The following is a 124,684-nucleotide window of genomic DNA, read 5'->3' as shown; positions in this document are numbered from 1 at the left end:
ATAAATTGTAGATATGTTTTCCCTGTAAATATATAACCCCTATAGACGGGGTTTATGACTTTGTGGCTGTGGTAACTAGTGTGGCTATCCGACATGTCCGCCAGGTATTCGGTAGCTACGATTGTACAGGTGCAACCCAAGACGTTAATTGGACTTTCGATTGGACTTTGAATTGAGGATTTGGTCATAGAACTATGAACTGATAGTCAAGTGGAACACCACACACACACACGTGTAGAATAACTGTATAGTATAAAAACTGTGTAGCCTACTGCATACTTCATGTGTATCCACAAGGGGGAGCCAGAGACTAATTAAAGTATCAAAGCCAATGTATGTATGCGATTTATCAGACGGAAGAGGAAGCGAAACACCCCACTCGCTGTTTTTTTCTGATTCAATGAAAGTCAATGAACTCAGTTGACCAGACCCAGCTGCTATTGCATTGGTGTCTATGGGAGTAGGCCGGAACTGACCTTTTCTCTTTTTACAATGGTAAATGGCCTGAGTGACCTCTTCATTTATCCACCATCTTTGGTGTGTTCAGAAAGATGCAGAGGATCTAAACAAACAATGGCTGCCGTTGGCCTAGTGCTTTACAGCCAGACGTTAATTCTACATAGGTTTTCAAGGTATATCAGACCCATATCCATCCATAGAGAAGACCTGTCGGCTCTGCGGACAAAATCTGCGCGTCAAGTGGACATTACAGGCAACCCAAATAATATTTGACAAGCCCAAGGCCTCAAAAGAAAGAAAGTTATGCGACAGATTTTTTGCCACCGGTTTAATGCTAACTGATGCGCCAGGGGTGAAGTCGGGCAGAATTTGTGCTAAGTGCTATCGACAATTCCTCAGGATAGAGGAATCTGTAAACGTTTTAAAGAAATGGCAATCAGAGCAACATGCACCCGGGACGAGCGAGAAGAGGAAGCATGAACGGGAGCCGAGTCCATCTGAAACAGACAGGGCTGCCAAGAACACGTCATTTGAACGTGAGCCGAGTCCATCTGAAACAGACAGGGGAGTCAAGAAGACAACACTTGCTCCCTGAAACCATAGTTGTCCCTCAACCGATCAGTGCAGGCGGTATCTGATGGTACATAGGCTGCGTTTACACAGGCAGCCCAATTCTGATATTTTTTTCTTCTTCAATATTTGGTCTTTTGACTAATCATATCAGCTCTGAAAAATATCTGATGTGAAAATATCAGGGTTGTATTCATTACGTCTCGCAACGGAAATAGTTTACCGCAAACGGAATGAAACGGGGAGGGACCTACCTGGATATGTCCAATAGAAACTTGTTTTTGTTGCAAAGCGTTTTGCTTTTGGAGTAAACTGTTTGTTGCAAAACATTTTGCAACACGTTTTGTAACAGTCGGCGTAATGAATACACCCCTGATCGGTCAAAAAACCAATTAGTGGAAAAAATATCCGAATTGGGGAGCGTTCCTCTGCCCAGGCATTGCTGACACATGCCAGATCTTACAACGTTTTTTCTACAAAGTATTTTACGTATCATAGGTTATAGCAATCTGTCAGTCGATGACCTGACACGCAACCATTGGTTGATGCATGCAACGTCTGAGCAGGGGATCGTGACCTTGGGCTTCCTGTGTAAACGCAGCCATAGATGTTGCCTGGTTACCCATCCTCTCCGGCCAAACGCCACGCCCGCTAACATTTCTTATCCACGATGTGATGAATGGAGCGATCGATAGATCAGCTGAATTTAATTCAGGATTAGTCAGGTTAGCCAGAGGATCAACATAGAGGAGGACATATGATCCACAGAGAGGAGGACAGAGGATCCACAGAGAGGAGGACAGAGGATCCACAGAGAGGAGGACAGAGGCTCCACAGAGAGGAGGACAGAGGATCCACAGAGAGGAGGACAGAGGATCCACAGAGAGGAGGACAGAGGATCCACAGAGAGGAGGACAGAGGATCCACAGAGAGGAGGACAGAGGATCCACAGTGCAGGGAGAGACAGAGGATCCACAGAGAGGAGGACAGAGGATCCACAGAGAGGAGGACAGAGGATCAACAGAGAGGAGGACAGAGCATCAACAGAGAGGAGGACAGAGGATCAACAGAGAGGAGGACAGAGCATCAACAGAGAGGAGGACAGAGGATCAACATAGAGGAGGACAGAGGATCCACAGAGAGGAGGACAGAGGATCCACAGAGAGGAGGACAGAGGATCCACAGAGAGGAGGACAGAGGATCAACAGAGAGGAGGACAGAGGATCCACAGAGAGGAGGACAGAGGGTCCACAGAGAGGAGGACAGAGGATCCACAGAGAGGAGGACAGAGGATCCACAGAGAGGAGGACAGAGGATCCACAGAGAGGAGGACAGAGGATCCACAGAGAGGAGGACAGAGGATCCACAGTGCAGGGAGAGACAGAGGATCCACAGAGAGGAGGACAGAGGATCCACAGTGCAGGGAGAGACAGAGGATCCACAGAGAGGAGGACAGAGGATCCACAGAGAGGAGGACAGAGGATCCACAGAGAGGAGGACAGAGGATCCACAGTGCAGGGAGAGACAGAGGATCCACAGAGAGGAGGACAGAGGATCCACAGAGAGGAGGACAGAGGATCAACAGAGAGGAGGACAGAGGATCAACAGAGAGGAGGACAGAGGATCCACAGAGAGGAGGACAGAGGATCCACAGAGAGGAGGACAGAGGATCCACAGAGAGGAGGACAGAGGATCCACAGTGCAGGGAGAGACAGAGGATCCACAGAGAGGAGGACAGAGGATCAACAGAGAGGAGGACAGAGGATCCACAGAGAGGAGGACAGAGGATCCACAGAGAGGAGGACAGAGGATCCACAGAGAGGAGGACAGAGGATCAACAGAGAGGAGGACAGAGGATCCACAGAGAGGAGGACAGAGGATCAACAGAGGAGGACAGAGGATCCACAGAGAGGAGGACAGAGGATCCACAGAGAGGAGGACAGAGGATCCACAGAGAGGAGGACAGAGGATCCACAGTGCAGGGAGAGACAGAGGATCCACAGAGAGGAGGACAGAGGATCCACAGTGCAGGGAGAGACAGGAAGAGAAGAAGAGGGGTGTAAATCATCAGTGCTAGAAGGAAATGACAGACAGGAAGAGGACTCAGAGTGGATTCAGAGACCGAACACTTTGGATTAAACCTCACCTGTGGATTTAAAGAAGTAGCCTAACACAGGGTCTGTAGATTACAGATCCAGGCCTAGGCTTCATCTCTGAACAACAAGGGACTAATCATATTATGTGTCCCAAATTGCACCCCATTCCCTATATAGTGCACTACTTTTGACCTGGGCCAATAGGGCTCTATGTAGGGAATAGGGTGCCATTTGGGACACAATCATACCGTGAAATGACTCCTGTTGAGGGGGCCAACGTGTGAGGTATACTGATCCTGTTGTGTGTACAGTGTGTTTACAACGGTATTAAAGAGACCAGTCCCAATTGGATGTTGAATTCAGACTTTATTGTCCCAGCAGGGAAATTCATTGTGCAGCAAAGAGTGCAAAGCTGCTCAACAAGAACTTCCACTTTTGTCATTGCGCGCTTCCCAAAATGGCACCCTATTCCCTATATAGTGCACTACTTACCCCATAGGGCTCTGGTCAAAAGTAGTGCATTATATAGGGAATAGTGTGCCATTTGGGATGCACCCATTGAGTGCTAATAGTCCCTGGGCCAAGATGACCCAGCCAATAAACCACTGTTATTATTAAACCTATTTTTTTTAATGAATAAAAATAGTATTTCCTGAAATATTACACAACTCATTGTTACTTCTTACAGTGTATTTACATCATTGGCAGTAGTGCCATAAGAACATGTATAATTAACAGAATATCTACTACAAATGATTTGAAATGATCATGAGCTTGCCTGAGATAGTAGACGTATATTGTTTACTTTATCACCAATCCAGATATCATATGTACAAGTATATCAGTTTAGATACAGCATCATCTCAAAGCTGACTGGAGTTGTCAATGTCTAGATGTACTAAATTCAGTACTGGTTGATTCTTTTTGAGTCGTGGCTGTCCATCCCTCCTGTTTCCAGGAGTCTTGGGTTCCCCACATCCACGTAATCCTATAAAGAGATGTGCATTCAATAAAAGAAGCTCTACGCAAGTCATTATGTACAGTTGAAGTCGGAAGTTTACATACACCTTAACCAAATACATTTAAACTCAGTGTTTCACAATTCCTGACATTTAATCCAAGTAAAAATTCCCTGTTTTAGGTCAGTTAGGATCACCACTTTATTTTAAGATTGTGAAATGTCAGAATAATATTAGAGAGAATGATTTATTTCAGCTTTTATTTCTAACATCACATTCCCAGTGGGTCAGAAGTTTACATACACTCAATTAGTATTTGGTAGCATTGCCTTTAAATTGTTTAATTTGGGTCAAACGTTTCGGGTAGCCTTCCACAAGCTTCCCACAATAAATTGGGTGAATTTTGGCCCATTCCTCCTGACAGAGCTGGTGTAACTGAGTCAGATTTGTATGCCTCCTTGCTCACACACGCCTTTTCAGTTCTGCCCACAAATGTTCTATAGGATTGAGGTCAGGGCTTTGCGATGGCCACTCCAATACCTTGACTTTGTTGTCCTTAAGCCCTTTTGCCACAACTTTGGAAGTATGCTTGGGGTCATTGTCCATTTGGAAGACCCATTTGCGACCAAGCTTTAACTTCCTGATTGATGTCTTGAGATGTAGCTTCAATATATCCACATAATTTTCCTTCCTCATGATGCCATCTATTTTGTGAAGTGCACCAGTCCCTCCTGCAGCAAAGCACCCCCACAGCATGATGCTGCCACCCCCGTGCTTCACGGTTGGGATGGTGTACTTCGGCTTACAAGCACCCCCTTTTTCCTCCAAACATAACGATGGTCATTATGGCCAAACAGTTCTATTTTTGTTTCATCAGACCAGAGGACATTTCTTCAAAAAGTACGATCTTTGTCCCCATGTGCAGTTGCAAACCGTAGTCTGGCTTTTTTATGGCGGTTTTGGAGCAGTGGCTTCTTCCTTGCTGAGCGGCCTTTCAGGTTATGTCGATATAGGACTAGTTTTACTGTGGATATAGATACTTTTGTACCTGTTTACTCCAGCATCTTCACAAGGTCCTTTGCTGCTGTTCTGGGATTGATTTGCACTTTTTGCACCAAAGTACGTTCAACTCTAGGAGACAGAACACGTCTCCTTCCTGAGCGGTATGACGGCTGCGTGGTCCCATGGTGTTTATACTTGCGTACTATAGTTTTTTTTTCAAATGAACGTGGTACCTTCAGGCTTTTAGAAATTGCTCCCAAGGATGAACCAGACTTGTGGAGGTCTACAATTTTCTTTCTGAGGTCTTGGCTGATTTCTTTTGATTTTCCCATGATGTCAAGCAAAGAGGCACTGAGTTTGAAGGTAGGCCTTGAAATACATCCACACTTACACCTCCAATTGACTCAAATGATGTCAATTAGCCTATCAGAAGCGTCTAAAGCCATGACATCATTTTCTGGAATTTTCCAAGCTGTTTAAAAGGCACAGTCAACTTAGTGTATGTAAACTTCTGACCCACTGGAATTGTGATACAGTGAATTATAAGTGAAATAATCTGTCTGTAAACAATTGTTGAAAAAAGTACTTGTGTCATGCACAAAGTAGATGTCCTAACCAACTTGCCAAAACTATAGTTTGTTAACAAGAAATGTGTGGAGTGGTTGAAAAACGAGTTTGAATGACTCCAACCTAAGTGTATGTAAACTTCCGACTTCAACTGTATCTAGATCATGCTACTACTGTGGGGTCTCCTACTGTGGGGTCTTCTACTGTGGGGGCCTCTACTGTGGGGTCTCCTACTGTGGGGTCTCCTACTGTGGGGTCTTCTACTGTGGGGTCTTCTACTGTGGGGTCTCCTACTGTGGGGTCTCCTACTGTGGGGTCTTCTACTGTGGGGTCTCCTACTGTGGGGTCTCCTACTGTGGGGTCTTCTACTGTGGGGCCTCCTACTGTGGGGCATCTACTGTGGGGCCTCTACTGTGGGGCCTCCTACTGTGGGGCCTCCTACTGTGGGGCCTCTACTGTGGGGCCTCCTACTGTGGGGCCTCTACTGTGGGGTCTCCTACTGTGGGGTCTTCTACTGTGGGGCCTCTACTGTGGGGTCTCCTACTGTGGGGTCTCCTACTGTGGGGCCTCTACTGTGGGGTCTTCTACTGTGGGGTCTCCTACTGTGGGGTCTTCTACTGTGGGGCCTCCTACTGTGGGGCATCTACTGTGGGGCCTCTACTGTGGGGCCTCCTACTGTGGGGCCTCCTACTGTGGGGCCTCTACTGTGGGGCCTCCTACTGTGGGGCCTCTACTGTGGGGTCTCCTACTGTGGGGTCTTCTACTGTGGGGCCTCTACTGTGGGGTCTCCTACTGTGGGGTCTCCTACTGTGGGGCCTCTACTGTGGGGCCTCTACTGTGGGGCCTCTACTGTGGGGCCTCTACTGTGGGGTCTTCTACTGTGGGGCCTCTACTGTGGGGTCTCCTACTGTGGGGTCTCCTACTGTGGGGCCTCTACTGTGGGGCCTCTACTGTGGGGCCTCTACTGTGGGGCCTCTACTGTGGGGCCTCCTACTGTGGGGCCTCCTACTGTGGGGCCTCTACTGTGGGGTCTCCTACTGTGGGGTCTCCTACTGTGGGGTCTCCTACTGTGGGGCCTCTACTGTGGGGTCTCCTACTGTGGGGTCTCCTACTGTGGGGTCTCCTACTGTGGGGTCTTCTACTGTGGGGTCTTCTACTGTGGGGTCTTCTACTGTGGGGCCTCTACTGTGGGGCCTCTACTGTGGGTCTAAAGTCACAGGACAGGTGTAACCTGCAGGATGCATACAGGAAGTTTTACTGCCTATAGTCAGTTCACATTTTATCATATCAGATGAAGGTAAAGAGACGAGGAGAGGAATACACTATTCTATTGGGATGCACCACATGACCAGAGAGAGGAATACACTATTCTATTGGGATGCACCACATGACCAGAGAGAAGAATACACTATTCTATTGGGATGCACCACATGACCAGAGAGAGGACAGAGAGAGAGAGAGAGAGAGAGGTGAAAGGTTAAACCATTGAACTAGAATCCTATAGACCAGTAGTCACCAACCGGTCGATCTCCAAGGCATCTCTAGTCGATCGCCGAACATTTAAGTGAAAACCCAACGATAAGCATTGTGTTCCTTTTTTTATTTTATTTGTCTGGCGGTTTTAGTTGCACCCGATTCAGCTGCACCGCGCGCCGGCTAGTTACAAATCAAGTGCACTATAGACCTACCACTGGCCAATCGGATGGCTCAGATTACCATGTCTGCAGTAACGTAGCAGGCGTAAAAGAAAGCCATTTAAGTTTTTACTCAGCACTTTCTATTCAACACTTTTATAAGCCATAAAATGAGCGTTCTCCCTACTTCCACTCAGCACTACAACCAGCACTGCAGATGTAATGAATGAGTAGGAGAGTGTATCTATAGGCTTGCATTGTTATTATTAGCGGCTTGGGTCTTTTTTAATATTGAGGAATATTTCACCTTTCTCTGGTCATCATAGGAGTAACAACATGAATTTGTGCATGAGGCAGAAATAATGCAGTGCGACTCGAGTTCCGCCATCAGCTGGAAGACTGAGTCCCCTTTTTGGTCGGTGTCAGTGGAGGAAAGGGAGAGCGGAGGGCTGCAGAGAGGCGGAGGAGCGGAGGGCTGCAGAGAGGCGGAGGAGCGGAGGGCTGCAGAGAGGCGGAGGAGCGGAGGGCTGCAGAGAGGCGGAGGAGCGGAGGGCTGCAGAGAGGCGGAGGAGCGGAGGGCTGCAGAGAGGCGGAGGAGCGGAGGGCTGCAGAGAGGCGGAGGAGCGGAGGGCTGCAGAGAGGCGGAGGAGCGGAGGGCTGCAGAGAGGCGGAGGAGCGGAGGGCTGCAGAGAGGCGGAGGAGCGGAGGGCTGCAGAGAGGCGGAGGAGCGGAGGGCTGCAGAGAGGCGGAGGAGCGGAGGGATGTTGAGAGGCGGACCCTCAGTCTGCTGTTCTCTCCCTCCGCTGAGACTGACCATCGGATGCAGGCACCATCAGCCCAGTAAAATAAAAATAAAAAGCAAATTGTTTAAATTCATGCTCACTCTGATCACTATTACCGGTGTGATCATAGCCGACCTCAAAAATGGTCTGAGAAGAACAACATTGTCAGGGAAATTCAAGCAAAGCCAATATACGGTGATAATTGTTTGGGCCTATAGCCTACTGCACAAACCTCATTACTACAGAACTGTTTTTATTAGGTTAATGTTGCACAGGGATATGTTTTTTTAAGTAATGTTAAAAAAAATTCTGAAAGTGATCTCGTCTCAAAAAAGGTTGGTGACCACTGCTATAGACGAATCCAAAATCCTAGAAGATTCTATTCCAACTGTCATAGAACTCCACAGAAGATTCTATTCCAACTGTCATAGAACTCCACAGAAGATTATATTCCAACTGTCATAGAACTCCACAGAAGAGATTCTATTCCAACTGTCATAGAACTCCACAGAGGAAGAAGAAGAGGTGGACGGAAGATGGCTCACTGAATCATTATCCATGACGTCCTCCAGGATTCTCACTATGTCTGTGAAGGACGGCCTGGAAGTGTAGGGTTCCATCCAGCAGTCTCGCATTATCTGCAGTCTGAGAGGGAGCGAGAGCGAGAGGGAGAGGGAGAGCTAGGACTGCATCCATAGGGCTTCTGTTCAAAAGTAGTGCACTAAATAATGAATTGGGAGCCATTTGTGACGAAGCCCCTAGAATACTTTCAACCTAAAAGCTTCATCCAGTATTCCACAGAGGGGCTTTGTGCATGCCTGGGTTGTGTTCAGGAAGGAGACATTATTTTAAACAAAGAGGTCCTACCTGAACTTGTCCAATAAGAACACAGATTTTTGTTTTGCTACATTGTGCCCTACTGAACATGGCACTGTCGCTGCGGTAACCACAACACTACCAATGATGTCACGGTCACTCACATCTCTGGCCTGCAGCCCTCGGGGTCTTTGTTCTTGTGACCGGCACAGATGTGATAGACCACGGCCTCTGGCGTCTCCAGGTTCAGGTACGGTAAGGTGCCTGCCAAACCACAAGCACCCACTGTTGTAATGTCCAAGGTGTTATAATCACATCGAATTTAGAATTTGTTCTAATTTACTTATCTGGGTAAATAAAGGGTTAGATTAATACAATCTCAGTCCTGTCATCATTATGCGCACTGGGCAGCCACCTATACAGGCTTGTAAATGATGGCAGACATTTTGTTTCCATTGTTTATGAACACAAAACTCACCAAATGTCTGCATCTCCCACAGCACGATGCCAAACGCCCACACATCCCCCTTGAAGCTGTAATAGTTGATTCTGAAGTACTCAGGGGGGTACCAGCGTAGGGGCACACGTTCCTACACACGTAACCGTACATTGGAAACAGTTACCCTTTAAAACTCACACCAAGACCATCATCACGTTTAGGGCCAGTTTCCTGCGACAGATTAAGCCTAATCCTGTCCTAAAAAGCATTGTCAATATCCCTGTGACTGGACTACCCCCCGAATTTGCTACAGTATGAAGTCATCTGACCCATAGGTGTTTCATGTGGTTTCTGTCAACATGTGTGCGTGTGACTGAACCCTGTGTGTGTGTGTGTGTGTGTGTGTGTGTGTGTGTGTGAATGTGTGTGTGTGTGTGTGTGTGTGTGTGTGTGACAGACCTGTGGGTGTTTCCTGCGGCTGCTGCGTCGGCTCCTCATGCGGGTCAGGTCTCTGGCCAGACCAAACTCTGACACCTTTACCTCCCAGGGAAACCTGCTCACCATGATGTTCCTGAGGGCCAGGTCACAGTGCACCACCTGAAACACAACACAGATCCCAGAACAGTTACTGTCTGTCTGTCTGTCTGAGTAAGGACAGGTCCAAGACCAGTAATGCCAGTGGCAGTTGGTGTCATAAGGAATGTGTGGGAGGAGGAGGAAACTGGGTACCATTTTGGATCGGAGGTGTTCCATGGCCAGTGCGATGTGATAGGATGCAATGGTGAGCAGGCTCTGTAGCTCAGGGTCATTGGCCAGCTTGTCTCTGTTGGTCTGAAGGAAGCTCCGCAGGGTTCCATAGCTCACAAACTCCATGATCAACACATAGGGTTCTGGGAGGACACACACAGGCACAAACACACACACACACACACACACACACACACACACACACACACACACACACACACACACACACACACACACACACACACACTACCATTAGAATTCAGCTTGCAGTAGTTGTAGGAAATATATTATAGATAAGGAGCCACTCTTTTTCTATTCTATATGGAGACAGACAATGTAAATGATGCAGACACATAGAGTGGTCAAAAATAGTACACTATAAAAGTAGGGTGTCGTTTGGGCCGCAACCCTGAATCAGCATGCGGCTCGTTTTCCCTCCTTACCCTCAGTGGAGTTCCAGTCCAGCAGCCGGAGGTGGTGTCTGTCCTTACCCTCAGTGGTGTTCCAGTCCAGCAGCCGGAGGTGGTGTCTGTCCTTACCCTCAGTGGTGTTCCAGTCCAGCAGCCGGAGGTGGTGTCTGTCCTTACCCTCAGTGGTGTTCCAATCCAGCAGCCGGAGGTGGTGTCTGTCCTTACCCTCAGTGGAGTTCCAGTCCAGCAGCCGGAGGTGGTGTCTGTCCTTACCCTCAGTGGAGTTCCAGTCCAGCAGCCGGAGGTGGTGTCTGTCCTTACCCTCAGTGGTGTTCCAGTCCAGCAGCCGGAGGTGGTGTCTGTCCTTACCCTCAGTGGTGTTCCAATCCAGCAGCCGGAGGTGGTGTCTGTCCTTACCCTCAGTGGAGTTCCAGTCCAGCAGCCGGAGGTGGTGTCTGTCCTTACCCTCAGTGGTGTTCCAGTCCAGCAGCCGGAGGTGGTGTCTGTCCTTACCCTCAGTGGAGTTCCAGTCCAGCAGCCGGAGGTGGTGTCTGTCCTTACCCTCAGTGGAGTTCCAGTCCAGCAGCCGGAGGTGGTGTCTGTCCTTACCCTCAGTGGTGTTCCAGTCCAGCAGCCGGAGGTGGTGTCTGTCCTTACCCTCAGTGGTGTTCCAGTCCAGCAGCCGGAGGTGGTGTCTGTCCTTACCCTCAGTGGAGTTCCAGTCCAGCAGCCGGAGGTGGTGTCTGTCCTTACCCTCAGTGGAGTTCCAGTCCAGCAGCCGGAGGTGGTGTCTGTCCTTACCCTCAGTGGTGTTCCAGTCCAGCAGCCGGAGGTGGTGTCTGTCCTTACCCTCAGTGGTGTTCCAGTCCAGCAGCCGGAGGTGGTGTCTGTCCTTACCCTCAGTGGTGTTCCAATCCAGCAGCCGGAGGTGGTGTCTGTCCTTACCCTCAGTGGAGTTCCAGTCCAGCAGCCGGAGGTGGTGTCTGTCCTTACCCTCAGTGGAGTTCCAGTCCAGCAGCCGGAGGTGGTGTCTGTCCTTACCCTCAGTGGAGTTCCAGTCCAGCAGCCGGAGGTGGTGTCTGTCCTTACCCTCAGTGGAGTTCCAGTCCAGCAGCCGGAGGTGGTGTCTGTCCTTACCCTCAGTGGTGTTCCAGTCCAGCAGCCGGAGGTGGTGTCTGTCCTTACCCTCAGTGGTGTTCCAGTCCAGCAGCCGGAGATGGTGTCTGTCCTTACCCTCAGTGGTGTTCCAGTCCAGCAGCCGGAGATGGTGTCTGTCCTTACCCTCAGTGGTGTTCCAGTCCAGCAGCCGGAGGTGGTGTCTGTCCTTACCCTCAGTGGAGTTCCAGTCCAGCAGCCGGAGGTGGTGTCTGTCCTTACCCTCAGTGGTGTTCCAGTCCAGCAGCCGGAGGTGGTGTCTGTCCTTACCCTCAGTGGAGTTCCAGTCCAGCAGCCAGAGGTGGTGTCTGTCCTTACCCTCAGTGGTGTTCCAGTCCAGCAGCCGGAGGTGGTGTCTGTCCTTACCCTCAGTGGTGTTCCAATCCAGCAGCCGGAGGTGGTGTCTGTCCTTACCCTCAGTGGAGTTCCAGTCCAGCAGCCGGAGGTGGTGTCTGTCCTTACCCTCAGTGGTGTTCCAGTCCAGCAGCCGGAGGTGGTGTCTGTCCTTACCCTCAGTGGAGTTCCAGTCCAGCAGCCGGAGGTGGTGTCTGTCCTTACCCTCAGTGGAGTTCCAGTCCAGCAGCCGGAGGTGGTGTCTGTCCTTACCCTCAGTGGAGTTCCAGTCCAGCAGCCGGAGGTGGTGTCTGTCCTTACCCTCAGTGGTGTTCCAGTCCAGCAGCCGGAGGTGGTGTCTGTCCTTACCCTCAGTGGAGTTCCAGTCCAGCAGCCGGAGGTGGTGTCTGTCCTTACCCTCAGTGGTGTTCCAGTCCAGCAGCCGGAGGTGGTGTCTGTCCTTACCCTTAGTGGTGTTCCAGTCCAGCAGATGGAGGTGGTGTCTGTCCTTACCCTCAGTGGAGTTCCAGTCCAGCAGCTGGAGAACATTATTGTGGTGCACCAGCTTCCTCATGATGGATACCTCCATCTCCACATGCTTAGGGGTCACACCTACAGGACAAAATGGATGCTATTAGTGAAAAACAGATTGAACTCTCAGGGTTCTACAGTGCCACCATTTGACTCGCATATGCCCCAAAATATCTTGCTGTGCGACCTGGAATTTTAATTTAGGAGCACCAGTGTGCATAGAACAATTAAGGATTCTAGCTTTAATACCTCAAATATTTTTAATTGTGCCCCTAAATGCATTTGTGTGCACCTACATTTCTCAAATTAGGCGCACATGTTCTTCTTGTAAAAGGTCAGCGTCCAGCCCTGGCTCTTTGTGTACGTTCCAAATAGCACGCTATTCCCTATACAGACCCTGGCCCCACTCTCCGAGGGTGTCTCTGGGAGAGTTGGGATATGCAAAAAACACACTTCCAATTCACACATGCGTATTAATATACACTTGTACATGTGTGAAATAGGACAAATATAAGCACCCACCAAATAATAATAATAATAATAATAATAATAATTATTATTATTATTATTGTTATTATTATTATTATTATTACTACTACTACTCCCGAGTGGCGCAGTGGTCTAAGGCACTGCATCGCAGTACTAGCTGTGCCACTAGAGATCCTGGTTCGAATCCAGGCTCTGTCGTAGCCTGCCGCGACCGGGAAACCCACGGGGCGGCGCACAATTGGTCCAGGGTAGGGGAGGGAATGGCCGGCAGGGATGTAGCTCAGTTGGTAGAGCACGCCAGGGTTGTGGGTTCGATTCCCCAGGGGGGCCAGTATGAAAAAATATATATATATATTTATATATACAGTGGGGAGAACAAGTATTTGATACACTGCCGATTTTGCAGGTTTTCCTACTTACAAAGCATGTAGAGGTCTGTCATTTTTTATCATAGGTACACTTCAACTGTGAGAGACGGAATCTAAAACGAAAATCCAGAAAATCACATTGTATGATTTTTAAGTAATTAATTTGCATTTTATTGCATGACATAAGTATTTGATACATCAGAAAAGCAGAACTTAATATTTGGTACAGAAACCTTTGTTTGCAATTACAGAGATCATACGTTTCCTGTAGGTCTTGACCAGGTTTGCACACACTGCAGCAGGGATTTTGGCCCACTCCTCCATACAGACCTTCTCCAGATCCTTCAGGTTTCGGGGCTGTCGCTGGGCAATACAGACTTTCAGCTCCCTCCAAAGATTTTCTATTGGGTTCAGGTCTGGAGACTGGCTAGGCCACTCCAGGACCTTGAGATGCTTCTTACGGAGCCACTCCTTAGTTGCCCTGGCTGTGTGTTTCGGGTCGTTGTCATGCTGGAAGACCCAGCCACGACCCATCTTCAATGCTCTTACTGAGGGAAGGAGGTTGTTGGCCAAGATCTCACGATACATGGCCCCATCCATCCTCCCCTCAATACGGTGCAGTCGTCCTGTCCCCTTTGCAGAAAAGCATCCCCAAAGAATGATGTTTCCACCTCCATGCTTCACGGTTGGGATGGTGTTCTTGGGGTTGTACTCATCCTTCTTCTTCCTCCAAACACGGCGAGTGGAGTTTAGACCAAAAAGCTATATTTTTGTCTCATCAGACCACATGACCTTCTCCCATTCCTCCTCTGGATCATCCAGATGGTCATTGGCAAACCAGACGGGCCTGGACATGCGCTGGCTTGAGCAGGGGGACCTTGCGTGCGCTGCAGAATTTTTTATCCATGACGCCGTAGTGTGTTACTAATGGTTTTCTTTGAGACTGTGGTCCCAGCTCTCTTCAGGTCATTGACCAGGTCCTGCCGTGTAGTTCTGGGCTGATCCCTCACCTTCCTCATGATCATTGATGCCCCACGAGGTGAGATCTTGCATGGAGCCCCAGACCGAGGTTGATTGACCGTCATCTTGAACTTCTTCCATTTTCTAATAATTGCGCCAACAGTTGTTGCCTTCTCACCAAGCTGCTTGCCTATTGTCCTATAGCCCATCCCAGCCTTGTGCAGGTCTACAATTTTATCCCTGATGTCCTTACACAGCTCTCTGGTCTTGGCCATTGTGGAGAGGTTGGAGTCTGTTTGATTGAGTGTGTGGACAGGTGTCTTTTATACAGGTAACAAGTTCAAACAGGTGCAGTTAATACAGGTAATGAGTGGAGAACAGGAGGGCTTCTTAAAGAAAAACTAACAGGTCTGTGAGAGCCGGAATTCTTACTGGTTGGTTGGTGATCAAATACTTATGTCATGCAATAAAATGCAAATGAATTACTTAAAAATCATACAATGTGATTTTCTGGATTTTTGTTTTGGATTCCGTCTCTCACAGTTGAAGTGTACCTATGATAAAAATGACAGACCTCTACATGCTTTGTAAGTAGGAAAACCTGCAAAATCGGCAGTGTATCAAATACTTGTTCTCCCCACTGTATATATATATACTAACTAATATATACTAACTGACAAAAAATAAATAAAAATAATTCCTTATACAGTGCACTATTTTTGACCAGGACCCATAATATAGAGCACTGGGGAATAGGCTGCCATTTGGGATGCAACCTTTGTGACCTTTCACCCCACTAAAGCAGTGTCTCATTGCCTCCTCAGTCTCAATGGACATTTAATCTCTGATCATTATGGGTATAAGATTATCAACTGTTTATCAGTGGTTGAGGAGTGTACTGGTGGTAGCGTAGCCTAGCCTAGCATACCCTCTTTGGTAATCTGGTGGTAGCCTAGCATAGCCTCTTTGGTAATCTGGTGGTAGCCTAGCCTAGCATAGCCTCTTTGGTAATCTGGTGGTAGCCTAGCCTAGCCTAGCATACCCTCTTTGGTGATCTGGTGGTAGCCTAGCATAGCCTCTTTGGTGATCTGGTGGTAGCCTAGCCTACTGTACCCTCTTTGGTGATCTTGCAGGTGAACATGCCGTGGCCCTTGCAGGTTCCCCGTGTCATCCTGGCCTTGTAGAAGGCTCCCTCCTTCCCTGCCTTGATGAGCTGCAGCAGACTGAGGTCTGACTTGGTGAAGCGGGGACCCTGGAGATAATCACATCGACTTACTCAACTTTGTATGATTTTTAAACTGCATACAACAGTGGAGGCTGGGGGGAGAAGCTATAGGAGGACGGGCTCATTGTAATGGCTGGAATGGAATCAATGGAACAGAGAAAACGTGTGGTTTCCATGGTTTCCATGTGTTTGATACCGTTCCATTTATTCCATTCCAGCCATTACAATGAGCCCCTCCCACCAGCCTCCTCTGATATAAAATCTGGTTATTACCTACTGTACATCATCCATGTACACTGTCTGTAGATCCTGTCTGTGTGTGTGTGTGCCTGCGTGTGTGTGTGTGTGTGTGTGTGTGTGTGTGCTTGCACGTGTGTATAGTCCTATGTGTGTGTATATGTGTGTATATATGTGTGTGTGTGTATGTGTGTGTGTGTATGTATGTATGTATGTATGTATGTATGTATGTATGTATGTGTGTATGTGTATGTGTGTGTGTGTGTGTGTGTGTGTGTGTGTAGAATATGTATGTGTACCTGTTGTAGCGGCCTCCATGGCAGTCTGGTAGTGACAGACCTGGTCTTGTTTCCTTGTAGTGGTGTCTGCTCCTCAGGGTCCTCTTTCCCCAGTCTCTCTGTGAAGGTAACGGGGCAAGGGGAAGCAGGCGAGAGAACCGGGGAGTCTGGAGTGGAAACTACATTTCCCAGAGGCCTTCCTCCTCGCAGGTCCCGAATGATCCGCTCCAAGGAACGATACCTGACAACAGGCAAAAGGGAGGATGTTCTACGAATGGATGGTCCATATGGGAATGGCTGACAGAAAATATACTATGTAGTACAGTGCCTTCGGAAAGTATTCAGACCCCTTGACATTTTCCACATTTTGTTAGGTTACAGCCTTATTCTAAAATGTATTACATTGTTGTTTCCCCTCATCAATCTACACACAATACCCCATAATGACAAAGCAAAAACTGGTTTTTAGAAATGTTTGCACGTTGTTTGCACATTTATATAAAAAAAAACATTTACATAAGTATTCCGACCCTTTACTCAGTACTTTGTTGAAGCACCTTTGGCAGCGATTACAGCATCGAGTCTTCTTGGGTATGACGCTACAAGCTTGGCACACCTGTTTTTGGGGAGTTTCTCCCATTCTTCTCTGCAGATCCTCTCAAGCTCTGTCAGGTTGGATTGGGAGCGTTGCTGCACAGCTATTTTCAGGTCTCTCCAGAGATGTTCGATCGAGTTCAAGTCCGGGCTCTGGCTGGGCCACTCAAGGACATTCAGAGACTTGTCCCGAAGCCACTCCTGCGTTGTCTTGGCTTAGAGTCATTGTCCTGTTGGAAGGTGAACCTTCGCCCCAGTCTGAGGTCCTGAGCACTCTGGAGCAGGTTTTCATCAAGGATCTATCTGTACTTTGCTCCGTTAATCTTTTCCTCAATCCTGACTATTCTTCCAGTCCCTGCCGATAAAAGACATCCCCACAGCATGATGCTGCCACCCCCATGCTTCACCGTAGGGATGGTGCCAGGTTTCCTCCAGACGTGACGCTTGGCATTCAGGCCAAAGACTTCAATCTTGGTTTCATCAGACCAGAGAATCTTGTTTCTCATGGTCTGAGAGTCTTTAGGTGCCTTTCGGCAAACTCCAAGCGGGCAGTCATGTGCCTTTTACTGAGGAGTGGCTTCCGTCTGGCCACTCTACCATAAAGGCCTGATGGGTGGAGTGCTGCAGAGATGGTTGTCCTTCTGGAAGGTTCTCCCATCTCCACAGAGGAACTCTAGAGCACTGTCAGGTGTGTGCCTTTCCAAATCATGTCCAATGAATTGAATTTACCACAGGTGGACTCCAATCAAGTTGTAGAAATATCTCAAGGATGATCAATGGAAACAGGATGCACCTGAGCTCAACTTCGAGTCTCATAGCAAAGGGTCTGAGTACTTAACCCTTAGGGTTAGGTTACTTTACATAAATGTGCAAACATTTATAACAACCTGTTTTCGCTTTGTCATTATGGGGTATTGTGTGTAGATTGCTGAGGAATTTGTTTTATTTAATCCATTTTAGAATAAGGCTGTAACGTAACAAAATGTGGAAAAAGTCAAGGGGTCTGAATACTTTCCGAAGGTATATACACTACCAGACAAAAGTTGACACACACCTACTCATTCAAGGGTTTTTCTTTAATTTTCAAAATTTTTTACATTGTAGAATAATAGTGAAGACATCAAAACTATGAAATAACACAAGCAATGATGGAGTTTCGTTTGTCTTTGCTTATTTGAGCTGTTCTTGCCATAATATGGACTTGGTCTTTTACCAAATAGGGCTATCTTCTGTATACCCCCCCCCCCCCCCCCTACCTTGTCACAACACAACTGATTGACTCAAACGCATTAAGAAAGAAATTCCACAAATTAACTTTTAAGAAGGCACACCTGTTAATTGAAATGCATTCCAGGTGACTACCTCATGAAGCTGGTTGAGCAAAGCTCATCAAGGCAAATGGTGGCTACTTTGAAGAATCTCAAAAATATAAAATATATTTTGATTTGTTTAACACTTTTTTGGTTACTACATGATTCCATATGTGTTATTTCATAGTTTTGATGTCTTCACTATTATTCTACAATGTAGAAAATAGTAAAAATTAAGAAAAACCGTAGAATGAGTAGGTGTGTCCAAACTTTTGACTGGTACGGGTATATAAATATATATTGACAGAAAAATATATTGTGGATTGGAAATGATGCAGACAATTACATTGATTTAAGCTACAATCTATCTGTAATATTAAAGCTGATCTTCCCCCTAAAGAGTTTTAATAGAAAAACAACTAGGAGACTTTCGGACTTCATTTGGAAGCTCCTCTACTCCTTGTTGCTTTTCTCTGCAGCCTTCATAGTAAATGTTTCATTCAGGAATGAGTTTGAGGTGTATCCAGCCCTATTCATCTCAATTTCCAACCCATTCTTTAAGTTACAAGTATAATTTAAGTCATCATCAAAACACAGATGGTATACTGTTGCCTGAAAATTGTTTTTTGCTAACCTTTCTCCCAGTTATCCAAAACACAATTATTCTAATGTTCAAGTTCACCATTTTCCAGTATGATTTCCATGGACATTTTTGTAACTCTTTTTGGACCCGGTTTATAAATTTAATTCCAAAATTGCCGAGGGTTGTTACTTTGCAGTTGTTGTAGATGCAGTGCTTGGCCCTTTCTGAATCTGTACAGTCTAAGTCTATACAGCTTTCAGAGGACCTACTAGCTCACTTAACTTCAAACTGCAATGTTTAACCTAGTAGTAGAATACAGACCATTTCTCACAAACCCATTGAGGTGAGCCGTCTTACTTTTTCAGCCACAGAGTCCCCAGCACTATGAAGACCAGGACGGTGAGTAGAAACACCCCGATAAGGAGGTAGTGAGGTAGGTCCATGCCAAACGAGGCTTTAGGTACACACACACACACACACACACAAAATAGGTCACACGATGTAAAGCAATGTGCTTAATCTGTTTCAGACATATAATTATTTACATAACATTACATGGAGGTATAGGCTCAATTCCATTCCAAATTATCCCATTTCAGGTGAACAACTCACTTGGGATTTGGGTGGTTGAATTGTTCAAGGAGGCCGCCATGTCATCCAGTCACAAGTCCCTTGTTCATGTAGACAGACAGCATTGCCAGTGACGAGTCACAAGTCCTTGTAAAGGAACAAAGAACTCCACCTACCTACTCGTCTAACCCCAACCCTACCCGTCTGTCCTCTTACAAGGGCCCCTGGTGAGGGTACATCTGCTCCATAACACACTCCACATCAAAGGTAAACTGGCACTGCCTAGCAATAGACTCAGACAACGTCTAGGCCTAACTCACTGATTCTCTGTAGACAGTGATATCCTGCTATTGTGTTTCTCTGCTCGTCTCCGAGACCCTGAGAGAAAGTCAGACCCCTTGAAGAGAAGACACACCCGTTGAGAGGAAACAGAGAACACATCATCATGTCCTGTGTTATTGGAGTCAGTAGGAGGGGTTTGTTTGCATGAGAACCACACCGCACGGAGGGGAAATGCACAGTAGCATCCCGTGGTTTTCAAACCCCCTGACACGGCGGAGACCGAGCTGTCTGTCTGACAAGAGACACTTACGCCATCTATGCAACGAACACCTAAGGTCTACTAAATGTTGAGGAACTTTCTGTATCGTATGACGTTTTGGTCAGTCGGATCAATTATAGGCAGTGAAGGATATAATGTATATGAATGATATGCTATATATGAGGAGTAGGAAGCAGACAGCCACTAGATAAACTTCGTCAGTTGGAAAGAGATGCTTCACAATGAGGTTTGGTCTTCTAGCCAATCACTCACATGGTTTGTTAGAGTTTGATGTTATGTGGTGGGTGTAGATTAGAAAGCTCCCGTCCGCATCCCAAATGGCACCCTATTTCCTATACAGTGCACTACTTTTGACCAGGGCCAATGGGGCTCTATGTAGGGAATAGGGTGCCATTTGGGAGGCAACCGCTGTCTGTAGTTATGGGGTCAGGTATAAATATCGTGCTGGTAGTCTTTGTCTTTGTTTCGGGGAAATATCTGTTCTGTTCCCGACCACTGCAGCTGCTAGCTGGTCTGTTCTGCAGAAAGAGACCCGGAATAAAGTGCAGGGCTGAGGTTTCCGCTCACAGATACTAACTCAACTCACAATACCTAGACCCACAGTCTGGGCCTGCTGCAAGCGTGATTGGAGCCCTCTCTCACTCTCTGACACACACACACAAGACTCAGACACACACACAGACACGGGTCAGACAACTGCACACGCACGCACGCACACACACACACACACACACAAGAAAACCAACCCATCAACTGAATGACTTAATTGCATCTGTTATATTTAATTTGTTGCTTGGATATTTGTTACAGATCAACAGTATCATCACTCCATATACAACTACAAGTACAGTATTTTTTAAAGTTCATATTCAAATACATCCGTTTTAATGGCTTATTTACAAAACACTTTATGTACATTTTCAATGTCAGTGCAATGTAATTTGTATTCTTTAAACACTTCTTACAAAATAAAAGGTCATTAAATGAATAAATCTCTTTCTGATCCATCAAAATAAGGACGAGGACAAAAACTAAATAATTTCAGTAGTAGATTGCACTACCTCCTGTCAACGGGTCATACCATCTTGCCACCGAGGGAGGGGTGTTCACTGTTCAGTTAATAAATTAGCCCTGGGCTTCACAGCATTGAAATGCTCATACGAGTGTTTTAAAAGAATAATAAGTTGTCTGCCTGGAATCAGAACAGCATGTAGCTGACTGGATCTGAAGTGAACCAACAGTGTAATGGAGCAGTAGTCTGTGGGTTCCAGGCCGTCCTCTGTGACTGCTGCTGGTAAAGAGAGCTGAAGATGTTTAAAGGCCTGGTAAAGATTGACTGCGACCCAAATGCCACCCTATTCCCTACATAGTGCACTACTTTTGACCAGAGCCCTATGGGCCTTAGTCAAAAGTAGTGCACAACATAGGGGATAGGGTGGCATTTGGCATCCCTAATTTCTTGTCACGCTTAAATTAGTCTCAGAGCAGGGCACATCTAGCCCATACAGCAGAGGGTTCAGAGCCACTGCATCTCTACAAACCCAAGTCCCAAATAGGGCACTACATAGGGGATAGGGTGCCATTTGGGACTCCACTCAAGTCAAATGTAAAAGAAGCTTTGTTTGACCGGATATGCGGTTCAGATATCCACACTAACACACTACTTAGTACGAAGCAATGTATTGGGCGGGCATTCTAAGTGCTATGCTAGTATAAACATTGGAACATGGGCCTGTTCTGATCTCCACAAACTGTTCCATTTGAATGAAGTTATGTACACTATATATATAAAAGTTTGTGGACACCCTTTCAAATTAGTGGATTCTGCTATTTCAGCCACACCCGTTGCTGACAGGTGTATTGAATCGAGCACACAGCCATGCAATCTCCATAGACAAACATTGGCAGTAGAATGGCCTTACTTGAAGAGCTCAGTGACTTTCAACGTGGCACCGTCATAGGATGCCACCTTTCCAACAAGTCAGTTCGTCAAATGTCTGCCCTGCTAGAGCTGCCCCCGGTCAACTGTAAGTGCTGTTATTGTGAAGTGGAAACATCTAGGAGCAACAACGGCTCAGCCGTGAAGTGGTAGGCCTCACAAGCTCACAGAACGGGACCGCAGAGTGCTGAAGCACATAAAAATCGTCTGTCCTCGGTTGCAACACAATACAGAGTTCCAAACTGCCTCTGGAAGCAACGTCAGCACAATAACTGTTTTCGTCGGGAGCTTCATGAAATGGGTTTCCATGGCCAAGCAGCCGCACACAAGCCTAAGATCACCATGCACAATGCCAAGCATCGGCTGGAGTGGTGTAAAGCTCTCCGCCATTGGACGAATTTGGGTTTGGCGGATGCCAGGAGAACGCTACCTGCCCCAATGCATAGTGCCAACTGTTTTTCATGGTTCCGGCTAGGCCCCTTAGTTCCAGTGAAGGGAAATCTTAACGCTACAGCATACAATTACATTCTAGATGATTCTGTGCTTCCAACTTTGTGGCAACAGTTTGGAGAAGGCCCTTTCCTCTTTCAGCAATGCAATTCCCCCCGTGCACAAAGCGAGGTCCATACAGAAATGGTTTGTCGAGATCGGTGTGGAAGAATTTGACTGGCCTGCACAGAGCCCTGACCTCAACCCCATCAAACGTTTGGGATGAATTGGAACGCCGACTGCGAGCCAGGCCTAATCGCCCAACATCAGTGCCCGACCTCACTAATTCTCTTGTGGCTGAATGGCAGTAAGTCCCCGCAGCAATGTTCCAACATCTAGTGGAAAGTCTTCCCAGAAGAGTAGAGGCTGTTATAGCAGCAAAGGGGGGAACAACTCCATATTAATGCCCATGATTTTGGAATGAGATGTTTGACGAGCAGGTGTCCACATACTTTTGGTCATGTAGTGTATTTAAAACATTGAACAACATTCCCGATAACATTCAATAGTTAGACATCGTTTTACAGTGGGGGGGGGGAGAAATATAACAAGACAAATAATGTTCAGTAATGCAATTTGCATTAATCACACAAACATTTTCTGACAAGGAAAATAAAGTTTCATTCAATGACAGACATTTTATCCAGTGCATCTATGATGATCATCATTACCCCCATAAACAGAGCAGAAACAAGGGGGTCAGGGGCATTAAACCACCTAACATTCTCTTGAATGGTTCTGGAACTTGCTCGGAGCATAACTTCACCATAAGAGAACGTTTAGAATCATAAATAATTGAGTATTCTATTGTTTTCCAGGTAAGAAAACAGACATCTGCTCACAGTGGTGATGTAAAAAGATTGTCGCTCTACAGAAGAGCTGCTACTAAAAGCTAGACAAAATCTATCGCTGACTCTAAAGTTAAGGTGAGACAAAGAAAGTGGTTCAAGTGCATTTTTCCAGTATATTGGCCCTTTTTTAAATGCATCCTTCCTTCCTTAAGGTAATCGCAGATCTATAAGTGATTGGATAGCTGTATCGAAGTTACTTTCACCAACCCAACCACTTCAGCTCTGCGATTACTTCAAGGAATGTAGGAAGGATGGATTTCTCAAGTATTGGAACAAGGCCAATGTCTCCGCTGACAGTCCACTGGACTAACGTCTCAGCTGACAGTCCACTGAACTAACGTCTCCGCTGACAGTCCACTGGACTAACGTCTCAGCTGACAGTCCACTGAACTAACGTCTCAGCTGACAGTCCACTGGACTAACGTCTCAGCTGACAGTCCACTGGACTAACGTCTCCGCTGACAGTCCACTGAACTAACGTCTCCGCTGACAGTCCACTGAACTAACGTCTCCGCTGACAGTCCACTGAACTAACGTCTCCGCTGACAGTCCACTGAACTAACGTCTCCGCTGACAGTCCACTGAACTAACGTCTCCGCTGACAGTCCACTGAACTAACGTCTCCGCTGACAGTCCACTGAACTAACGTCTCCGCTGACAGTCCACTGAACTAACGTCTCCGCTGACAGTCCACTGAACTAACGTCTCCGCTGACAGTCCACTGGACTAACGTCTCCGCTGACAGTCCACTGGACTAACGTCTCAGCTGACAGTCCACTGAACTAACGTCTCAGCTGACAGTCCACTGAACTAACGTCTCAGCTGACAGTCCACTGAACTAACGTCTCAGCTGACAGTCCACTGAACTAACGTCTCCGCTGACAGTCCACTGAACTAACGTCTCAGCTGACAGTCCACTGGACTAACGTCTCAGCTGACAGTCCACTGGACTAACGTCTCAGCTGACAGTCCACTGGACTAACGTCTCCGCTGACAGTCCACTGAACTAACGTCTCCGCTGACAGTCCACTGAACTAACGTCTCAGCTGACAGTCCACTGAACTAACGTCTCAGCTGACAGTCCACTGGACTAACGTCTCAGCTGACAGTCCACTGGACTAACGTCTCCGCTGACAGTCCACTGGACTAACGTCTCAGCTGACAGTCCACTGGACTAACGTCTCAGCTGACAGTCCACTCTGAATTAACCCAATCTGCTTAAGCAGTCTTCTGCCCCAATCGGTCGTCACTAGTTACCACAGCCACAAAGTCACAATTCTGGATAAACCCCATCGATTTCTAAAACTTCTCTTCCTAAAATCAGTTTTTAAACCTAAACCTAACCACACTGCTAACCTTATGCCTAAACCTTAAAATAAGACCAAAAAGCTAATTTTGTTTTCCTGAATTTGTACGATATAGCCACCTCTGGCCCGCTAGCTCCCCTACCTCTACAGAAGCATAGTTCCCGCTCAGCCCAGTCAAAGCTATTTGCTGCTCTGGCACCACAATGGTGGAACAAGCTCCCCCACGACGCCAGGACAGCGGAGTCACTGACCACCTTCCGGAGACACTTGAAACCCTACCTCTTTAAGGAATACCTGGAATAGTATAAAGTAATCCTTCTACCCCCCCCCCCCCCGCCATAAAAAAAAAAGTGGTTGTCCCACTGGCTACCATAAGTTGAATGCACCAATTTGTAAGTCGCTCAATGATGTAAATGTAAATGTAATAGCCAATTTAGAATTTGTGGCAGTGGTAACTAGTGACAACCCGCCCCAATCAGGTTCGATCTTTCTCAGAGCACTAAAATCTGAGCCTCTGATTGGTCGGTACAATCTGTGAAGAACTTTGGCTCGACTATGTCTCGCCATGGAAACACGTGTATGACGTCAGACAGAGAAGCAGATACTTGGCTAGCGGCTTTACTTCACCTGCACTACCATAGTCCTCCTAGTGTTGTTAAAAAACACAGCATAACACCTGTCAGCACATTCGCCATGAAATGTGGGTAATCACTAACCATCGTAGTGTGTTATGACATGTTATATATCATTGTTATGACAGTGCTATGAAGACCAAATGACAGCGCACTTTGAGTAGTGTTTTACCACATTATTTTATCTAACAGCTGATGGAAATGGTTAAAACATGGTATTGTTTCAGGAATGGAGTGGTGAGGACTGGATGGACGGAAATTTGACGGGGAGTCCTGGGTTACATCCCAAATGGCACCCTATTCCCTATGGGCCCAGGTCAAAAGTAGTGCACTACATAGGGAGCCATTTGGGACGTACCCTATTCCTTTACAGTATCAGACTGGCTCTCTACAACGTACTTTAGACAAACAGTAGAGTTGAGAACAACCCTTAAATGAACCAAATGTGCATAAAAAATTTGCAACAATAAAAATACATCTCTATAAAATAAGTATTTGGAGAAAGAGAAAAATTTAAATATTTATATATTGATGCATATTTGAAACATCCTCTATGGCACCTGTCCAGAACATAACCCAGATTTAAACTCAAGCTTGTGAGTTAAAAAACGACTACAATGAACGTCCCTAAATTCATGCAATGTTGTGGGTACATTGATCAGCAATTGCACATTTTTGTTTTGGCAGTTGCTTGGCAAGGGCCAAATTTAGGTCAAACACCTCGATTTTGTGGAATTTTTCTTCATAAAGGGAGATTATTATTTTTTGAAGTGTGTGTGTGTGTGTGTGTGTGTGTGTGTGTGTGTGGACATCAAAAGAGGAAGTGTGTGAGGTTTTAATACTGTCACAAATATTTGACTGTTCCAATAGGCCAGTGAAATGCACGCGACAGTGAGGTAGCATTAGGAGTTGTTTTTGTACTGACAGTATCCCTACTAGAGGATGAAATTAAAACCTTTGGAGAACCTCTACCAATAAAACAATACAGTAATCTTCATATTACTGTATATAAAGTTATCGAGCGAGACAATATGTAGGCGTGGACATATTTTGATGGCAGCAGGGGAGGAAAATGCACAACAGGGGAAGCAACATCAGCTTGTGTGTGGACAAATCTAACACACATACAGGGGAGAGAGTGTGTTTCCTCGGGCTCAATGTGACACCAGTTTTAGTGCTTTATGTGGGGGCTTAAATGTTGATCTCTTGGCAACCTTGACACTAGCTTTCAGACCAACAAGGGGGGTACCCACCGGTATCCGAAAACACAACAACCGATTAGGCATTCAAGTGGTTCAGTTTGTGATGACTCGGTCAAACGACACCATTTTGTGCTTCTTGGCGCCCAGTGACTGGCTGAAGAAGAAGCGTTGTGTCATTTCCTTTCTGTACGTGGGCCGGCTGAGTGGGTCTGTCCAGCGTTACGGGTGTGTGATCCTGATCACTGGAGGACACAGTACTTCTTGTAGTCAGACTCAAAGTCCTCGTCCATGCTAGTGGTGTCGGCCATCTTCTTGCCGTCAGTCTTTGGAAGGAACTGAGAGTAGTCCACTCCCTGCTGCTCATAGAACAGGATGTAGGCCGAGTCCGTGTCCATCTCCTCTGAGTGCACTTCCTAGAGAGGATACGGCAAACAAGTACGCACTTGAAAAAAATATGTCTTTAAAATGACTAATTGGTTTGCTAGATTAAATTGACTATTAGTAGAGGATGAGTGTGTTTGTGTGTGTGTGTGTGTGTGTGTGTGTGTGTGTGTGTGTGTGTGTGTGTGTGTGTGTGTGTGTGTGTGTGTGTGTGTGTGTGTGTGTGTGTGTGTGTGTGTGTGTGTGTGTGTGTGTGTGTGTTTTCTCTTACCTTACAGCTGCTGTCATTGTAACAGTACCATTTGTTGTTGGGGTTTTTGGCATAGGTCACATAGTGTCCTCCTCCCATGATACCTGAATGGCACTGTGGAGACAGAGAGGACCTCCTATTAATTACTAACACAACATTGGCCTTCCTCAAATGTAGTGCACTATATAGGGAATAGGGTGCAATTTGGGGCAGAGGCTTTCTGATCTACACCAACCTTATAGAGTCAGTCAGAACCCGAAGTATCTAACTGTATTAAACTAAATCAAACTTATAGGTTAGGAGGCTAACTTCCAAGCAGTTTAGGAACCACTCACTGAAATTGCATATAAGTTGTAGATGTTCTCCAGGCTGTTGTCGCTTTGGTGCAGCAGGGCGGTGGCGCTAGTCTCTAGGTCCATGCTGGGCTCCGTACTGGCCTCCTTGTGCAGTACCCCGTTGCTATGGCCACCGCTGTCCCCGTTCATCACGATGACATCACGGAGGCTGCTAGATGCGTCTGTGGTGGACATCTCCGGCCCGCTCCCCACCCCGACCTCCCCGAAACCTCCACCCACCACCCCCACAAGCCCACCCTCCGTGTCCGCCTGAGGTGCTCCCTCCCTGGGCTCGGTGTCGGGGTCGCTGCCCCCCTCCCTGGTACTACGCTCCAGGTTCTCCTTGCTGCTGGAGAGGCGGTGTCGGCTGCCCAGCTGGGGGAGCCTGAGGAGGGTCTGTCTGTGGCCTGTGCTCCCTGACCCTGGCCCTCCTCCTGTCTTGGGGCTGTTGGTACAGCTGATGGAAGAGGGAGGGGTTGACTTCCTGCCTGAAGCTGGAGAGGCTGTGGAGACAGACAGACAGACAGAGAGACAGAGACAGACAGACAGAGACAGAGAGAGAGAGACAGAGAGAGAGAGACAGAGAGAGAGAGAGAGACAGAGAGAGAGAGAGAGAGCACGAGGGAGGGAGGGGATCAGTGAAACAGCTTGACCTCATTCTTCCTGTGTATATAGGCTATGTGGTATATTGGTATATTGAGCACGATGAAATACACGCTTGCTCTGGTTTCGGTGTTTCAGTGTGTTTTATTACCTCTCTCTGAATGACTGGTTGAGTCTGAAACAATGGAAAACCACTGCAGCTGATGACTGGGCTATCATCAAGCTAATCAGGGACTTGGAACCAACAGTCACTTGAATGACCAAAAAGCAGCAAGCTTCCATTGAGACAGGAATGAAACGTAACCAGGAGTGAGACAGAGGCTGTGTCCCAAATGGCACCCTATTCCCTATATAGTGCACTACATTTGACCAGGGGTCCACAGGGACGATGCACTATAAAGGGAATAAGGTGCCATTTGGGACGCGGAAAGGATGACGTCAGACCTTTGAGGATGTTGAGGAACCCAGCAGGGGCGGAGATGGAGGAGACCGTTTCTCCTCCTCCTATCCTCAGTAGCTCCTCGCCCTCGCTGCGGCTCTGCAGACTGTGTAGCCCGTTAAGCCCCGCCTCCCGGGGAGCCAGGTAAACGCTAGGGTCAAACCTCTCTCTGGGGAACTTGACGATCTTCTGAGACTTGATCCAGCGGCCGTTCACAAACTGGAATCTCTTCAGGTGTACTATCTGCAATGCAGAGCCAAAACAATAACATCAACTAATGAAACATTGATGTAGATACGCCTGTTGACATTGCTAATAATGAGATCTTGCTTTTTAATAATAATAATAATAATAATAATAATAATAATAATACAGGAAACAGTGTTGTAAAGTATACTGTGTTTCAATCATACTATGTAGTGATGGTGGGTACTATGTAGTGGTGGCGGGTACTATGTAGTGGTGGTGGGTACTATGTAGTGATGGTGGGTACTATGTAGTGGTGGTGGGTACTATGTAGTGGTGGTGGGTACTATGTAGTGGTGGTGGGTACTAGGTAGTGGTGGTGGGTACTAGGTAGTGGTGGTGGGTACTATGTAGTGGTTTTGGGTACTATGTAGTGGTGGTGGGTACTATGTTGTGATGGTGGGTACTATGTAGTGGTGGTGGGTACTATGTAGTGGTGGTGGGTACTATGTAGTGATGGTGGGTACTATGTAGTGGTGGTGGGTACTATGTAGTGGTGGTGGGTACTATGTAGTGGTGGTGGGTACTATGTAGTGGTGGTGGGTACTATGTAGTGGTGGTGGGTACTATGTAGTGATGGTGGGTACTATGTAGTGATGGTGGGTACTATGTAGTGGTGGTGGGTACTATGTAGTGATGGTGGGTACTATGTAGTGGTGGTGGGTACTATGTAGTGGTGGTGGGTACTATGTAGTGGTGGTGGGTACTATGTAGTGGTGGTGGGTACTATGTAGTGATGGTGGGTACTATGTTGTGATGGTGGGTACTATGTAGTGGTGGTGGGTACTATGTAGTGGTGGTGGGTACTATGTAGTGGTGGTGGGTACTATGTAGTGATGGTGGGTACTATGTAGTGGTGGTGGGTACTATGTAGTGGTGGTGGGTACTATGTAGTGGTGGTGGGTACTATGTAGTGGTGGTGGGTACTATGTAGTGGTGGTGGGTACTATGTTGTGATGGTGGGTACTATGTAGTGGTGGTGGGTACTATGTAGTGGTGGTGGGTACTATGTAGTGATGGTGGGTACTATGTAGTGGTGGTGGGTACTATGTAGTGGTGGTGGGTACTATGTAGTGGTGGTGGGTACTATGTAGTGGTGGTGGGTACTATGTAGTGGTGGTGGGTACTATGTAGTGGTGGTGGGTACTATGTAGTGGTGGTGGGTACTATGTAGTGGTGGTGGGTACTATGTAGTGGTGGTGGGTACTATGTAGTGGTGGTGGGTACTATGTTGTGATGGTGGCTACTATGTAGTGAATCATGTGCCCCATCCTGTGGATGCTCTGAGAAACTTGAGGTGCATCCCAAATGGTGCCCTATTCTCTATAGTGCACTATTTTCTCATCACATCTAACTACAGTATCTGGTAACATCATAACATCTAACTACAGTATATGGTAACATCATAACATCTAACTACAGTATCTGGTAGCATCATAACATCTAAATACAGCAGACTGTATCTGGTAGCATCATAACATCTAACTACAGTAAACAGTATCTGGTAGCATCATAACATCCAACTACAGTATCTGGTAGCCTCATAACATCTAACTACAGTATCTGGTAGCATCATAACATCTAACTACAGTATCTGGTAGCATCATAACATCTAACTACAGTATCTGGTAGCATCATAACATCTAACTACAGTAGACAGTATCTGGTAGCATCATAACATCTAACTACAGTAAACAGTATCTGGTAGCATCATAACATCTAACTACAGTATCTGGTAGCATCATAACATCTAACTACAGTATACAGTATCTGGTAGCAACATAACATCTAACTACAGTATCTGGTAACATAACATCTAACTACAGTATCTGGTAGCATCATAACATCTAACTACAGAATCTGGTAGCATCATAACATCTAACTACAGTATCTGGTAGCATCATAACATCTAACTACAGTATCTGGTAGCCTCATAACATCTAACTACAGTATCTGGTAGCATCATAACATCTAACTACAGTATCTGGTAGCATCATAACATCTAACTACAGTATCTGGTAGCATCATAACATCTAACTACAGTAGACAGTATCTGGTAGCATCATTACATTTACATTTTACATTTTAGTCATTTAGCAGACGCTCTTATCCAGAGCGACTTACAGTTAGTGAATACATATTTTTTATACTGGCCCCCCATGGGAATCGAACCCACAACCCTGGCGTTGCAAACGCCATGCTCTATCAACTGAGCTACATATCATAACATCTAACTACAGTATCTGGTAGCATCATAACATCTAACTACAGTAGACAGTATCTGGTAGCAACATAACATCTAACTACAGTATCTGGTAACATAGCATCTAACTACAGTATCTGGTAGCATCATAACATCTAACTACAGAATCTGTTAGCATCATAACATCTAACTACAGTATCTGGTAGCATCATAACATCTAACTACAGTATCTGGTAGCATCATAACATCTAACTACATTAGACAGTATCTGGTAGCATCATAACATCTAACTACAGTATCTGGTAGTATCATAACATCTAACTACAGTAGACAGTATCTGGTAGCAACATAACATCTAACTACAGTATCTGGTAACATAACATCTAACTACAGTATCTGGTAGCATCATAACATCTAACTACAGAATCTGGTAGCATCATAACATCTAACTACAGTATCTGGTAGCATCATAACATCTAACTACAGTATCTGGTAGCATCATAACATCTAACTACAGTAGACAGTATCTGGTAGCATCATAACATCTAACTACAGTATCTGGTAGCATCATAACATCTAACTACAGTATCTGGTAGCATCATAACATCTAACTACAGTATCTGGTAGCATCATAACATCTAACTACAGTAGACAGTATCTGGTAGCATCATAACATCTAACTACAGTATCTGGTAGCATCATAACATCTAACTACAGTAGACAGTATCTGGTAGCAACATAACATCTAACTACAGTAGACAGTATCTGGTAGCAACATAACATCTAACTACAGTATGTGGTAGCATCATAACATCTAACTACAGAATCTGGTAGCATCATAACATCTAACTACAGAATCTGGTAGCATCATAACATCTAACTACAGTATCTGGTAGCATCATAACATCTAACTACAGTAGACAGTATCTGGTAGCATCATAACATCTAACTACAGTATCTGGTAGCATCATAACATCTAACTACAGTAGACAGTATCTGGTAGCAACATAACATCTAACTACAGTATCTGGTAGCATCATAACATCTAACTACAGTATCTGGTAGCATCATAACATCTAACTACAGAATCTGGTAGCATCATAACATCTAACTACAGTATCTGGTAGCATCATAACATCTAACTACAGTATCTGGTAGCATCATAACATCTAACTACAGTATCTGGTAGCATCATAACATCTATCTACAGTATCTGGTAGCATCATAACATCTAACTACAGTATCTGGTAGCATCATAACATCTAACTACAGTATCTGGTAGCATCATAACATCTAACTACAGTAGACAGTATCTGGTAGCATCATAACATCTAACTACAGTATCTGGTAGCATCATAACATCTAACTACAGTAGACAGTATCTGGTAGCAACATAACATCTAACTACAGTAGACAGTATCTGGTAGCAACATAACATCTAACTACAGTATCTGGTAGCATCATAACATCTAACTACAGAATCTGGTAGCATCATAACATCTAACTACAGAATCTGGTAGCATCATAACATCTAACTACAGTATCTGGTAGCATAATAACATCTAACTACAGTAGACAGTATCTGGTAGCATCATAACATCTAACTACAGTATCTGGTAGCATCATAACATCTAACTACAGTAGACAGTATCTGGTAGCAACATAACATCTAACTACAGTATCTGGTAACATAACATCTAACTACAGTATCTGGTAGCATCATAACATCTAACTACAGAATCTGGTAGCATCATAACATCTAACTACAGTATCTGGTAGCATCATAACATCTAACTACAGTAGACAGTATCTGGTAGCATCATAACATCTAACTACAGTATCTGGTAGCATCATAACATCTAACTACAGTATACAATATCTGATAGTGTTGTCACGATACCAAAACTTTGACTTTGATACCGATACGAACTTAGTATCACGATACTTGATACCGAAACCACAGCAAAAAAAAAAAGCTAATTAGCTAAAGTCACAGAATAACCACTACGCTTAATTTTTCTAAACATTGAACAACATGTTGATAACTGATAGACCCACTAAAATAACACATAGAATAACTTCTATATTTAGTTCTTAAAAAAATAAAACACCATGTTAAATAATAGAATAATATCTTAAATGTTCCTGATTCAAAACCACGAGACTCAGAGCATAGAAAATAATTGTATAATTACATCTTAACTATTTTAAAATGTAATTTGATACATATGAGGGTTAATTTGCTCATCTATGGACATAATATTCGGTCAAATGACATGATATTTATTAGACCCATGATTCATTATTAATTCCAGCTAATTATACCATGGCATTGTTGAATACTCGTTTCTGATTGGCTTGAATGGCATTCTATAGCATGCATTATTTCACTATACTCAGAGTCGATATTCACTTAATAAAGAATTCCCCTCGACCACGCCCACAAATTGGGGAAAACAAACATTCTTTCCCATTGACCCCAATTGTAAAAGAGACAACTTCGTCATCGATTTTTGTCATACAGAAATAACAAAACATGCTGAAAAGATGTAACCAGATCAGAAATCCCGACCTACGGTTCGCAATGCTCCCACATATGGAAATAGAGCATGCGAGAAGAGCCCTGTGGCTTCAGGCTATTCGATGTGGGAGAGTGGGAGATGTGGGGACCCGGTGTCCACGTAGGCTACACGAAGATACAATAAGACCACACTCAGAGAGCTGTATAAGGCCATAAGCAAACAGGAAAACGCTCATCCAGAGGCGGCGCTCCTAGTGGCCGGAGACTTTAATGCAGGTAAACTTAAATCCGTTTTACCTCATTTCTACCAGCATGTTACATGCTAGAGAAAACCGCCCCCCCCCAAAAAAAAACTCTAGACCACCTTTACTCCACACACAGAGACGCGTAAAAAGCTCTCCCTCGCCCTCCATTTGGCAAATCTGACCATAATTATATCCTCCTGATTCCTGCTTACAAGCAAAAACTAAAGCAGGAAGTACCAGTGACTCGCTCAATTAAAAAAAAAAGTGGTCAGATGACACAGATGCTAAGCTACAGGACTGTTTTGCTAGCACAGACTGGAATATGTTCTGGGATTCTTCCGATGGCATTGAGGAGTACACCACATCAGTCACTGGCTTCATCAATGACGTCGTCCCCACAGTGACCGTACGTACATACCCCAACCAGAAGCCATGGATTACAGGCAACATCCGCACTGAGCTAAAGGGTAGAGCAGCCGCTTTCAAGGAGCGGGACCTTAACCCGGACGCTTATAAGAAATCCTGCTATGCCCTCCGACAAACCATCAAACAGGCAAAGCGTCAATACAGTAATAAGATTGAATCACACTACACCGGCTCCGACGCTCGTCAGATGTGGCAGGGCTTGCAAACTATTACGGACCACAAAGGGAAGCACAGCCGTGAGCTGCCCAGTGACACGAGCCTACCAGATTAGCTAAATTACTTCTATGCTCGCTTCGAGGCAAGCAACACTGAAGCATGCATGAGAGCATCAGCTGTTCCGGATGACTGTGTGATCACGCTCGCCGTAGCTAATGTGTGTAAGACCTTTAAAACGTGTGGTGCCAGGATAACAACCTCTCCCTCAACGTGATCAAGACAAAGGAGATGATTGTGGACTATAGGAAAAGGAGGACAGAGTACGCCCCCATTCTCATCGACGGGGCTGTAGTGGAGCAGGTTGAGAGCTTCAATTTCCTTGGTGTCCACATCACCAACAAACTATCATGGTCCAAACACACCAAGACAGTCATGAAGAGGGCCCGACAAAGCCTATTCCCCCTCAGGAGACTGAAAAGATTTGGCATGGGTCCTCAGATCCTCAAAAAGTTATACAGCTGCACCATCGAGAGCATCCTGAATGGTTGCATCACCGCCTGGTATGGCAACTACTCGGCCTCCGACCACAAGGCACTACAGAGGGTAGTGCATATGGCCCAGTACATCACTGGGGCCAAGCTTCCTGCCATCCAGGACCTCTATACCAGGCGGTGTCAGAGGAAGACCCTAAAAATTGCCAAAGACTCCAGCCACCCTAGTCATAGACTGTTCTCTCTGCTACCGCACGGCAAGCGGTACCGGAGCACCAAGTCTAGGTCCAAAAGACTTCTTAACAGTTTCTACCCGCAAACCATAAGACTCCTGAACAGCTAATCAAATGGCTATTTGCATTGTCCCCCCCCCCCCCCCCCCCGCCCCTTTTTACGCTGCTGCTACTCTCTGTTTATTATCTATGCATAGACTTTACCTCTACCCACATGTACATATTACCTCGACTAACCTGTTCCCCCACACATTGACTCTGTACCGGTACCCCCTGTATATAGCCTCGCTGCTGTTATTTTACTGCTGCTCTTTAATTATTTTTTGATTAATTAATAATTTGATATTTTTCTTATTTTTACTTATCTATGTTTTACTTAACATTTATTTTTCTTAAAACTGCATTGTTGGTTAAGGGCTTGTAAGTAAGCATTTCACTGTAAGGTTTACACCTGTTGTATTCGGCGCATGTGACAAAATACAATTTGATTTGATTTGTAGAAAACATTTCATCACAGGTAAGATATTTAACTTGTTTAGTACCATCTGTTTGTAACTCCACTCACTACTCGTAGCTTTATAGTCTGTTTTTTTGCGTTCTTGGTCTTGGCTAGCTAAATGTTCAGGTCGGTAGCTAGCTAGCGCTCACTCACGTGGCTGCTAGCACCGGCAAGAAAAGGGGCATGAGGGAAGCCCTACAATATAACGCTTTTCTAAGGAGCGAAAAAACGCTCGGGAGCAGGCAATGTTAAAAAGTAATCTTTAGACATGTACTTTTCTGAAATGCAGTTTTGTTATTACTAAAACAAGCCGACAACAACAAAATTGTATTTGAAAAAGGTCAAGTTTTGTTGTGAGCCAAATGGGGTAGCCACAGGTTGTTTTCCCCCACAGGCGGGTTTCTATCTAATACCAACGGACCACAGAGTACCACAGTATGAGTCATAATACCCATAAAACCTTGGTGAAACAGGGAAATGGTTCCAATCATTTTTCCACCGTTCATTTATCCCATAGGGTTTTTTAGAAACACTTAAAATAAGGACTGTTTCGTGTAGGCTTAACCTGGCGTGACGTTTTGATACCCGTGTAATCTCTCTAGGACAAGGTGACTTTTATCAATATATTCACCTGTATTTTACCCCCCCCCAAAAATGGAATGCTAATTAGCTGCTAATGTGGCTATCATAAACAACTACAAATGCCATGATGATCTGGAAGAGACTGCTGAATCGAGGCAAAGGTAAGAATCTCTGGATTAACTGTCTAATGTTAGCTAAATGTAGTAATTAATCAATATGCTAATATATTTTCGATTTTCTGAGAATAAATAGAGCCAAATAGATTGATAAAAGTCACCTTGTCGGAGAGAGATTTACATGGTTATCAAAACATCACGCCAGGGTACGCCTACACGGAACACAGTCCTTATTTTAAGTGTTTCTAAAATCCACTATGGGAAAAATGGTGGAAATAGAATTGGGAAAATTGTCAGTTTGACCACTAGGTTTTATGGGTATTATGACACCTCCACTATGGGGCTCTATAACGCACGGTATATCAGGACCGTATAATTAAATGGCTACAGTTCATTCTTACATGTTCTATGTTTGAGCTGCTTTTGAAAGCAAAAGTCGAATTGAAAACCTTATTGGCATTGTTGAATTACAATTTCATAATAGCAAGCAAGGACTGACGGTTTGGTTCGCTAAACTAGCAAGTCTGTTTGTTTGGTTACCACGGCAACTATGGTAGCTATATAGTCAACTTGCTAGATACTTCAGTGGATGGTGAACACAATTCTACCGGCAAATTAACACATTTCTGCAAATGTGTTAAATTATAGCCCTGGTATAAAAGGGATAATCAACTTGGGGCTCTATGGGTTCTCTGGAATATAATGCAACTCCGTGGAAGGTTAGTTCCACCCTTCTAGCGCGTTGTGGAACACACCTTCCACGTCGTTCATTATTTTCCATGGAACGCATAAGCCCCTCGTTGATTATCCCTTACATACTTTAATGTATTAAATGAATAGTTTAGTTCCAAAACGAACACTTTGAAGCTAATTTCTGAAGCTTCTATATTGCAATGGTCTAAACACTATAGAAATACAACGGATTTTACACAGCATACTACGACTCCCAGAGTGCATTTCAACTCCCATGGTGCAATGCTCTGTCCAGGGCTGCAGGCTGGCACAGACAAATGCGAGGTAGTGTAAATACAGTGCATTAGGAAAGTATTCAGACCCCTTGACCTTTTCCACATTTTATTACGTTAAAGCCTTAATCTAAAATTGATTAAATAAATAAAAATCCTCATCAATCTACACACATTCTTAAAATAAAGTGGTGATCCTAACTGACCTAAAACAGGGAATTTTTACTAGGATTAAATGTCAGGAATTGTGAAAAACTGAGTTTAAATGTATTTGGCTAAGGTGTATGTAAACTTCCGACTTCAACTGTATGTACAGTTCAGTTCTGCCCACAAATGTTCTATAGGATTGAGGTCAGGGCTTTGTGATGGCCACTCCAATACTTTGACTTTGTTGTCCTTAAGCCATTTTCCCACAACTTTGGAAGTATGCTAAGGGTCATTGTCCATTTGGAAGACTCATTTGCGACCAAGCTTTAACTTCCTGACTGATGTCTTGAGATGTTGCTTCAATATATCCACATAATTTTCCTTCCTCAAGATGTCATCTATTTTGTGAAGTGCACCAGTCTCTCCTGCAGCAAAGCACCCCCACAGCATGATGCTGCCACCCTCGTGCTTCACGGTTGGGATGGTGTTCTTCGGCTTGCAAGCATTCCCCTTTTTCCTCTAAAACATAACAATGGTCATTATGGCCAAACAGTTCAATTTTTGTTTCATTAGACCAGAGTACATTTCTCCAAAAAGTACGATCTTTGTCCCCATGTGCAGTTGCAAACCGTAGTCTGGCTTTTTTATGGCGGTTTTGGAGCAGTGGCTTCTTCCTTGCTGAGCGGCCTTTCAGGTTATGTCGATATAGGTTATGTCGATATACTGTAGATACTTTTGTACCTGTTTCCTCCAGCATCTTCACAAGGTCCTTTGCTGTTGTTCTGGGATTGATTTGCACTTTCGCACCAAAGTACGTTCATCTCTAGGAGACAGAACGAGTCTCCTTCCTGAGCGGTATGACGGCTGCGTGGTCCCATGGTGTTTATACAGTGAGGGAAAAAAGTATTTGATCCCCTGCTGATTTTGTACGTTTGCCCACTGACAAAGACATGATCAGTCTATAATTTTAATGGTAGGTTTATTTGAACAGTGAGAGACAGAATAACAACAAAAAAATCCAGAAAAACGCATGTCAAAAATGTTATAAATTGATTCGCATTTTAATGAGGGAAATAAGTATTTGACCCCCTCTCAATCAGAAAGATTTCTGGCTCCCAGGTGTCTTTTATACAGGTAACGAGCTGAGATTAGGAGCACACTCTTAAAGGGAGTGCTCCTAATCTCAGCTTGTTACCTGTACAAAAAACACCTGTCCACAGAAGCAATCAATCAATCGGATTCCAAACTCTCCACCATGGCCAAGACCAAAGAGCTCTCCAAGGATGTCAGGGACAAGATTGTAGACCTACACAAGGCTGGAATGGGCTACAAGACCATCGCCAAGCAGCTTGGTGAGAAGGTGACAACAGTTGGTGTGATTATTCGCAAATAGAAGAAACACAAAATAACTGTCAATCTCCCTCGGCCTGGGGCTCCCTGCAAGATCTCACCTCGTGGAGTTGCAATGATCATGAGAACGGTGAGGAATCAGCCCAGAACTACACGGGAGGATCTTGTCAATGATCTCAAGGCAGCTGGGACCATAGTCACCAAGAAAACAATTGGTAACACACTACGCCGTGAAGGACTGAAATCCTGCAGCACCCACAAGGTCCCACTGCTCAAGAAAGCACATATACAGTCCCTTCTGAAGTTTGCCAATGAACATCTGAATGATTCAGAGGAGAACTGGGTGAAAGTGTTGTGGTCAGATGAGACCAAAATCGAGCTCTTTGGCATCAACTCAACTCGCCGTGTTTGGAGGAGGAGGAATGCTGCCTATGACCCCAAGAACACCATCCCCACCGTCAAACATGGAGGTGGAAACATTATGCTTTTGGGGTGTTTTTCTGCTAAGGGGACAGGACAACTTCACTGCATCAAAGGGATGATGGACGGGGCCATGTACCGTCAAATCTTGGGTGAGAACCTCCTTCCCTCAGCCAGGGCATTGAAAATGGGTCGTGGATGGGTATTCCAGCAGGACAATGACCCAAAACACACGGCCAAGGCAACAAAGGAGTGGCTCAAGAAGAAGCACATTAAGGTCCTGGAGTGGCCTAGCCAGTCTCCAGACCTTAATCCCATAGAAAATCTGTGGAGGGAGCTGAAGGTTCGAGTTGCCAAACGTCAGGCTCGAAACCTTAATGACTTGGAGAAGATCTGCAAAGAGGAGTGGGACAAAATCCCTCCTGAGATGTGTGCAAACCTGGTGGCCAACTTCAAGAAATGTCTGACCTCTGTGATTGCCAACAAGGGTTTGCCACCAAGTACTAAGTCATGTTTTGCAGAGGGGTCAAATACTTATTTCCCTCATTAAAATGCAAATCAATTTATAACATTTTTGACATGCGTTTTTCTGGATTTCTTTGTTGTTATTCGGTCTATCACTGTTCAAATAAACCTACCATTAAAATTATAGACTGATCATGTCTTTGTCAGCGGGCAAACGTACAAAATCAGCAGGGGATCAAATCCTTTTTACCCTCACTGTACTTGCGTACTATTGTTTGTACAGATGAACGTGGTACCTTCAGGTGTTTGGAAATTGCTCCCAAGGATGAACCAGACTTGTGGAGGTCTACACATTCCCATGATGTCAAGCAAAGAGGCACTGAGTTTGAAGGTAGGCCTTGAAATACATCCACAGGTACACCTCCAATTCACTCAAATGATGTCAATTAGCCTATCAGAAGCTTCTAAAGCCATGACATCATTTTCTGGAATTTTCCAAGGTGTTTAAAGGCACAGTCAACTTAGTGTATGTAAACTTCTGACCCACTGGAATTGTGATACAGTGAATTATAAGTGAAATAATCTGTCTGTAAACAATTGTTGGAAAAATTACTTGTGTCATGCACAAAGTAGATGTCCTAACCAACTTGCCAAAACTATAGTTTGTTAACAAGAGATTTGTGGAGCGGTTGAAAACCAAGTTTTAATGACTCCAACCTAAGTGTATGTAAACTTCCAACTTCAACTGTAAATGTGATATCAGTAAAAATATATATATTTTTTATACATTTGCCAAAAACTCTAGAAACCTGTTTTTGCTTTGTCATTATGGGGTAGTGTGTGTTTAATGATGAGGGAAAAAAACAAGTTGATCAATTTCAGAATAAGGCTGTAACGTAACAAAATGTGGAAAAAGTAAAGTGGTCTGAATACTTTCCGAATGCACTGAACAAAAATATAGAACGTACCATGCAACAATTTCAATGATTGTACAGAGTTACAGTTCATATAAGGAAATCAGTCAATTTAAATAAATAAATTAGGCCCTAATCTATGGATTTCACATGACTGGGAAGGGTCGCAGCCATGAGTGGGCCTGGGAGGGCATAGGCCCACCCACTTGGGAGCCAGGCCCAGCCAATCAGAATGAGTTTTTCCCCACAAAAGGACTATATTACAGACATAAATACTCAGTTTCATCAGCTGTCCGGGTGGCTGGTCTCAAATGATCCCGCAGGTGAAGAAGACTGAAGTGGAGGTCCTGGGCTGGCGTGGTTACACGTGGTCTGCGGTTGTGAGGCTGGTTGGATGTACTGCCAAATTCTCTAAAATGACGTTGGAGGCGGCTTATGGTAAAGAAATTAACATTCAATTCTCTGGCAACAGCTCTGGTGGACATTCCTTCAGGTCAGCATGCCAATTGCAGTTATGAGTGCATTTCACATTACTTTTGGGATGTAATCATATTATAATGCTCACACGAATGTCATGTTGAATACACAGAGTATACAAACATGAAGAACACCTGCTCTTTCCATGGCATAGACTGACCAGGTAAATCCAGGTGAAAGCTATGATCCCTTATTGATGTCATCTGTTAAATCCACTTCAAATCAGTGTAGATGAAGGGGAGGAGACAGGTTAAAGAAGGATGTTTAAAAATCAGGAAGTCGTTCCTAACGTTTGGTATACTCAGTTTATATGTTCACATCATTATCACAAAAAAAAGAATTTGAATTGAGTTGCTAGGAGAATAACGTTAGAAGGCTAATGTAATGTGTAAAATGGTTTGTCGTTTTGGAACTAAACCTCCCTTCCACTGCACTGCTCTGTAACACCTTTTGCTTAGTAGTTGTTTCAGTGGGCTGGCCCTCATCTGCTTTGTAAACAAAGTATAGTTTTGTCAACAAGCTGCGGGCGTGGAGGTATGATGTTTTCGTTAGAAGAAGCTGTCGGCATTTTCTCTCCTTTTCTCTCCTACTACTGTGTGTCAGTGTGTGTGTGTCAGTGTGTGTGTGTGTGTGTGTGTGTGTGTCAGTGTGTGTGTGTCAGTGTGTGTGTGTGTCAGTGTCAGTGTGTGTGTGTGTGTCAGTGTGTGTGTGTGTGTGTCAGTGTGTGTGTGTGTGTGTGTCAGTGTGTGTGTGTGTGTCAGTGTGTGTGTGTGTGTCAGTGTGTGTGTGTGTGTGTCAGTGTGTGTGTGTGTGTGTCAGTGTGTGTGTGTGTGTGTCAGTGTGTGTGTGTGTCAGTGTCAGTGTGTGTGTGTGTGTCAGTGTGTGTGTGTGTGTCAGTGTGTGTGTGTGTGTGTGTGTCAGTGTGTGTGTGTGTGTGTGTCAGTGTGTGTGTGTGTGTCAGTGTGTGTGTGTGTGTCAGTGTGTGTGTGTGTGTCAGTGTGTGTGTGTGTGTGTCAGTGTGTGTGTGTGTGTCAGTGTGTGTGTGTGTGTCAGTGTGTGTGTGTGTCAGTGTCAGTGTGTGTGTGTGTGTCAGTGTGTGTGTGTGTGTCAGTGTGTGTGTGTCAGTGTGTGTGTGTGTGTCAGTGTGTGTGTGTGTGTGTCAGTGTGTGTGTGTGTGTGTGTGTCAGTGTGTGTGTGTGTGTGTGTGTGTGTGTGTGTCAGTGTGTGTCTCAGTGTGTGTGTTTGTCAGTGTGTGTGTGTGTGTCAGTGTGTGTGTGTGTGTCAGTGTGTGTGTGTGTGTGTCAGTGTGTGTGTGTGTGTCAGTGTGTGTGTGTGTGTGTGTCAGTGTGTGTCTCAGTGTGTGTGTTTGTCAGTGTGTGTGTGTGTGTCAGTGTTCTGACCAGTATAGGCGGCAGCCTCCACAGGTCCAGTTTCTTGGTGGCCAGGCGGTGGGTCTTGCACTTGGAGCAGTAGTAGAGCTCGTCCTCTCCCAGCTCTTCCTCGCTGGTGAAGGCCTTCAGACAGCTGTCCAGACTGATGGGTTCAGCCTGGGCCCTGCGACTCTGCTGCACACTGCAGTGCTCCTCCACTATCTAGCGAGAGAGAGAGAGAGACACCGGGAGAAGGGGGTTAGACGGGACCGATAACCAGATAGAGACGGGCCTGTGACAGATCAGGGGCAGAGCCAGGGGATGTGATCTGATACGGGTAAAGCTCAACATATCTCCAGCACCTGGACGTGCGGATGTCATCTTCTCCTCTTGGATCTGAAGACTCACCCTCTCCTGTGTGGTAAGGGGAGGTGCAGGCCTGTACGGTTCCAGTATGTATAGATTGTAATGGATATTCTATATGATATGATGTATATGACCTTCTCCTGTGAGGTCTGGTAGCAGAGGTATAGGGCTGTAGGATATTCTACATGATATACACTCAGTTTATTTAGGTACACACATCTAGTACCGGGTCGGATCCACCTTTTCCTCCAGAACAGCCCGAATTCTTCAGGGAATGGATTCTACAAGGTGTGGCGTTCAACTGTTGCTCAATTCCTATCGAGGGACCTAACGTGTGCCAGGAAAACATTCCACACACCATTACACCACCACCGCCACCAGCCTATACCCGTTGACACCAGGCAGGATGGGTCCATGGACTCATGCTGCTTACATCAGCATGACAGAACAGGAACCGGGATTCGTCGGACGAGGCAATGTTTTTCCACTCCTCAAATTGTCCAGTGTTGGTGATCGCGTGCCCACTGGAGCCGCGCTTCTTCTTGTTTTTAGCTGATAGGAGTTGAACCCGGTGTGGTCGTCTGCTGCAATAGCCCCATCCGTGACGAGGACCGACGAGTTGTGCGTTCCGAGATGCCGTTCTGCGCCGTTATTTGCGGCCCGCCTGTTAGCTTGCACGATTCTTGCCATTCTCCTTCGACTTCTCTCTCATCAACGAGCGGTTTTTCGCCCACAGGACTGCTGCTGACTGAATGTTTATTTGTTTGCGACACCATTCTCGGTAAAACGCTAGACACTGTCGTACGTGAAAAGCCTCAGGAGGACGGCCGTTTCTGAGATACTGGATCCGGCGCGCCTGGCACCAGCGATCACACAACGCTCAAAGTCACTTACGTCACTTGTTTTGTCCATTCTAACATTCAATCAAACAGTAACTGAATGCCTCGATGCCGTTCTGCCTGCTTTATATAGAAAGCCACGACCACGTGACTCTCTGTCTGTAGGAGCTAACCATTTTGGTGAACGGGGTGGTGAGTGTACATTACCCTCTCCTGTGAGGTCTGGTAGCGCAGGTGTAGGGCTGTCGGGTCCCAGTCCACAGCTATGCAAGCGTTTCCTACCGAGGCCCTGTCCTCCGTACAGTCCACCGCACAGCCTCGACAGAACCTGAAACACACAGTCACAAACACACACATGAGCAGAAGCACAGAGACGGTACAAAAACACACGCCGTTTCCCCTACACACGCTGTTTCCCCATACACACGCCGTTTCCCCCTACACACGCCGTTTCCCCCTACACACGCCGTTTCCCCCTACACACGCCGTTTCCCCCTACACACGCCGTTTCCCCTACACACGCCGTTTCCCCCTACACACGCCGTTTCCCCTACACACGCCGTTTCCCCTACACACGCCGTTTCCCCCTACACACGCCGTTTCCCCCTACACACGCCGTTTCCCCTACACACGCCGTTTCCCCATACACACGCCGTTTCCCCTACACACGCCGTTTCCCCTACACACGCCGTTTCCCCATACACACGCCGTTTCCCCTACACACGCCGTTTCCCCTACACACGCCGTTTCCCCATACACACGCCGTTTCCCCATACACACACCGTTTCCCCATACACACACCGTTTCCCCATACACATGCAGTGGATACTGTAATAGAAGAGAAGTGTGTGTTTTGATGATGATGATGATGATGATGATGGAGGAGGCCTCACCTGTACCAGGGACACCAGGCACATGAGGTACCGTCCTTCCCTACCACTCTCAGTGTGAAGGGGTACTGGTAGCCCATACTGTCATCACTGTAGTAGGGGGAATAATAGACACAACATTATTAAACAACCTACAATCAAGATAATCACCTTCGGTCAATAAAAATAACCTTAAAATCAAGATAACCTTCCCGTCAGTTGGAAACTTCCTGAATAGCCCTGTTCAGTCAATCAAGGGGAGACTTGCCGACTAGCCCTGTGTGTGTGTGTGTGTGTGTGTATGTGTGTATGTGTGTGTGTGTGTGTGTGTGTGTGTGTGTGTGTGTGTGTGTGTGTGTGTGTGTGTGTGTGTGTGTGTGTGTGTGTGTGTGTGTGTGTGTGTGTGTATGTGTGTGTGTGTATGTGTGTGTGTGTGTGTGTGTGTGTGTGTGGTACTGACCAGTCCTGTGCATGGTTGCTGGCCTCCTGCGGGGGCAGAGGGCTGGCCAGACGTGCCACCTGTATCCAGACAGCATCATACAGGTCCTTCTTACTGGTGTGGACCGTACAGGGAACGATCAGAGGCATCCCGAACAGACTGGCACGGTTCTTCTGACTGGACAGGAAATACAACTCCGTCCGCATCTACAGGAGGACACACAGGAATGAAAACAGTCAGAACCACGAACCTCCAGGATCAAACATGAGGAAGGGGGCCAGAGACCTCTAAAAGTATTCACCAGTTAATACTCAAGTTCACCCAGCGCCTCATGCCCAAGTTCCTAAATGTATTTCCTCATTGCAACTATCCTCTCCTTATTAGGAACTTTTAATTACTCTTTCTATAGATTTTATTTTAACAGGGTGTCATATTGAGCCCAAGTCTCTTTCAAATGAGCCCTGCACAATACAAAACACACACATCAATACAAAACACACACATCAATACAAAACACAATAAAATACTAAATGATAAATAAATGATCGTAAAAACAAACCCAACCTTCACTTAGTGCACCCCCACTAATGTTTTCAAGCCTGAGCCCCCCCTGCAACACATCCAAGCCTGAGCCTCCCCTGCAACACATCCACGCCTGAGCCTCCCTGCAACACATCCACGCCTGAGCCTCCCCTGCAACACATCCACGCCTGAACCCCCCCTGCAACACATCCACGCCTGAACCCCCCCTGCAACACATCCACGCCTGAGCCTCCCCTGCAACACATCCACGCCTGAGCCTCCCCTGCAACACATCCACGCCTGAGCCTCCCCTGCAACACATCCACGCCTGAGCCTCCCTGCAACACATCCACGCCTGAGCCCCCCCTGCAACACATCCACGCCTGAGCCTCCCCTGCAACACATCCACGCCTGAGACTCCCCTGCAACACATCCACGCCTGAGCCTCCCTGCAACACATCCACGCCTGAACCCCCCCTGCAACACATCCATGCCTGAGCCTCCCTGCAACACATCCACGCCTGAGACTCCCCCTGCAACACATCCACGCCTGAGCCTCCCCTGCAACACATCCACGCCTGAGCCCCCCCTGCAACACATCCACGCCTGAGACTCCCCCTGCAACACATCCACGCCTGAGCCTCCCCTGCAACACATCCACGCCTGAACCCCCCCTGCAACACATCCACGCCTGAGCCTCCCCTGCAACACATCCACGCACTGAGACTCCCCTGCAACACATCCACGCACTGAGACTCCCTTGCTACACGCTTTGTAAATAAACAGAAGGGAATGCTGCCATCTTCTTACAGACAGAGAGGCCCAAAAATTATCACCAGTCATGAATCTAAGGGCACAATGGAAAACAGCATCTAGAGATTTCAGTGTGAAGCTGCTTCAGTATTTTTAGATATTTTTGTCAGATGTTACTATGGTAACACTGAAGTATAATTACAAGCATTCCATAAGTGTCAAAGGCTTTTATTGACAATTACATTAAGTTTATGCAAAGAGTCAATATTTGCGGTGTTGACCCTTCTTTTTCAAGACCTCTGCAATCCGCCCTGGCATGCTGTCAATTACCTTCTGGGCCACATCCTGACTGATGGCAGCCCATTCTTGCATAATCAATGCTTGGAGTTTGTCAGAATTTGTGTGATTTTGTTTGTCCACCCGCCTCTTGAGGATCGACCACAAGTTCTCAATGGGATTAAGGTCTGGGGAGTTTCCTGGCCATGGACCCAAAATGTCGATGTTTTGTTCCCCGAGCCACTTACTTATCACTTTTGCCTTATGGCAAGGTGCTCCATCATGCTGGAAAAGGCATTGGTTGTCACCAAACTGTTCTTGGATGGTTGGGAGAAGTTGCTCTCGGAGGATGTGTTGGTACCATTCTTTATTCATGGCTGTGTTCTTCTGCAAAATTGTGAGTGAGCCCACTCCCTTGGCTGAGAAGCAACCCCACACATGAATGGTCTCAGGATGCTTTACTGTTGGCATGACACAGGACTGATGGTAGCGCTCACCTTGTCTTCTCTGGACAAGGTGTTTTCCGGATGCCCCAAACAATCGGAAAGGGGATTCATCAGAGAAAATGACTTTACCCCAGTCCTCAGCAGTCCAATCCCTGTACCTTTTGCAGAATATCAGTCTGTTCCTGATGTTTTTCCTGGAGAGAAGTGGCTTCTTTGCTGCCCTTCTTGACACCAGGCCATCCTCCAAAAGTCTTTGCCTCACTGTGCGTGCAGATGCACCCACACCTGCCTGCTGCCATTCCTGAGCAAGCTCTGCACTGGTGGTGCCCCGATCCCGCAGGCGAATCAACTTTAGGAGACGGTCCTGGCGCTTGCTGGACTTAATATTTGTGTCATTCTCAAAACTTTTGACCACGACTGTAGATATAATATCATCATAATCTAAAAACAGACAAAAGTGGCCTGGACAACGTCCTTCCTAAAAAGACATATCACTAGGGCAGCTTTGCACACTCTTGGCATTCTCTCAACCAGCTTCATGAGGCAGTCACCTGGAATGCTTTTCCAACAGTCTAGAAGGAGTTCCCAAATATGCTGAGCACTTGTTGGCTGTTTTCCTTCACTCTGCGGTCCAACTCATCCCAAACCATCTCAAATTGGTTGAGGTCGGGTGATCGTGGAGGCCAGGTCATCTGATGCAGCACTCCAACACTCTCCTTCCTGGTAAAATAGCCCTTACGCAGCCTGGAGGTGTTTTTGGTCATTGTCCTGTTGAAAAACAAATGATAGTCCCACTAAGCCCAAACCAGATGGGATGGCGTATCGCTGCAGAATGCTGTGGTAGCCATGCTGGTTAAGTGTACCTTGAATTCTAAATAAATCACAGACGGTGTCACCAGCAAAGCAACCCCACACCATCTCCTCCATGCTTCACGGTGGGAATCACACATGCGGAGATCATCCGTTCACCTACTCTGCGTCTCACAAAGACATGCCGGTTGGAACCAAAAAACAGATTTCCACCAGTCTAATGTCCATTGCTCGTGTTTCTTGGCCCAAGCAAGTCTCTTCTTCTTATTGGAGTCCTTTAGTAGTGGTTTCTTTGCAGCAATTCGACAATGAAGGCCTGATTCACGCAGTCTCCTCTGAACAGTTGATGTTGAGATGTGTCTGTGACTGGAACTCTGTGAAGCATTTATTTGGGCTGCAATCTGAGGTGCAGTTAATTGCCGATATTGGAGGCTGGAAACTCTAATGAACTTATCCTCTGCAGCAGAGGTAACTCTGGGTCTTCCTTTCCTGTGTGTTCCTCAAGAGAACCAGTTTCATCATAGCGCTTGATGGTTTTTGCGACTGCACTTGAATAAACGTTCAAAGTTCTTGACATTTTCCGGATTGACTGACCTTCATGTCTTAAAGTAATGATGGACTGTCGTTTCTCTTTGCTTATTTGAGCTGTTCTTGCCATAATATGGACTTGGTCTCTTACCAAATAGGGCTATCTTCTGTATACCAACCCTACCTTGTCACAACACAACTGATTGGCTCAAACACATGAAGAAGGAAAGAAATTCCACAAATTAACTTTTAACAAGGCACACCTGTTAATTGAAATGCATTCCAGGTGACGACCTCATGAAGCTGGTTGAGAGAATGCCAAGAGTGTGCAAAGCTGTCATCAAGGCAAAGGGTGTCTACTTTGAAGAATCTCAAATATAAAATACATTTTCATTTGTTTAACACTTTCATGGTTACTACATGATTCCCTATGTGTTATTTCACAGTTTTGATGTCTTCACTATTGTTCTACAATGTAGAAAATAGTAAAAATAAAGAAAAACCCTGGAATGAGTAGGTGTGTCCAAACCTTTGACTGGTACTGTGTATATATACACACACAGTGCCTTCAAAAAGCATTCAGACCCCTTGACTTTTTCCACCTGTGTTAAATTCAATTGATTGGACATTATTTGGAAAGGCACACACCTGTCTATATAAAAGGCCCCACATTTGACAGTGCATGTCAGAGCAAAAAACAATCCATGAGGTCGAAGGAATTGACCGTTGAGGTCCGAGACAGGATTGTGTCGAGGCACAGATCTGGACAAGGCTACCAAAACATTTCTGCAGAATTGAAGGTCCCCAAGAACACAGTGGCCTCCATCATTCTTAAATGGAAGAAGTTTGGAACCACCAAGATTCTTCCCGGCCAAACTAATCACAGACAACGATGAGACAGCCTATAGGGAGGTGGTCAGAGATCTGGCAGTGTGGTGCCAGGACAACAATGTCTCCCTAAATGTGAGCAAGATAAAGGAGCTGATCATGGACTACAGGAAAAGGCGGGTCGAACAGGCCCCCATTAACATCGACAGGGCTGTGATGGAGTGGGTAGAGAGTTTCAAGTTCCTTGGTGTTCACATCACCAACGAACTATCATGGTCCAAAAACACCAAGACAGTCGTGAAGAGGGCACGACAACACCTTTTCCCCATCAGGAGACTGAAAAGATTTGGCATGGGTCCCCAGATCCTCAACAAGTTATACAGCTGCACCATCGAGAGCATCCTGACCGGTTGCATCACTGCCTGGTATGGCAAATGCTCGGCCTCTGACCACAAGGCACTACAGAGGGTAGTGCGTACAGCCCAGTACATCACTGGGGCCAAGCTTCCTGCCATCCAGGACCTCTATACCAGGCGGTGTCAGAGGAAGACCCTAAAAATTGTCAAAGACTCCAGTCACCCAAGGCATTGACTGTTCTCTCTGCTACCCCACGGCAAGCGGTACCAGAGCGCCAAGTCTAGGACCAAAAGGCTCCTTAACAGCTTCTACCCCCAAGCCATAAGACTGCTGAACAATTAATCAATTGGCCACCCAGACTATTTACATCACCCCCCCCCCCCCTTTGTTTTTACACTGCTGCTACTCGCTGTTTATTATCTTTGCATAGTCACTTTACCCCTACCTACATGTACAAATTACCTTGACTAACCTGTATCCCCGCACATTGACTCGGTACCGGTACCCCCTGTATATAGCCTTGTTATTGTTATTTTATTGTTTTGCTTTAAAAACGTTTTTACTTTAGTTTATTTAGTAAATATTTAACTATATTTCTTGAACTGCATTGTTGGTTAAGGGCTTGTAAGTAAGCATTTCACAGTAAGGTCTACACCTGTTGTATTCGGTGCATGTGACAAATACAATTTGATTTGATTTGGGGAGAAGGGCCTTGGTCAGGGAGGTGACCAAGAACCCAATGGCACTCTGACAGAGCTCTAGAGTTCCTCTGTTTAGATGGGAGAACCTTCCAGAAGGATAACCATCTCTGCAGCACTCCACCAATCAGGCCTCTATGGTAGAGTGGCCAGACGGAAGCCACTCCTCAGTAAAAGGCACATGACAGCCCGCTTGGAGTTTGCCGAAAGGCACCTAAAGACTCTCAGACCATGAGAAACAAGATTCTCTGGTCTGATGAAACCAAGATTGAACTCTTTGGCCTGAATGCCAAGCGGAGGAAACCAGGTACCGCTCATCACCTGGCCAATACCATCCCTACGGTGAAGCATGGTGGTGGCAGCATCATGCTGTGGGGATGTTTTTCAGTGGCAGGGACTGGGAGACTGTTCATATTTCCCTCGATCCTGATTAGAGCAAAGTATAGAGAGATCCTTGAAAAAAACCTGCTCCAGAGCGCTCAGGACCTCAGACTGGGGCGAAGGTTCACCTTCCAAGAGGACAACAACCCTAAGTACACAGCCATGATAACGCAGGAGTGGCTTCGGGACAAGTCTCTGAATGTCCTTGAGTAGCCCAGCCAGAGCCCGGATTTGAACCCCATCGAACATCTCTAGAGAGACCTGAAAATAGCTGTGCAGCGACGGTCCCCATCCAACCTGACAGAGCTTGAGAGGATCTGCAGAGAAGAATGGGAGAAACTCCCCAAATACAGGTGTGCCAAACTTGTAGCGTCATACCCAAGAAGACTCGAGGCTGTGATCGCTGCCAAAGGTGCTTCAACAAAGTACTGAGTAAAGGGTCTGAATACTTATGTAAATGTGATATTTCAGGATTTTAAAATGTTTATACATTTGAAAACATTTCTAAAAAACTGTTTTTGCTTTGTCATTATGGGGTATTGTGTGTAGATTGATGAGAGGGAACAAAACGATGTAATCCATTTTAGAATAAGGCTGTAACGTAAAAAGTGAAGGGGTCTGAATACTTTCCGAATGCACTGTGTACACACACGCACACAAACAAAGAGGCTTCAGAAAGTATTCATACCCCTTTACTTATTCCACATTTTGATGTGTTACAGCCTGAATTCAAAATGTATTAAATTGTTTTTAATCTACACACAATACCCCATAATGACTAAATTAAAACATGGTTTTAGAATTGTTTACTAATTTACAGAAAATGACATATGTAAATTAGATATTTATGTAATTATTCACACCACTGACTCAATACTTTGTAGAAGCACCTTTGGCAGCGATTACAGCTGTGAGTCTTTCTGGGTAAGTCTCTAAGAGCTTTCCACACTTGGATTGTGCAACATTTGCCCATAATTATTTTAAAAATTCTTCAAGCTCTGTCAAATTGGTTGTTGATCATTGCTAGACAACCATTTTCAGGTCTTGCAATAGATTTTCAAGTAGATTTAAGTCAAACTGTAACTCGGCCATTCAGGAACATTCACTGTCTTCTTGGTAAGCATAAACTGTAGATTTGGCCTTGTGTATTTTAGGTTATTGTCCTGCTGAAAGCTGAATTCATCTCCCAGTGTCTGGTGCAAAGCAGACTGAACCAGGTTTTCCTCTAGGATTTTGCCTGTGCTTAGCTCCATTCAGTTGATTTTTTATCCTGAAAAACTCCCCAGTCCTTAACGATTACAAGCATACCCATAACATGATGCAGCCAGCACTATGCTTGAAAAGATGGAGAGTGGTACTCAGTAATGTGTAGTATTGGATTTGCCCCAAACGTAACACTTTGTATTCAGGACAACCAAGTTAGGAAGGATGTCTGTATCTTTGTAGTGACTGGGTGTATTGATACACCATCCAAAGTGTAATTAATAATTTCACCATGCTCAAAGGGATATTCAATGTCTGCTTTTTTTTTTTACCCATCATCTTTGTGAGGCATTGGAAAACCTGCCTGCTCTTTGTGGTTGAATCTGTGTTTGAAATTCACTGCTTGACTGTGGGACCTTACAGATAATTGTATGTGTTGGGTACAGAGATGAGGTAGTCATTTTAAAATTACGTTAAACACTATTAATGCACACAGAGTCCATGCAACTTATTATGTGACTTGTTAAGCTAATGTTTACTCCTGAAGTTATTTAGGCTTGCCATAACCAAGACATTTCAGCTTTTCATTTTTTTTATTAATTTGTTAACGTTTTGAAAAACATAATTCCACTTTGACACCTTTGAGGGTGTAACACAACAAAATGTGGTAAAAGTCAAGGGGTGTGAATACTTTCAGAAGGCACTGTATATTATTTTATTAGGTTCACCACCCCCGTTCACGAAAATGGAACGCTCCTACCGAGAGTGAGTCACGTGGCCTGTTATATAAAGCAGGCAGACAGGCATCGAGGCATTCAGTTACTGTTCGACTGAACATTAGTATGGAGAAAATGAGTGTCCTGACCAACTGATCGTGGTCCAGTATCTCAGAAATGGCCGCCCCTCCTGGGCTTTTCACGCACGACAGTGTCTAGGGTTTTACCGAGAATGGTGTCGCAAACAAAAAACATTCAGTCAGCAGCAGTCCTGCGGGCGAAAACAGCTCGTTGATGAGAGAGGTCGGGGGAGAATGGCAAGAATGTGGCCCGCCTGTTAGATTGCACCAAACAGGCAAATAACGGCGCAGTGCAACAGTGGTGTGCAGAACGGCATCTCGGAACGCACAACTCGTCGGTCCTCGTCACGGATGGGGCTATTGCAGCGGACGACCACAGCGGGTTCAACTCCTATCAGCTAAAAACAAGAAGAAGCGGCTCCAGTGGGCACGCGATCACCAACACTGGACAACTGAGGAGTGGAAAAACATCACCTGGAACATGACAGCGAGTTCTGTTTACTTGAGTGGCCTGCGCAGTCCCCAGACCTCAACCCAATAGAGCATCTTTGGGATGAGATGGAACGGGCTGTTCGCAGCGTGAATGTACCGCCGTCCAATCTGCAGCAACTGCGTGACACCATCGCGTCAGCACGGACCAACATCCCTGTGAAACGTTTCCGACACCTTGTAGAATGCCCCCGAAGAATTCAGGCTGTTCTGGAGTACCTAATAAACTGGCCAGTGAGTGTACATATAATATTCTAATTCATTTATTCTATAAAATATTTGATTCTGTGGTACCCACCATCTTCCTGTGCATGGCGATGATGTACCCGATGAAGGGGCTGTCCTGGACGGGGGACACGTGTCCGTTGGGCACCCCCACCCCTCCATTGAGCAGGCCTCTCTCTGTGGTCTGTCCGCAGGGCACCACAGTGCTGGGCATGCCGTTGGAGATCAGACCAGGCTTACCGGCAGGATGCCCTTTAGCTGCCACCGCCACCCCATTAGCCATGGGCACAGGGGTGATGTCTGGAGAGGTGTCAGAGAGAGAGAACTAGTGTTACAGATGGACATGTCAGAGAGCCTTCTGGAAACAGTGAGTTGGTATTTCATGGGACTGTGAGGAGTATGGTAGGGTTATGGTCATAAGGAGAGGTACAGTCAAAAAGCTTCTCAACCAGTTATAATGTGTTTCTGTCTGTAAGGCAGGTGGCAGCTCTGGTCACTTCAGCCATAATAGGGTCCAACAATTCCCACCACTGCCACCATGTATTACATTCTGCCAACCTCTAGAACCACCATGTATTACATTCTGCCAACCTCTAGAACCACCATGTATTACATTCTGCCAACCTCTAGAACCACCATGTATTACATTCTGCCAACCTCTAGAACCACCATGTTACATTCTGCCAACCTCTAGAACCACCATGTTACATTCTGCCAACCTCTAGAACCACCATGTTACATTCTGCCAACCTCTAGAACCACCATGTATTACATTCTGCCAACCTCTAGAACCACCATGTTACATTCTGCCAACCTCTAGAACCACCATGTTACATTCTGCCAACCTCTAGAACCACCATGTTACATTCTGCCAACCTCTAGAACCACCATGTTACATTCTGCCAACCTCTAGTGCAGGAGGTTCTCACCTGTCTGTGTTGCAGAGGTGAGGGAGGTGAGGGAGCCTGGCACAGGGATCTCAAACGCACACAGGAAGCCGTTCACTGACAGACGCACCTTCTGGTTATCCTGAGGGAAGTTCTACAGCACACAACACACAATTACTACTATTGCTTCTCTCTGTATTGTACTATTGTGTGTGTGTGTGTGTGCATCAGTGTGTGTGTATCAGTGTGTGTGTGCGCATCAGTGTGTGTGTGTGTGTGTGCATCAGTGTGTGTGTATGCATCAGTGAGTGTGTGTGTGTGTATGCATCAGTGTGTGTGTATGCATCAGTGAGTGTGTGTGTGTGTGTGTATGCATCAGTGTGTGTGTGTGTGTGTGTATGCATCAGTGTGTGTGTATGCATCAGTGAGTGTGTGTGTGTGTGTGTGTGTGTGTGTGTGTGTGTGTGTGTATGCATCAGTGTGTGTGTGTGTGTGTGTGTGCATCAGTGTGTGTGTGTGTGTGCGTGTGTGTGTATCAGTGTGTGTGTGTGTGTGTGTGTGCGTGTGTGTGTGTGTGTGTGTGTGTGTGTATCAGTGTGTGTGTGTGTGTGTGTGTGCGTGTGTGTGTGCGTGTGTGTGTGTGTGTATCAGTGTGTGTGTGTGTGTGTGTGTGTGTGTGTGTGTGTGTGTGTGTATCAGTGTGTGTGTGTGTGCATCAGTGTGTGTGTGTGTGTGTGTGTGTGTGTGTGTGCGTGTGTGCGTGTGTGTGTGTACCTTGATGTTGGAGGTGTGGACCTCTGCCAGTAGTATCTGGTCAGGCTTCAGCCTACACAGTTCACCCAGCTGTTTCTTCAGACCGGTGTACTTGTCATCCATGTTGAGCCTCAGGCCGAACCGTACAGGGGTAGAACCATCCAGCATAATGACTGACAGACAGACAGACAGGGTCAAGGAAGTTAATAGAAATATGTATATTGATCATTATTGTCTATGAGGATATTATTTGCTGCTTTTGAGGTCTGGGGAAACGGGCCATTGGCTGCCGCTTGCCTTCTATCATGGACCCGCACCATTCCAGGGTAAGGAAGTGCGCAGGAAAAATCATTAAAAAAAAACTCGCCTCTGGCAAATGGTTCAGGTCAATTAAAACCAAAACCAACTAACCAACCGGCAATCTGGTCCATAGAGATCAAACCCTCCCACCCCTTTCCAGGGACCTGCCCCCCCCTCATCAGGGCATTTAGACCCAGTCCTCACCAGTGATCTCCAGGTGCATGGAGCTGTCCATGGGGAGGGGTAAAGACAGGAAGTTGAAGGGGTCAAAGCGGGCGCTGATGTGGCCACACGTCTTGCACTTGACCTGGGACTTGAGCTGGCCGTGGAACAGATCCACCACGATAGAACGGTTCCTCCGCAGGTGGTTCTCCCACGCCTGACAAGGAACACACATGGAACCATAGAGGGGCGTAAAACACACACACAGCACTAATCCTGCTAATCGCTCCTATAAACACACACACACACACACACACACACACACACACACACACACACACACTTGCCCATTAACTGTACATCAATACACACACTTCACAGGTCATCCACTTCTTAAGAAGTGCTTAGTGGATGGGCTGACATTCATTGACTCGCTCCTCTCTCCTTGTCTCTAGTCACCTAAGATGGACTCTCTCCTCTCTCCTCGTCTCTAGCCACCTAAGATGGACTCGCTCCCCTCTCCTGGTCTCTAGCCACCTAAGATGGACTCTCTCCTCTCTCCTCGTCTCTAGCCACCTAAGATGGACTCTCTCCTCTCTCCTGGTCTCTAGTCACCCAAGATGGACTCTCTCCTGGTCTCTAGTCACCCAAGATGGACTCTCTCCTCTCTCCTGGTCTCTAGCCACCTAAGATGGACTCTCTCCTCTCTCCTCGTCTCTAGTCACCTAAGATGGACTCTCTCCTCTCTCCTGGTCTCTAGTCACCTAAGATGGACTCTCTCCTCTCTCCTCGTCTCTAGTCACCTAAGATGGACTCTCTCCTCTCTCCTCGTCTCTAGTCACCTAAGATGGACTCTCTCCTCTCTCCTGGTCTCTAGTCACCCAAGATGGACTCTCTCCTGGTCTCTAGTCACCCAAGATGGACTCTCTCCTCTCTCCTGGTCTCTAGCCACCTAAGATGGACTCTCTCCTCTCTCCTGGTCTCTAGTCACCTAAGATGGACTCTCTCCTCTCTCCTGGTCTCTAGTCACCCAAGATGGACTCTCTCCTGGTCTCTAGTCACCCAAGATGGACTCTCTCCTCTCTCCTGGTCTCTAGCCACCTAAGATGGACTCTCTCCTCTCTCCTGGTCTCTAGTCACCTAAGATGGACTCTCTCCTCTCTCCTCGTCTCTAGTCACCCAAGATGGACTCTCTCCTCTCTCCTGGTCTCTAGCCACCTAAGATGGACTCTCTCCTCTCTCCTGGTCTATAGTCACCTAAGATGGACTCTCTCCTCTCTCCTGGTCTCTAGTCACCCAAGATGGACTCTCTCCTGGTCTCTAGTCACCCAAGATGGACTCTCTCCTGGTCTCTAGTCACCTAAGATGGACTCTCTCCTCTCTCCTGGTCTATAGCCACCTAAGATGGACTCTCTCCTCTCTCCTCGTCTCTAGTCACCTAAGATGGACTCTCTCCTCTCTCCTGGTCTATAGTCACCTAAGATGGACTCTCTCCTCTCTCCTGGTCTCTAGTCACCTAAGATGGACTCTCTCCTGGTCTCTAGTCACCTAAGATGGACTCTCTCCTGGTCTCTAGTCACCTAAGATGGACTCTCTCCTCTCTCCTCGTCTCTAGTCACCTAAGATGGACTCTCTCCTCTCTCCTGGTCTCTAGTCACCCAAGATGGACTCTCTCCTGGTCTCTAGTCACCCAAGATGGACTCTCTCCTCTCTCCTGGTCTCTAGCCACCTAAGATGGACTCTCTCCTCTCTCCTCGTCTCTAGTCACCTAAGATGGACTCTCTCCTCTCTCCTGGTCTCTAGCCACCTAAGATGGACTCTCTCCTCTCTCCTGGTCTCTAGTCACCTAAGATGGACTCTCTCCTCTCTCCTCGTCTCTAGTCACCTAAGATGGACTCTCTCCTCTCTCCTGGTCTCTAGCCACCTAAGATGGACTCTCTCCTCTCTCCTGGTCTCTAGTCACCCAAGATGGACTCTCTCCTGGTCTCTAGTCACCCAAGATGGACTCTCTCCTGGTCTCTAGCCACCTAAGATGGACTCTCTCCTCTCTCCTGGTCTCTAGCCACCTAAGATGGACTCTCTCCTCTCTCCTGGTCTCTAGTCACCTAAGATGGACTCTCTCCTCTCTCCTCGTCTCTAGTCACCTAAGATGGACTCTCTCCTCTCTCCTGGTCTCTAGCCACCTAAGATGGACTCTCTCCTCTCTCCTCGTCTCTAGTCACCTAAGATGGACTCTCTCCTCTCTCCTGGTCTCTAGCCACCTAAGATGGACTCTCTCCTCTCTCCTGGTCTCTAGTCACCCAAGATGGACTCTCTCCTGGTCTCTAGTCACCCAAGATGGACTCTCTCCTGGTCTCTAGTCACCTAAGATGGACTCTCTCCTCTCTCCTGGTCTATAGCCACCTAAGATGGACTCTCTCCTCTCTCCTCGTCTCTAGTCACCTAAGATGGACTCTCTCCTCTCTCCTGGTCTATAGTCACCTAAGATGGACTCTCTCCTCTCTCCTGGTCTCTAGTCACCTAAGATGGACTCTCTCCTGGTCTCTAGTCACCTAAGATGGACTCTCTCCTCTCTCCTCGTCTCTAGCCACCTAAGATGGACTCTCTCCTCTCTCCTTGTCTCTAGTCACCTAAGATGGACTCTCTCCTCTCTCCTCGTCTCTAGCCACCTAAGATGGACTCTCTCCTCTCTCCTTGTCTCTAGTCACCTAAAATGGACTCTCTCCTCTCTCCTCGTCTCTAGTCACCTAAGATGGACTCTCTCCTCTCTCCTGGTCTCTAGCCACCTAAGATGGACTCTCTCCTCTCTCCTGGTCTCTAGCCACCTAAGATGGACTCTCTCCTGGTCTCTAGTCACCTAAGATGGACTCTCTCCTCTCTCCTCGTCTCTAGCCACCTAAGATGGACTCTCTCCTCTCTCCTTGTCTCTAGTCACCTAAGATGGACTCTCTCCTCTCTCCTCGTCTCTAGCCACCTAAGATGGACTCTCTCCTCTCTCCTTGTCTCTAGCCACCTAAGATGGACTCTCTCCTCTCTCCTTGTCTCTAGTCACCTAAGATGGACTCTCTCCTCTCTCCTTGTCTCTAGCCACCTAAGATGGACTCTCTCCTCTCTCCTTGTCTCTAGTCACCTAAGATGGACTCTCTCCTCTCTCCTTGTCTCTAGTCACCTAAGATGGACTCTCTCCTCTCTCCTTGTCTCTAGTCACCTAAGATGGACTCTCTCCTCTCTCCTCGTCTCTAGTCACCTAAGATGGACTCTCTCCTGGTCTCTAGTCACCCAAGATGGACTCTCTCCTTGTCTCTAGCCACCTAAGATGGACTCTCTCCTCTCTCCTGGTCTCTAGTCACCTAAGATGGACTCTCTCCTCTCTCCTGGTCTCTAGTCACCTAAGATGGACTCTCTCCTCTCTCCTGGTCTCTAGTCACCTAAGATGGACTCTCTCCTCTCTCCTGGTCTCTAGCCACCTAAGATGGACTCTCTCCTCGTCTCTAGCCACCTAAGATGGACTCTCTCCTCGTCTCTAGTCACCTAAGATGGACTCTCTCCTGGTCTCTAGTCACCTAAGATGGACTCTCTCCTCTCTCCTCGTCTCTAGTCACCTAAGATGGACTCTCTCCTCTCTCCTGGTCTCTAGTCACCTAAGATGGACTCTCTCCTCGTCTCTAGTCACCTAAGATGGACTCTCTCCTCTCTCCTGGTCTCTAGTCACCTAAGATGGACTCTCTCCTGGTCTCTAGTCACCTAAGATGGACTCTCTCCTCGTCTCTAGCCACCTAAGATGGACTCTCTCCTCGTCTCTAGTCACCTAAGATGGACTCTCTCCTGGTCTCTAGTCACCTAAGATGGACTCTCTCCTCTCTCCTCGTCTCTAGTCACCTAAGATGGACTCTCTCCTCTCTCCTGGTCTCTAGTCACCTAAGATGGACTCTCTCCTCTCTCCTCGTCTCTAGTCACCTAAGATGGACTCTCTCCTCTCTCCTCGTCTCTAGTCACCTAAGATGGACTCTCTCCTCTCTCCTCGTCTCTAGTCACCTAAGATGGACTCTCTCCTGGTCTCTAGTCACCTAAGATGGACTCTCTCCTCTCTCCTCGTCTCTAGTCACCTAAGATGGACTCTCTCCTCTCTCCTGGTCTCTAGCCACCTAAGATGGACTCTCTCCTGGTCTCTAGCCACCTAAGATGGACTCTCTCCTCTCTCCTCGTCTCTAGTCACCTAAGATGGACTCTCTCCTCTCTCCTGGTCTCTAGCCACCTAAGATGGACTCTCTCCTCTCTCCTCGTCTCTAGTCACCTAAGATGGACTCTCTCCTCTCTCCTGGTCTATAGTCACCTAAGATGGACTCTCTCCTCTCTCCTGGTCTCTAGTCACCTAAGATGGACTCTCTCCTGGTCTCTAGTCACCTAAGATGGACTCTCTCCTGGTCTCTAGTCACCTAAGATGGACTCTCTCCTCTCTCCTCGTCTCTAGTCACCTAAGATGGACTCTCTCCTCTCTCCTGGTCTCTAGTCACCCAAGATGGACTCTCTCCTGGTCTCTAGTCACCCAAGATGGACTCTCTCCTCTCTCCTGGTCTCTAGCCACCTAAGATGGACTCTCTCCTCTCTCCTCGTCTCTAGTCACCTAAGATGGACTCTCTCCTCTCTCCTGGTCTCTAGCCACCTAAGATGGACTCTCTCCTCTCTCCTGGTCTCTAGTCACCTAAGATGGACTCTCTCCTCTCTCCTCGTCTCTAGTCACCTAAGATGGACTCTCTCCTCTCTCCTGGTCTCTAGCCACCTAAGATGGACTCTCTCCTCTCTCCTGGTCTCTAGTCACCCAAGATGGACTCTCTCCTGGTCTCTAGTCACCCAAGATGGACTCTCTCCTGGTCTCTAGCCACCTAAGATGGACTCTCTCCTCTCTCCTGGTCTCTAGCCACCTAAGATGGACTCTCTCCTCTCTCCTGGTCTCTAGTCACCTAAGATGGACTCTCTCCTCTCTCCTGGTCTCTAGCCACCTAAGATGGACTCTCTCCTCGTCTCTAGTCACCTAAGATGGACTCTCTCCTCTCTCCTGGTCTCTAGCCACCTAAGATGGACTCTCTCCTCTCTCCTCGTCTCTAGTCACCTAAGATGGACTCTCTCCTCTCTCCTGGTCTCTAGTCACCTAAGATGGACTCTCTCCTCTCTCCTTGTCTCTAGTCACCTAAGATGGACTCTCTCCTCTCTCCTCGTCTCTAGTCACCTATAAATCACTGCTAGGCAAATCCCTGCCTTATCTTAGCTCATTGGTCACCATAGCAACACCCACCCGTAGTATGCACTCCAGCAGGTATATCTCACTGGTCATCCCCAAAGCCAACACCTCCTTTGGCCGCCATTCCTTCCAGTTCTCTGCTGCCAATGACTGGAACGAACTGCAAAAATCTCTGAAGCTGGAGACTCTTATCTCCCTCACTAACTTTAAGCATCAGTTGTCAGAGCACCTTACCGATCACTGCACCTGTACACAGCCCATCTGAAATTAGCCCACCCAACTACCTCATCCCCATATTGTTATTTATTTTGCTCATTTGCACCCCAGTATCTCTATTTGCACATCATCTCTTGCACATCTATCATTCCAGTGTTAATACTAATTGTAATTATTTTGCACTATAGCCTATTTATTGCCTTACCTCCATAACTTGCTACATTTGCACACACTGTATATATATTTCTGTTGTATTTTTGACTTTATGTTTTACCCCATATGTAACTCTGTGTTGTTGTTTTTATCACACTGCTTTGCTTTATCTTGGCCAGGTCGCAGTTGTGAATGAGAACTTGTTCTCAACTGGCTTACCTGGTTAAATAAAGGTTAAATAAAATAAAAATAAATAAAAAGATGGACTCTCTCCTCGTCTCTAGCCACCTAAGATGGACTCTCTCCTCTCTCCTGGTCTCTAGCCACCCAAGATGGACTCTCTCCTCTCTCCTGGTCTCTAGCCACCTAAGATGGACTCTCTCCTCTCTCCTGGTCTCTAGCCACCTAAGATGGACTCTCTCCTCGTCTCTAGCCACCTAAGATGGACTCTCTCCTCTCTCCTGGTCTCTAGCCACCTAAGATGGACTCTCTCCTCGTCTCTAGCCACCTAAGATGGACTCTCTCCTCTCTCTTGGTCTCTAGTCACCTAAGATGGACTCTCTCCTCTCTCCTGGTCTCTAGTCACCTAAGATGGACTCTCTCCTCGTCTCTAGTCACCTAAGATGGACTCTCTCCTCTCTCCTGGTCTCTAGTCACCTAAGATGGACTCTCTCCTCGTCTCTAGCCACCTAAGATGGACTCTCTCCTCGTCTCTAGTCACCTAAGATGGACTCTCTCCTGGTCTCTAGTCACCTAAGATGGACTCTCTCCTCTCTCCTGGTCTCTAGTCACCTAAGATGGACTCTCTCCTCTCTCCTCGTCTCTAGTCACCTAAGATGGACTCTCTCCTCTCTCCTGGTCTCTAGCCACCTAAGATGGACTCTCTCCTCTCTCCTGGTCTCTAGCCACCTAAGATGGACTCTCTCCTCTCTCCTCGTCTCTAGTCACCTAAGATGGACTCTCTCCTGGTCTCTAGCCACCTAAGATGGACTCTCTCCTCGTCTCTAGCCACCTAAGATGGACTCTCTCCTGGTCTCTAGCCACCTAAGATGGACTCTCTCCTCTCTCCTGGTCTCTAGTCACCTAAGATGGACTCTCTCCTGGTCTCTAGCCACCTAAGATGGACTCTCTCCTCGTCTCTAGCCACCTAAGATGGACTCTCTCCTCTCTCTTGGTCTCTAGTCACCTAAGATGGACTCTCTCCTCTCTCCTGGTCTCTAGTCACCTAAGATGGACTCTCTCCTCTCTCCTTGTCTCTAGCCACCTAAGATGGACTCTCTCCTCTCTCCTCGTCTCTAGTCACCTAAGATGGACTCCTCCTCTCTCTTGGTCTCTAGTCACCTAAGATGGACTCTCTCCTCTCTCCTGGTCTCTAGCCACCTAAGATGGACTCTCTCCTCGTCTCTAGTCACCTAAGATGGACTCTCTCCTCGTCTCTAGCCACCTAAGATGGACTCTCTCCTCGTCTCTAGCCACCTAAGATGGACTCTCTCCTCGTCTCTAGTCACCTAAGATGGACTCTCTCCTCGTCTCTAGTCACCTAAGATGGACTCTCTCCTCTCTCCTCGTCTCTAGTCACCTAAGATGGACTCTCTCCTCTCTCCTCGTCTCTAGCCACCTAAGATGGACTCTCTCCTCTCTCCTGGTCTCTAGTCACCCAAGATGGACTCTCTCCTCTCTCCTGGTCTCTAGTCACCTAAGATGGACTCTCTCCTCTCTCCTGGTCTCTAGTCACCTAAGATGGACTCTCTCCTCTCTCCTTGTCTCTAGTCACCTAAGATGGACTCTCTCCTCTCTCCTTGTCTCTAGTCACCTAAGATGGACTCCTCCTCTCTCCTCGTCTCTAGTCACCTAAGATGGACTCTCTCCTCTCTCCTGGTCTCTAGTCACCTAAGATGGACTCTCTCCTCTCTCCTGGTCTCTAGTCACCTAAGATGGACTCTCTCCTCTCTCCTCGTCTCTAGCCACCTAAGATGGACTCTCTCCTCGTCTCTAGCCACCTAAGATGGACTCTCTCCTTGTCTCTAGTCACCTAAGATGGACTCCTCCTCTCTCCTCGTCTCTAGCCACCTAAGATGGACTCTCTCCTCTCTCCTGGTCTCTAGCCACCTAAGATGGACTCTCTCCTCTCTCCTGGTCTCTAGTCACCTAAGATGGACTCCTCCTCTCTCCTCGTCTCTAGCCACCTAAGATGGACTCTCTCCTCTCTCTTGGTCTCTAGTCACCTAAGATGGACTCTCTCCTCTCTCCTGGTCTCTAGCCACCTAAGATGGACTCTCTCCTCGTCTCTAGTCACCTAAGATGGACTCTCTCCTCGTCTCTAGCCACCTAAGATGGACTCTCTCCTCGTCTCTAGCCACCTAAGATGGACTCTCTCCTCGTCTCTAGCCACCTAAGATGGACTCTCTCCTCGTCTCTAGTCACCTAAGATGGACTCTCTCCTCTCTCCTGGTCTCTAGCCACCTAAGATGGACTCTCTCCTCGTCTCTAGTCACCTAAGATGGACTCTCTCCTCGTCTCTAGTCACCTAAGATGGACTCTCTCCTCTCTCCTGGTCTCTAGTCACCTAAGATGGACTCTCTCCTCTCTCCTGGTCTCTAGCCACCTAAGATGGACTCTCTCCTCGTCTCTAGTCACCTAAGATGGCTGCCAGAAGATGCTCCAAAGGACTATGATGATGTAGTGATGTACTATACAGTCTAGTTTTTTACTGTTTGTGTTTATCGATTTTATTAACAGTGCAAAATTCTCTCTGGGAAAATAAAGATTGATTAATTGATTGATTGAACGTGTGTGTGTTGGTTGATTGTGCGTGTGTGTGTGTGTAGTTGTGCGTGTATTTGTGCGTTTGATTGGTTTATTGATTGAACTCTGACCTCTAAGGCGACCTCCCAGTCGGGTCGTCCGTTGCTGTCCTTCAGCTCTACGTAGGGTTTCTCATGCACCCTGTTCAGGTCCTCATGGAGCCCGTCCAATAAGAACGCCAGAAGCTCCTGACTGTCCTGCTGCTGGAAGCCGTTGAACCGTGGGGCGTACTTCGCTATTGTCCACTACACAGGGCGGTAGACAGACTACCACATATTAGTCCATTCATTCATATCATAATGGCTGCGTTTACACAAGCAGACCAATTCTGATCTTTTTTCCACTCATTTGTGTTTTGACCAATCACATCAGATCTTCTTCAGAGCTGATCCGAATGGTCAAAAGACAAATTAGTGAAAAAAATATCAGAATTGGGCTGCCTGTGTAAACGTAGCCATATGGAGTCATTAAGACCATAGTACAAACTGTCGTCCAGTACAGGGGGGAGAATGGAAACTAAATTAGTAAGGTAACAGTTTCACAGACATCTAGTTTCTTGCTTTACTATCGTCCACTACAGAGGGGAGAATGAGCAGTGTCTTCCGTTAAGGACATGGAGTAGCCAGCCATATAGAACATGTAGCCAGCCATATAGAACATGTAGCCAGCCATATAGAACATGTAGCCAGCCATATAGAACATGTAGCCAGCCATATAGAACATGTAGCCAGCCATATAGAACATGTAGCCAGCCATATAGAACATGTAGCCAGCCATATAGAACACGTAGCCAGCCAAATAGAACACGTAGCCAGCCAAATAGAACACGTAGCCAGCCAAATAGAACACGTAGCCAGCCAAATAGAACACGTAGCCAGCCGAATAGAACACGTAGCCAGCCGAATAGAACACGTAGCCAGCCAAATAGAACACGTAGCCAGCCATATAGAACACGTAGCCAGCCATATAGAACACGTAGCCAGCCATATAGAACATGTAGCCAGCCAAATAGAACACGTAGCCAGCCAAATAGAACACGTAGCCAGCCAAATAGAACACGTAGCCAGCCAAATAGAACACGTAGCCAGCCAAATAGAACACGTAGCCAGCCGAATAGAACACGTAGCCAGCCGAATAGAACACGTAGCCAGCCGAATAGAACACGTAGCCAGCCGAATAGAACACGTAGCCAGCCGAATAGAACACGTAGCCAGCCGAATAGAACACGTAGCCAGCCGAATAGAACACGTAGCCAGCCAAATAGAACACGTAGCCAGCCAAATAGAACACGTAGCCAGCCATATAGAACACGTAGCCAGCCATATAGAACATGTAGCCAGCCATATAGAACATGTAGCCAGCCATATAGAACATGTAGCCAGCCATATAGAACATGTAGCCAGCCAGGGAGTTCCGGACTGGGGTGGGTCGGAGGGGCATGCCCACGGGGATTCTTTTTTAGAACAAGCTCTATTTTGGTGGTCTCTGGTAGTAATAATAATAATAATAATAATAATAAGCCATTTAGCAGACACTTTTATCCAAAGCGACTTACAGTCATGTGTGCATACATTTTTACGTACATTCTATTGCCTTGTTTCCATCTGATATACACAGCTAAATTATTGAATACTTTTAACGATTTTACCTCCTAGATTGGTCAAATTTGTTGTGGTATTTAGTAGAAAGACATGACTTTACAATTAAAATAGCTGAAAATGTATGAATTCAGTGTATTGCTAGTTGTTTTGGATATCGTCTCGGTCTGGGCCTATATGATCATGAAAATAAATTTGACTGCAGCCAACCAGAGCGCACAAAAATAACACAGGTACCGAGAGGTGGGACAGAGAGTGACAAAGCAGCAGTTTCCCTCTATACCATCGTGAGATCACTAGAAGATGCATATCGTTCATTCTAGTGGGAGAAGGCTATACAGACTTTTCTGACTAGCAAATTTAAACTTTTAAATTAAAAGAAGCCTAGTTAATTAATGAAGTGGAAAAAGTAGCCGGCTGACAAGATTGTTATCGGCTATTTAGCCGACGGACGGCGCTTTTAGAAAACACTGAACGAGAATATTAGTCATTCATATCACATACGGAGTTATTAAGGCCATAGTACAAGCTATTGTCCACTACAGGGAGTAAGGAGATCACATCCACTGTTGTGACGATCCATGCCATTTTTTTTTAGGTCCAGTGAAGGATTTATTAACCCACCCTGAGTTTGAGAGGAGCAACGTTCTTCTGTGTTCCACTCCACAGCTCCATCAGCAGGTCTCCATAGCATTTAGCCATGTGACCTCGCATCCCGATGGGGTTGGTTCTGGACACACAACACAAGTCAGTAATGTTAACCTTTTCACAACACATGCATGAATGCTCACAAACACACACACACACACACACACACACACCACTTCCAGCTACCTGTTGAGTTCATAAAGGTGTCTCCCTGAGATGAAGTAATCAGTGAGGGGCGTGGTGTTGCTCACACACTGGATACTAGAGTTCATAAAGCATGTGTTGCCTAGGTTACTGAGGCCCGTGGCACCCTTCTCCGTAGGAACTGGGGGGGGATAGACATGTACAGTATTAGGCTACATATTTACGTATACAGCACCAGTCAAAAGTTTGGACACACCTACTCATTCCAGGGTTTTTCTTTATTTTGACTATTCTATTTTGACCCGACCTCAACCCAATTGAGATGGTTTGGGATGAGTTGGACCGCAGAGTGAAGGAAAAGCAGCCAACAAGTGCTCAGCATATGTGGGAACTCCTTCAAGACTGTTGGAAAAGCATTCCAGGTGAAGCTGGTTGAGAGAATGCCAAGAGTGTGCAAAGCTGTCATCAAGGCAAAGAGTGGCTATTTTGAAGAATCTCAAATATAAAATATATTTTGATTTGCTTAACACTTTTTTGTTTACTACATGATTCCATATGTGTTATTTCATAGTTTTGATTTTTACAATGTAGAAAATAGTCAAAATAAAGACAAACCCTGGAATGAGTAGGTGTCCAAACTTTTGATTGGTACTGTATGTTTGAAAGGTTTTAGGGGAGAAGGGGAGGGAGGGTAGAGACGTGAATCTATCATCCTAAATAATGAAAGTGAAAGCTCTTGATAATTGCATTGGAAATGTACGTACCGATAGAAGGGGCTTGTAAATGTAAAGTTGGATGATGATGTCAGTGACACCGTCCTGCGGTACCTTTATGTTGGTCCATTTTACTGCTGTTAGCGATGAAGGACATCTCTTCTGGCCAGCTCATGTCTTTGTTCCGAACTAAAAACACAAGATGAAGGTTTTATACATCAATGACTTACAGTACAAAGACCTGCTACCTTGTCTTTAAGTTTGCAGTCAGGGTTTTTTAAAATTTCAACAGACTCAGCAAACTCAGCAGTCAGATGAAGTTATAATTAATTATAGCGCTGAAAAATATTTTTGAACGTACCCTTGATAAGTGTCTTTCTGAACGTATCCTTGATAACTAAGTGTCTTTCTGAACGTACCCTCGATAACTAAGTGTCTTTCTGAACGTACCCTCGATAACTAAGTGTCTTTCTGAACGTACCCTCGATAACTAAGTGTCTTTCTGAACGTACCCTCGATAACTAAGTGTCTTTTTGAACGTACCCTCGATAACTAAGTGTCTTTCTGAACGTACCCTCGATAACTAAGTGTCTTTCTGAACGTACCCTCGATAACTAAGTGTCTTTCTGAACGTACCCTCGATAACTAAGTGTCTTTTTGAACGTACCCTCGATAACTAAGTATCTTTCTGAACGTACCCTCGATTACTAAGTGTCTTTCTGAACGTACCCTCGATAACTAAGTGTATTTTTGAACGTACCCTCAATAACTAAGTGTATTTTTGAACGTACCCTCGATAACTAAGTGTCTTTTTGAACGTACCCTCGATAACTAAGTGTCTTTTTGAACGTACCCTCGATAACTAAGTATCTCTCTGAACGTACCCTCGATAACTAAGTGTCTTTTTGAACGTACCCTCGATAACTAAGTATCTTTCTGAACGTACCCTCGATTACTAAGTGTCTTTTTGAACGTACCCTCGATAACTAAGTGTTGCTCGTCCTGGATCTTCAGGCCCTCCAGAGTGTGGTCCTCATCATCCAACAGGGTCAGATAGTTCTGGTGGGGGAGGAGAACAGGGTCAGATGGTTCTGGGGGGAGGAGAACAGGGGCAGGTGGTTCTGGGGGGAGGAGAACAGGGTCAGGTGGTTCTGGGGGGAGGAGAACAGGGTCAGGTGGTTCTGGGGGGAGGAGAACAGGGTCAGGTGGTTCTGGGGGGAGGAGAACAGGGTCAGATAGTTCTTGGGGGGAGGAGAACAGGGTCAGATAGTTCTGGAGGGAGGAGAACAAGGTCAGATAGTTCTGGGGGGGAGGAGAACAGGGTCAGATAGTTCTGGAGGGAGGAGAACAAGGTCAGGTGGTTCTGGGGGAGGAGAACAGGGTCAGATGGTTCTGGGGGAGGAGAACAGGGTCAGATGGTTCTGGGGGGAGGAGAACAGGGTCAGGTGGTTCTGGGGGGAGGAGAACAGGGTCAGGTGGTTCTGGGGGAGGAGAACAGGGTCAGGTGGTTCTGGGGGGAGGAGAACAGGGTCAAATAGTTCTGGGGGGGGGGGAGAACAGGGTCAGGTGGTTCTGGGGGGAGGAGAACAGGGTCAGATAGTTCTGGAGGAGGAGAACAGGGTCAGATAGTTCTGGAGGAGGAGAACAGGGTCAGATAGTTCTGGAGGGAGGAGAACAAGGTCAGATAGTTCTGGGGGGGAGGAGAACAGGGTCAGGTGGTTCTGGGGGGAGGAGAACAGGGTCAGATAGTTCTGGAGGGAGGTGTGGATGAGGAGAGGTCAACATCTGCAAGTTTATATTTTCTCATGTCACCGTAATATCACTTATAATGTAGTTGTCGACATGCGATAGTTTCTCAAGAATACACACCTCGCCGTTGTAGAGCCACAGCCTCATGTCCTCGTCTTTGATGCGGAGCCTCTGAGACAGGTACAGGTGGATGTCCTTGATGGTGCCCACGCGGCTGAAACAGCCTGTATAGGCCAGGACACGCTTCAGAGGAGCATTGGGGGAGGGCACGTTACCTGGAGGGGTGGGGAGGACGAAGAGGCAAGGAGGGGGGAGAGAGAGGGGACGAGGGGGGAGAGAGAGAGGGGACGAGGGGGGAGAGAGAGAGATGGACGAGGGGGGAGAGAGAGAGATGGACGAGGGGGGAGAGAGAGAGATGGACGAGGGGGGAGAGAGAGAGATGGACGAGGGGGGAGAGAGATGGACGAGGGGGGAGAGAGAGATGGACGAGGGGGGAGAGAGAGAGAGGGGACGAGGGGGGGAAGAGAGAGTGGACGAGGGGGGAGAGAGAGAGGGGACGAGGGGGGAAAGAGAGAGTGGACGAGGGGGAGAGAGAGGGGGGACAAGGGGGGAAAGAGAGAAGGGACGAGGGGGAGAGAGAGGGGACGAGGGGGAGAGAGAGGGGGGACAAGGGGGGAAAGAGAGAAGGGACGAGGGGGAGAGAGAGGGGGGACGAGGGGGGAGAGAGGGGGGAGAGAGGGGGGACGAGGGGGGAGAGAGGGGGACGAGGGGGGAGAGAGAAGGGACGAGGGGGGAGAGAGAAGGGACGAGGGGGGAGAGAGAGGACGAGGGGGGAGAGAGAGGGGACGAGGGGGGAGAGAGAGGGGACGAGGGGGGAGAGAGAGGGGACGAGGGGGGAGAGAGAGGGGACGAGGGGGGAGAGAGAGGGGACGAGGGGGGAGAGAGGGGGGACGAGGGGGAGAGAGGGGGACGAGGGGGGAGAGACAGAGGACGAGGGGGGAGAGACAGAGGACGAGGGGGAGAGAGAGGGGACGAGGGGGGAGAGAGGGGGGACGAGGGGGGAGAGAGGGGGACGAGGGGGGAGAGAGAAGGGACGAGGGGGGGAGAGAGAGAGGACGAGGGGGGAGAGAGAGAGGACGAGGGGGGAGAGAGAGAGGACGAGGGGGGAGAGAGAGAGGACGAGGGGGGAGAGAGAGGGGACGAGGGGGGAGAGAGGGGGGACGAGGGGGGAGAGAGGGGGGACGAGGGGGAGAGAGGGGGACGAGGGGGGAGAGACAGAGGACAAGGGGGGAGAGACAGAGGACGAGGGGGAGAGAGAGGGGACGAGGGGGGAGAGAGGGGGACGAGGGGGGAGAGAGAAGGGACGAGGGGGGGAGAGACAGAGGACGAGGGGGGAGAGAGAGAGGACGAGGGGGAGAGAGAGGGGACGAGGGGGGAGAGAGAGGGGACGAGGGGGGAGAGAGAGAGGACGAGGGGGGAGAGAGAGAGAGAGGACGAGGGGGGAGAGAGAGGGGACGAGGGGGGAGAGAGAGGGGACGAGGGGGGAGAGAGAGGGGACGAGGGGGGAGAGAGAGGGGAGGGGACGAGGGGGGAGAACACGCCAGCCTTTAGAGGACTATGAGCTCCCAAACTCATTAGAATTACTCAAAAGTCCTGTAATATTGTAAACACTCACACAGACAGACCGACTCACACAGACAGACCGACCGACTCACACAGACAGACCGACTCACACAGACAGACCGACTCACACAGAGACCTATTTACATTTAGAAAACTTGTTAAAATCAACACATTTTTACATCAGAGATAAAGAACAGTTTGGCTCATGGAGGATTAGTTGTAAGGAAGCAGCAAGAAAGGGGGTTTTAGATTAGCTAATTTAATTAATACAGACCGAGTCATTAAACAAGATTCAAATCTGATTCAATCAAAAAGGGTAACAAACATCTATATTAGTTCAGTTAATAAACAATTATTAAAAACAAATGGAAACGATTATTACTGATTTGAAAAGTAAAGCCAAAAAACAACAAAAAGCGAATCTTAATATGTGATTGATTGGTAATACCTTGAAAGCAAACAGAATGAATCAAAAAAGCCGTAAACAGCCTATTATCCCAGCAGCACAACCTTGCTCTTTGGTCAGTATGTCTGGTCTAGTCATTCTATGGAGCTTGCAACACCAATGATCGTGGGTTCGATTCCCGCTGAGGCCACCCATAGATAAAATGTATGCACACATGACTAAGTCGCTTTGGATAAAAGCGTCTGCTAAATGGCATATTATTATTATTATATATGGTATTATTTCTATGCCTGGTCAGTTGGTATTTGTGACTGGAGCCAAACTAACTCCTCTGGGCCAGATATCTGACAGCACCGGTCCGATTAGATCAGCGCTCTAATACCTCATAGTGCCTCTGTGCAGCGCTGCCCCAATTTGATTACAATAGAGCTACTTTAGTGGAGGATCAGTCACATAAAATCGCCTGGAATTAACAGACTTGACTAACTAGAAATCTCACATAATTTATAATATTTTTTACACTATAATTAGAAACCTACATAATCATTTCGTTTACATTGACTTGACATGGTGTAGCCCACGTCCCACTCCTCCATGCATGATGACATAAGAGATGGAATCAGCTGGCATGGGTTTACCACACAGTCACCAATCTGTTTAAGTAGGCTAATTGGCTTGCATTGTCATCAGCTGTTGTTTACCATTTCTACTGTCATCATTATAACACCTTTATGGAGGCTTTACGAAGGGGGTGTCAAGCTTCATAGCACCACTGTTCTGACAATAATAATAAATAATAATATGCCATTTAGCAGACGCTTTTATCCAAAGCGACTTACAGTCATGCGTGCATACATTTTGTGTATGGGTGGTCCCGGGGATCGAACCCACTACCTTGGCGTTACAAGCGCCGTGCTCTACCAGCTGAGCTACAGAGGACCACACAACAAGGCTATGCAGACAAGAGAGTAAGAGTTAGGCTCTCAGGGTCTTTTAGTACGGTCAGTTGACACCATATCACCCCCCTATGGACCATGGACTCATCCTGCAGTCCATTCTAAGAGCTTGATTAGGGGCTGGACCAGTCCATTTTAGGGGCATGATTAGGGGTTGGACTGCAGTAGCAGCACTAGCGTTTTGGCGGCTCCTAGCAGGCCGTCTTTCTTTCTTTCTTTCTTTCTTGCTGCAGGCTTACGTTACCTCTGGGGAGGTGCTGGGGGAACATTCTCAGGCTGGTCATACCCATGTTAACCCAGATGTTGGACTGGGGGGTGCGCGTGGCGGCCTGCTGCCGCAGGAAGAGGAGGTAACGCGGGAAGAGCTCCAGCTCAGCACCGCCTGTTTTCGTCTGCTGGATCACCTGGAAAAGGAGAGGAGGAGGAGAGTATTATGCATTCAACAATTACCTCTACCCGCTGCTGTCAGACTGTAATAATAACTCTAGCTCTTAAATGGTTTTCCCCAAAGATTATATTTTTTTAACCATTTAAATATTTCAATTTCCAAAGACAAATGTCCTGTAATGTTTCAAGTGTTTTGTATTCTGTTCTATCACATATTATTATTGTGTTATGGATTTTAAAATTAGTGTTTTGTAATTATTAGTACTGTAAATTCTGCATTTCTTCAGTTTTATCTGTGAGCAAGAATAAATAAACTCAAACTGTAAGGGCTGAACCTTAACTTCAGGTACGGACACATAACTGAAACTTTCAGGAAAATCATCCACAATGGTGTGAAAATCTCTCAAGCTAGACCTGGTCCTCGAGGTGACCATCTATGGTTCAGTGATAGTGTGAGGGGTGGTTGTGTTGTGGTTCAGTGATAGTGTGAGGGGTGGTTGTGTTGTGGTTCAGTGATAGTGTGAGGTGTGGTTGTGTTGTGGTTCAGTGATAGTGTGAGGGGTGGTTGTGTTGTGGTTCAGTGATAGTGTGAGGGGTGGTTGTGTTGTGGTTCAGTGATACTGTGAGGGGTGGTTGTGTTGTGGTTCAGTGATAGTGTGAGGGGTGGTTGTGTTGTGGTTCAGTGATACTGTGAGGGGTGGTTGTGTTGTGGTTCAGTGATACTGTGAGGGGTGGTTGTGTTGTGGTTTAGTGATAGTGTGAGGGGTGGTTGTGTTGTGGTTCAGTGATAGTGTGGTTGTGTTGTGGTTCAGTGATAGTGTGAGGTGTGGTTGTGTTGTGGTTCAGTGATAGTGTGAGGGGTGGTTGTGTTGTGGTTCAGTGATAGTGTGGTTGTGTTGTGGTTCAGTGATAGTGTGAGGTGTGGTTGTGTTGTGGTTCAGTGATAGTGTGAGGTGTGGTTGTGTTGTGGTTCAGTGATAGTGTGAGGGGTGGTTGTGTTGTGGTTCAGTGATACTGTGAGGGGTGGTTGTGTTGTGGTTCAGTGATAGTGTGAGGTGTGGTTGTGTTGTGGTTCCGTGATAGTGTGAGGGGTGGTTGTGTTGTGGTTCAGTGATAGTGTGAGGGGTGGTTGTGTTGTGGTTCAGTGATACTGTGAGGGGTGGTTGTGTTGTGGTTCAGTGATAGTGTGAGGGGTGGTTGTGTTGTGGTTCAGTGATACTGTGAGGGGTGGTTGTGTTGTGGTTCAGTGATAGTGTGAGGGGTGGTTGTGTTGTGGTTCAGTGATAGTGTGAGGGGTGGTTGTGTTGTGGTTCAGTGATAGTGTGAGGGGTGGTTGTGTTGTGGTTCAGTGATACTGTGAGGGGTGGTTGTGTTGTGGTTCAGTGATAGTGTGAGGGGTGGTTGTGTTGTGGTTCAGTGATAGTGTGAGGGGTGGTTGTGTTGTGGTTCAGTGATACTGTGAGGGGTGGTTGTGGTTCAGTGATAGTGTGAGGTGTGGTTGTGTTGTGGTTCCGTGATAGTGTGAGGGGTGGTTGTGTTGTGGTTCAGTGATAGTGTGAGGGGTGGTTGTGTTGTGGTTCAGTGATAGTGTGAGGGGTGGTTGTGTTGTGGTTCAGTGATAGTGTGAGGGGTGGTTGTGTTGTGGTTCCATGATAGTGTGAGGGGTGGTTGTGTTGTGGTTCAGTGATACTGTGAGGGGTGGTTGTGTTGTGGTTCAGTGATAGTGTGAGGGGTGGTTGTGGTCCATACATACCGGTCGTGGCAGGCTGAGGTTGGCTCCATACCAGTGGAACAGTGCCCTCCACACAGGCTCTGGTACCGTCTCAAAGTCCCTGCCTTCCACCAGCTGTAAGGACTGCTTCAACCGGCCTCCCTCCATGGTCAATGTGGGGGCCTGGGGAACAGGAGAGAGACTGGGGTGAAAAGAGGACACACATTGCCCCCTCTACTCCTCCATTACTGATGATGGATATACACAGGCCATGCCTAATGCCTGGCCGTATCGTCACAGCGAGACAGGAGGAAAGCGAGAGACAGACAGAGACAGAATTCATTTTCTCCTTTCCCCCTTCTGATAACCAGGTGGCGAATCGCATCTCTGCATGTCTGGCAGACATATCAGTGTGGATGACGGATCACCACCTCAAGCTGAACCTCGGCAAGACGGAGCTGCTCTTCCTCCCGGGGAAGGACTGCCCGCTCCATGATCTCGCCATCACGGTTGACAACTCCGTTGTGTCCTCCTCCCAGAGTGCGAAGAGCCTTGGCGTGACCCTGGACAACACCGTCGTTCTCCGCTAACATCAAAGCGGTGACCCGATCCTGCAGGTTCATGCTCTACAACATTCGCAGAGTACGACCCTACCTTACACAGAAAGCGGCACAGGTCCTAATCCAGGCACTTGTCATCTCCCGTCTGGATTACTGCAACTCGCTGTTGGCTGGGCTCCCTGCCTGTGCCATTAAACCCCTACAACTTATCCAGAACGCCGCAGCCCGTCTGGTGTTCAACCTTCCCAAGTTCTCTCACGTCATCCCGCTCCTCCGCACACTCTACTGGCTTCCAGTTGAGGCTCGCATCTATTACAAGACCATGGTGCTTGCCTACAGAGCTGTGAGGGGAACGGCACCTCCGTACCTTCAGGCTCTGATCAGTCCCTACACCCAAACGAGGGCACTAAGTTCATCATCCACCTCTGCCTGCTTCCTGAATTTGTACGATATAGCCACCTCTGGCTAGCTCCCCTACCTCTACAGAAGCACAGTTCCCACCTTCCGGAGACACTTGAAACCCTACCTCTTTAAGGAATACCTGGAAAAGTATAAAGTCACCCCCCCCCACCCCCCCCATAAAACAAAAAAAGTGGTTGTCCCACTGGTTATCATAAGTTGAATGCACCAATTTGTAAGTCGCTCTGGATAAGAGTGTCTGCTAAATGATGTAAATGTAAATAATATGGAGGGCAAACACACACCTTCATGGGGTCTGTGTTGACCAGGGGCTGGTTGTCGATGGCTCCAGGCCTCTGAGCTGCCAGCTGGGACTGAGACTGGGACTGAGAGACGGAGGGGATGTGGCCGTTGACCCTGGAGAAACACTGGTTGTTGTCTGACACGTGTTGCCGGGCAAAACAGATCTCTGTGGCTGAGGGGCCGGCCTGGGGGTTCACCACTGAGGAGGAGGAGGGGGGGGGTGACGGCATCACAGGTACACTTTAAATTAAGGTTAAGGTACAGGTACACTTTATATTCAGGTTAAGGTACAGGTACACTTTAAATTAAGGTTAAGGTACCCTTAGAGGGGTTGTAAAAGGTTTAAACGTAGTTTATAAAGAGTAAATCATTCATTAATACGTAGTTTATAAATAATGAATAAACAGTTATAACCCATAGTTTGAAGTTGTAACAGTATGCCCAGCGCTGCCTAGTGGTCTGGTCACTGACCTATGCTGTGGGTCTCTGTGGCTTCAGAGGCGCTGGACACAACATCAGGGGACCTCTCTCCTGAGGGGCTGGCTGGGCTGGGGACCCCCAGACCTCCCCCTACCCCTACCCCTGGCACCAGGGGGGCAGGCTCGACGGTGGCAGAGGCCTGAGGATTCCTCAGAGAGGAGAGGATAGAGGGCTGATCCACCACGATGGACTTGTGGTCCTGGGGAGAGGGAAGGATGGTTAGTAACGTTGGTATGCTGTGATTATTCTGCTATTCAAGTTAAGTTAGGCCTGCATTTGATGTGCTTCCCAAATGGCACCCTATTCCCTACGTAGTGCACTTCATTTGACCCATGGGCCCTGGTGCCATTTGGGACGCAACCCTTGGACTTCCACTCACATATTTGACGTAGTCTTTCCAGAGCATCCACCACTGGCTGGAGATGAGGAACCAGTTCTCACTAGGCTGGAGGCCATGCCTGTTCTCTCTGTCCAGCCACCCCCTGAACCACACACACACACACACACACACACACACACACACACACACACACACACACACACACACACACACACACACACACACACACACGAGTTCAGAGCTTTAAACTGTAGAGGTGTAAAACATGTTTAAGAGTTGTTCAGGGGAAAGGAAAGGGGGATATCTAGTCAGTTGTAAAACTGAATTCATTCAACTGAAATGTGTTTAACCCAACCCCTCTGAATCAGAGATGTGCGGAGGGCTGCCTTAAAATCGACATCCACGTCATCGGCACCCGGGGAACTGTGGGTTAACTGCCTTGCTCAGGGGCAGAACGACAGATTTGTTATGTGTATTACCTGATGATTTGTCCCTCCTCTTCAGGAGTGGCAGGTCGAAGCCCCAGGACAATGTGGCAGACCTGCAGAAACACAGACAGAGGGGCATGAAGAGAAAGCAAACTATAAACTGTGTGTGTGTGTGTGTGTGTGATCTGACCTGGAACAGCAGGTTGAGCAACTCGTTGGCCAGAGCGCTCTTCACACTCCAGATCTGGTAGTCCTCCAGGGTCAGGTGACCCAGCTGTGTGTGTGTGGGGGTCAAAGGTTAAGTCAAAGACAAGGGTTAAATGTCAGTGGACAGCAGCAGGATTATGAGATAATTTAAGTCCAATCACGTTACAGACAAAAACACCTAGAAGAGTTTGACCTTGGTCGTGTCGTGCCCCTTCAGGATTCCCTCCACTATGTCCGACACGTTGGCGAGCAACTCCTGAAAACAGGACAAGAGTCAAAACTTTGATAAGGTCGCTTACTTAACAAAGCCCAACCACCTCCATTACACTAGCCATTTAGCCTGTGTCCCAGCAGAACTTACAGAGAGTGTGTCTGTGTCCCAGCAGAACTTACAGAGAGTGTGTCTGTGTCCCAGCAGAACTTACAGAGAGTGTGTCTGTGTCCCAGCAGAACTTACAGAGAGTGTGTCTGTGTCCCAGCAGAACTTACAGAGAGTGTGTCTGTGTCCCAGCAGAACTTACAGAGAGTGTGTCTGTGTCCCAGCAGAACTTACAGAGAGTGTGTCTGTGTCCCAGCAGAACTTACAGGGAGTGTGTCTGTGTCCAGCAGAACTTACAGAGAGTGTGTCTGTGTCCAGCAGAACTTACAGGGAGTGGGTCTGTGTCCAGCAGAACTTACAGAGAGTGTGTCTGTGTCCAGCAGAACTTACAGGGAGTGGGTCTGTGTCCAGCAGAACTTACAGGGAGTGGGTCTGTGTCCAGCAGAACTTACAGGGAGTGGGTCTGTGTCCAGCAGAACTTACAGAGAGTGGGTCTGTGTCCAGCAGAACTTACAGAGAGTGGGTCTGTGTCCAGCAGAACTTACAGGGAGTGGGTCTGTGTCCAGCAGAACTTACAGGGAGTGTGTCTGTGCGATTGTCCTTCCACACCTCCAGAAGTGCGGCTACCATCTCATGGATTTCGTCTCGAGACAGAACCCCATCCCGGTCCACGTCAAACACTTTGAAACAAACTGAGAAACACAAGAGAGAAGGAGGGTACAAAATACTCCATAACCATAACATTGTAGTTTCTAACTACAGACTCCTCAAAGCCACAGTCGCTGTTCAAGCCGCAGTTGTACCAAAACATATTCTGCTAGTCATCTGTATTCCTCAGTGTGGTCTGCAGTGAATTACTTAGATCATTAACTAGAGTCTTAAATTCCAATATCTGCTGCCATTTCCAAGCATGAAAATGTAATTTCAAGGCCTGATGCGAATGTTGATGACAGGGTAGATTGCATACTAATGACTATCCAGAGGCAGTCGACAACAGTAAAAAAAAAACGAGATAAGGAGATTGGGAAAAGCGCTACATCTCTTCCACTCACACGTACATGCACACACACACACACACCATAATGTGTGAAAGGAAGCAATTAGGTTAGGAAATCACTACTTCCTATTAGAACATATCACATAGCAGCTCTTACATTTCTGCCTCTCGGCGACGGGCCCCCGGCAACAGGCAGACAGGCCACAGGAGATCTCCTTAAAGTCGATGTGATTGTCACGGTTCTCGTCGAAGGCATGAAACAAACCTGGAAAAACAACATCAAAAGTGATCCATTTTGTAGTAGAACATGGCTATTTGCGAAAGAGAAATAGCTTTGTGAGAAGGCTTGGTGTCAGATCTTTAGGGAACTCGTTCGAACCGTATCACAAGGATCACATTAACATTCATAAATGTTCATGTATTTGTGTATTTTACATCATGAACCACAGAAATTCTGACAGAAACGTTTAAATATTAATGATTAGGTTTATAAAAGTGGTAGACATGCATAACATGACTTATGGCTGCTTTTCACTCTTCTGTCACGGATTCAGCCGAGGCTGCTCCTCCTCCTTGCTCGGGCAGGCTTCGGCGTTCGTCGTCCCCGGAGTACTAGCTGCTACCGATCTATGTTTCGGTGTTTGTCTAGATTGGTTTGTATTGTTTACACCTGTGTCCCCATTAGTGTTCATTGTATTCCCTTTTAAAAAACCCTGTCTCTCATTTGTTTGTTGTGTGTGAATGTTCTCCGTTAGGTCGGCAGTGCTGTTGTATGCTAGTGTTGTTCCTCCCTGCTTGGAGGTTTTGTTGTTTTGTACTTTCATTACTGTGTTTAGTAAAGTACGTCTGCCAGTCGCTCGGTGTCCTGCGCTTGACTTCGTTTTCCGCATACACGTCAAACCTGACACTTCCTGCTTGTTGTTTTATAGTTTGAACGAACACATGGGGGTTTGGCCCAGCCATAGCCTTGGTGAAAAGGTGTGTCCTTGGGCTAAATCCCTGCCCACTCGAACGACCTTCATGGTGCCTCGCTCTGGGACCCAGTGGAGTGAGAGGAAGCATCTCTAGCGGCTACTACTGCTAATCAAGTTAGCTTGCTAGCTAACGTCAGCTGTTAACCTTGTGTGTTTGACAATGTAGCTATAAGCAAACGTTAGCTAGCTAGTGCAAAGACAACAACTCCCCCCCCCTTCACTTAGCGAAGGGTGAATGGGAGGAGAACATACCTTCACTTAGCGAAGGGTGAATGGGAGGAGAGAACATACCTTCACTTAGCGAAGGGTGAACGGGAGGAGAGAACATACCTTCACTTAGCGAAGCGTGAATGGGAGGGGAGACCAGCGGGACAAAGGTTTCCAAGTCAAAGCGGCCGGTCCTGGACTGGGCTTTCAGCAGCCAGTAGCGCTTCTCCAAGTCAATGATATCAGACTCTTCTACTGCAGGAGGAGAGAGGAAGAAAACCCTTTTTAAAATAATCAAAATGGCAACCAACCTAGAGTGGTTTTTGTAGATTCGCTGAGCATCTTCTTACTAGAACATTTACATTTTAGTCATTTAGCAGACGCTCTTATCCAGAGTGACTTACAGTTAGTGAGTGCATACATTTTTCATACTGCCCCCCCCCCCCCCCGTGGGAAACGAACCCACAACCCTGGCGTTGCAAGCGCCATGCTCTACCAAATGAGCTACAGGGGACACAAGTCACATGACCTAGCAGTGTTAGCACAGTAAGGAAAGGAAACAACAGTTTAGATCTTCACCCAGCTTCAGTTTCTCTCAATATGGTGCTGTAGTGGACCACATGGACTTGGATGAAGATATGGAGCCATGCCGATGAGGTCAAACATGTTTCATGGTTCCATTCTGATTATGGAGTTTTGTAATGAGCAGGACAGAGGATAGTAGACATCTCAAGTACCCTGGTCCCAGATCTGTAAGTAGGGTTGCAAAAATTCCAGTAACTTTCCCCAAATTCCCAGGTTTTCCAGAAATCCTGGTTGGAGGATTCAAGATTTCCTGCTTATTCCCTATATTCCGGGAATCTTCCATCCGGGATTTCTGGAAAACCTGGGAATTCTGGTTATCGGAATTTTGCAACCCTATCTGTAAGTGATTTAGTCTTTCCAGGTTAGTCTTGAGGTGAGACCATGACTCAGGGCCAAGGCTCACTAGATGCACCAATATAGCTACTGTTAAGTATGAAACCTGCCAGCCCCAGGGCCAGAGATCCTGGGTTCATCCTCCCACTACAATCATCGCGCTAATCCACAGCTTTACGCTAATAGGATTAGCCTAAGGCTCGCTAGCTCACACTAGCCCAGGCTTCCCTTTCCGCCACACTGTCCCATGAGTCATCCCATACATGTCCCTAAGACAGGTGTCAAAACACACATACACAAATTAAGACTGCACACCTAATGGCACCCTATTCCCTACATTGTGCACTACTTTTGTAGTGCACTATATAGGGAATAGGCTGCCATTTTGGGATGCTGACCAAGTCATATTCACTTTCTGAGAGGAGAGAAGACCAGTCCGGATATCCACCACAAAGCCAAGCTGGTTCCTAAGGCTCACTGCTAAGGCCGACATCCTAGTTTGCTGTCTGCATTTATAAGACTAATGGGTCAATAAGACAGTGATGCCACTGGGGGAGAATATAGCCAGGCTGGCTAGCCATTCAGCCCAGCAGTGAAAGCTGCAGATTGGGACGTGTGTGTGGATTGAGAGGGCCTTTCCATCTCCCTCTCCACCTCCATAGATCCTTCTCTCCCTCCCTCCCTCACTCCCTCCTCACTCACTCACTCCATCCTCCTGAGGTTTATTCCTGGAAGAGCCCACCTCAGCAGGGTACAGTTGACCTCTGTGGATTGAGTTCAAAGAGAGAAGTGGAGAGGTCAATCGGACTGATTGGAAACAAGTAATTACCAGCCGCTTCAGTGGTTGTGGTTCAATAACCTTTTAACCTCCGTTCAGTCAGAGAGAATGCTCTGAAACATCAGGCTTAAACAAATAGAGAACACAACCTGGGAGACAGAGAGAGAGAGAGAGAGGAAGAGAGAGGGTCTGTATGGAGATGGCATGGAGGAAGTAATAGTGGACAGATTAATATTGAGACGCGTGGAGTGGTGTGGGGGGGGGCAGGTGTGTGTGGTTGGGGCCTGCCACTGACTGACTGACTGAATGCCCCTTTAAGAGTAGAGCAACTAGACAACACTAAATCCTACAAGCACAAACACGCATGCACGTCGCACGCACGCACACACACACACACACACACACACACACACACACACACACACACCAAGCAATACAAATAAAACCTCAAGAAATAGGTCCTCCAACTAGTCTTTCAGAAACACTGAGAGAACACCAATATAGTCCTGTATCAATCCCAAACGCTAAACAAACATGAATGAAAGCTATTTGTGTTGTGCTTACTGAACGCAGGTCAGCATGGGCTAGCCTAGCGGTGATTAGTGCAGTGGTAAGGCCTGGTATGGACTAGCGAACAGAGCCTAGCGGTGATTAGTGCAGTGGTAAGGCCTGGTATGGACTAGCGAACAGAGCCTAGCGGTGATTAGTGCAGTGGTAAGGCCTGGTATGGACTAGCGAACAGAGCCTAGCGGTGATTAGTGCAGTGGTAAGGCCTGGTATGGACTAGCGAACAGAGCCTAGCGGTGATTAGTGCAGTGGTAAGGCCTGGTATGGACTAGCGAACAGAGCCTAGCGGTGATTAGTGCAGTGGTAAGGCCTGGTATGGACTAGCGAACAGAGCCTAGCGGTGATTAGTGCAGTGGTAAGGCCTGGTATGGACTAGCGAACAGAGCCTAGCGGTGATTAGTGCAGTGGTAAGGCCTGGTATGGACTAGCGAACAGAGCCTAGCGGTGATTAGTGCAGTGGTAAGGCCTGGTATGGACTAGCGAACAGAGCCTAGCGGTGATTAGTGCAGTGGTAAGGCCTGGTATGGACTAGCGAACAGAGCCTAGCGGTGATTAGTGCAGTGGTAAGGCCTGGTATGGACTAGCGAACAGAGCCTAGCGGTGATTAGTGCAGTGGTAAGGCCTGGTATGGACTAGCGAACAGAGCCTAGCGGTGATTAGTGCAGTGGTAAGGCCTGGTAGGGACTAGCGAACAGAGCCTAGCGGTGATTAGTGCAGTGGTAAGGCCTGGTATGGACTAGCGAACAGAGCCTAGCGGTGATTAGTGCAGTGGTAAGGCCTGGTATGGACTAGCGAACAGAGCCTAGCGGTGATTAGTGCAGTGGTAAGGCCTGGTAGGGACTAGCGAACAGAGCCTAGCGGTGATTAGTGCAGTGGTAAGGCCTGGTAGGGACTAGCGAACAGAGCCTAGCGGTGATTAGTGCAGTGGTAAGGCCTGGTATGGACTAGCGAACAGAGCCTAGCGGTGATTAGTGCAGTGGTAAGGCCTGGTAGGGACTAGCGAACAGAGCCTAGCGGTGATTAGTGCAGTGGTAAGGCCTGGTAGGGACTAGCGAGGAAAGCAGAGCTGAGGGGGAATAAATACCTGCTCATCTTGTTGCTGTGTGTCATTACTCAGGGCTGGTGCTCCAGCCTGCCTGACACTGCTAATATAGAAAACTCATTACCTCTCCTATGGATCGGCTCCAGGACGTCTCATCCCCTCGCTAGCTAGCTCACTGACTGACTGACTCCAGGACATGTCTCATCCCCTCGCTAGCTAGCTCACTGACTGACTGACTGACTCCAGGACATGTCTCATCCCCTCTCTAGCTAGCTCACTGACAGACTGACTCCAGGACATGTCTCATCCCCTCTCTAGCTAGCTCACTGACTGACTGACTCCAGGACATGTCTCATCCCCTCGCTAGCTAGCTCACTGACTGACTGACTCCAGGACATGTCTCATCCCCTCGCTAGCTAGCTCACTGACTGACTGACTGACTCCAGGACATGTCTCATCCCCTCGCTAGCTAACTCATTCACTGACTGACTGACTGACTCCAGGACATGTCTCATCCCCTCGCTAGCTAACTCACTGACTGACTGACTGACTCCAGGACATGTCTCATCCCCTCGCTAGCTAACTCACTGACTGACTGACTCCAGGACATGTCTCATCCCCTCTCTAGCTAGCTCACTGACTGACTGACTGACTCCAGGACATGTCTCATCCCCTCGCTAGCTAGCTCACTGACTGACTGACTGACTCCAGGACATGTCTCATCCCCTCTCTAGCTAGCTCACTGACAGACTGACTCCAGGACATGTCTCATCCCCTCTCTAGCTAGCTCACTGACTGACTGACTCCAGGACATGTCTCATCCCCTCGCTAGCTAGCTCACTGACTGACTGACTGACTCCAGGACATGTCTCATCCCCTCGCTAGCTAGCTCACTGACTGACTGACTGACTCCAGGACATGTCTCATCCCCTCGCTAGCTAGCTCACTGACTGACTGACTGACTCCAGGACATGTCTCATCCCCTCGCTAGCTAACTCATTCACTGACTGACTGACTGACTCCAGGACATGTCTCATCCCCTCGCTAGCTAACTCACTGACTGACTGACTGACTCCAGGACATGTCTCATCCCCTCGCTAGCTAACTCACTGACTGACTGACTCCAGGACATGTCTCATCCCCTCTCTAGCTAGCTCACTGACTGACTGACTGACTCCAGGACATGTCTCATCCCCTCTCTAGCTAGCTCACTGACTGACCGACTGACTCCAGGACATGTCTCATCCCCTCTCTAGCTAACTCACTGACTGACCGACTGACTCCAGGACATGTCTCATCCCCTCTCTAGCTAGCTCACTGACTGACTGACTCCAGGACATGTCTCATCCCCTCGCTAGCTAGCTCACTGACTGACTGACTCCAGGACATGTCTCATCCCCTCTCTAGCTAGCTCACTGACTGACCGACTGACTCCAGGACATGTCTCATCCCCTCTCTAGCTAGCTCACTGACCGACTGACTGACTCCAGGACATGTCTCATCCCCTCTCTAGCTAGCTCACTGACTGACTGACTCCAGGACATGTCTCATCCCCTCTCTAGCTAGCTCACTGACTGACTGACTGACTCCAGGACATGTCTCATCCCCTCTCTAGCTAGCTCACTGACCGACTGACTGACTCCAGGACATGTCTCATCCCCTCTCTAGCTAGCTCACTGACTGACTGACTCCAGGACATGTCTCATCCCCTCTCTAGCTAGCTCACTGACTGACTGACTCCAGGACATGTCTCATCCCCTCTCTAGCTAGCTCACTGACTGACTCCTGGACCTGTGATTTACTATGGTGCACTGCAGCACCATAGGGCTCGGGTTAAAAGTAGTACACTATTATAGAGAATAAGGTGCCACCTGTTAAAAAGCCATCACCCGGTTACGTAACCCTCACCTTAGAGGCTGCTGCCCAATATAAATAGACTTGAAATCACTGGCCACTTTAAAAATGGAACACTAGTCACTATAAATAATGTTTATATATTTTTGCTTTACTCATCTCATATGTATATACTGTATTTTATTCTACTATATTTTAGTCAATGCCACTCCGACATTGCTCGTCCTAATATTTATATATTTCTTAATTCCATTATTTTACTTTAAATTTGTGTGTATTGTTAGATATTACTGCACTGTTGGAGCTAGGAACACAAGCATTTCGCTACAACCACAATAACATCTGCTAAACACGTGTATGTGACCAATAAAATGTCTTTTGATTTGGGACGCACTTCTTAGTTTAGCACACTAGGTTAACCGCTAGGCTAAATGGCTAACCTTCCGTTTCAGGACAGGACTGTACCTGGCTGGTTGAGACGGATCTCTTTTAAAAATGGCTGGAGTTTGAAGTTTGAGCCTGTTTAAAAAGGCTGACAGTATTTTGTTGTTCTTAAACAAGAGGCTACATCTCCATGACTGAGTAGCCTGACATACAGAGAGAAATGATTGGCGTTCTACGCTTGGGTCTCGTGACAAGGTTAAAAGACATGCTGCAAGCGAGTTTACACAAGACCTCCAATTTACACTTCCACTATCTGAAAGTGAAAAGTGCTTCGTTGTACTTTTACTTCCTGCACCAACCACCACAACCAGACAGGGAGAGCATGAACACAGCAAGTACAACCGCTAACTCACTCCAACTATCGCTTCATTGCTAAAAGACACACTAGTGTCAGCGTTGACCACTTCCTAGGCAGTCCCAAATGGCACCCCATTCCCTATATAGTGCTCTACTTTTGACCATAGCCCTATGGGTCCTGGACAAATATAGTACACTTCATAGGGAGCCATTTGGGACACGGAGCTAGTCTACAGCGGTCCAGTGGCGTGCCCAGTACCCACCTAGAGGTGCGACTCTGTCGGAGTGGCAACAGAGGTACCAAACCATATTCCACCACACACGCCCTGGGACGTGCCGACAGGACTGGCGTGTACCATAGTAGACTCCACAGACACACGGCTAACAGCTCAGGAAAACACACCACGCTAACTCATGCCATCCTGTTCCAATCAAAGGATGTTCCAATAGTATTCGAATAATATCCCAACCGACAACAAGACTGTTAGTCCGCCATGGCCTCTGTTGTGTGTGTCCGGTCGGCGATGGCGTCTTAGCCAAGAGTGAAGTGGTTGTGTATGTTCTGGAAAGTCCATGCGCGGATAGAGCGCTCGCCTCACGGCCAAAGCGTGCACACACACACACTCCTGAACTCCCACACACACACACACACACACACCTACATACACACCGCTCGTAGAGTTAAAAGAGGATAATCTGGGAGTGGACAGCAGCAGATTACGAGCTGTCTGCAGGTACTCTCTCTGATTGGCAGCAAAGATCTCTCCTGCTCTCTGATTGGTCTCAGGATAGGAAGCAGCTAAGATCTTTGATTGGTCTTGGACACAGCTACATGTAAGAGATTTATTTCCAATTGACAGAAAAAAGGAGGGACTTGACAGACAGAGAGGGTGACAAATACCAAATAACATGAAATATGTGCACCGAACAAAAACGGTCAGGTAAATTATCGGTATTTTTTGGGAGATGCCATCCCTTAACATTTTTTTTAATGATTTTTTTTTTTTACCCAGATGAGCACCCCATTCCATATAAAAACAAATTTTTTTCACCTGTATTTAACCAGGTAAACCAGTTGAGAACAAGTTCTCATTTACAACTGCGTCCCTTTCAGTAGAGGCTGTTTATTTCAAGTGTACAGTGAGGGGAAAAAATAATTTGATCCCCTGCTGATTTTGTACGTTTGCCCACTGACAAAGAAATGATCAGTCTATCATTTTAATGGTATGTTTATTTGAACAGTGAGAGACAGAATAACAAAATAAATCCAGAAAAACGCATGTCAAAAATTTTATAAATTGATTTGCATTTTAAATGAGGGAAATAAGTATTTGACACCTCTGCAAAACATGATTTAGTACTTGGTGGCAAAACCTTTGTTGGCAATCACAGAGGTCAGACGTTTCTTGTAGTTGGCCACCAGGTTTGCACACATCTCAGGAGGGATTTTGTCCCACTCCTCTTTGCAGATCTTCTCCAAGTCATTAAGGTTTCGAGCCTGACGTTTGGCAACTCGAACCTTCAGCTCCCTCCACAGATTTTCTATGGGATTAAGGTCTGGAGACTGGCTAGGCCACTCCAGGACTTTAATGTGCTTCTTCTTGAGCCACTCCTTTGTTGCCTTGGCTGTGTGTTTTGGGTCATTGTCATGCTGGAATACCCATCCACGACCCATTTTCAATGCCCTGGCTGAGAGAAGGAGGTTCTCACCCAAGATTTGACGGTACATGGCCTCATCCATCGTCCCTTTGATGCAGTGAAATTGTCCTGTCCCCTTAGCAGAAAAACACCCCCAAAGCATAATGTTTCCACCTCCAAGTTTGACGGTGGGGATGGTGTTCTTGGGGGTCATAGGCAGCATTCCTCCTCCTCCAAACACGGTGAGTTGAGTTGATGCCAAAGAGCTCCATTTTGGTCTCATCTGACCACAACACTTTCACCCAGTTCTCCTCTGAATCATTCAGATGTTCATTGGCAAACTTCAGACGGGCATGTATATGTGCTTTCTTGAGCAGGGGGACATTGCGGGCGCTGCAGGATTTCAGTCCTTCACGGCGTAGCGTGTTACCAATTGTTTTCTTGGTGACTATGGTCCCAGCTGCCTTGAGATCATTGACAAGATCCTCCCGTGTAGTTCTGGGCTGATTCCTCACCGTTCTCATGATCATTGCAACTCCACGAGGTGAGATCTTGCATGGAGCCCCAGGCCGAGGGAGATTGATAGTTATTTTGTGTTTCTTCCATTTGCGAATAATCGCACCAACTGTTGTCACCTTCTCACCAAGCTGCTTGGCGATGGTCTTGTAGCCCATTCCAGCCTTCTGTAGGTCAAAAATCTTGTCCCTGACATCCTTGGAGAGCTCTTTGGTCTTGGCCATGGTGGAGAGTTTGGAATCTGATTGATTGATTGCTTCTGTGGACAGGTGTCTTTTATACAGGTAACAAGCTGAGCTTAGGAGCACTCCCTTTAAGAGTGTGCTCCTAATCTCAGCTCGTTACCTGTATAAAAGACAACTGGGAGCCAGAAATCTTTCTGATTGAGAGGGGGTCAAATGCTTATTTCCCTCATTAAAATGCAAATCAATTTATAACATTTTGGACATGCGTTTTTCTGTCTCTCACAGTTCAAATAAACCTACCATTAAAAGTATAGACTGATAATTTCTTTGTCAGTGGGCAAACGTACAAAATCAGCAGGGGATCAAATACTTTTTTCCCCCTCACTGTACATATCAGGGTAGGAGCTGTAGGGAGGAGCACTCACAGTGTGTGACTCCGGCCAGAGTTTGGTAGAAGGTGGGTGTGTCGCTGTCGTCTGTGAGGGTGACGCACACGCCCCCGGAGAGGAGCCAACGGGAGAAGGTGAACGCCTCCTTGTTCTGAAGGAGCCAGTTCTTAAAGCGCTCATAGTTGACTTTCTCCCCCTGAGACAAACAAAAACATCAACAACAACTTGTTCGTTATTATGAGCAAATCATAAAGTGGGTAGCGGGAGTACTTGAGGAAATAGTATTGTTGGGGAGATGGACAGAGAGCAGCATTTATATTATAGTGTATTGTGGAAGTGTCATTGGCCACGTAGAGTTACACATTAGTTACAAACAAATATAAAAACAGTGTACAAAACATTAGGAACACTTGCTCTTTCCCTGAACTAGACCACAGGTGTCAAACTCATTCCACGGAAGGAAAAATGGCTGCGGGTTTTCACTCCTCCCTTGTAAAGGTCATGACCTCAGTAAAATTCCACGTGACCGTTGAGTCACGGTAATGTCCTTTTATGCACTCCGGACATGCGCTGGTAATACCCAACTAGCTAACGATCATCGGGTCGCTAATGGCCTGGTGCTCAGGGCGCTACTGTTCCTCTAACCACTCTCACATCAATGCAAATGCAATTGAAAATCACAAACACTTATCATCAAAACAGCATGTGCTTTTTAAAACTCACCTCACTGTGATTTATCAATTTGAAGAAAGACGTTCAATAAGAGGTTGAAACATACATACATACACACACACACACATATACAGTGGGGAAAAAAAGTATTTAGTCAGCCACCAATTGTGCAAGTTCTCCCACTTAAAAAGATGAGAGGCCTGTAATTTTCATCATAGGTACACGTCAACTATGACAGACAAATTGAGAATTTTTTTCTCCAGAAAATCACATTGTAGGATTTGTAATGAATTTATTTGCAAATTATGGTGGAAAATAAGTATTTGGTCACCTACAAACAAGCAAGATTTCTGGCTCTCACAGACCTGTAACTTCTTCTTTAAGAGGCTCCTCTGTCCTCCACTCGTTACCTGTGTTAATGGCACCTGTTTGAACTTGTTATCAGTATAAAAGACACCTGTCCACAACCTCAAACTGTCACACTCCAAACTCCACTATGGCCAAGACCAAAGAGCTGTCAAAGGACACCAGAAACAAAATTGTAGACCTGCACCAGGCTGGGAAGACTGAATCTGCAATAGGTAAGCAGCTTGGTTTGAAGAAATCAACTGTGGGAGCAATTATTAGGAAATGGAAGACATACAAGACCACTGATAATCTCCCTCGATCTGGGGCTCCACGCAAGATCTCACCCGTGGGGTCAAAATGATCACAAGAACGGTGAGCAAAAATCCCAAAACCACACGGGGGGACCTAGTGAATGACCTGCAGAGAGCTGGGACCAAAGTAACAAAGCCTACCATCAGTAACACACTACGCCGCCAGGGACTCAAATCCTGCAGTGCCAGACGTGTCCCCCTGCTTAAGCCAGTACATGTGCAGGCCCGTCTGAAGTTTGCTAGAGTGCATTTGGATGATCCAGAAGAGGATTGGGAGAATGTCATATGGTCAGATGAAACCAAAATATAACTTTTTGGTAAAAACTCAATTCGTCGTGTTTGGAGGACAAAGAATGCTGAGTTGCATCCAAAGAACACTATACCTACTGTGAAGCATGGGGGTGGAAACATCATGCTTTGGGGCTGTTTTTCTGCAAAGGGACCAGGACGACTGATCCGTGTAAAGGAAAGAATGAATGGGGCCATGTATCGTGAGATTTTGAGTGAAAACCTCCTTCCATCAGCAAGGGCATTGAAGATGAAACGTGGCTGGGTCTTTCAGCATGACAATGATCCCAAACACACCGCCCGGGCAACGAAGGAGTGGCTTCGTAAGAAGCATTTCAAGGTCCTGGAGTGGCCTAGCCAGTCTCCAGATCTCAACCCCATAGAAAATCTTTGGAGGGAGTTGAAAGTCTGTGTTGCCCAGCGACAGCCCCAAAACATCACTGCTCTAGAGGAGATCTGCATGGAGGAAAGGGCCAAAATACCAGCAACAGTGTGTGAAAACCTTGTGAAGACTTACAGAAAACGTTTGACCTGTGTCATTGCCAACAAAGGGTATATAACAAAGTATTGAGAAACTTTTGTTATTGACCAAATACTTATTTTCCACCATAATTTGCAAATAAATTCATAAAAAATCCTACAATGTGATTTTCTGGAAATTTTTTCTCATTTTGTCTGTCATAGTTGACGTGTACCTATGATGAAAATTACTGGCCTCTCATCTTTTTAAGTGGGAGAACTTGCACAATTGGTGGCTGACTAAATACTTTTTTTCTCCACTGTATATATATATACACATAATTGCAAAAGGGTTTTCTAATGATCAATTATCCTTTTAAAATGATCAACTTGGATTAGCAAACACAACGTGTCATTGGAACACAGTAGTGATGGTTGCTGATAATGGGCCTCTGTACGCCTATGTAGATATTCCATAAAACATCTGCCGTTTCCAGCTGCAATAGCCATTTACAACATTAACAATGTCTACACTGTATTTCTGATCAATTTGATGTTATTTTAATGGACAAAAAATTGCTTTTCTTTAAAAAACAAGGACATTTCTAAGTGACCCCAAACTTTTGAACGGTAGTGTGTGTGTGTGTGTATATATATATATATATATACATGCATACATACATACAGTGGGGAGAACAAGTATTTGATACACTGCCGATTTTGCAGGTTTTCCTACTTACAAACCTTGTAGAGGTCTGTAATTTTTATCATAGGTACACTTCAACTGTGAGAGACGGACTCTAAAACAAAACTCCAGAAAATCACATTGTATGATTTTTAAGTAATTCATTTGCATTTTATTGCATGACATAAGTATTTGATCACCTACCAACCAGTAAGAATTCCGGCTCTCACAGACCTGTTAGTTTTTCTTTAAGAAGCCCTCCTGTTCTCCACTCATTACCTGTATTAACTGCACCTGCTTGAACTCATTACCTGTATAAAAGACACCTGTCCACACACTCAATCAAACAGACTCCAACCTCTCCACAATGGCCAAGACCAGAGAGCTGTGTAAGGACATCAGGGATAAAATTGTAGATCTGCACAAGGCTGGGATGGGCTACAGGACCATAGGCAAGCAGCTTGGTGAGACGGCAACAACTGTTGGCGCAATTATTAGAAAATGGAAGAAGTTTAAGATGACGGTCAATCAGCCTCGGTCTGGGGCTCCATGCAAGATCTCACCTTGTGGGGCATCAATGATCATGAGGAAGGTGAGGGATCAGCCCAGAACTACACGGCAGGACCTGGTCAATGACCTGAAGGGCGCTGGGACCACAGTCTCAAAGAAAACCATTAGTAACACACTACGCCATCATGGATTAAAATCCTGCAGCGCACGCAAGGTCCCCCTGCTCAAGCCAGTGCATGTCCAGGCCCGTCTGAAGTTTGCCAATGACCATCTGGATGATCCAGAGGAGGAATGGGAGAAGGTCATGTGGTCTGATGAGACAAAAATAGAGCTTTTTGGTCTAAACTCCACTCGCCGTGTTTGGAGGAAGAAGAAGGATGAGTACAACCCCAAGAACACCATCCCAACCGTGAAGCATGGAGGTGAAAACATCATTCTTTGGGGATGCTTTTCTGCAAAGGGGACAGGACGGCTGCACCGTATTGAGGGGAGGATGATGGGGCCATGTATCGCGAGATCTTGGCCAACAACCTCCTTCCCTCAGTAAAAGCATTGAAGATGGGTCGTGGCTGGGTCTTCCAGCATGACAACGACCCGAAACACACAGCCAGGGCAACTGAGGAGTGGCTCCGTAAGAAGCATCTCAAGGTCCTGGAGTGGCCTAGCCAGTCTCCAGACCTGAACCCAATAGAACATCTTTGGAGGGAGCTGAAAGTCCGTATTGCACATCGACAGCCCCAAAACCTGAAGGTTCTGGAGAAGGTTTGTATGGAGGAGTGGGCCAAAATCCCTGCTGCAGTGTGTGCAAACCTGGTCAAGACCTACAGGAAACGTATGATCTCTGTAATTGCAAACAAAGGTTTCTGTACCAAATATTAAGTTCTGCTTTTCTGATGTATCAAATACTTATGTCATGCAATAAAATGCAAATTATTTAATAAAAAAATCATACAATGTGATTTTCTGGATTTTTGTTTTAGATTCCGTCTCTCACAGTTGAAGTGTACCTATGATAAAAATTACAGACCTCTACATGCTTTGTAAGTAGGAAAACCTGCAAAATCAGCAGTGTATCAAATACTTGTTCTCCCCACTGTATGTATGTATATATATATATATATATATATATATATATATATATATATATATATATATATATATATATATATATATATATATATATATATATATAGTGTTAAAGACCCTATGCCTTGACAGCTTTTCACACTTGTCATTCTCTCAACCAACTTCACCTAGAATGCTTTTCCAACAGTCTTGAAGGAGTTCCCACACATGCTGAGCACTTGTTGGCTGTTTTCCTTCACTCTGTGGTCCAATTAATCCCAAACCATCTCAATTGGGTTGAGGTCGGGGGATTGTGGAGGCCAGGTCATCTGATGCAGCACTCTCCTTCTTGGTGAAATAGCCCTTACACAGCCTGGCGGTGTTTTGGGTCAGTGTCCTGTTGAAAAACAAATGATAGTCCCACTAAGCGCAAACCAGATGGGATGGCGTATCGCTGCAGAATGCTGTGGTAGCCATGCTGGTTAAGTGTGCCTTGAATTCTAAATAAATCACCAAAAGTGTCACCAGAAAATCACCCCATCACACCTCCTCCTCCATGCTTCACGGTGGGAACCACACATGCAGAGATCACCCGTTCTCCTACTCTGCGTCTCACAAAGACACGGCGGTTGGAACCAAAAATCTCAAATTTGGACTCACCACACCAAAGGACAGATTTCCACCAGTCTAATGTCCATTGCTCGTGTTTCTTGGCCCAAGCAAGTCCCTTCTTCTTATTGGTGTCCTTTAGTAGTGGTTTCTTTGCAGTAATTCGACCATGAATGCCTGATTCACACAGTCTCCTCTGAACAGTTGATGTTGAGATTGTTTTATTACTTGAAATCTGTGAAGCATTTATTTGGGCTGCCATTTCTGAGGCTGGTAACTAATGAACTTATCCTCTGCAGCAGAGGTAACTCTGGGTCTTCCTTTCCTATGGCGGTCCTCATGAGAGCCAGTTTCATCATAGTGCTTGATGGTTTTTGCGACTGCACTTGAAAAAACGTTAAAAGTTCTTGAAATTTTCCGGATTGACTGACCTTCATGTATTAAAGTAATGATGGATTGTCGTTTCCCTTTGCTTATTTGAGCTGTTCTTGCCATAATATGGACTTGGTCTTTTACCAAATAAGGCTATCTTCTGTATACCACCCATACCTTGTCTCAACACAACTGATTGGCTCAAACGCATTAAGAAAGAAAGAAATTCCACAAATTAACAAGGCACACCTGTTAATTGAAATGCATCCCAGGTGACTACCTCATGAAGCTGGTTGAGAGAATGCCAAGTGTGTGCAAAGCTGTCATCAAGGCAAAGGGTGGCTACTTTGAAGAATGACTTGTTTGTTTACTACATGATTCCATATGTGTTATTTCATAGTTTTGATGTCTTCACTATTATTCTACAATGTAGAAAATAGTAAAAATAAAGAAAAATCCTGGAATGAGTAGGTGTGTCCAATTTTTTGACTGGTACTGTCCATATACACGGACACACACGTAAGTGCGATAACAGGAGTGTGTTGTGACCGAACCCCAGACTGAGTGATGACTGGAGAGGAGTGTGTTGTGACTGAGTGATGACTGGAGAGGAGTGTGTTGTGACTGAGTGATGACTGGAGAGGAGTGTGTTGTGACTGAGTGATGACTGGAGAGGAGTGTGTTGTGACTGAGTGATGACTGGAGAGGAGTGTGTTGTGACTGAGTGATGACTGGAGAGGAGTGTGTTGTGACTGAGTGATGACTGGAGAGGAGTGTGTTGTGACTGAGTGATGACTGGAGAGGAGTGCGTTGTGACTGAGTGATGACTGGAGAGGAGTGTGTTGTGACTGAGTGATGACTGGAGAGGAGTGCGTTGTGACTGAGTGATGACTGGAGAGGAGTGTTTTGTGCGTCAGTCAAAGTGTCGTTCTGGGTGATTGACAGGTGACAGGACAGCAATCTGTGACTGACCTCGCTGAAGCACTTCCTTATAGAGGGCGGGACTTCCCCGTCCAATGCCCGTAGCACGGCCTCCATGTCGCCCCGCGCCGCATAGCCGCCCGACTCACTGGCAAACAGGCTGAAGAGGTCTGTGGTGGGGACACACACTGTTAATTAGTTGGTCTTATCAGTGGCAGGCAGACTCAATAGAAGCTGCAGTCTATAGCCCTGTCCTAGTCATCATGCGCTTAGCTCTCTGCTGCCTCACACACATTTACATTTTAGTCATTTAGCAGACGCTCTTATCCAGAGCGACTTACAGTTAGTGAGTGCATACATTATTAATTTGTATTTATTTTTTCATACTGGCCCCCCGTGGGAATCGAACCCACAACCCTGGCGTTGCAAACGCCATGCTCTACCAACTGAGCTACATCCCTGCTGGCCATTCCCTCCCCTACCCTGGACGACGCTGGGCCAATTGTGCGCCGCCCCATGGGTCTCCCGGTCGCGGCCGGCTACGACAGAGCCTGGACACATCCATCACACAATGTATTGAGACAGACAGAGACAGAGACAGAGACAGAGACAGAGACAGAGACAGAGAGAGAGAGAGAGAGAGAGAGAGAGAGAGAGAGAGAGAGAGAGAGAGAAGAGAGAGAGAGAGAGAGAGAGAGAGAGAGAGAGAGAGAGAGAGAGAGAGAGAGAGAGAGAGACAGAGAGACAGAGAGACAGAGAGAGAGAGAGAGAGAGAGAGAGAGAGACAGGGAGAGAGAGAGAGAGAGAGAGAGAGAGAGAGAGACAGAGACAGAGACAGAGACAGAGACAGAGACAGAGACAGAGACAGAGACAGAGACAGAGACAGAGAGAGAGAGAGAGAGAGAGAGAGAGAGAGAGAGAGAGAGAGAGAGAGAGAGAGAGAGAGAGACAGAGAGACAGAGAGAGAGAGAGACAGAGAGAGAGAGAGAGACAGAGAGAGAGAGAGAGACAGACAGAGACAGAGAGAGAGAGACAGACAGAGACAGAGAGAGAGAGAGAGAGAGAGACAGAGAGAGACAGAGAGAGACAGAGAGAGAGACAGAGAGAGAGAGAGAGAGAGAGAGAGAAAACATACACTTGGCCTTCTCCTCATCTCGTCCTCTGGTCAGCAGCACCAGGCCAATGATGAGGTTGTTAAAGTGCAGTCCTTTAGAGGTGCCTCCAAACGAGTTGTAGATCACCTGCAGGGAGAGTACAGAGAAAGAAAAGGAAGATGGTGGTAACATATCTAGAGAATAGGAAGATGGTGGTAACATATCTATAGAATAGGAAGATGGTGGTAACATATCTAGAGAATAGGAAGATGGTGGTAACATATCTAGAGAATAGGAAGATGGTGGTAACATATCTAGAGAATAGGAAGATGGTGGTAACATATCTAGAGAAAAGGAAGATGGTGGTAACATATCTAGAGAATAGGAAGATGGTGGTAACATATCTATAGAATAGGAAGATGGTGGTAACATATCTAGAGAATAGGAAGATGGTGGTAACATATCTAGAGAATAGGAAGATGGTGGTAACATATCTAGAGAATAGGAAGATGGTGGTAACATATCTAGAGAAAAGGAAGATGGTGGTAACATATCTAGAGAAAAGGAAGATGGTGGTAACATATCTAGAGAAAAGGAAGATGGTGGTAACATATCTAGAGAATAGGAAGATGGTGGTAACATATCTAGAGAATAGGAAGATGGTGGTAACATATCTAGAGAAAAGGAAGATGGTGGTAACATATCTAGAGAATAGGAAGATGGTGGTAACATATCTAGAGAATAGGAAGATGGTGGTAACATATCTAGAGAATAGGAAGATGGTGGTAACATATCTAGAGAAAAGGAAGATGGTGGTAACATATCTAGAGAATAGGAAGATGGTGGTAACATATCTAGAGAATAGGAAGATGGTGGTAACATATCTAGAGAAAAGGAAGATGGTGGTAACATATCTAGAGAAAAGGAAGATGGTGGTAACATATCTAGAGAATAGGAAGATGGTGGTAACATATCTAGAGAAAAGGAAGATGGTGGTAACATATCTAGAGAATAGGAAGATGGTGGTAACATATCTAGAGAAAAGGAAGATGGTGGTAACATATCTAGAGAATAGGAAGATGGTGGTAACATATCTAGAGAATAGGAAGATGGTGGTAACATATCTAGAGAATAGGAAGATGGTGGTAACATATCTAGAGAATAGGAAGATGGTGGTAACATATCTAGCCTTCCCAGAAGAGTGGAGGCTGAAATAGCAGCAAGGGGGGGGGGGGGGGGTACCAACTCCATATTAACGCCCATGATTTTTGGAATGAGATGTTCGACGAGCAGGTGTCCACATACGTTCGGTCATGTTGTCTGTGCACACACACAGTAGCTATAAATATGCCAGTAGACACAGATCCGAGTTCAGGTCCAATTAACACCCTATCCCCTACATCAGGTATCATCAACTAGATTCAGCCGCTGGTCCATTTTTCCTTGAGCGGATGGTCAGAGGGCTGGAACATAATTACTAATCATTTGTAGACACGCTTACATTTGTATACGATCACTTATACAAAACATTAGAAACACCTTCTCTTTCCATGACAAATTGACCAATCAGTGTTGATGAAGGGGAGGAGACAGGTTAAAGAAGGATTTTTAAGCCTTGAGACAATTGAGACGTGGATTGTGTATTTGTGCGATTCAGAGGGTGAATGGGCAAGACAAAAGATTGAAGTGCCTTTGAACGGGGTATGGTAGTAGGTGCCAGGCGCACCGGTTTATGTCAAGAACTGCAACACTGCTGGGTTTTTCCACGCTCAACAGTTTCCCCTGTGTATCAAGAATGGTCCACCACCCAAAGGACTTCCAGCCACTTGACACAACTGTGGGAAGCATTGGAGTCAACATGGGCCAGCATCCCTGTGGAACGCTTTCGACACCTTGTAGTCCATGCCCTGACGAATTGAGGCTGTTCTGAGGGCAAAAAGGGGGGTGCAACTCAATATTAGGAAGGTGTTCCTTATGTTTTGTACGATCACTGTCTCTCTCTATTATGCGTGTGAATACTTTGGAACAGATTTTCCTAAATTGAAAATCACTTGGTGCTGATTCTCTGGTGTTTTTACAGTCTTACGTCCAACAATTAAAATTATTTGCATTTATTTTTTTTGCCCCGAAAACTTGGGTGGGCCAAATAAATAGAAAATCACCCGCTAGTTGGGGAACCCTGCCCTACAGAGCCCTATGGACCACGGTCAAAAGTAGTGCACTACATAGGGAATATATAGTGCCGTTTGGGACTCAGACCTAGGGGAGAGAAACTGAACGGAAAGTGGTATTCCTTATTGAATTACCCTTACACTTGTACACTACTTCATAGTAAACAACTAGAGACCTGCTAGGGAATCACGGTTGCCGGCTCTAGCACGCGCAGCCCAGCTACACCGGAGCCAGTGTCATCCCCCATTCATCAATGTGCAACTGTGTCACAGTCAGAGCCGACAGGGATGGTCTCTGTGACCTCACAGCCAGCCGGTGACAGTCACAGTGTCACAGTGTGTCACGGTACAAAACAGAAGCACCCTCAACGTAACACTTTAACACCGTCACATTCATTTGATGTTTTAAATTACTATTTCTTATTCCTTTGAATATATATATTATTTTTTTTATGCACAAGTATTGGCAGTAGAATTGACATATTCAAAGCCTGTATATTTAGACATAACGCTTTAATATAGGCTTTACTCTGCTTGCTTAGCCTGAACCATGCCCTGACAACATATTTCAGCAGAACTTTGTGAGGACATTAACATCTAATATTATGATGCAAATGTTCTACTTTCTTAGGAATCAGGTCATGTGCACAAATATTGAAAGGCCAAAATAAATATGAACACGCCCGGTTGTTTTCTCTACTCTGCGTCTGACAAGAAGACAAACTGAACCACTTAATGAGAGGAGGGAGAGGGAGAGGAGAGGAGAATATTATTTCCTTGGGATACATTTCACCTGAACATGACAGTGAAGTCCTAAATGCATTACCCTCTGGAAACGCTGCCATAAAGACTAATGTATAGACATCCTTTCAAATCACGCTGACTACAGCCTTTCTGTTTTACACAGCAGCACAAGCGCTGACAGAAACTGATTAGCAATTTGGATTGAGACAGAAAGAAAAGAGCAAATACAGCGCCTACATGGACTCACGTGGTCAATTCATACAGCGCCTACATGGACTCACGTGGTCAATTCATACAGCGCCTACATGGACTCACGTGGTCAATTCATACAGCGCCTACATGGACTCACGTGGTCAATTCATACAGCGCCTACATGGACTCACGTGGTCAATTCATACAGCGCCTACATGGACTCACGTGGTCAATTCATACAGCGCCTACATGGACTCACATGGTCAATTCATACAGCGCCTATATGGACTCATGGAGGCAATCCCTCAGGACAAACATATATAGTATATATATATGGTATATAGGCGTCCTCCGTATTAATAATGAATGGATTCACAACATTTGGATTACCAGAACAAAGAGACTCCGGGGAAAAAATGCCAAATAATAACAACGATGTATGATGAGATCCTGATGATGTGTGTGTGTGTGTATAGTTTGACTCCGGGTATTCACTGTGTGTGTGTGTATAGTTTGACTCCGGGTATTCACTGTGTGTGTGTGTGTGTGTGTGTGTGTGTGTGTGTGTGTGTGTGTGTGTGTGTGTGTGTGTGTGTGTGTGTGTGTGTGTGTGGCCTGACTCCCTCCCTGTGTGTTAATCACAGTGATGAGTAGCCCGTAGCTGGGCCCTGCTGTCAGGCCTTGTGACGGACACAGCCTGGGGGTCTCCTATTGCCACTGGCCCAAGATGAACAGCCCTGGCCGGAGTCTGCTGCCTGATGGGCCCAAACACCACCACTACACTCCTTAGTTAAACCTTCAACACACAGCCTTTGAGCAGGTAGGTACAGTGAGGGGAAAAAAGTATTTGATCCCCTGCTGATTTTGTACGTTTGCCCACTGACAAAGAAATGATCAGTCTATAATTTTAATGGTAGGTTTATTTGAACAGTGAGTGACAGAATAACAACAACAAAAATCCAGAAAAATGCATGTCAAAAATGTTATAAATTGATTTGCATTTTAATGAGGGAAATAAGTATTTGACCCCGTCTCAATCAGAAAGATTTCTGGCTCCCAGGTGTCTTTTATACAGGTAACGAGCTGAGATTAGGAGCACACTCTTAAAGGGAGTGCTCCTAATCTCAGCTTGTTACCTGTATAAAAGACACCTGTCCACAGAAGCAATCAATCAATCAAATTCCAAACTCTCCACCATGGCCAAGACCAAAGAGCTCTCCAAGGATGTCAGGGACAAGATTGTAGACCTACACAAGGCTGGAATGGGCTACAAGACCATCGCCAAGCAGCTTGGTGAGAAGGTGACAACAGTTGGTGTGATTATTCGCAAATGGAAGAAACACAAAATAACTGTCAATCTCCCTCGGCCTGGGGCTCCATGCAAGAGCTCACCTCGTGGAGTTGCAATGATCATGAGAACGGTGAGGAATCAGCCCAGAACTACACGGGAGGATCTTGTCAATGATCTTAAGGCAGCTGGGACCATAGTCACCAAGAAAACAATTGGTAACACACTACACCGTGAAGGACTGAAATCCTGCAGCGCCCGCAAGGTCCCCCTGCTCAATAAAGCACATATACAGGCCCGTCTGAAGTTTGCCAATGAACATCTGAATGATTCAGAGGAGAATTGGGTGAAAGTGTTGTGGTCAGATGAGACCAAAATGGAGCTCTTTGGCATCAACTCAACTCGCCGTGTTTGGAGGAGGAGGAATGCTGCCTATGACCCCAAGAACACCATCCCCACCATCAAACATGGAGGTGGAAACAATATGCTTTGGGGGTGTTTTTCTGCTAAGGGGACAGGACAACTTCACCGCATCAAAGGGACGATGGACGGGGCCATGTACCGTCAAATCTTGGGTGAGAACCTCCTTCCCTCAGCCAGGGTATTGAAAATGGGTCGTGGATGGGTATTCCAGCATGACAATGACCCAAAACACATGGCCAAGGCAACAAAGGAGTGGCTCAAGAAGAAGCACATTAAGGTAAAAGTACTAAGTCATGTTTTGCAGAGGGGTCAAATACTTATTTTCCTCATTAAAATGCAAATCAATTTATAACATTTTTTTACATGCGTTTTTCTGGATTTTTTTGTTGTTATTCTGTCTCTCACTGTTCAAATAAACCTACCATTAAAATTATAGACTGATCATTTATTTCTCAATGGGCAAACGTACAAAATCAGCAGGGGATCAAATACTTTTTCCCCCCTCACTGTCTATGTTCCACTTTCTCTGAATCACACGCTGTAGTGGGAAGCAAACATCTAAAAATAAAACTAGTGACGGACGGGGCTGCAGCTCCACTCAGCATAATAGCAGTTCCTGCATCGAATCTCTCCGTCTACTACCATCGGACAGCTGAGACACTTTTAATCCCAGAGTGAAACTGACTTGCTGCGGTTTCGCTGGTAAAAAAAAAAATCTAATATAAATGTCTGCCTTCCTGCCTGTTTGAACACTATATATATATATATATATATATATATATATATATATATATATATATATATATATATATATATATATATATATATATATATATATATATATATATATATATATATATATATATATATATATATATATATATATATATATATATATATATATATATATATATATATATATATATATATATATATATATATATATATATACATACAGTGCCGTCCACAATTATTGGCACCCCTGTTTAAGATGTGGTCGAGGACTTCCAAAAATTCTCCTTTTTTTTAAACAACATAGAACCCAAATGCAAAAAAAGAGAAAAATCCAACCTTTTATTTAAGTACATTACTTTGGTGTAAAAAAAAATAATCACACATTTAGAAAAAAAATAACTTGAAATCATGTGTCCCACAATTATTGGCACCCCTGATGTTAATACTTTGTACAACCCCCTTTTGCCAACAAGACAGCACTTAATCTCCTCCTATAACATTTCACAAGATTGGAGAACACAGAGAGAGGGATCTTTGACCATTCTTCTTTGCACAATCTTTCTAGATCATCCAGTGTCCTGGGTCCTCTCTTATGCACTCTCCTCTTTAGCTCGCCCCACAGGTTTTCGATTGGGTTGAGGTCTGGGGAATGAGATGGCCATGGGAGGACCTTGAGTTTGTGACTGCTGAACCATTTTTGTGTAGATTTTGCCACATGTTTTGGATCATTATCCTGCTGAAAGACCCAATGACGACCCATCTTCAGCTTTCTGGCAGAGGCCATCAGGTTTTTATTTAAAATGTCCTGGTAGTTCAAAGCGTTCATAATGCCATGCACCCTAACAAGGTTCCCAGGGCCTTTGGAAGAGAAACAGGCCCACAGCATCACAGATCCTCCACCATACTTCACGGTGTGCATGAGGTGCTTTTCAGCATACTCATCTTTTGTTTTACGCCAGACCCACTTAGAGTGTTTGTTGCCAAAAAGCTCAATCTTAGTCTCATCTGACCAAAGCACACGATCCCAGTTGAAGTCCCAGTGCCGCTTAGCAAACTCCAGACGTTTACGTTTGTGAGTGTTAGTGAGAAAAGGCTTTTTCCTTGCATGCCTCCCAAACAGCTTGTTGGCATGTAGAGAGCGTCTGATGGTTGTTTTGGAGACTTTGTGACCCCAAGATGCCACTCTTTGATGCAATTCTGTGACAGTGAGCTTAGGACTTTCTTTTACTTCTCTTACCATCCTCCTCACTGTGCGTTGTGGCAAGATAAACTTGGGACCTCTTCCAGCCTTGTTTGTCACTGTTCCAGTTGTTTTAAACTTCTTAATGATTCCTCTGACTGTAGATACGGGCAAGTTAAGGCGAGTGGCTATTTTCTTGTAGCCATTGCCTGACTTATGAAGGTCGACACAAATCTGCCTTACTTGAATGGTGTGTTCTCTTGTCTTTGCCATGTTGACAAATGGGTAAGAGAATTAGGCCTCTGTGTCACGTCATATTTATACCCCAGGGAAACAGGAAGTCATGAATCACTAATTAAAAGTTCCTAGATACCCTGACCAACTTTAGCAACTACAGAAAAATATATTTAAAAAAAAATCAATTAAAATTTTCAGCGGAATTGTTAGGGGTGCCAATAATTGTGGGACACATGATTTCAAGTTTTTTTTTTTCTAAATGTGTGATTATTTTTTTTACCACCAAAGTAATGTACTTAAATAAAAGGTTGGATTTTTCTCTTTTTTTGCATTTGGGTTCTATGTTGTTTAAAAAAAAAGGAGAATTTTTGGAAGTCCTCGACCACATCTTAAACAGGGGTGCCAATAATAGTGGAGGGCACTGTATATATCTGTGTCCCAAATGGCACCCTATTTCCCATGGATCCTGGTCAAAATTAGTGCACTATAAAAGGGAATGCACCGAAAGGTCGCTGGTTCTAATCTCTGAGCCGACTAGGTGAAAAATCTGTCGATATGCCCTTGAGCAAGGCACTTAACCCTAATTGCTCCTGTAAGTCGCTCTGGATAAGAGTGTCTGCTAAATGACTAAAAATGTAAGACGTGAAGTTTTAATGTCCTCCTATAGTAAAGCTGCCAGCACAACCTTCTGCTAGCCTATTGGTTAAGAATCAAGCAGGAGAGACCAAGAGCCCTTTTCAATCCAAGTCAATCCCCAGGTTTCCTGGGCTATCTGTTTTCAATCCAAGTCAATCCCCAGGTTTCCTGGGCTATCTGTTTTCAATCCAAGTCAATCCCCAGGTTTCCTGGGCTATCTGTTTTCAATCCAAATCAATCCCCAGGTTTCCTGGGCTATCTGTTTTCAATCCAAATCAATCCCCAGGTTTCCTGGGCTATCTGTTTTCAATCCAAATCAATCCCCAGGTTTCCTGGGCTATCTGTTTTCAATCCAAATCAATCCCCAGGTTTCCTGGGCTATCTGTTTTCAATCCAAATCAATCCCCAGGTTTCCTGGGCTATCTGTTTTCAATCTAAATCAATCCCCAGGTTTCCTGGGCTATCTGTTTTCAATCCAAATCAATCCCCAGGTTTCCTGGGCTATCTGTTTTCAATCCAAATCAATCCCCAGGTTTCCTGGGCTATCTGTTTTCAATCTAAATCAATCCCCAGGTTTCCTGGGCTATCTGTTTTCAATCCAAATCAATCCCCAGGTTTCCTGGGCTAGCTGGAGAGCATGTTGGAATTACCAAGTTTTATTTTTAGACTTTTAAAGCTGCAATAAGTAACTTGTTTTTTTCCCCCACAGCGGTTTAGATAGTACCGCTGTGATTATCTAGACTATACATTGCTTGTTTTGTCACAAACTGAAATTAGGCGCACTATTCAAATTTTTGCAACCAGGAAATGGCGGAGCGATTTCTGCATATTGCACTTTTAACTTTGATTTCCTGTTGCTGAGTATGTCGAAATGTCTTTGATTGAATAAATCGCCAAGACTGTTCCAATGGAATGCCACGTCCAAGCCCTAAGGGTTGTGTTTTCACTATTGTGAACACAGGCCAAGCATTTTTTTCACTTCCTCAAACAAATGTCCACCGCAGAATGACTCAGTCACTGACTGACACACAGTACAAACACACACACAGAATTTGTGTTTAGTCACTGATAAAGTCAGTCAGGTAGCATCTGTGTGTGTGTGTGTGTGTGTGTGTGTGTGTGTGTGTGTGTGTGTGTGTGTGTGTGAGATTGGGAATAGGCATTTGACAGTATGGGTCAACAGAGACCAGAGCAGGAAGATAGCCTCTGATGTGAAAGTGGAACTAGAAATGTTGAACAACTGGGGAAAAACATTAAACCAGCTAGCTACTGTTTAAACACGGAACTGAATATAAATGAGTTCGCTGTGGTCGCACTAAGAACACAGCTACAATAGGTTGCATCCCAAATGGCACCCTATTCCCTATCTAGTGCACTACTGGTCAAAAGTAGCACACTATATAGGGAATACGGTGCCATTTGGGATGCACTCAATGACTGAGGGTCAATCTCAATAGGCTGAAAGCATTACTGCTCTGGGTTGAAGTAGCCTCAAGGAATGGATTTTAGGACCCAATGTCATCTAAATGTCAATCCAATGTTATGTCATCTCATGCCAATGTAACGTCATGCAGATGCTTGTAAAGGAAAACAGGGGGACATTTTGAAGCCCACGTCTAAGAGATATGCTCCATCTCCGTAGTTCTAATGGGCTCATTCTTTAGGCCTAGGTCTGCCTTCTCTCATGTTTTTTCTATCCGTTAAAAAGGTCCTACAAAAACCCTATAAATATTCAAATCAGGGGATGGATTCATCTGGACTGTAGGGGTGTGGAGGTGAGAGGATTCATCTGGACTGTAGGGGTGGGGGGGTGAGAGGATTCATCTGGACTGTAGGGGTGTGGAGGTGAGAGGATTAATCTGGACTGTAGGGGTGTGGAGGTGAGGGGATTCATCTGGACTGTAGGGGTGTGGAGGTGAGAGGATTAATCTGGACTGTAGGGGTGTGGAGGTGAGGGGATTAATCTGGACTGTAGGGGTGTGGAGGTGAGAGGATTCATCTGGACTGTAGGGGTGTGGAGGTGAGAGTGAGAGTCATTTCCTATCATCCCTCTCAGGTTGCGTCTGAAATGACCTTATTTTGACCAGGGAATTGGGTGTAAATTCGGACGTAGCATTTCCGATATGTTCCCGTCTGGGCTGACAAATTGAGGTGCGTCTCCATTCAACTCTTCGATCGTGTTTGTTTGTTCGCCGTTAGGAAAACCTCACGTTACATCTAACCTGCGCCGTCTTCGCCAGGGCTAACTGTCGCCCGGCTGCCATGGCAACGGAGGGGAGTAAAGCGCTAGCTGGGAAGAAGCAGGGCGCCAGAGCTTTAATGGAAGAGTTTCAACACTGTGTTTAACAACACTAGGACTGAATGAACTGAAGACAAACACACAGTGGAATTGAGGATTGTCATCGGTTGTTAGTCCTGGTTTCAAGGAGTACTGGGACAAGGAAAACAAACTAGGTGTGTCCCAAATGGCAAAATATTCCCTATTTAGTGTACTACCCAGGTCCTGGCCAAAAGTAGTGCACTATATAGGGAATAGGGTGCCATTTGGGACAGAAACCCCTAGACTCCTGGTTTCATAGTGTAATAACCCTTATTACAGGTGGACTCAAATCTGGGCCTCCAAGTCCACAGACAGCACTTCTGGTTTCCATCATTCCCCTCTAAGGTGTGTGTTGTGGGTCCCAGGGGACTTACCTCTGCAACCTTCGGAGGGACCCCATCTCCCAGTACCTCTCTGTAGAAGCACTGTTGGGCCATGTAGTAGGACAGGCCGCTGGTCCTCTTAAAGGCATCCTTCAGCCGCTTCAACTCCACATCAGTTACTAAAGAGAGAAGGGGGGGGGGGGGAAGAGAGAGAGAGAGAGACATTTAAAGAGGGTCAATTAACGTCAGGTTAAAGACAAAGGTGTCCTAAACCAAAGGGGAATTTGGGGAGAGTAAGCTGATCCTATTGGTGTCACAGGCAGCATCCCCATTATTTAGTGCACTACTGTTGACCAACGCCCTACGGAATAGGGTGCCATTTGGGAAGTACTTTTTGTCTACAGGCAACTTTTGCCCAGAGGAGCCAGCAGTGCAGTACAGGTCTGCTGAGCCCTGTCAGCCAGCAGCAACACCGACACCGCAGGTCTGACAGAAAGATCATCAACACCTCTCCACTGCTCCCGCACCCTTCTGCCTGCTAGGCTGTTCCTTCAGCAGAGTGATGACTGCAGGGGCACTCAGTGCTCACACACACACCAAGGTTTCCGTTAGGACAACATGACCTGCAAGATTTTAAATTTACCGGATATTTGAGAAATTTACCGGACATCCATATGCATTGGGTGCGTAACGCATTAGGGCGTCCACCCACGGTGCTCAAAATCACATTTAGATTATTGTAATTACATTTTAACACAATTAAAATTAGCCTGTAGACCCAGACCCGCTTCTGATAATCCTGGGAGTGTCTGATTCCCTAAACGGATTAACCAACTCCCAAAAACAACTCATCTCTTACAGTCTGATTTCGGCAAAAAAATTAATCTTGTTGATTTGGAAAAGGAGGGAAGCGCCCTCTACCAAATTATGGCTCAGCGAATTGGCAAAAACTGTACACTTAGAAAGAATTAGATATATTCTGAACAATAAATTATCAACATTTGATCAAATCTGGCAGCCTTTCCTCTCTTACCTGGATCAGTCGGTGCTGTGAATTTGTACTTTAACGCACTCTCATTTGTCATATTGTAATCTACCTTTGGGCAGCGTGTGCTGGCCCCGACACTCGAGCAGTCGGGAGGGGAACAGGGTGGAATAAGGGGGGGGGGGGGAATAAAGGGGGGTATAAGTGGGGGGGGGTTACATCTACCCTTTTTCTTTCTACCCATCCCTGTTCTGTATGTCGTGTTTTGTAATATTTGTTTTGTGCCCAGAACTCTGGGTCTTGTTGTTCATGTCTGTTCTCTTATGTTTAGATAAGAACTGTACACGTCTTTCATACCTATACACCATTCTTGTGTGTGTTCAATAAAAAAATATTTGAACAGAAAATTAGCCTGTAAAGTTGTAATAACATAAAGTAGAACGATGTTCTTATACCAACATGACAGGTTTTATTGAAAAGCAAAACATTGTCCGTTACCTCTTCATCCCTGCTATAAATCACAAATGAATATCATTAAAAAATTTAAAATTAAACATTTGGCCTAGAAGAACAAGTCTCCTACACAATAATAAAACACTTCAAAATATTATATTTGTTTATAAACTCTCACTGTCAACTGCGTTTATTTTCAGCAAACATAACATATTTAAATATTTGTACGAACATAAGATTCAACAACAGACAAAACTGAACAAGTTCCACAGACATGTGACTAACAGAAATGGAATAATGTGTCCCTGAACAAAGGGGGGGTCAAAATCAAAAGTAACAGTCAGTATCTGGTGTGGCCACCAACTGCATTAAGTACTGCAATGCATCTCCTCCTCATGGACTGCACCAGATTTGCCCGTTCTTGCTGTGAGATCATACCCCACTCTTCCACCAAGGCACCTGCAAGTTCTCTGACATTTCTGGGGGGAATGGCCCTAGCCCTCACCCTTCGATCCAACAGGTCCCAGACGTGCTCAATGGGATTGAGATCCGGGCTCTTCGCTGGCCATGGCAGAACACTGACATTCCTGTCTTGCAGGAAATCAAGCACAGAATGAGCAGTATGGCTGGTGGCATTGTCATGCTGGAGGGTCACGTCAGGATGGTGGCATTGTCATGCTGGAGGGTCATGTCAGGATGAGCCTGCAGGAAGGGAGGAGGATGTCTTCCCTGTAACGCACAGCGTTGAGATTGCCTGCAATGACAACAAGCTCAATCCGATGATGCTGTGACACACCCCCCCAGACTATGACAGACCCTCCACCTCCAAATCGATCCCGCTCCAGAGTACAGGCCTCGGTGTAACGCTCATTCCTTCGACGATAAATGCGAATCCGACCATCACCCCTGGTGAGACAAAACCGCGACTCGTCAGTGAAGAGCACTTTTTGCCAGTCCTGTCTGATCCAGCGACGGTGGGTTTGTGCCCATAGGCGACATTGTTGCCGGTGATGTCTGGTGAGGACCTGCCTTATCCTGTGCAGGTGTTGTTACACGTGGTCTGCCACTGCGAGGACGATCAGCTGTCCGTCCTGTCTCCCTGTAGCGCTGAATTAGGCGTCTCACAGTACGGACATTGCAATTTTTTGCCCTGGCCACATCTGCAGTCCTCATGCCTCCTTGCAGCATGCCTAAGGCACGTTCACGCAGATGAGCAGGGACCCTGGGCATCTTTCTTTTGGTGTTTTTCAGAGTCAGTAGAAAGGCCTCTTTAGTGTCCTAAGTTTTCATAACTGTGACCTTAATTGCCTACCGTAGGTAAGCTGTTAGTGTCTTAACGACCGTATCACAGGTGCATGTTCATTAATTGTTTATGGTTCATTGAACAAGCATGGGAAAACAGTGTTTAAACCCTTTACAATGAAGATCTGTGAAGAAATTTGGATTTTTATGAATTATCTTTGAAAGACAGGGTCCTGAAAAAGGGGCGTTTCTTTTTTTGCTGAGTTTATAATTAGCGAACGACCTGTCCTAAAGGCTATTTGGATGAACATTTTAATTAATAAATAACAAAACACAGCTGTTTTCAAATACAATCTCTCTAATCTAATTTAGCCTAGGCATGAACATTTTAATTATGCCTAATCAATAACACAACATGGCAGTCTAGGAACACCAGGGCCGGCCATGGCTAGAAGGGATACAGCTTTTGTAAAATGAATGTCAGATTTTACTTTTGATAGGTTAGGAGAATTAACGTAGCAGGTTAGGAGAATTAGGTTAAAGTTAGGTGAAGGGGGAGGTTAGGGTTAGCTATAATGCTAAAAATATCCTACTTTTGACGTTAATTTGACAAAAGCTGGATCCCTTCTAGCCGTGACCATGCCGGTCCGCCCCATTCCCACTGTGATCCAGCACCACGGTAGTGGAAAGAGGACATCCTAAGCGGCCACACAATGAAGAAATTATAAAACTCATGTTGGACAATCAAATTCGATCTGTAAATAAACGAAATTCGTTGAGGCTGGTTCATTGAGACAAAAATTATTTTACAAAGCTCCTGTGAAACAAGGCCGTTTCCAAGTGTTACTGAATAAGCTCAACTGAAACGCACCAATTGCACATGATACACATCATTACTCTGCTCTAGTCTATCAATCCATTCCAAATCATTATACTATACATGGACACAGGGGCGGCAGCAGACCTGCTAGGACCGGGCCTGACCAAAACAATCATTTGCCTCTAATTGGCCTGCTCAAAGTGAGCCGCTGCTGTTGGGAAGCCAAAACTGTCCAACTCCTTGGAGCAGCTTGATGCACATCAGCCTCGCTACTTTGTCCTCAAGAAGGAGCGATCTGGAGGCTGCCTTTCCTCTGTTTTGGAGAAAGAATCCCCTCTCGGAGGGCACACTGGAAACAGGGATAATCAACACAATCTTCACCAATTTTGTCCAGTCGGGGTACACGAGGACCTTGCGTCTTCTGCGTGAGTAATATTAGAAACACACACACCCTACACGAATGTTTCAGCAGCTTGAGGTTTTATTAGCCTAGTAACCAACCACTTCTCTCCCTTAGGAAGGTACTGTAGTAACCTAGTAACCAACCACTTCTCTCCCCTAGGAAGGTACTGTAGTAACCTAGTAACCAACCACTTCTCTCCCCTAGGAAGGTACTGTAGTAACCTAGTAACCAACCACTTCTCTCCCCTAGGAAGGTACTGTAGTAACCTAGTAACCAACCACCTCTCTCCCCTAGGAAGGTACTGTAGTAACCTAGTAACCAACCACCTCTCTCCCCTAGGAAGGTACTGTAGTAACCTAGTAACCAACCACTTCTCTCCCCTAGGAAGGTACTGTAGTAACCTAGTAACCAACCACTTCTCTCCCCTAGGAAGGTACTGTAGTAACCTAGTAACCAACCACTTCTCTCCCCTAGGAAGGTACTGTAGTAACCTAGTAACCAACCACTTCTCTCCCCTAGGAAGGTACTGTAGTAACCTAGTAACCAACCACTTCTCTCCCCTAGGAAGGTACTGTAGTAACCTAGTAACCAACCACTTCTCTCCCCTAGGAAGGTACTGTAGTAACCTAGTAACCAACCACCTCTCTCCCCTAGGAAGGTACTGTAGTAACCTAGTAACCAACCACTTCTCTCCCCTAGGAAGGTACTGTAGTAACCTAGTAACCAACCACTTCTCTCCCCTAGGAAGGTACTGTAGTAACCTAGTAACCAACCACCTCTCTCCCCTAGGAAGGTACTGTAGTAACCTAGTAACCAACCACTTCTCTCCCCTAGGAAGGTACTGTAGTAACCTAGTAACCAACCACTTCTCTCCCCTAGGAAGGTACTGTAGTAACCTAGTAACCAACCACTTCTCTCCCCTAGGAAGGTACTGTAGTAACCTAGTAACCAACCACTTCTCTCCCCTAGGAAGGTACTGTAGTAACCTAGTAACCAACCACCTCTCTCCCCTAGGAAGGTACTGTAGTAACCTAGTAACCAACCACTTCTCTCCCCTAGGAAGGTACTGTAGTAACCTAGTAACCAACCACCTCTCTCCCCTAGGAAGGTACTGTAGTAACCTAGTAACCAACCACTTCTCTCCCCTAGGAAGGTACTGTAGTAACCTAGTAACCAACCACCTCTCTCCCCTAGGAAGGTACTGTAGTAACCTAGTAACCAACCACCTCTCTCCCCTAGGAAGGTACTGTAGTAACCTAGTAACCAACCACCTCTCTCCCCTAGGAAGGTACTGTAGTAACCTAGTAACCAACCACCTCTCTCCCCTAGGAAGGTACTGTAGTAACCTAGTAACCAACCACCTCTCTCCCCTAGGAAGGTACTGTAGTAACCTAGTAACCAACCACCTCTCTCCCCTAGGAAGGTACTGTAGTAACCTAGTAACCAACCACCTCTTTCCCCGGTTTCAGTTCCTATTCCTGCTCATAGAATAGTCCATTATAAACCCAGTAGCGTGTCACACCATCTCCGGGGTTAAACCCCCACTCACACAGGGTCAAGGATGTGTGTGTGTGTGTGTGTGTGTGTGTGTGGTGTCTCCAAAGGCAGCAGTGCTGTGACCGACTCCATAAAGTGTCTCAGTCTCTATCAGCACTCTCACTCCGAGACGCTTCGTGGATACAGGCCCTGATGCCCACAGAGCCGGTGATGCCCAGCAACAGAGACAGACTGTTTATCCTAGAAATACAAGGAGGTGACTCCGTCTAGTCAGAAGGTATAAATACATGTTTCTGTGAATTGTATGTGTTTGCAGCTGCAACACCCAGTGTGGTGAATAAATCTAGTTGGAGCTTTTCTCGGTGTCCGCCTGGATTATTGTACCAGAAACGTTCGGCATTAAAGCCTACACCAGGGTTGTGTTTCAGCATGAAAGCCTACACCAGGGTTGTGTTTCAGTATTAAAGCCTACACCAGGGTTGTGTTTCAGCATGAAAGCCTACACCAGGGTTGTTTTTCAGTATTAAAGCCTACACCAGGGTTGTGTTTCAGCATGAAAGCCTACACCAGGGTTGTGTTTCAGCATGAAAGCCTACACCAGGGTTGTGTTTCAGCATTAAAGCCTACACCAGGGTTGTGTTTCTGTATTAAAGCCTACAGCATGAAAGCCTACACCAGGGTTGTGTTTCAGCATTAAAGCCTACACCAGGGTTGTGTTTCAGTCTGAAAGCCTACACCAGGGTTGTGTTTCAGCATGAAAGCCTACACCAGGGTTGTGTTTCAGTATTAAAGCCTACACCAGGGTTGTGTTTCAGTATTAAAGCCTACACCAGGGTTGTGTTTCAGCATTAAAGCCTACACCAGGGTTGTGTTTCAGTATTAAAGCCTACACCAGGGTTGTGTTTCAGTCTGAAAGCCTACACCAGGGTTGTGTTTCAGTCTGAAAGCCTACACCAGGGTTGTGTTTCAGCATTAAAGCCTACACCAGGGTTGTGTTTCAGCATTAAAGCCTACACCAGGGTTGTGTTTCAGCATTAAAGCCTACACCAGGGTTGTGTTTCAGTCTGAAAGCCTACACCAGGGTTGTGTTTCAGCATGAAAGCCTACACCAGGGTTGTGTTTCAGCATTAAAGCCTACACCAGGGTTGTGTTTCAGCATTAAAGCCTACACCAGGGTTGTGTTTCAGCATTAAAGCCTACACCAGGGTTGTGTTTCAGTCTGAAAGCCTACACCAGGGTTGTGTTTCAGCATGAAAGCCTACACCAGGGTTGTGTTTCAGCATTAAAGCCTACACCAGGGTTGTGTTTCTGTATTAAAGCCTACACCAGGGTTGTGTTTCAGCATTAAAGCCTACACCAGGGTTGTGTTTCTGTATTAAAGCCTACACCAGGGGTGTGTTTCAGTATTAAAGCCTACACCAGGGTTGTGTTTCAGTCTGAAAGCCTACACCAGGGTTGTGTTTCAGTATTAAAGCCTACACCAGGGTTGTGTTTCAGCATTAAAGCCTACACCAGGGTTGTGTTTCAGTCTGAAAGCCTACACCAGGGTTGTGTTTCAGCATTAAAGCCTACACCAGGGTTGTGTTTCAGCATTAAAGCCTACACCAGGGTTGTGTTTCAGTATTAAAGCCTACACCAGGGTTGTGTTTCAGTATTAAAGCCTACACCAGGGTTGTGTTTCAGCATTAAAGCCTACACCAGGGTTGTGTTTCAGCATTAAAGCCTACACCAGGGTTGTGTTTCAGCATTAAAGCCTACACCAGGGTTGTGTTTCAGTCTGAAAGCCTACACCAGGGTTGTGTTTCAGTATTAAAGCCTACACCAGGGTTGTGTTTCAGTATTAAAGCCTACACCAGGGTTGTGTTTCAGTATTAAAGCCTACACCAGGGTTGTGTTTCAGTATTAAAGCCTACACCAGGGTTGCGTCGTCAGCCATTTTGAGCTAGGCTATTCACTATTCAGACCTCCCTCCATCAGCTGTCAATCTGTTAGTCCACTGCCTTCTTTTAGAAAGGGCTGGGACGGATGTATGGAAAATAATATCAGCATCGTCGTCTCTCTGTCCATCTCCCGCTCTTCCTGAGTCCTCCAGGGTCGTCAAGGGTCAATTAAACAAAGCTGATTTGCATATATTCACACAGACAAGCGCAGTCTCAGCATATTACCATCCTATATTACCATCCTAGCCGCTATAGTAGACACCCCGCTGCAGACGGATGTGGTTATTAAACACATGCAGAAAGAGAGGCTCGCTCGCTTGGGGTACGGCAGGGAATTGAATTACGGGATTCATTTAGGCGACTGATTATTGTTCCCTCCATGGGTGAAAAAAAAAAAGAATGAATCAAAAACAAATTAAAAAAGCAGCAGCCTCAAAGTCAGATGTTTATAAATCTGGGACTGGAAGGAGGAAAAGTGTGTCGCTCATATTAAAATGAGTGGATGTGTGAGTGTGACCCAGTGTTTCAGCACGGTAGGAATAGTGGCTGATCTTGCAGGTTGAAATGCTAATAGAAAAGTCAGCAGGTAGAGAACAGAATCATGTGTAGAATACTTTTATCAAAGACGTAAGGACATAGGCTAGTCCTGAAATACACCACGGCCTAATCTATACTAAAGGCGTGGGGATGGGAGACAGGTAGTATTGCAGGCTGTGCTCTTCTTCTCCTCTGATGACAAGTGATGACAGTATAATCTAAGCAAACTGTTAAAAGCCGAAGATTTCAGCGGTGTCAAAAGCTTACAAATAACGTGGGGGTGGAAAACCATTTGAACTGGTTTGAAGAGCACAGAGAGACAGAGACAGAGACAGAGAGAGAGGAAGATAGAGAGAGAGAGAGAGAGAGAGAGAGAGAGACTCTTGACAGTACAGCTCCTTGAAATGACAGCCGCAGAAAATCACCTGGCTGCTTCAGCCTTCACAACATGCTTTCAATTACGCCATCTTCTCTCAGAAGCTGAGAGGATACACAACTTCAGAGGAAAGGGGTGGAGGTCGGGGTTGTTTTTGGATTCTACCGTGCTGCCCTAGAATACTACAAGCAACCACGTTCCAAACTCTATTATCTTGAATTTAGTCCGTCTTGAATTCTGAGGAGAAACTTAAATTTTACACTATCCAAATACTAGGAAGATAAATGCTCATACAGGTCACCGCTAGTGGCCCCTGGCTGATAAATAACCATGGATCCAGCGGTCCGGTCAGGTTTAAGAGCTCATTATCTTGCCTGTATTCAGAGCACCTTCACCCCGCTGAACCCCGGGGCCGTGGGCTCGCAGCTCGCTCCATCTTAACAGCGACACGGATTTTAAATGAACGGACTCCCAGCGGAGCCTGTCAGACAAACCAGTTAGATCCATGGCAACGCAGTCAATCATGATGAAGTAGTGTAGTGCCCGTCGCTAAGGAGGGGAGGAGCTGGAACGAGGCTGGGCAGGCATGTAACTGATTAGGCTACGCCCCAACCAAGCCGTGTTTCCCCCTTACTGCCTGACAGGATTTGACCTGGACATTTTGGGAGGCTAAGGGAATTGCTTTTGTGCATTCTGTATATGAAAGCGATTGGAATCCCCATATCCCTCTACAGGATATCAAAACAGGACTAAGTGACCTAGGTACCCTCATTACATTTCTCTAAGGGTCAGATAGGTCTGTGTTGATTTAACACCAATGACTTGGCTAAATAATAGTCAAATGGTGGCAGATAGATGAACAAATTAGCAAGGAAAACAAAGTGGTACACTAGTTGTATTGTTGCAATGCTGCGACGTAACGGTTGTATTCTTGGACACTGGGCCACATTAACTGCAGTGGACCAGTGGGCCACCATTCAGCACTGGAGGAACAATGGACAATGGACCTGATTCTCCAGGACCCCTCCCACCCCACAAAAAACACATTCACCGTGGACAACTGACATTCATATGCATGCAATGTACACTCAGGCACAAGCCTGTGCACGTGCACACACACACACACACACACACACACACACACACACACCCACATACACTACCAGTCAAAAGTTTGGACACACCTTCTCATTCAAGGGTTTTTCTTTATTTTTACATTGTAGAATAATAGTGAAGGCATCAAAACTATTAAATAACACATATGGAATAATTTAGTAACCAAAAAAAATGAAGAGTTTCATGAGGTAGTCACCTGGAATGTATTTCAATTAACAGGTGTGCCTTCTTAAAAGTTTAATTTGTGGAATTTCTTTCCTTCTTAATGCGTTTGAGCCAATCAGTTGATTTGTGACAAGGTAGGGTTGGCATACAGAAGATAGCCCTATTTGGTAAAAGACCCAGTCCATATTATGGCAAGAACAGCTCAAATAAGCAAAGCGAAACGACAGTCCATCATTACTTTAAGACATGAAGGTCAGTCAATCCGGAAAATGTCAAGAACTTTGAAAGTTTCTTCAAGTGCAGTCGCAAAATCATCAAGCGCTATGATGAAACTGGCTCTCACGAGGACCGCCACAGGAATGGAAGAGCCAGAGTTACCTCTGCTGCAGAGGACATCATGAGGACCGCCACAGGAATGGAAGAGCCAGAGTTACCACAGGAATGGAAGACCCAGAGTTACCTCTGCTGCAGAGGACATCATGAGGACCGCCACAGGAATGGAAGAGCCAGAGTTACCACAGGAATGGAAGACCCAGAGTTCCCTCTGCTGCAGAGGACATCATGAGGACCGCCACAGGAATGGAAGACCCAGAGGTCCCTCTGCTGCAGAGGACATCATGAGGACCGCCACAGGAATGGAAGACCCAGAGTTACCACAGGAATGGAAGACCCAGAGTTACCTCTGCTGCAGAGGACATCATGAGGACCGCCACAGGAATGGAAGAGCCAGAGTTACCACAGGAATGGAAGACCCAGAGTTCCCTCTGCTGCAGAGGACATCATGAGGACCGCCACAGGAATGGAAGACCCAGAGTTCCCTCTGCTGCAGAGGACATCATGATGACCGCCACAGGAATGGAAGACCCAGAGTTCCCTCTGCTGCAGAGGACATCTTGAGGACCGCCACAGGAATGGAAGACCCAGAGTTCCCTCTGCTGCAGAGGACATAATGAGGACCGCCACAGGAATGGAAGACCCAGAGTTCCCTCTGCTGCAGAGGACATAATGAGGACCGCCACAGGAATGGAATACCCAGAGTTCCCTCTGCTGCAGAGGACATCATGAGGACCGCCACAGGACTGGAAGACCCAGAGTTACCTCTGCTGCAGAGGACCGCCACAGGAATGGAAGAGCCAGAGTTACCTCTGCTGCAGAGGACATCATGAGGACCGCCACAGGGAAGGAAGAACCAGAGTTCCCTCTGCTGCATAGGACATCATGAGGACCGCCACAGGGAAGGAAGACCCAGAGTTCCCTCTGCTGCAGAGGACATCGTGAGGACCGCCACAGGAATGGAAGACCCAGAGTTCCCTCTGCTGCAGAGGACATCATGAGGACCGCCACAGGAATGGAAGACCCAGAGTTCCCTCTGCTGCAGAGGACATCATGAGGACCGCCACAGGAATGGAAGAGCCAGAGTTCCCTCTGCTGCAGAGGACATCATGATGACCGCCACAGGAATGGAAGAGCCAGAGTTCCCTCTGCTGCAGAGGACATCATGATGACCGCCACAGGAATGGAAGACCCAGATTCCCTCTGCTGCAGAGGACATAGTGAGGACCGCCACAGGAATGGAAGACCCAGAGTTCCCTCTGCTGCAGAGGACATCATGAGGACCGCCACAGGAATGGAAGACCCAGAGTTACCTCTGCTGCAGAGGACATCATGAGGACCGCCACAGGAATGGAAGAGCCAGAGTTACCTCTGCTGCAGAGGACATCATGAGGACCGCCACAGGGAAGGAAGACCCAGAGTTCCCTCTGCTGCCGAGGACATCATGAGGACCGCCACAGGAATGGAAGACCCAGAGTTACCTCTGCTGCAGAGGACCGCCACAGGAATGGAAGAGCCAGAGTTACCTCTGCTGCAGAGGATCGCCACAGGAATGAAAGACCCAGAGTTCCCTCTGCTGCAGAGGGCCGCCACAGGAATGGAAGACCCAGAGTTCCCTCTGCTGCAGAGGACATCATGAGGACCGTTACAGGAATGGAAGACCCAGAGTTCCCTCTGCTGCAGAGGACATCATGAGGACCGCTACAAGAATGGAAGACCCAGAGTTCCCTCTGCTGCAGAGGACATCATGAGGACCGCCACGGGAATGGAAGACCCAGAGTTACCTCTGCTGCAGAGGACATCATGAGGACCGCCACAGGAATGGAAGAGCCAGAGTTACCTCTGCTGCAGAGGACATCATGAGGACCGCCACAGGAATGGAAGACCCAGAGCTCCCTCTGCTGCAGAGGACATCATGAGGACCGCCACAGGAATGGAAGAGCCAGAGTTACCACAGGAATGGAAGACCCAGACATACCTCTGCTGCAGAGGACATCATGAGGACCGCCACAGGAATGGAAGACCCAGAGTTCCCTCTGCTGCAGAGGACATCATGAGGACCGCCACAGGAATGGAAGACCCAGAGTTCCCTCTGCTGCCGAGGACATCATGAGGACCGCCACAGGAATGGAAGACCCAGAGTTACCTCTGCTGCAGAGGACCGCAACAGGAATGGAAGAGCCAGAGTTACCTCTGCTGCAGAGGATCGCCACAGGAATGAAAGACCCAGAGTTCCCTCTGCTGCAGAGGGCCGCCACAGGAATGGAAGACCCAGAGTTCCCTCTGCTGCAGAGGACATCATGAGGACCGCCACAGGAATGGAAGACCCAGAGTTCCCTCTGCTGCAGAGGACATCATGAGGACCGCCACAAGAATGGAAGACCCAGAGTTCCCTCTGCTGCAGAGGACATCATGAGGACCGCCACGGGAATGGAAGACCCATAGTTCCCTCTGCTGCAGAGGACATCATGAGGACCGCCATGGGAATGGAAGACCCAGAGTTCCCTCTGCTGCAGAGGACATCATGAGGACCGCCACAGGAATGGAAGAGCCAGAGTTACCTCTGCTGCAGAGGACATCATGAGGACCGCCACAGGAATGGAAGAGCCAGAGTTACCTCTGCTGCCGAGGACATCATGAGGACAGCCACAGGAATGGAAGACCCAGAGTTACCTCTGCTGCAGAGGACATCATGAGGACCGCCACAGGAATGGAAGACCCAGAGTTCCCTCTGCTGCAGAGGACATCATGAGGACCGCCACAGGAATGGAAGACCCAGAGTTCCCTCTGCTGCAGAGGACATCATGAGGACCGCCACAGGAATGGAAGAGCCAGAGTTCCCTCTGCTGCAGAGGACATAATGAGGACCGCCACAGGAATGGAAGAGCCAGAGTTCCCTCTGCTGCAGAGGACATCATGAGGACCGCCACAGGAATGGAAGACCCAGAGTTCCAGAGGACACATTCTGCTGTGTTTTATCTTTGCTACGCTGTAATAAAGCTTTACACTATTTTTTATTAGACCAACCTCTGGTATTATTTATAATGTATTTAGTGTTATTTACACTGTTCCAAATTGTCAGAATAATTATATTTATTATAATAATAATAATAATAATAATAATAATAAACCTTTTTCCTTGATCTCCTTATTGTCATTATTATTATTATTATTATTATGATCATCATTATAATAATAATAATAATAATAATAATAATAATAAGTAATGTCATTATCATTAGTAGGCTTACTAGAGCAGCCTTGTATAACCACCATGGAGCTGTAGGCCTAAGAGCACATCCTGTTTAGTCTTAATACCGGAACTTACTTAGGCCTATATTTCAATACTTCTATAGGCTACTGTATGAATCAATCACGTATTCGTTCATGTCATCACACAACATAGGAGTCATTCATGATTTGAAATGCAATCAAGCATTTTAGTTTTAAAATAAAATAAAAAGTGACCATTGAATAATTAGAGAAACAATAAATAGGCCTAAACCGTTACATTTCACCAATGAATGCGACTGTTTTTAAATCTTTGCTGTAATAAATGTTTTACAAAAAAACATTACAAACAGACTCTCTGGTACGCTTATAACTGATTTAGTGTCCGAAAAAATATAGTCATCTAACAACACCTGTTTGGCACACATAATATGCACGCAGCGCTTGCTCCTTACCTACTTTTTCTTGATCTCCAGTATTTTCCACCACTAGTCAAATGTATTCCACACATCTGACTTCCCCTTTACCTCCTGAGCAACCAGTAAACATTCCCCTTTACCTCCTGAGCAACCAGTAAACATCCCCCCGTTTTGAGTTAATTTGTCACGTCCTCTGCGTCCATTTTGCTGTCATATGTGTCACGGTGTTCAGAGTTTGTTATAACCAATTTATTGATGTGATCATGACATGCTATATAGGTCAGGCCCTATTGGTCACGTGCATGAGATGCATACACGTGTCACGTAAAGAGCGCAAGGGTTGAGGGAACAGGGAATGTTTTTCCTAAACAAATGTGGGATTTCGGTAAGATAACTTTTCAGTCAGAAATGGCCGTAATTATGTTGCAGCTTCAGCAAACACGGACAGCGCGATACACACTGTTGATGTTCTGTGGTGGTCGCTGCAGCGTAGAGGAGAGAGAGAGACAACGGGTGCTAGTCACACAGAGCCGCAAGTCTGAGCCCGGCCCCGGCACAATCAAAAACAGTCGGGCTCCCTCTAGTCATTTTGTGTGTCTTAATTATTTAAATCAAACAGTTTGCTTAAAGCATCAGACAAGTTCAGTGCATATAGTTGATTTGATTAACACATAGGATGTGTCTATATATGTAAAAAAAAAAAAAAAAAAAAAAAATACACGTTTAAAAATGTACACCAAACGATTGGTCGAAAAAACTGACGAGTCTCGGGTCGACCAAGATTTATTTTAGTCGGGGACGGTCATACTGTAGTGATTGCATAGCTGCATGTAAATACACAGTTCAAACAAGTTTCAGTGACATTACAGTTCTGCCTTTAGGCAGCACTCCAGGAAAAGAGTCAGGGACTAAGGACGAGGCCCGACTGGCCCGTAGGATTTCATGCATATTCATGATTTCCAATGCTTTCTCAATGGGAGAGTCGTACGTTGACATACCATTTCACAGACAAAAAGTTCAGACGAGTTGAACTTTTGACGGGGCCGACAGATACGTAACCGTCCGGTTAACCAATTAGAAAAGAGGGAATTTTATACGGCACACTGTCCACACGCGCACGGACCAAAGTTCCCCCCGGTCTAATTTGGTGTCTGTTCTCCACGGATCAGTCTGGCCTTGCCCTTATACTAGTAAGTGAGTAGCCTAGTTGGCCGGTGGTTAACTCTGGGAACATGAACAACAACAAATAGCCTACACTAACTGCCGGACTGTATGTGTAATGAACTCATATCAAGCCACCTCTTAGTAATGCTATCAGGCTGCTATGCAAAGAAAGCTGACATTCATCTGACTAGAACACCGCCGGTGTTTCCATCCCAATGTTTTCTCTGGAACACTTTGCGGTCACAATAGGGAAATGTGAATAACCCAAAACCACAGGCAGGCGGAGTCAGACAGGGCAGACCAGAGGCAATACAAGGTGTGAATGCAAAGCACTGCCTGGCAGGCTGAGTAGTCTGACGCTGCTGCTTTATCCACGGAGGAACAGAACGAGAGAAGAAGAAAAATCCAGAAGGAGAGCGAGGTCTGACCGACCGCTGGCGCCGCAGCTCCCAGGTCCCAGGTCAGTTCCACAGCTAGCTACTGTATGACACATTCCCTCTCTCAGACCCCCTGCTCTGACTCTTCTGACAGCGTTCTGCATCTCCAAGACAACAAATGGTTCAATGCATACACTGATTGTGTCTGGTTGCTCTCAAGGGTGCAGTTGTGTATTAAAAGGCTCTAAATCCAAGTGTACACAGTAGGTGCTTGGACATGATGACTCAATGTGGCTTTGGGCAGAGACCTACATACGCTCCCTCCAGAAAATATCACCATCCTCCTACTCCTTCACCTACGTTGCAACACAAGAGTTCGCTTAGATGTGTGCAGAAGTTGCACAGACCCGCTGCTCTCGTCTCTGCTCCTTTGCGTAAGCTTTTTAGAAACGGAAAATGAAGAAGGCCGGTGAACGTGTCTGTCCGTCCGTCTGTCTTCAATGTCTATTATGGAGCTGCTGCATGAGATAAGCAGTCAAATATGACCGATTGATTTCCCCTCGTGTTAGCTACAGTATGTCAAGGTTGATTCCACACAGTGATTATCATTCACACTATTACTGACTGACTGATGCCAGGGGCAACTGCCCGGGTCCTATGGCTGGCTGGTTTCCCTCTGCTCACCGCCAGGGTCCTATGGCTGGCTGGTTTCCCTCTGCTCACCGCCAGGGTCCTATGGCTGGCTGGTTTCCCTCTGCTCACCGCCAGGGTCCTATGGCTGGCTGGTTTCCCTCTGCTCACCGCCAGGGTCCTATGGCTGGCTGGTTTCCCTCTGCTCACCGCCAGGGTCCTATGGCTGGCTGGTTTCCCTCTGCTCACCGCCAGGGTCCTATGGCTGGCTGGTTTCCCTCTGCTCACCGCCAGGGTCCTATGGCTGGCTGGTTTCCCTCTGCTCACCGCCAGGGTCCTATGGCTGGCTGATTTCCCTCTGCTCACCGCCAGGGTCCTATGGCTGGCTGGTTTGCCTCTGCTCACTGCCACCGTGCTCAGCTTAGGTTACCACAAGGCCAGTGTGACTCATATCTACAGTAGTTAGCACCTCATAAAGTAAGTCCCCTCCGTCGCCTGCTTCCTAGCAACATCAGTATTCAGTACCTACAGTGCTTCCTAGCAACATCAGTATTCAGTACCTACAGTGCTTCCTAGCAACATCAGTATTCAGTACCTACAGTGCTTCCTAGCAACATCAGTCTTCAGTACCTACAGTCACAGCAAGGTGCTTCTCACGATAAAACTAGCAGCTACGTAAAATGACAACACCATCTAGACCGCTTGACCGATCTCATCCATTAGGCTGGATCAAGTCTTCAGCTATGTCAACCTAATTGTTCTCTGACACGTTACAAAAAAAGGGTTTGAACAGAGAGAATCAACACGTGACTGTCCGCTTGCGAAAGGAAAGCACAGTGTGGGCCTACTTTTGATGTTTAGCAACAGACACTTACCACACTGTGTCGCCATGAGAACGGCTGTCCCGGCCCTGCTGTTGCAACTCTGTCGCGACCTCTGAATGCTCGGCTATGAAAAGCCAACTGACATTTACTCCTGAGGTGCTGGCTGACGTGTTGCACCCTCTATAAGCACTGTGATTATTGTTTGACCCTGCTGGTCATCTATGAACATTTGAACATCTCGAAGAACGATCTGGGCTTAATGGCCATGTACTGTTATAATCTCCACCGGGCACAGCCAGAAGAGAACTGGCCACCTTTCAGAGCCTGGTTCCTCTCTAGGTTTCTTCCTAGGTTCCTGCCTTTCTAGGGAGTTTTTCCTAGCCACCATGCTTCTACATCTGCATTGCTTGCTGTTTGGGGTTTTAGGCTGGGTTTCTGTATAAGCACTTTGTGACATCTGCTGATGTAAAAATGGCTTTATAAATCATTGTGATTGGTTGATAGCCTACATTGGTTTTGAAAGAGGATGGGAGGGACTAGCTCATTAGCAAACAGTCCCTTACAAAACCAAGACAATCAGTCAGTCAGTGGACCTTCCTATGCAGTGTAATGGTCAGGAATAATTCTGTTTTTATCACATAACAGACAGTAACTCGTAAAAAATGAACGGAACAGCATATCAAACATTCAGCAAAACAGAAATAGGCTAACTTCCTGCGATCACTACTGGAATATGCTACTTCTGTCCTACACCACAATCGTAAAGGGCCATAGACCTAAATATACATTACCATATGAGGTCACAGTGACAGAACTCAATGGGTAACACATTTAGCTAATAAATCCTGGCAGACAAAGTTCAGTTGTTTACGACTGCAGGGACCAAAGTACAGCAAGTATCACCCAATGGAATAAGATATTTTCAAGAGCTTCCTGATAGATATTCACTCAAGTCTTGCATCAACTAACAAACTAACAGATGGATATGCAGAACTATAACTAATTTATTGAATATTTTATCCTAAACATTTGGGCTGCTACGAGGCTACATCTATCCGGTCTAACCTCTGCAATGCCCTTGTGATAATTGTCTCAACCCTAGGCGTAGTTATACAAGAATAAGGTAAAGAATATCCGATATGAAAAGAGAAATGCATCCAGCCGGCCTAGTATAAGAACACAGCTGACATCTCTTGCTCAAAACCTGTAAAAAAAAAAAAGAAGGCCACTAATCAACTCGTACAGTAGACATGCTGTTTGAGATCTAGCGGACACAAGTAGAGAATGTTATTTTGGTTATTCACGGATCAAGCTTGTTTTCACTCCATATCTCTGCGTTTGTAGAGGTGGGCAGTGCCTGATTGTATCAGTGATAAACATTCACGTAGTTTACGTTTTTAATCCCCATAGCGATCCTTTCCAACATAATCACAAATATTGTGTGGCCTTAACTATATACACACACACCATTGTTAAAATTATGTTTTGGTTCAATGCTTTGATTCCAGACAGCAGTTTGTGTTGAAACACTTGACACTGACAGCTAGCTAAGTGGTTCACTAGCAATAAACTGTAATTGTCAATGTGTAGAATGTGATAGTTAGCAACACAGCCTAGCGTTGCAGTACACATGCCCATGGCATGAGAAAGCAAGTTCCACGGTCTTCGCATGGCACTCACTCGTATCTGGTTTAGTTGACTAGACAACCCGTCTCTAGCGGGTACAGTAGTTAGCTAACCTTAAGCTTGGGTAACTAGTTTAGTTTTAGCTAAACTAATGCGGCGATAGATTACAAAGACAGCACACGCTTACCTCTTTTAACGGCCTCGTCATACGAAAGGAAACCTATCCTTGACTCCTTGGCACCCATGTTGCCTTCATTTCACTACAATGTGAGAAAATAAAATGTTGAGTGTATGAACGGCGCCTTTTGACTTGTCCGTTTATTGCCAAATCTGTTCCCAGCGATGTGTTTTCGCCGGATGACGCCTCTCCTCGCATACGCCTCCATGCTTGCTTTGGTCACATGATCGGGATTCCATGGGTCACTTGATTGGTTGACATGAAATGGTTGCGCAAATATGTATTTTTACGGTCTATGCGCATGAGGTAAATCATAAAATACAGCCAGTTTTCAGATGCAATTACAGTTATGTTGCGCATAATGTTAATGTTAATGTAAAATTTTTGCAACGCTATATTGCCAAATCGTCTCACACAATGAAACAGTTTTGGTCTGTCTGTCCTACTTTAGCCTACAATGTTACCATTTTGTAAAACGGTCAAAAGCTGTCCTTGTCTCTGGCTCCCCCTTGTGGATATAGTTGAAAAAGTTTCATAACGTTTGCAGAATATGCAGTGCATAAGATAAAGCTTGTCTAGACTCAGGATCGCAGTTTGAAAGTTATATTTTTCTAACAATATTGGTCTAATAATACTGTACCACGTTGCATTGGATACACTAGTTTTTTCGCACTAGTTTTTTCATAATTAGAATTCATCAATTCTCTATTATGTGCTGTATGCATGATCGTATGTGTGATAAAACATGTTTATCTGCAATATCTGATAATTTTTACTGATCAGCAATAGTCAAGAATGTTGACACCTAAACAAAAATAACAAACATATTTTTATTCAAGTATACCTATCTGAGCCCTATACGCGAATATAGTTTGAGGAGTTCAAATCAAATCAAATTGTATTTGCCACATGCGCCGAATACAACCGGTGTAGACATTACAGTGAAATGCTTACTAACAAGCCCTTAACCAACAATGCATTAATTTTTTTATAAAAAAGTAAAATAAAACAACAACAACAAAAGTGTTGAGAAAAAAAGAGCAGAAGTAAAATAAAACAACAGTAGGGAGGCTATATATACAGGGGGGTACCGGTGCAGAGTCAATGTGCGGGGGCACCGGCTAGTTCAGGTAGTTAAGGTAATATGTACATGTGGGTAGAGTTAAAGTGACTATGCATAAATCATTAACAGAGTAGCCATGATTAGCTGTTCAGGAGTCTTATGGCTTGGGGGTAGAAGCTGTTAAGAAGCCTTTTGGACCTAGACTTGGCGCTCCGGTACCGCTTGCCGTGCGGTAGCAGAGAGAACATTCTATGATTAGGGTGGCTGGAGTCTTTGACAATTTTGAGGGCCTTCCTCTGACACCGCCTGGTATAGAGGTCCTGAATGGCAGGAAGCTTGGCCCCAGTGATGTACTGGGCCGTACGCACTACCCTCTGTAGTGCCTTGCGGTCAGAGGCCGAACAGTTGCCATACCAGGCGGTGATGCAACCAGTCAGGATGCTCTCGATGGTGCAGCTGTATAACTTTTTGAGGATCTGAGGACCCATGCCAAATCTTTTCAGTCTCCTGAGGGGGAATAGGCTTTGTCGTGCCCTCTTCACGACTGTCTTGGTGTGTTTGGACCATGATAGTTCGTTGGTGATGTGGACACCAAGGAACTTGAAGCTCTCAACCTGTTCCACTACAGCCCCGTCGATGAGAATGGGGGCGTGCTCTGTCCTCTTTTTTTTTCCT

The 124,684-nt window shown here is 46.3% G+C and overlaps 2 protein-coding genes across 3 annotated transcripts; both read right to left on the bottom strand.

The window, feature by feature from the left end:
- Nucleotides 1-3,473: 3,473 nt before the first annotated feature.
- On the bottom strand, nt 3,474-19,486 carry LOC311101597 (fibroblast growth factor receptor homolog 1). 2 transcript variants are annotated; one of them, XM_084142726.1, is made up of 11 exons: nt 19,157-19,465; nt 18,902-18,998; nt 16,079-16,298; nt 15,431-15,569; nt 12,483-12,581; nt 10,054-10,214; nt 9,784-9,921; nt 9,364-9,475; nt 9,050-9,149; nt 8,615-8,714; nt 3,474-4,113 (listed from the first exon to the last, which is right to left on the bottom strand). In XM_084142726.1, the coding sequence occupies exons 1-11, from the start codon at nt 19,194-19,196 to the stop codon at nt 4,030-4,032; spliced, it is 1,290 nt and encodes a 429-aa protein (XP_083998852.1). In that variant the 5' UTR covers nt 19,197-19,465; the 3' UTR covers nt 3,474-4,029. The 2 variants fall into 2 exon arrangements, with proteins under 2 accessions (XP_083998852.1, XP_083998853.1); XM_084142727.1 differs by lacking the exon at nt 8,615-8,714 and having other exon boundaries at nt 19,157-19,486.
- Nucleotides 19,487-25,246: 5,760 nt separating this feature from the next.
- LOC311101819 (ubiquitin carboxyl-terminal hydrolase 32-like) lies at nt 25,247-123,110 on the bottom strand. Its single transcript, XM_084143022.1, has 34 exons — nt 122,956-123,110; nt 104,682-104,809; nt 94,423-94,528; nt 93,339-93,457; nt 87,084-87,243; nt 78,543-78,674; nt 77,396-77,503; nt 76,818-76,933; nt 76,116-76,178; nt 75,906-75,989; nt 75,767-75,828; nt 75,327-75,429; nt 74,939-75,146; nt 74,470-74,666; nt 73,248-73,388; nt 71,352-71,511; nt 68,243-68,397; nt 67,351-67,432; nt 66,488-66,562; nt 65,703-65,841; nt 65,493-65,598; nt 63,342-63,515; nt 54,900-55,074; nt 54,417-54,568; nt 53,685-53,796; nt 52,829-53,055; nt 44,465-44,649; nt 44,029-44,115; nt 43,343-43,463; nt 41,961-42,152; nt 28,110-28,347; nt 27,063-27,565; nt 26,749-26,841; nt 25,247-26,509 (listed from the first exon to the last, which is right to left on the bottom strand). Exons 1-34 carry the CDS (start codon nt 123,011-123,013, stop codon nt 26,336-26,338), a joined length of 4,935 nt encoding a protein of 1,644 aa, XP_083999148.1. The 5' UTR covers nt 123,014-123,110; the 3' UTR covers nt 25,247-26,335.
- Nucleotides 123,111-124,684: the final 1,574 nt, after the last annotated feature.

The sequence above is a fragment of the Coregonus lavaretus genome (assembly GCF_964263955.1).
Source record: "Coregonus lavaretus genome assembly, chromosome: 26".
Lineage (NCBI taxonomy): Eukaryota > Metazoa > Chordata > Actinopteri > Salmoniformes > Salmonidae > Coregonus > Coregonus lavaretus.
The sequence above is the reverse complement of the archived record's forward strand: the minus strand, read 5'-3'. Positions and strand labels throughout refer to the sequence as shown.

Bases quoted from the DNA above. Each gene is read 5' to 3' on its own strand.
- LOC311101597 (XM_084142726.1), bottom strand. From the start codon at position 19,196: ATGGCGGCCTCCTTGAACAATTCAACCACCCAAATCCCAA. The intron at 18,999-19,156 runs GTGAGTTGTTCA...GTGTACCTAAAG, and splicing joins TTCAACCACCCAAATCCCAA to CCTCGTTTGGCATGGACCTA. The intron at 9,922-10,053 runs GTACCCAGTTTC...GTTGTGTTTCAG, and splicing joins AACACCTCCGATCCAAAATG to GTGGTGCACTGTGACCTGGC.
- LOC311101819 (XM_084143022.1), bottom strand. From the start codon at position 123,013: ATGGGTGCCAAGGAGTCAAGGATAGGTTTCCTTTCGTATGACGAGGCC. The intron at 54,569-54,899 runs GTGAGGACTGGG...TCTGTCTGTCAG, and splicing joins CATGCACCTGGAGATCACTG to TCATTATGCTGGATGGTTCT. The intron at 43,464-44,028 runs GTGAGGCCTCCT...TGTGTGTTTCAG, and splicing joins GCCTGGTGTCCCTGGTACAG to GTTCTGTCGAGGCTGTGCGG.